The 143,856-nt window shown below is 44.3% G+C and overlaps 2 protein-coding genes, 7 long non-coding RNA genes and 3 pseudogenes across 16 annotated transcripts; 8 read left to right on the forward strand and 4 right to left on the reverse strand.

The window, feature by feature from the left end:
• Positions 1–28,246: 28,246 nt before the first annotated feature.
• LOC105379264 (uncharacterized) lies at positions 28,247–33,111 on the forward strand. The gene is made up of 4 exons (XR_949065.3): positions 28,247–28,321; positions 28,476–28,580; positions 30,643–30,718; positions 33,028–33,111. It is a non-coding gene; the product is annotated as an uncharacterized LOC105379264 (long non-coding RNA).
• Positions 33,112–37,799: 4,688 nt separating this feature from the next.
• On the forward strand, positions 37,800–46,346 carry LOC105379265 (uncharacterized). The gene is made up of 4 exons (XR_949066.1): positions 37,800–38,355; positions 39,464–39,605; positions 41,750–41,836; positions 46,218–46,346. It is a non-coding gene; the product is annotated as an uncharacterized LOC105379265 (long non-coding RNA).
• Positions 46,347–52,379: 6,033 nt separating this feature from the next.
• LOC105379266 (uncharacterized) lies at positions 52,380–54,631 on the forward strand. Its single transcript, XR_949068.1, has 3 exons — positions 52,380–52,505; positions 52,586–52,664; positions 53,350–54,631. It is a non-coding gene; the product is annotated as an uncharacterized LOC105379266 (long non-coding RNA).
• A 1,155-nt stretch (positions 54,632–55,786) lies between these two features.
• Positions 55,787–68,016, forward strand: LOC105379267 (uncharacterized). The gene is made up of 3 exons (XR_949069.1): positions 55,787–55,958; positions 57,204–57,278; positions 67,946–68,016. It is a non-coding gene; the product is annotated as an uncharacterized LOC105379267 (long non-coding RNA).
• A 12,447-nt stretch (positions 68,017–80,463) lies between these two features.
• On the reverse strand, positions 80,464–86,277 carry RBMY1A3P (RNA binding motif protein Y-linked family 1 member A3, pseudogene; annotated as a pseudogene). Its single transcript, NR_001547.1, has 4 exons — positions 86,164–86,277; positions 85,588–85,691; positions 82,395–82,572; positions 80,464–80,494 (listed from the first exon to the last, which is right to left on the reverse strand). The product of NR_001547.1 is annotated as an RNA binding motif protein Y-linked family 1 member A3, pseudogene (transcript).
• RBMY1GP (RNA binding motif protein Y-linked family 1 member G, pseudogene) lies at positions 88,893–93,990 on the forward strand (annotated as a pseudogene).
• On the reverse strand, positions 93,283–98,235 carry TTTY20 (testis expressed transcript, Y-linked 20). The gene is made up of 2 exons (NR_001546.1): positions 98,154–98,235; positions 93,283–93,459 (listed from the first exon to the last, which is right to left on the reverse strand). It is a non-coding gene; the product is annotated as a testis expressed transcript, Y-linked 20 (long non-coding RNA).
• Positions 98,236–100,866: 2,631 nt separating this feature from the next.
• On the forward strand, positions 100,867–103,681 carry TSPY4 (testis specific protein Y-linked 4). Of its 4 annotated transcripts, none has more exons than XR_001756006.2 (6): positions 100,867–101,416; positions 102,024–102,101; positions 102,230–102,341; positions 102,450–102,588; positions 102,684–102,776; positions 103,471–103,681. XR_001756006.2 is itself a non-coding variant. In XM_005272743.5 (6 exons), exons 1-5 carry the CDS (start codon positions 100,913–100,915, stop codon positions 102,744–102,746), a joined length of 903 nt encoding a protein of 300 aa, XP_005272800.1. In that variant the 5' UTR covers positions 100,867–100,912; the 3' UTR covers positions 102,747–102,776; positions 103,471–103,681. The 4 variants fall into 4 exon arrangements, 3 of the variants coding, with proteins under 3 accessions (XP_005272800.1, NP_001157943.1, XP_016885554.1); XM_005272743.5 differs by having other exon boundaries at positions 102,443–102,588; NM_001164471.2 differs by having other exon boundaries at positions 102,443–102,588; positions 102,695–102,776.
• Positions 103,682–112,982: 9,301 nt separating this feature from the next.
• On the reverse strand, positions 112,983–118,585 carry FAM197Y8 (family with sequence similarity 197 Y-linked member 8). Its single transcript, NR_145468.1, has 4 exons — positions 118,484–118,585; positions 118,252–118,397; positions 116,593–116,751; positions 112,983–113,042 (listed from the first exon to the last, which is right to left on the reverse strand). It is a non-coding gene; the product is annotated as a family with sequence similarity 197 Y-linked member 8 (long non-coding RNA).
• A 2,614-nt stretch (positions 118,586–121,199) lies between these two features.
• TSPY8 (testis specific protein Y-linked 8) lies at positions 121,200–123,996 on the forward strand. Of its 4 annotated transcripts, none has more exons than XR_949064.3 (6): positions 121,200–121,731; positions 122,339–122,416; positions 122,545–122,656; positions 122,765–122,903; positions 122,999–123,091; positions 123,786–123,996. XR_949064.3 is itself a non-coding variant. In XM_005272744.5 (6 exons), exons 1-5 carry the CDS (start codon positions 121,246–121,248, stop codon positions 123,059–123,061), a joined length of 885 nt encoding a protein of 294 aa, XP_005272801.1. In that variant the 5' UTR covers positions 121,200–121,245; the 3' UTR covers positions 123,062–123,091; positions 123,786–123,996. The 4 variants fall into 4 exon arrangements, 3 of the variants coding, with proteins under 3 accessions (XP_005272801.1, NP_001230650.1, XP_011542307.1); XM_005272744.5 differs by having other exon boundaries at positions 122,758–122,903; NM_001243721.2 differs by having other exon boundaries at positions 122,758–122,903; positions 123,010–123,091.
• A 9,263-nt stretch (positions 123,997–133,259) lies between these two features.
• FAM197Y7 (family with sequence similarity 197 Y-linked member 7) lies at positions 133,260–138,865 on the reverse strand. The gene is made up of 4 exons (NR_145460.2): positions 138,764–138,865; positions 138,532–138,677; positions 136,869–137,027; positions 133,260–133,319 (listed from the first exon to the last, which is right to left on the reverse strand). It is a non-coding gene; the product is annotated as a family with sequence similarity 197 Y-linked member 7 (long non-coding RNA).
• The window catches only part of TSPY7P (testis specific protein Y-linked 7, pseudogene), a 2,796-nt pseudogene continuing 418 nt past the window's right edge, over positions 141,479–143,856 (forward strand).

Below are 143,856 nucleotides of genomic sequence, written 5' to 3' on the forward strand. Positions count from 1 at the left end.
AGGAGAAGCTAGGACTATAGTCATGTGCCATCATGCCTGGCTAAATTTTTAGTATCTTTATTAGAGATGGGGTTTCACTATGTTTGACAGGATGGTCTCCAACTCCTGACCTCATGATTCACTCAACTTGGCCTCCCAAAGCGTTGGGATTACAGTGTGAGAAGAAACCCCGGCCAAGACTCCCTTTCAATACCAATAAGAGAAAGATGATGAAATCCATAGAGGTTCTTATTAAGAGACTTCCAGAAACACCCTCAAAAATGTATACAGAAATGGTACTTTACCAGCTATGTGAGTATCCCTTAATTGTGTCAAGCGAACACTTAAAATTAGCCATTACAGTATTTGTGCTGGATTTGTGGCTACAGTTTTAGAATGAATTCTATAAAATTTATACTTAGATATGTCTTACGTATGTTTGTATTTTTTTATATGTGATACTTTCACATCTCTGAATGTCAGTGCAAAATTAATCTCTAAAATCATTTAAAAGTGCTCTATTCTAGATTGGCTTGGAAAAAACTTAGCACTTATAGGATAAATATTTCTAAAACATGCAGAAAATAGAGCAACTAATCCAAATGTTTTTCAAGTGCAGATTATTTTGAAAAACCTTTGGTAAGTAAAACTATCTAATATTTTTTGCTTAATAAAACAAGTATGTATTTAGAGTTGTCACTATTCAATATGAAACAGACGTACATTTTTATTTCATTTACTTACCAAACAAATTGATATTATATTCACTCAATATTTAAAATCTTAAATCTTATAGTTTGATGCTAATTAAGTTGCCATTCTTATGACCAACATTATTGTAATAATAATGTGTTACAGTATATCTAATACTGATTTATAAAATCTTTCTGGTAATTTGTAACTTTAAAGTTATGATAAACAAAATAGGTTTATAAAACAAAATAAAAACCAGTAATTACAAAACATAAATTGAAGCTTATATACTATAGCTTCTTTTCTTATCTTTTTTTTTTTTTTTTTTTTGAGATGGAGTTTTCTCTTGTTGCCCAGGTTGGAGTGCAATGGCACAATCTCAGCTCACTGCAACCCTGCCTCCCAGATTCAAATGATTCTCCTGCCTCAGCCTCCCTAGTAGCTGAGATTATAGGCACACCCAGCTAATTTTCTTGTAACTTTAGTAGAAACAGGGTTTCAGGATGTTAGCCACGTTGGTCTCAAACCCCTGACCTCAGGTGGCCCACCCACCTTGGCCTCCCAAACTGCTGGGATTACGGACATGAGCCACCACTCCCAGTGCTCTAGCTTCTTACTTTGAGAGAGACTAAAAGATATTTTTATCTGTTTACGAACATCCTTTCTACAATAATGAGACATTATACTATGAGAAAATATATGCCTCTAAAAATTGAGATGGTTTGTTCAAAAATTATGTAACCCACTCTGGAATGCTAATACATGACAAACAGTTTTTTTGGGAACAAGCTCCCCAAAATCTGGCCATAAACTGGCCCCAAAACTGGCCATAAACAAAATCTCTGCAGCACTGTGACATGTTCATGATGGCCATAACACCCATGCTGAAAGGTTGTGGGCTTACTGGAAGGAGGGCAAGGAACACTTAGCCCCCCACCCCCACTCAGGGTGGAAAACCACTTAAAGACACTCTTAAGCCACAAATAATAGCATAAGTGATCTGTGCCTTAAGGACATGCTCCTGCTGCAGTTAACTAGCCCAACCTATTCCTTTAATTAGGCCTATACCTTTGTTTCCCATAGGGGATACTTTTAGTTAATTTACTATCTATAGAAACAATGCTAATTTCTGGCTTGCTGTTAGTAAATATGTAGGTAAATCTGTGTTTGAGGCTCTCAGCTCTGTAGGCTATGAGACCCCTGATTTCCCAGTTCACACCTCAATATTTCTGTGTGTATGTCCTTAATTCGTCTAACGCCACTGAGTTAGGGTCTCCCCGACCAAACTGGTATCAGCAAGTGGCATCCATTGTTGGGGCTCAAATCCAGATTGGAAGGTCACCAGAGTGATGGCTGGAGAATGTGAAACTAGCTGGACGACACCTGAGTACTCTTAGCCAATCCCCATGGTGAGTAAGAAGGGGAGCTCAGAATCATCAGGGTAACAATGGGACAAGTGTGGGTTCTGGTTCATTTCACCTTGGAACTTTTCACACTGCTGATGAGGAGGAAGGAGAGTATAGCGAAGTAAAAGAAGAGGTTACAGAGCATGTTTATTTGCCAGCTAAAGCTAAAGCGGCAAAGGAAGGAGAGGTTCATCCCTACCCTTCTGCATTCCCTCATTATTATTTTGAAGAAAAAGACCCTCCAGATCTTTCTTTTCTGGAGGACACTGGGCTAAAAGTAGTTGCCCCAGTGACTTTGAGCAGCGCCTTGAGTGACCACCCTTAGTTCTATTCAGGCAGGAATTCAGCAAGCCAGACAAGAGGGTGATTTAGAGGCTTGACAGTTCCCTGTTAGAATACACTCCCCAGATCAAGAGGGAAATATAATAGTTACATTTGAGGCTTTTCCTTTTAAATTATTCAAATAATTTAAACAAGCTATAAATCAGTATGGACAAGGTTCTCCTTTTGTAATGGGACTGTTAAAGAATGTTGCTGTTTCCAGTCAGATGATTCCTACTCACTGAGATGCTCTTACTCAAGCTTGTCGAACTCCTGCTTAGTTCTTACCATTTAAAACTTGGTGGGCAGATGAAGCTTCCATTCAGGCTGCTAGCAATGCCCATGCCCAACCTCAAATTAATATAATTGCAGACCAACTTTGGGGGTTGGTGGCTGGGCTGGTTCAGATTCACAACTAGTCATGCAGGATGATGCCATAGAACAGCTTAGAGGAGGGTGCATTAGAGCTTGGGAGAAAATAACTTCAAGTGGAGAACAATATCCTTCCTTTAGTCTCTTAAAAAGATGACTGCAGATTTGGCTGCTTAGGATATAGTGTTGCAGTTACTAGTTTTGACAATGGTAATCCGGATTGCCAGGCTGCTCTGTGACCTATCAGAGGGAAAGCACATTTAGTTGACTATATCAAGGCCTGTGATGGTATCGGAGGTAATCTGCATAAAGCTACTGTGTTGGTACAGGCAGTGGCAGGACTGAGAGTGGATAAAGGAAATACTCCATTTCCTGGAGCTTCTTTTAACTGTGGAAAGCATGGTCATACTAAAAAATAATGTAGAAAAAAATCAGCGAGTCAGGACACCAGATAGGAGAAAAAAGAAAACTGCTGAGGCTGAAATATGTCCAAAATGTAAAAAAGGAAAACATTGGACTAATCAGTGTCACTCTAAGTTTGATAAAGAAGGGAACCCAATTTTGGGAAATGCCATGAGATGCCCATCCCGGGCCCATTGTCAACCAGCACATTTTCAACTCTGGCCATTCCCTCACCACTGTACAGTGTCTGTCCCCCACCACAGCTGGTAGTGCCACTGTAGATTTATGCTGCACAAAAGCTGTGAGCCTTCTGCCTGGGGAACCCCTGCAAAAGATCGCAACAGGAGTCTGTGGACACTTGCCAGCAGGGACAATACGATTACTTCTAGGCAGGTCTACTTTAAGTTTAAAAGGGGTACAAATACATACAGGAGTCATTGATTCAGATTATAATGGGCATTGCAGGAAGTTAGCGACCCCGAACAGAGGAACCCACAGAAGCCATGGCAGAACACACATTATGAAGATTTCATGGACATTTATTCATTCCCCAAGTTAATACTTCTATAATTTCTTGCAACTGTCTTCACTGCAGTCTTTTAACATAAACTGTGAAGATTTCATGGACACTTATTATTTCGCCAGTCAATACCCTTGTGATTTCCTATGCCTGGCTTCACTTTATTCTCTTAATTCTGTCATCTTCCTAAGCTGAGGAGGATGTATGTCGCCTCAGGACCCTGTGATGATTGTGTTAACTGCACACATTATTTGTATAGCATGTATATTTGAACCATATGAAATCTGGGCACCTTAAAAAAGAACAGGATAACAGCAATGTTCAGGGAACAAGAGAGATAACCTTAAAATCTGACTGCTGGTGAGCTTGCAGAACAGAGCCATATTTCTATTCTTTCAAAAGCAAATGGGAGAAATATAACTGAATTCTTTTTCTCAGCAAGGAACATCCCTGAGAAAGAGAATGCATCCCTGAGGGTAGGCCTCTAAAATGGCCACTTTGGGGGTGTGGCCATCTTTTATGGTAGAAGCTGTAGGGATTAAATGAGGCCCAGTCTCCCATAGCACTCCCAGGCTTATTAGAATGAGAAAATTTCTGCCTAATAAATTTTTGGTCAGACTGGTTGTCTGCTCTCAAACCCTGTCTCCTGGTAAGATGTTATCAATGACAACGCATGCCTTAAACTTCATTAGTAATTTTAATTTTGCCCCAGTCCTGTGGTCCTGTGATCTCACCCTGCCTCCATTTGCCTTGTGATATCTTATTACGTTGTGAAGCATGTGATCTCTGTGACCCACACCCTATTCATACACTCCCTCCCCTTTTGAAAATCACTAATAAAAACTTGCTGGTTTTATGGCTCAGGGGGCATTACAGAACCTGCCAACATGTGATGATGTCTTCCCTGTCACCCAGCCTTAAAATTTCTCTTTTTTATACTTTGTCCCTTTATTTCTCAGACTGGCTGACACTTAGGGAAAACAGAAAAAAATCTATGTGAAATATTGGGGGTGAATTTTGCCTGATATCTGGCTGAATTTCCCCTGATAAATGGGGAAATTAAATTATCATGTCTACTTCTGTTCCCTGGAAAGCAGAGCCAGGAGAGCACATAGCACAGCTCCTGATTGTGCCATATGTGAGAATGGGAAAATCTGAAATTAAATGAACAGAAGGATTTGGAAGCACAAATAAACAAGGCAAAGCAGCTTATTGGGTAAATCAAATTGCTGATAAACATCCTGCCTGTGAAATAACTACTAAGGGAAAGAAATTTAAAGGTTTGGTAGATACAGTAGTGGACATTTCAGTCATTTCTCTACAGCACTGGCTGTCTGGATTGCCAATTCAACCAGCTCAATTTAACATAGTTGGAGTTGGTAAAGCCCCTGAAGTATATCAAAGTAGCTCTATTTTACAGTGTGAAGGGCCCAATGGACAACCTGGGACTGTTCAACCAATTATAACTTCTGTACCTATAAATTTATGGGGAAGATGTTTATTACAACAATGAGGACCACAATTTCTAATTTCAGAATAATTATATAGCCCTGAAAGTCAACATGCAATGCATGAAATGGGGTATGCCCCTGGTGGCTGCTAAGTAAAGAGAAACTGGAGGCTTTAGAGAAATTAGTTACTGAACAATTAGAAAATGGGCACATGACTTGAAAATTTTTCCATTGGAATTCTCCAGTTTTCATAATTAAGAAAAAACAGGTAAATGGAGAATGTTAACTGACGTAAGAGCCATCAACTCAGTTATACAACCTATGGGAACATTACAGCCAGGATTGCCTTCTACTGCTATAATTCCAAAAAATTGGCATTTAATAGTCTAGATTTGAAAGACTGTTTCTTTACTATCCCTTTAGCTGAGCAAGACTGTGAATGGTTTGCATTTACAATTCATGTAGTAAACAACCCGCAGCCTGCTAAGTGTTTTCATTGTTTTATAGATGGGTCTAGTATGGTAAACCTTCTTATTCTAGCTCAAAAAGCAAAGTTTTCCAGATGTCCTATACTTCAGATCAAAAGCAGAGCTTGTAGCTGTAATTGAGGTATTTACTGCTTTTGAAATACCTATTAATGTGATTTCTTATTCTTCATGCATGGTTCATTCCACACAGTTAATTGAAAATGCTCAGTTATGATTTCATACAGATAAACAACTGATGACTTCATTTACCCAATTGCAAACAGCAGTTAGAAGTAGAATACAATACACCCTTTTTACCTCACTCACATTAGGGCTCATATACCTCTTACAGGACCTTTAACTGAAGGGAATCAAAAGGCTAACCACCTAGTTGCTAATGCAATATCTAATGCTAGACACTTTCACAATTTTACCCATTTTAATGCCTCCAGTCTCAAATGCTAGACACTTTCACAGTTTAACCCATGTTAATGTCTCTGGTCTCAAACACAGATACAGTATTACCTGGAAATAAGCTAAAACTATTATCCAGCAATGCCCAACTTGCCAATTGGTACATTCCTCATCTTTTACAGGAGTTAATCCTTGAGGATTGGAAGCTAACTGTCTTTGGCAAATGGATGTCACACATACACCCTCGTTTGGGAGACTAGCTTATGTACATGTATGTGCGTACACATTTTCTCACTTTTTCTGGGCTATGTGCAAATCAGAAAAGTCTTCTGCCTGTGTTAAACATCACCTTTTGCAGTGTTTTGCAGTGATGGGCATTCCAGCTTCTAGGAAAACAGATAATGTCCCAGGCTATACTATCCAAACTCTAGCTACATTTTTCTCTATGTGGAATATTAAACACATTACTGGTATCCCATATAATTCTCAAGGACAAGCCATAGTGGGAAGAATAAATCTTTCCCTAAAACAGCGGTTGCAAAAGCAGAAAGAGGGAAATAGAGAATACAGAACCCCACAGATGCAACCGAATCTAGCATTATTAACTTTAAAATTTTTGAACCTGCCCAAAGGCCAGATGTTATCAGCAGCTGAACAGCATCTACAGTAACCAGCTGCAAAGACAGAAGGAGAACAATTGATTTGGTGGAGAGATACAAAAACAAGAAGTTGGGAAATAGGTAAAATAATAACTTGCGGTAGAGGTTATGCTTGTGTTTCTCCAGGCCAAAATCAACAGCCAATTTGGACACCATCAAGACACCTGAAACCCTATCATGAGCCAGATTCTGGGAGGACCCTGAGGACCCCTCAGTTGCAGCCATGTTGAGGCTGATGCTGAGGAGGACTCCAACTGTCATGAGAAACACCCATTGAACACAGCCACCTACCTGGGGACAGATCAAGAAGCTGTCACTGATGGCAGAAGAAAACCTGAGGAAAGTGGGACAACCAGTCACAACAAGTAATTTAATGGTAGCTATGATAGCAGTTATCACCACTGCCATGAGTATTCCTTCAACAAGGGTTGAGACAGAGAGCAATTATACTTATTGGGCATATTTATCAATCCTGGCTGGTACTTATGCCTGGATATAATCAATCTATGACACAGTAGCTCATGCTTTCTGATCTCAGTATTTACCATAATAAACCCGCTCCTATAATTGAGGCATACCGCCTTCAAAAACCTATTTGTAAACAAAACAGAACGTGGCCAAAAATAATGAACCTACTTGTTTATGAAGATTGCTTTGCAGAAGAGGCAGAGTGCTGCACAATGATTCCTATGGCATCATGATTGATTGGTCCCCTAAGAGGAGGTTTAGCTTGAATTACACCTCTCAGTCTGTGTGCCATGGCCACACTATGTTCAGCTTGTCTGAACAAAATGGTCAGATGATAGAAATGATAAGAGGTACTGCAAGAATTCCTGTTATCTGGAACCATGGCAGTATAGTGGCACATCTACCTCAAATGATATGGCCCATCATAGAAACTAAACATAAGGATTTATGGAAACTATTAATAGCTCTTAATAAGATCAAGATTTGGGAAAGAATAAAAATAGTATCCAAAAGGACGCTGTACAAACTTATTTTTGGATATTGCAAAATTAAGAGTACAAATATTTAAAGCATCCCAGGCACACCTGACCTTAATGCCAGGAACTGGAGTGCTTAAAGGAGCTGCAGACAGATTCACAGCTAGTAACCCATTAAAATGGATAAAAACACTGGGAAGCTCTGTGATTTTAATGATGGTTGTGCTTTTAATCTATGTTGTTTTTCTTTGTATAGTCTGCAGATGTGGACCCTGACTCCTTCAAGAATTAGCTCACCATGACAAAGCTGCCTTTGCTCTTATCAATTTGAAAATCAAAGAAGGGGGCATGTTGGGAACAAGCGCCCCCCCCAAATCTGGCCATAAACTGGCCCCAAAACTGGCCATAAACAAAATCTCTGCAGCACTGTGACATGTGCATGATGGCCATAAAGCCCGTGCTGGAAGGTTGTAGATTTATGGGAATGAGGGCAAGGAATACCTGGCCTGCTGAGGGCAGAAAACCACTTGAAGTCATTCTTAAGCCACAAACAATAACATGAGTGATCTGTGCCTTAAGGATATGCTCCTGCTGCTGTTAACTATCCCAATCTATACCTTTAATTCAGCCAATACCTTCATTTCCTATAAGGGATAGTTTTAGTTAATTTGATATCTATAGAAACAATGCTAATGACTGGCTTGCTGTTAATAAATACGTGGGTAAATCTCTGTTTGAGGCTCTCAGCTGTGAATGCTGTAAGACCTTTGATTTCCTACTTCACACCTCTAGATTTCTGTGTGTGTGTCTTTATTTCCTGTAGTGCCACCGGCTTAGGGTCTCCCCAGCTAAGCTGGTCTTGGCACACAATATACAAGTAAGAAAATATGCTTAATATTCCCTAGGTTATATTTCGGTAAAGATATTTTGGTAAAATGTTATTTGTTTTGGAAGCTGTATGGAATTCCTGGAAATTTGTGAATGACCTATCTATTACATGTCCTAAGATAATATCTTGAGTCATAAGTCTAGTCATTATTTTAAATGTTGTTTGCCATAGAAGAAAACAAATTTTCTTGCTCATTGTAACATAATGAGTGTCATTAGATTTTTAATCATGGCCATTTTGCACCTTTTCTAATTTGCAGGTAGTTATTATTTCAATATCATGCTTTTCCTTTTGCATCTGCATTGGCTAGAGGTCAGAATGTTTGTCTCCAACAAAGCACTGCCTCTGAGACCCATGGAAACAACTGTAATGGGTCCTCTGGGCACAAGCATCTGATGTCAAAGATTCAATAATTTTATGGTTATACTATGGGACTGAGTAATGATATCCAGAACTCTAGTGGAGAAACTGATGGTCTCATGGAACTGCTAATACAAAATCAAATAAGACTGGAATCAATTACATGGTATTTAATGAGCTGATGAAGAATGATTATTTTACAGCTTTTGTTTTTGGTTTGGCAAATTGTTGGTTTTTTAATATTCTATTTTTCTGTGTTTAAGAATCCCCATTTTTTCTCTTAGGCTAACTATTTAATAGATTACATTTTTGTAGACATAAGTGAAAGACTTACAAATCAAATATAAAATTTTAAGTTTCCCCTCAAACGTGCCCACCACAGGCATCTGAATGGACCCCTCCTTTTGGCCAAGGGCCTTTTAAAATTGGTTCAGGTCCTGAGAGGAAAGAAGGATAGACATGCTTCATTATACACTCCACCTTTTTGAAATTTAGGGAAAGTTGACCATCATTAACATCAACACAGACCTTAAGTTTGACAAGAAATATTTACCACCTATTCTCTTTTAAGTCTGCCACATGGAGTCTTCCTCATCTTGATAAACTTTGTCTCTATGCTCCCTATTATTTACTGCAACCCAGTCATTCCTATCCATTGTTTCTATGTCTACAGAAAATAACTCTTTCAACAAACTGCCAATCAGAATGTATTTAAATATACCTATAACTTGAAAGCCCAGCCCCGCACCACCACTCACTTCAAGTTGTCCCACCTTTCTGGACCAAACAAATGTACATCTTACATGTATTTGATTGATATCTCGTGTCTCCCTAAAATGCAGAAAACTAGGCTGTTCCCAGTCCATCTTGGGCACATGTTCTGAGGATCTTCTGAGAAGGGTTGTGTTATGGGCCATTGGTCACCCATATTTGGCTCAGAAAAAATCTCTTTAAATATTTTGCAGAGTTTGACTCCTTTCATGAACACATGTATCTTTTTTCTCCCTGCTTAGTCCTCCAGAATTTTGGATCTCATAAAATGTTCTTATTTTCATGGCAATATATTTTAGGTATTCATGCATATTTGTATGAATATGTCAATGTATATTTAAAGAAAAATAATGAAAGTTTACACCATGACTTCTCAGTTATGCCCTCTGGGAGAGCAATTAAAAAGGGTAAGTGAAAACTTTGGCTTTTTTATTACATACTCATGTAGGCATTCTGATTGAAGTGAGATGAAATCTCATTGTGGTTTTGATTTGCATTTTCCTGATGGATTACTGATGCTGAGTGCTTTTTACTGTGTCCTCTGGGCAACTGTATGTCTTAGTTTCACAAATGAGCATTCATATCCTTAGTCCATTTGTTTTCATGCTATTGAATTGTTGGAGTTCCTTATGTACTGTAAATATTCACCCATTAACAGATGTATAGTGATTCAATAATTTCACCCATCTTGTAGGATGTCCCTTCCCTCTCTTCAGTTTCCTTTGGTGTACTGAAGCACCTTAGCTTGACATAACCCGATTTTATATTTTTGAAGGTGTTTACTGTGTTCCTGCAGTCACTTTGAGACCACCATTGCCCACACCGATGTCATAGAGCTTCTTCCTTGTGATTTCTTCTGGTATTTTTATGGTTTCTGGTCTGACATTCGAGTTCTGTGAGACATAATCTACTCTTAAAATCCTTTATGTGGATATTCAGGTTTTCCCCAACCTAGTTTATAGAAGATACCTGATTTTGCATTGTGCGTTCTTGCTTCTTTGGGATAAGGTCCTGATCTGCAAATGCAGTGACTTGGTTCTGGGACCAGATTGTTTTTCATTAGCTCATGTCTCTGCTTGTCTGACAGTGCTGTTCTATTTTGGTGCATAAAACTTTGTAGCATATTGTGAAGTTAGGTAGTGTGAAGCCTCCAGCTTTGTGCTTTTTACTGGATTGCTCTGGGTCTTCAGGATCTTCTACCATTTCATAGCAAACTTAGGCTTCTCAGATTGTTTTTCTATGAAGAGTAGGTCATTGATACTTTTACAGGGGTTGTACAGAATCTGTAGACCACTTAGGTAGTAGTGATGTCAATGCCATTTAGACAATGTCTGTTTTCGTGTGCACATGCTCAGGGCCGAGAGACACGCGGTGTCCTCACTAATACTTAGGTGGGTCCTAATGTCCAGCAGGATTGCCTTCCTGAACACACACAGAAGGTCCCCTTCCATTTTGCCATCTCTTCACATTTCCTCCCCTGTGAAACATGTGTCATCCTCCAAATTCCTTGTGTGGTGACCTGTCTTTTCTGGCCATGGCAGAGGATGGGTGAATGAGGATGCTAGAGGGGAAACAGCATGTCAGGGGACCGTGGAGTCATTGACACAGAACTTGACAGGTCTGGGAGAGCTATTCTGGGAGGATGTAGACCTAGATGGGCCTCAGGTGGGCATTTGTGTGGAGGGTGAGAGCACCCTGGTTGAGTCCAAACTGAGCCTTAGATGGTAGCAGTCCTCAGGGCAGGGAAGTGAGATTACAAGGGATAATGAGGCAGCTATTCCTTGAGCCTGGCTTCTCACCCATTGACCTTAGTTACTTATGCCTCTTAAGCAGCTTAGGGTTCCCCAATCCTGAAATGTGGGTACTACAGTTCCCTGATGGGCCTTTCTCCCCCAGCCCATGCATGGTCTGAGTATGCTTACCGCAGTCCCTGAGCCTTGGCTTCGCTATGTGTCCTAGCTCCAGGACCCACAGGCCTCTCATCCCACAGGAGGCTGCTCCCCAGCCTCCTCTCTGTTCCCTCTCTGAGGGCCTAACTCCCTTGGGTAGCGCTGCATGAGATTGAGCCACAGGCCCTGGCTGATGATCTGGGGGACTGGGCAAAGTGGTCATGACAGGTCAGGTTCTGGTTCAAAGCCAATTCCTCCGATGCCAAGTGGACCAGCAAGGTCCTTTCCCATGATGCCCCACCACCACCCCACCTCAGCAACCCATCATACCCTGGGCAGTCACCATCAGCCAACCAGCTGAAGAAACTCAGTTAGGTGTGTCCTGCCTGAAACTGGGGCCTTCACCTGCATGATCCTAGAACCACTGGACACAGTGGAGCCAGTCACCCTCTATCCTGGAGTGAGAGAAGTTGGGAAGGCTCATGCCAAACCTAGCTTCCCACATACCACCCCCTCTACCATGCGGGGAGGCACTCCTTATTGAGAATTCCAATGCAATACTCCTTAATGATCACTTCATTGTGGAAGTAAATGTTGTGATGAAAGGCATACTTCATCCTTCTGCCACTACTCAGGATGGCTGAGTTCCTCCACCTGCCTGTCCAAGAAGGAGAAAGAGGATGGTCAAGGGACAATTTCATCTAGGTCAGCTGAGGGGGCCTGCTGGCTGGGGCGAAGCATGCGATTTCCCTTCCCAGCTCTCCCATTGAGACATCCCTGAACCCCAGAAAGACCTCAACCTGACCAGGACTTGGAACCCTCCCCCAGAACCAGGCTCCCCATCCTCACTTGCAAATCCATCATGTAGCTTTGCAGGACTTCCTCATAGTTTCTGAGCTACTTGCTCTCACCAGAAATAATCACAACTTTTAAACTGTTCTTTATGTCAAATTAATTTTTTTATTTTTACTACCTCATGTTCTGCATGAGGTATGTGTTTTTAAATTTATTTTCACCCTCTGTGATAAAGAGCTTACTAACATTCATACCATAATTATCTTTCAGTTTTAATTGTCTGTTCCTAAAGATTCACTGAAACTAAGAATTCTATTTATGCTTGTATCTTTCAGCAACCATATGTCAGATAATGATGCCCATTACTGCAGAAATCATATATACAGTTCCAACGGTAGATGAAGAAGAAGAAGAAAGCAAGATTTAAAGTCTATATGTTCCTAGCACTGTATCAGAAACTTGGTAATCATAGTGAAATCAAAGAATGATCACAGTCAATTCCATCTCATACCTAGACTGAAATATGAAATTTCAAAAGAAAAGAAAGTTAAGAATTTTGGGCTTATAAAAATTTTCCTAGATTGATAAAATTATTGGCAACTTTATCTCACTAGAAAACATGAACAAAAATACATTTTTATATGTGTAAATATAAATATTTTCATTTCCATCAGTTATGACATGCAAGCAAGTAATAAAGTGAAAGTACATTGCAATAATATATGGAACTTTCTCAGTCTCAAAATATTCCATTGACTATTAATTTTATGAAAACCATAAAGAACGCTTCATGAAACTACATTGTACAGTACTTTTTAGTATTTTAGTTATATTTTGAATAATCAACATATTAAAAGGAATTCTTCAAAAGTATTTATTACCAATACCTTTATTCCATTTGAGTAATACTTTTGAAATTAAGTATTTTAAATAAAGCATTAAAAACAAATTTTATTGACAGATTTCAGCTTTTGAAGAAATCGTACTTCTGTATTTGTAGTAATGTGAAGTATAACTTTCTCCTCACAATGAATCATTTATAACACCAGTGTTTTTTTTCTCTGATACAAACACTGTGATATCTTATAGCTTTACTGTATCCATATATTTCATGCCTCCACAGAGTAGGCTTAAAACATAGAAAAATTGTACTTGTGACAAAATTCCTGGAAAGGGAATGGTAAAATGGGAGAAAATTTCTAACTTTCTGTTGGTCAATGGATTTGTATATCTTTAGATATAGACACACATTTGCACACTGCGAGTTTGCACATGTACATAAAAATTTATGTAATTTCATGTGTGAAATTTGATGAGGTTACCTTATCTGTACTCAATTCGATGGGAAGCAAACAAAGTCTCTGTCAATATTTCAATTAATCCAATAATGTTAACTGCTGATAGCTTCATTCTCCCTGATCCCTGTTGGCAACCTGAAACTTGATGCTCACTCGAATTCATTTCTCAGGGTACCATCCACAAGAGACAGTCACCTTGCTGTGGATTGTGACCTCTGACTCCTCTTTCCTCCTATAGAAGTCCTACCTTTGCATATTTAATAAACTTTTTACATGGTTAAAAGGATAAAAGTTCAGTGAAATGTCAAGCCATGCTGTGAAATATTCAATTGTTTCTATATCTCTAATTGACCTTTCATGTTATAGAGGACAAGAAAAAAAATTCAATATGTTTCTTAATATGCAGTCCAATGCACTCTTTCTTAATAATATTGCAAACCCATCCCTTCAAGGCACTGACATCTAAACATGGCTGGACATCTCAAAATCTCTTCTCATTAATAACCATTATGTTAAGCACTGTTGCCCAGAACTGGAATCTGACTGTGAAATCCCTAGGTAGAAATTGTTATAATGGCTCAAACTATGGGACTGACTATTTTTCACCTGAAAATATCTGATAAGCATATACATATGCTATGTGCATGAACATATTGTACATTAACAATATATCATCACTGACAGTAAATAATAGGTGTCCCAAACTTATGGGCCAAACTGAGCTCAGGTGCTCCCACAAACCAAACTTTTACCTCCAGAGATTTTCTATGTCAAAAAATGGCTATTCCAGCCCAGACGTGGTGGCTCATGGCTGTAATTTCCACACTTTGGGAGGCCGAGGTGGGCTGGTCATTTGTGGTCAGGAGTTCAAGACTAGCCTGGGCAACATGGCAAACATGTCTCTATGAAAAATGCAAAAATTAGCCAGGCCTGGTGGCACTTTCCTGTAGTCCCAGCTACTCAGGAGGCTGAGACAGGAGAACCGCCTGAACCTGGGAGACAGAAGTTGCAGTAAGCCCAGATCGCAACACTGCACTCCAGCCTGCATGACAGAGTGAGAACCTGTCTCATAAAATAAAATAAGGCAACAGAACTTAGGTAAAAATATTGGAGTCAGCTGGGCACAGTGGCTCATGCCTGTATTCCCAGCACATTGTGAGGCCTAGGTGGTCAGATCAACAGAGGTCAGGATTTTGAGACCAGCCTGGCCAACACGGTGAAACCCCATTTCTACTAAAAATATATAAAATTAGCTGGGCATGGTGATGCATGCCTGTAATCCAAGCTACTCAGGTGATTGAGGTAAGATTGTTGTTTGAACCCAGGAGGCTGAGGTTTCAGTAAGACAAGATTGTGCCACTTCACTGCAGCCTGTGCTACAGAGCGACAGTACCCTATGAGAAACAAAGGTGAAAAGAACAAAAAAAAAAATTAGAAAAATAATACCCACTACTAAAATTTGCCACAGAAATGATAAAAACTTCACCAACTTCCACATTCTATATTGGAAGCTCAGGTTATTTGGACCAATCCTCCTGTATTAGTTCATTTTCACGCTGTTCATAAAGACATATCTGAAACTGGGAAGGAAATGAGGTTTAATTGGACTTACAGTTCCACGTGGCTAGGGAGACTTCAGAATCATGGCATAGGAATAAAGGCACTTCTTGCATGGCGGTGGCAAGAGGGAATGAGGAAAAAGCAAAAGCAGAAACCCCTGCTAAACCCATCGATCTTGTGAGTCTTATTCACTATCACAAGAATAGCTTGAGAGACCAGCCCCTATGATTCAGTCACCTCTCCTTGGGTTCCATCCTCAAAACATGAGAATACTGGGACATACAATTGAAGTTGTGATTTGAAGGGAGGCACATGAAACTATATCACCTCCCAAACAATTAAAAATTCTGAATGGAAAGAACATTCATCATGTCAAAAACTGTCAGGCCAGGAAGGAACTCTCAGCCTCATATCTCAAGAAAGACTGTAGTCAAGGCCCAGGGCCTACTTATGAAAAGAGTTTAATAGCCAACTCTCTCCAAATGGATCTGGAATTCCATAGGACTGTATCTTCATGGTAAGTGTGAAACAGAAGTAAACCCATTCCTATTTCCAAGCTCAAAGAACTTTGGCCAAAGTTATCTTGGAGATGAGTAGAATAAGGAGGAAAACAGAAAAAAAATTGTGTGCCTGAGAAGTCATGGCCACAGGCTGGCCATCACACAGATTGTCAAGCCAGTTCCATATTGCTTGGGTATTGCAGAAAAACTCAAAACATCAATTTGTGTGTGAGCTATCCCAAAGTAGCAGGATCTGGCAATAGTAAATTTCATCCTAACCCTCAAGGAATCCACTTTTGGGATTTTACCATTTATTTCATGAATGATAATGGACTTTTTAAAAAATATCTTTTTGTATACTCAGTTTATGTGACATTGGTGTCAAAGTTCTGCTTGCCTCACAGAATAAGTTTAGGATTTTCCCTTTTTTATTTTATAGAGTTCTTCACATATATTGAAATGCTCTGTCTGGGAAAATAAATATGGGCCTAGTGTTTTATCTGTAGGAACAATCCTTTATTTCCCTTAACATTTATGAGACTATTCAGATTACACACTTATTCTTTTATCAATTTTTCTTAGCTATATATTTATAAAAGTCTATTTGATCTAAGTTTTCAACTTTGTAGCATAAAGTGTTAATCATATTTGCTTATTAGCTTGTTAACCTGTACTGTATCTATTGTTATGTATCTTTTTAATTCTTAGTTTTATTTGTGCTTTCTCCCTTTTTTTCTTAACTTGCCTGAGGTTTGCACCTTTTATTATGTTTCTCCAACAATCAAACCTTATCTTTGTATGATTTATTAATTTTCTGTACATCATTATCCCCTCATTTTAGTTTTTCAGAATTGATTCTGTTGTTTCTTTTCTAATTCTTTATTTAAATACATAGTACATTAATTTTGAGGTTGTTGTAAAAACACTTAAGTGTATAAACTCCTATTGCAATATCACTTTTCCTGCTACTCGCAAATTTGATCTGTAATATTTTCAATATCATTAAGTTCTAAGTACTTTTAAATTTCTATTGTGTAATGAATTGCTGAGAAATATTTGTCATTAATTTTGTTGTTCCATTTCAACTTAATTTTATTTTAATTTGTGTTAACTCAATCAAAAATTCTTTACTAATTTTAAAATCTCATATCAAGACTTTTATTCACATCATTTGTTCTATAAATGCTCTCACCTTGAAGAACATTCTCTTGTTGGCTGCTTCCTTGCAACAGTCTTGACTGGTTGCCTTCTAGGCGTGATTCAATTTTCTCATCCTAGGATTTTCCTTCACCACACTTTAAAGAATTTATCTCTCTTGTGTTATGTCTCCTATTTTTGCCATTCCACATCTTTGTCTTTCTTGGTTTACTTTTTCCTTTTGGTAGGAAAAATTCTCTAGTAGCATCTTGAGAAAAGGTTCACAGGGAGACACAATTTTAGAGATGTCATATGTCTGAAAAATGTATGTTTTCTACTTGGACATTTAATTGTAGTCTATGTGGAAATAGAAACATATGTCAGAAATCATTTTCCTTTAGAATTTTCAAAGCATAACTCCATTGCCTTCTGGTTTACAGTGATGGTGTTGAATTTTTTTTTGAGGTGGAGTGTTGTTTTTGTTGCCAGGCTGGAGTTCAATTGTGTGATCTCAGCTTACTGCAACCTCCACCTCCTGGGTTCCAGCAATTCTCCTGCCTCAGCCCCCTGAGTAGCTGAGATTACAGGCAGGTGCCACCACACCTAGCTAATTTTGTATTTTTAGTAGAGATGGGGTTATTCCTTGTTGGTCAGGCTGGTCTCAAACTCCTGACCTCAGGTTATTTGCCCACCTTAGCCTCCCAAAGTGTGCCTTGGCCTCCCAAAGTGCTGGGATTACAGGCATGAGCCACCACTCCTGTCCAGTGTTGCAAATTTTCAAATCATCTGATTCCTCATCCTTTGTACCTGACCTATTTTTACCCCTCTGGAAACATTCAATTTTCTCTTTGTTTTCAGTGTTCTCAAATTTTACATTGATATATCTTGACATGAGTCTATTTTCATCTGTTTTTCTAGGTGCTAGCCTTTTAATCTGCAAATTGAGCATCATTAAGTTCTGAGACTTTTTATTGAATTATTTTGCCAACAATTTATTCCCCTTTGTTTCACTTATTTCTTTTCTTTCTATAACACATACAATTTAAGTATTGGAAGAAATTATCTTGGAGAAGAAAATAGCACCATACTGATTCTGTTTGTGTCAAACTATCACAGTTCAAGATTTTCATATTTTATTATGGAGAAATGTTGTATTTCTTAGTATTCACATTGTTACAAGAAGAAGGGCAATGACTGGTCAGAAATTGAAATGTATGAGTAACAGTTAGAAGATGAAAGCACTGTATCCTCAGAAATTTAGTATATGAAAACCTTTAAATTCCAGGCAAGTTGACTTAAGCTTCAACAGTCTCCCAGCTGAAATGATCTATTTGTGCTAAGTTCTGGGATCAAAGGTGAATAAGACCTTGTTTCTGCCTTCAGTGATAGCTCAGTCCAAAGGGAGACAAATAAAAATGATGTACGAAGAGAGATATGTATGACAGGCATGGCGACTCATGCCTGTAATCCCAACACTTTGGGAGGGCAAGTGGGGGTATCATGCAGTCAGGAGATCCAGGCCATCCTGGCTAACACAGTAAAACCCCATCTCTAGTTAAAATACAAAAAGTTACCCAGGTGTGGTGGCACACGCCTGTAGTCCCAGCTACTTGGGAGGCTGAGGCAGGAGAATCACTTGAGCCTGGGAGGTGGAGGTTGCAGTGAGCCAAGATCAAACCACTGCACTACAGCCTGGGTGACACAGTGAGATTTCATCTCAAAAAAAAAAAGGAGGGTTATGTAAAGTGCCATAAAAACTGAGAAAAGGGACAGAATATCTGTGACAGGTAACTTGTTTTGGGCAGTTGAAAATGAGGAGATCTCAGGGTATCCTTTCTTTGTGTCACATTTGACTAAAGGCAGAAACAAATGAATCTTAATATGTATGGGGTCATAGACACTTATTAAGGATGTAATGAAATTTATGATGATTCTTTCAGTAAAAATTTATATAACAAAACTACACATATATTTTACTTACTAACACAGAATGTGCATTATCAAGAGCTCTGGATAGAGGAGAATGAGTAGGAATGTTTTAGGCAAACAAAAAGGGAAGGGGAGGCCAAACAGAAGAAACAGCAAGTGCACGAATGTGGAGACACAAAAGTTTGTGCATTATTGGAATCAGCTTGACTAAAACATAATTCAGGGTGCCTGAAGCATAAGCTGGAAGATTAACCAGACATGGTGTAAGATGAAAATAGAAGGCCAGGCCCTGTGGCTCACACCTGTAATCCTACACTTTGGGAGGCCCAGGCTGGTGGATGACCTGAGGTCAGAAGTTTGAGATCAGCCTGGCCCAAAAGGAGAAACCCCCTCACTACTAAAAATATAAAAATTAGCCAGCCATGGTGGCAGGTGCCTGCAACCCCAGCTACTCAGGAGGCTGAGGCAGGAGAATTGCTTGAACCTGGGAGGCAGAGGTTGCGGTGAGCTGAGAACACACCATTGCACTCCAGCGTGGGCAACAACAGTGAAACTCAACCTCAAAAAAAAAAATAGAAAAAGAAAATAGAAGATAAGAAGATAGCCTGGGATAAAGCATGAAGTATCACAAATGTCAGTCATGCACTTTGTTTACTCAGAGACAAGACCATGATTGATTAAAATTATGCATTTTATGTCCACCCTCTTCTAACTGTTAACAAATACAAGTGGAACAGTTAGCACCCAATGGAATATTATAAAACATTCTGACTGTAAGGTTTCACTAGCATTCACTGTAGATGTTGAGTGTGGAGTGCTCAAACCTCAAGCTTACAGCTTCGTAAAAGAAAAATCAATGTTAGAAGGGAAGAAAAAGCTCCTCAACAACTACATGAACTGTTTGATTCCTTAATAGCTTACAACAGAATGGCAGTCTTCAATGAGTAGAAATGTTTCTCAATCATAGAAAAAATTTAGATTTACTTGGGGAGTTTACAAAAAGCATACCACATCTGAGATCTATCCCAGACCAATTAAATCAGAATGTATGGTGATCAATGGATCCTGGACAACTGAACTTTTGAAAGCTTTAGATAACAGATAACATTAATATGCATTCAAAATTGAGAATTACTGGGTTAAGAACGATAATCCATGAAAGTAAGTTTCTATCTACTCATCTGCCCTTAATTATATTGCATTGTTCTCATGCAGCATGATACAAGTAAAAATTAATTTGTTTTGTTGAAATGGAGTCTAGCTCTGTCACCAAGGCTAGAGTGCATTGGCATGGTCTCTGCTCACTGAAACCTCTGTCTACCAGGTTCAAGAAATTCTCCTGCCTCAGCCTCCCATATAGCCCAGATTACAGACACCCACTACCCTGCCTAGCTAATTTTTATATTTTCAGTAGAGACAGGGTTTCACTGCATTGACCAGGCTGGTCTGGAACTCCAGACTTCATGATCCACCCATGTTGGCTGGGGTTACAAATGTAAGCTACCGCGCCCAGCCAAAATTAATATTTTAAAATATTTAGAAATATGTGTGGTAGTGTGCAGTGGCTCATGCCTGTAATCTCATCACTTTTCCAGGCTGAGGTGGGTGGATCATTTGAACTGAGGCATTCCAGACCAGTTTGAAACTATGGTGAAACCCTGTCTCTACAAAAAAATACAAACAATTATCCAGGCCTGGTGGTGTGTGCCTGTGGTCCCAGTTATTCTGGAAGCTAAGGCTAGAGAATTGCTGAGGAGGATCACTTGAGCTCAGGAGGCTGAGGCTCCAGTGCGCAGAGATTGAGCTGCTGCCAACCAGTCCAGTCTGGGAAACAAAGGGAGGCTCTGTCATATATATATATATATATATACACACACACATATATATGACATATATACATATATATGACATATATGTGTGTGTATATATGACATATATATGTATATATCTGTGTGTGTATAAAAATACACACATACATACACATACATACGTGTTTGGCCACTTATTTCATCTGCAATGAAAGTCTAAGCAGCATGATTCAGGGTCAATATCAGGACCTGCAGGGAGCCAGCCTATGCTAGAAATATTCAGAGTGAGTTTTTTCACATTTTACAGTCTGATCTGCTGAGTGTACTGCCTGAGGCTATTGTTCTTTTCATATCTTGCGCATCTTTCTGCAGAAAAGGCCACATGCATCAACAGTATTTTTGCTAAGGGTCTTCTAATTAATTGGATGGCCTTTCTGTTGAAAAATTTCTAAGGAGAAGATTTTTCCTCTTTTGGCTCAGGAAACTGCAGGCATCAGTTTCACAACAATACTTAACATTAGCATCAGCAAACAAGTCATATGGAACAACTTCCATATGGAAGTTGTTTAGGGCTTCCTGCAGAACCACACAGCCTCAGAAGCTGCCAGGCGGTGTGTTTCCATGGGAGTCATATGGAACAAGAAGTCCATGTGTTTCCATGGGAGTCATATGGAACAAACAAGTCATATGCAACAACTTCCATGGGAGTCACCTTCCCCTGCAAAAGAAGCCACTCTTCCAGAAAGAAGAGGAGCACACCACACCCATGAAGAGACATCTAGTGTTTCATTGTCCTGCGGCCAGCCCAGGGAGGGATACTAGCATTCCTGTCTGCAGGGCCCATTGAATTTACATCAAATTCGGTTCTCAGCTGAGTAGGAGCTTCACTTCATGAGGGGGCACTCCTCTATCATCTTGAGATCTCATTCTGGGACAGAGTGTGAGCAGCAGTAAGGTCAGTTAGGGGTGTACATGCAATCTGGTGAGGGGTAGATGGGGTCCCACACCTTCACTTGAAAAAAAGTGAAGGCAGATTACACAGAAGTACTTCCAACTGCATGCCCACATTCTCCTAACTGCACAGGCAGTCCACACCATGGCCTGCTGTTCAGGTGGGAGTACTCCAACATGCAGGGAATATTTGGAGTGCAAACTGGGGCCATCATGGCAAACTCCCAATTTGAGGGCTTTCATACTGGGAGCCTAGGTCTGGCTCAATGTCTTCCACACTAAACATTTCCCAGTTCACCAAGGATGACCCTCATGAGAATCCATTGTGTGAGTGTTTCCTTCTAAACATTGTCATGTTTTAATGACTGGGCAGTTGTGGTATTTTAAAATTGTAAATTCCCATTACAGCCACCAACAAGAAAACTCTTGTTCTCCCACTTCTATCAGAGGGCTGCATGATTCCTGTAGGAGGCAGCCATGTCTGGCATTTGCCTGGTAATCTAGACTCTGTTTCATTGTGCCTGCATGTCCTTGCTCATTGGGCTGTTGCTGTATGGGACTGCCTCTCACCACAGATCTTTTAGCCCCCAGGGATTTCAGGGAGCAAAAGAGATTTCAGGTAGGCTGGCTGCACTCCAGGTTGTGGGTTGTGGTCTCATTTTGGAGACTGAGGTTGTTTGCACTTTGCAGGTGGCTTTTGGGTTCTCTGAAAGAAGCCTTTCAGTATTGCTTGGACTTCAGCACAAGTTAGCTGATTCTCTCACTCGAGCCTTTATTCTCTCACTCACTCCTTTGCTTTCATGGAAGGTAGACATTGCCCCTAAACAGCATTACTGCACACCATTTTCAGGCTTACAATTGCCACAAATGGCCTCTGAGACACTGTCTCAACCTCATCTGCACCCATGAGAGGCCAGTTGGAGGTGTGAGAACACTGCCCCACCATGGACTTGCCTTTGTTGTGGTTCCTGCCTTTCCCAGAGAGCACCTGCGAGGCCCAGGATGAAGGCAGGCAATGATATTCAGGGCACAGCCATCTTTTGTTGACACCTGCCTCTGGGGTCACAGGTATGACTCCATGAACCAGAGACCCCTCAACAGCTCACCAGACTATATTCCAATCACCATGGGACCTGATTTCTGCACTCTTTCAGGGATGAAGTCAGAGGTGCAGTTTCCAGTGACCAGGTCACAGTCTTGAAATGCCTCCTCCTTCAAGTGAAACCTGACCAGCAAGATGGCCTGAAGAAGACCTATGGTCAAGAGTTTTAGGGTCTCTCAGTGGATTATCTCAGGCAGCCATTTTCCCAACACCAGGCCAGCTCTGCCTATACCATTTTTCTCTGCTTAGGCATGCTGACAGCTCTGACAGATGGGCTGCTGAGCCTGTGACAAGAATGCAAATGCACTAGTCTCCTGGCACCAGGCCAGAGCTCTGAGCTCTGGCAAGCATCATAATGAATGACAGCATTGCCTAGCAACAAGTCCCTGAGGCTTGGTGAAGAGGGCGATCTCTGTGTATGGGTGTTGGCAGTGAACTTTCTTTCACCTGTCTTCTCTGAGGGATTCATAGGATAGTCCCATTATCCTTGGAGAGAGCATATGTGAGACATCATGAAGAAAGGTCAAACAGAGCCCAGGAATAATCCACAAAATCCCTAAGGATTCAAAAAATCTGCAGGATGCCTCAGGCCTGCCTAGATGTTCAAGGGGTGAATCTTTTGGAAATTTGCCCCACTGTGATTTCTTGGTACAGCCCTCCTGTGTTACTTGGGGTTGTTCTCTCCCAGTTTGGGATTTCTGCAGAACCACCCAGCCTCAGAACCTGCAGGCCTGTAGTTTCTGTGGGAGTGTTGTAAGTTTGGATGTCTGCATGTGTGTGTGGCTTTGTGGTGTGTGTGTATGTGTGTGTGTTAAATGGAGTCTAACTAAATGAATTAGGCTAACGCACTGCAGTGCTTTTTTTTGTCTCTCAACTTTTTGGTAGCCTATTTGTGTGGTTCTGCTTGGGCTGTGGGGCTCTGTGTTCTTTATTTTTCTGTGGATCAAGAACCCTCAGTGATTTGGGAGGCTGGCTGTGACCCACTATGGTCCAAATATCCTGAACCTGCAAAAAAAGCCACTCTTCTCGAAAGAAGAGGAGCACACCTCACCCAAGAAGAAACATCTCCCAGTGTTTCATTGTCCTGTGGCCAACCCAGGGAGAAACACCAGCAGTCCTGAAGGCAGGGCCCCTTGAATTTACCTTGAATTTGGTTCACAGTAGAGCAGGTGCTTCGTGTCATGAGGGGGCACTCCGCCATCGTCTTGGGATTTTATTCTGGGACAAACAGTGTGAGCAGCAGTAAGGTAAGATGGGGTGAGGATATAATCTGGTGAGGTTTGGATGCAGACCTGCACCTTCACCTGCAAAAATAGTAAAGAACTGATGGCACAGAACGTGCTTCCAACAGCATCCCCACATTTGCTTAATTGCACAAGCCGTCCATGTCATGGCTTGGGAGTACTTCTGCGTGCAGGGAACATTTGGAGTGCATACTCGGCCATCCTGGCAAACTCCCAATTTCAGGGCTGTCATACCCAGAACTAAATGGGTGTGGGATGGATTGATGTTTGGTGGGATGTGACCTTCACACTTGTCTCCTCTTCTCCTCACTTACATTTCCCTCATTGGCCTAGGTTTTCCTGGGTCTGTCTAAATGTCTACCACAATAAAGGTTTCCCAGTTCATGGAGGACGACCCTCATTTGAATCCATTGTGTGAGTGTTTCCTTCTAAACACTGTCGTGTTTTAATGACTGGGCAGCTTTGATACTTTTAAAACTGTAAATGTCAGTTACAGCCACCAAAAAGGAAACTCCTATTCTCCCACTTATTTTTCAGAGGGCTGCAAGATTCCTGTATGATGAGAAGCAGGCAGCTATGTCTGATATTGCCTGGTAATCTAGCCTCTGTTTCAATTCATCTTCAAGTCCTTTCTCATTGTGGAGGGGCTCTTTCATTGGGTTGTTGCTGCATTGCACTGCCTCTCACCCCAGATCTTTTGGCTGCCAGGGATTTCAGGGAGCAAAAGGGACTTGGGGTAGGCTGGCTGCACTCCAGGTTGTGGGTTGTTGTCTCATTGTGGGGGCTGAGGTTGTTTGCACTTTGCAGGAGGCTTTTGGGTCCTCTGACAGGAGTCTTTGAACATTGCTTGGATTTCACCATAAGGCAGCTCTTTCTCTCAGTTGAGCCTTGATTTTTCTTTGCTTTCAAGGGGAATACACAGTGCCCCTTAACAGCACTACTGGACACAATTTCAGACTTGGCACCACCACAGACGTTTCCAAGATACTCTCTCAACCTCATCTGCACCTACAAGAAGCCAGTCCGAGGTGTGAGAACACTGCACCACCTTGGACTTGCCTTTGTCATGGTTTCTGCCTTTCCCAGACAGCTCCAGAATGAAGGGTGGCAGTGAGGTCAAGAGTCTGACCATCTTTCACTGGCACCCACCTCTGGGTTCTCAGGCACGTTTCTATCACCCAGAGAACCCTCAAAAACACAGCAGATTATATTCCAGTCCCCATGGGACCTGATTCTTGCACACAGCCCCTTTGGAGAATAAAGTCAGAAGAGGAGTTTCCAGCGACCACCTCACAGTCTCAAAAAGCTTCCTCCTCCAGGAGGCCCCAACCACAGATATGGCCCAAGGGGCCCTGAGGTCGAGAATTTTAGTGCCCTGCAGTGGGTGTTTGCAGGCATCCTTTACTTCAACACCAGGTCGGCTCTGACTGTACATTTTCCTGTGCTTAGGCAGCCTGACAGTTCTGCTAGCCTGGAGGCCTTGCCTGCCTCACGAATGCGCATGCGCTAGACTCAAGGACTCAGGCCTGATTATGAGCCCTTGCTTGTGTCACATCGAATGTCACAGTTGCCTAACTACAAGTCCCTGCGGCTTTGCGGCGAAGGAGACCTCGTGGAGGTGCCTTGGCAGTGGGCTTTTGCGTCTCGTCTGTTGTATTCACCAGATACTCCCATGATCCTAGGGCAGACGTGAGCCAGCCTGAAGAAACCTCAAGCACGACCTCAGGAATAAATTGCAAAATCCTAAGAATCCAAAAGGATCTGAAGGATTCCTCAGGCCTGCCTAGACGTTGTAGGGGTGAGTCTTTTTTAAACTTGCCCCACTGTGATTTCTAGATACAGCCCGCCTGTGTTCCGCGAGTTTGCTGTCTCCCAGATGGGGCTTCCTGCAGAACCACGCATCCTCAGCAGCTGCTGGACTGTGTGTTTCTCTGGGAGACTTGCAAGTGTTAGATGTTTGCCTGTGTGTGTATGTGTGTGTGTGTATGTGCCAGTAAGTGGCGTCTGTTTAAAGGAATGAGGCTAACACACTTAAGCACCTTTTTTTTTTTTTTTTTTAGTCTCCCAACCTAGTGTTGTCCTGTCTCTGTGGCTCTGCTTAGGCTGCGGGGCTTTGTTTTCTTTATTTTTCTGTGGATCGTGAATCCGCAGCAAATTGGGAGGCGTGCCATGACCCGCTGGCGTCCAAATCACCTCTGCCAGCAGAACAACAACAGCAATAACAAAAAAAGCCACTTTTCTAGAAAGAAGAGGAGCACACCACACCATAAAACAGGTCTCCCAGTGTTCCATTGTCCTGCAGCCAACCCAGGGAGAGACACTAGCAGTCTTTTCCACAGCGAAACACACAAAGCCACACACACATGCAGACATCCAAAACTTACAACACTCTGACAGAAAAACACAGCCCGGCATCTCCTGAGGCTGCGTGGTTCTGCAGGAAGCTTCACCTGGGAGACAGCAACCCTGGGGAACTCATGCAGGCTGTATCTAGAAAACACAGTGGGATAATTTTCAAAAAGACTCACCCCTGCAAAGTCTAGGTAGGCCTGAGGCATTCTGCAGATCCTTTTGGACACTTAAGAGATTTCGTAGTGAATTCCTGCGGCTCTGCTTGAGGTTTCCTTAGGCTGGCTCACATCAGCATTCTCCTAGCATCATGAGATTATGCTGAGGGTCCCACAAACAGTACAAGCGAAAGTCTGTGGCCGACCCACCTCCGCAGATGTTTCCTTCTCCGCTAAGCCACAGGGACTTGTCTCTAGGCAATGGTGGTGGCATTCATTGAGACATCAGCCAGAGCTCACAGTTCAGGTCTGGTGCCCTGAGACTAGCGCATGCGCATTCACGAGGCAAGGTTGGGCGCCTGGCTGTCAGAGCTGTCAGCCTGCCTAACCAGAGGAAAATGGTACAGCCAGAGCCGGCCTGTTATGGGAAAAAAGGCTGACTGCAGTAACCCACTGTGGGACACTAAAAGCGTCGACCTCAGAGCTCTGTCGGGTCTTCTCTGTGGTCTGGTCTCGCTGAAGGAGGACACATTTTGAGACTGTGAGGAGGACGCTGGAAACTGCTTTTCTCACTCCATGGCTGAAAGAGGCTGTGTGTAAGAATCAAGTCCCATGGGAATTGGAATATAGTCTGGTGAGTTTCCGGGGGTCTTCGGGTGATGGAATCATACCTGAGACCCCAGAGGAGGGTGTCTGTGAAAGATGGCCAGGCCCTTGATGTGACTGCCTCCCTTCATCCTGGCCTCACAGGGGCTCTTGAGAAAAGGCTGGAACCATGACAAAAGGAGGTCCAAGTTGGAGAAGTGTTTTCACACCTCGAACTGGCCTCTCACGGGTGCAAATGAGGTTGAGACAGTGTCTCAGCGCCCATTTGTGGCGAATGCAAGCCTGGAATGGTGTCCAGTAGCACTGTTGAAGGGCAATGTGGACTCCCCAGTGAAAGCAAAGAAAAATCAAAGCTCGCCTGAGAGAACGAGCTGACTAGTGCCAGAGACACAGCAATGTTAAAAGATTTCTATCAGAAGACCCAAAAGCCCCTGGCAAAGTGCAAACAAACTTGGCCCCCAAAATGAGACCACCACCCAAAACCTGGAGTGTAGCCAGCCTACCTAAAGTCCGTTTTGCTCCCTGAAATTACTGGCAACCAAAAGATGTGTGGTGATAGGCAGTCCCACTCAGGAAGAGTACAATGAAAGATCCACTCAGCAATGAGAAGACCATGCAGATGAAACGAAGCAGAGGCTACATTACCAGGCAAAAGCCAAACACGGCTGCCTGCTTCTCATCCTACAGGAATCATGCAGCCTTCTGAAAGAAGTGAAAGAACAAGAGTTTCCTTGTTGGCAGCTGTAAAGGCAATTTACAGGTTTAAATTATCAATGCTGCCCAGTCATTAAAACCTGACAGGGTTTAGAAGAAAACACTCACGCAATGGATTCCCATGAGGGTGGTTCTTGAGAATTGAGAAAGGTTTAGTGTGGAAGTCACTGGGCAGAGACCCAGGAAACCCTAGGCCGATAAGCAACATGGAAGTCAAGAAAAGAAGAGGCCAGTTTGGAGGCCATAGCCCTCCCAGCAGTAACCCATCCCATTTCCATTTGGCTATGGGTATGAAAAACATAAATCCAGACTTTGCCAGGATGGGCCCAATTTGCACTCCAAATATTCCCTGCATGTTGGATTACTTCCACCTGAACACCAGGTCATGGTTGGACTGCTTGTGCAATTAACAGAATAGGGGGATGGGAATGGAAGCACCTTCTGTGTCATCTGTCTTCATATATTTTTTGCAGTTGAAGTTGCAGGACCCCATCCACTCCTCACCAGATTGTATCCTCATCCCTATCTGACCTTATTTCTGCTCACACTCTATGTTCCAGGATGAAATCCCAAGATGATGAAGGAGTGCCCCTTCAACCTGAAGCACTTGCTCAGCTAGGAACCGAATTCAAGGTAAATTCAAGAGGTCCTGCAGACAGGACTGCTAGTGTCTCTTCCTGGGTTGACCGCAGGACAGTGAAACACTGGGAGACATCTGTTTTTTGGTGTGTTGGTGTGATGTGTTTCTCTTCTTTCTAGAAGAGTGTTTTTTTTTATTTTTTTCCAGAGGAAGGTGATTTAGACACTGCGTATTCATGATCCACAGAAAAATAGAAAACATGGAGCCCCACAGCCCAAGCAGAGCCACACAGACAAGCAACCAAAAGAAAAGGTGAGGGACTCAAATAAAGAAGGATTGAAGTGTGTTAGCCACATTCTTTTAAGCAGACTCCATTTGCAGGCACACACACACAAACACACAATGCCACACACACACACAGAAATCCAACACTCAAAACACTCCCAAAGGAACACACAACCTGGCAGCTTCTGAGGCTGTATGTTTCTGCAGGAAGCCCCACCTGGAAAAGAGCAACCCCGGGGAACACAGGAGGGCTTTACCTAAAAATATCAGAGGGGCAAGTTTCAAAAAGACTCACCCCTAAAACATCTAGGCAGATCTGAGGAATCCTGCAGATGCTTTTGGATCCTTAGGGAGTTTGCAGTTTATTCCTAGGGCTCTGCTTGACATTTCTTCAGGCTCCCTCACATCTGCCATCTCCTAGGATCATGAGATTATTCTGTGGATCCCACATAGAAGACAGGCAAAGAGTGCACCGCCAATGCACCTCCACAGAGGTCTCCTCTGGAGCTCAAAATCAGGAATGGTTCCCTGAGCTTAGCTCATGAACATTCATAAGGCAGGCTCTGGCACCCAGATGTCAGAGCTCTCAGCCTGACTAAGCAGAGGAAAATGCTACAGGCAGAGCCGCCCTGGTATCAAGAAAAACGATGCCTGTGAAAACCCACTGTGAGACTCTAAAAGTCTCAACCTCAGGGCCCCTTTGGGCCATCTCCATGGTTGGTTCCCACTGGAGGAGGAGGCATTTCAGGACTGTGAGGTTGTTACTGGAAACTGCTCTTCAGACTCTATTCCTCAAAGAGGCTGTGTGCAAGAATCTGGTCCCATGGAGATTGGAATAGAATCTGTTGTGTTGTTGGGGTTCTTTGGGTGAAAGAATTATACCTGAAACCCCAGAGATGGGCATCAGTGAAAGATGCCCGAGCTTGACCTCATGGCCTCCCTTCATTCTGGGCCTCACAGGGGCCCTCTGGAAAAGTCAGGAACCATGACAGAGGAAAGCCCAAGGTGGAGCAGTTGTCTCACACCTCAGACTGGTCTCTCCTTGGTGCAGATGAGGTTGACACAGTGTCTCAGAGGCCATTTGTGGTAATAGTAAGCATGAAAATTGTGTCCAGCAGTGCTGTTAACAGGCATTGTGGACTTTCCCTGAAAGCAAGAAAAAAATAAGGCTTGCCTGAGAAAATGAGCTGCCTTGTGCTGGAGTCCAATCGATGTTCAGTGATTTCTGTCAGGGTACCCAAAAGCCTACTGCAAAGTGCCAGCAACTTCAGCCCCCAAAACGTGACCATAGACCAAAACCTGGAGCACAGTAAGCCTACTCAAAGTCCCTTTCGCTCTCTGAAACCCCAAGAAGCTATACAATCTGTAGTGAGAGGCAGTCCCTTCCAGCAACAGCTCAATGAATGAGCCCCTCCACAGTGAGAGAGAGCCATGCAGATTTAATGAAACCGAGCCTAGATTGCCAGGTAAAACGTACACACAGCTGTCTTCTTCTCCTCCTACAGGAATCATGCAGGCCTCTGATAGAAGTGGGAGAATAAGAGTTTCCTTGTTGGTGGCTGAAATGGAAATTTATGGTTTTAAAAGTATCAAAACTGCCCAGTCATTAAAACGTGACAGTGTTTGGAAGAAAACACTCATGCAGTGGATTCCACTGAGGGTCATTCTCCAGGAACAGGCAAACGTTTAGTGTGGAAGTCATTTAGCCAGACCCAGGAAACCCTAGGGTGACCAGGAGCATGGAAGTCAGGAAAAGAACATGCAAGTATGGAGGCCACATCCCACCCAGCATCAAACCATTCCACTCCATTTGGCTGTAGGTATGAAAGCCCTTAAATCGGGAGTTTGCCAGGATGGCCTCAATTTGCACTCCACATGTTCCTTAAACATAGGAGTACTGCCACCTGAACTCCGGGACATGGTGTAGACTGCTTGTGAAATTAAGGGAATGTGGGCACAGAATTGGAAGCACCTTCTGTCATCTGTCTTCATCTTTTTGCAGGTGAAGTTGCAGGACCCCTTCCCCTTGTCTTCAGATTATATCCTCACCTTTATCTGATGTTATTTCTGCTCATATTCTGTGTCCCAGGATGAAATCCCAAAATGAGGGAGGAGTGTCCCCTCACAATGGTGTAGCACCTGCTCAGCTGGGAATTGAATTTGAGGTAAATATAGGGGCCCTGAGGACTGGACTGCTAGTGTCTCTCCCTGGGTTGGCTGCAGGAAAATGAAACACTTGGAAATGTCTGTTTTTTTGGTATGGTGTGCTCCTCTTCTTTCTAGAAGAGTGGCTTTTATTGCACAGGGAGATACCTTGGTCCCCAGCAGGCTTGGTCCGCCTCCAAAGTCACTGAGGATTCATTATTCACAGAAAGATAAATAACACAGAGCCCCACAGCCCAAAAGAGTCATACAGACAGGCCACCAAAAGGTTAGTAGACTCAAAAAAAAAAAAAAAGAACCGCTGAAGTGCTTTAGCCACATTCCTTTAAGCAGACTCCACTTAATGTCACACACACACACAAACACACAATAAAACACACGCAGGCAGACATCCAACACTTGCAACACCCCCAAAAAAACACACAGACTGTCAACTCCTCAGGCTGTGGGATTATGCAGGAAGACCCATCTGAGACAGAGCAACTCCAAGGAAAATAAATGGGCTGTACCTAAAAATCACAGTAAGACAAGTTCCAAAAAGGTTCACCCTTCCAACATCTAGACATCATGCAGATGCTTTTTGATCCTTAGGGATTTGGCAGGAGCTCTTCTTGATGTTTCTTCAGGCTGGCTCACGTCCTCCCTATCCTAGGATTATGGGACTATCCTGTGGATCTCACAGAGTAGACAGGTGAGAGACCACAGCCGACGAACCTCCATGGAGGTCTCCTCCTTGGGAGTCTCTTCCACAAAGCCGCGGGGACTTGTCGCTAGGCAACGGTGACATTCGCTGTGACTCTAGACAGAGTTCACACTCAGGACTGGTGCCCTGAGAGTAGCTCATGTGGATTCCTGAGACATGCTTATGTGTACTGCTGTAACAGCGTTCAGCCTGCCTAAGCAGAGGAAAATGGTACAGTCGGAGCTGGCCTGCTATCAAGAAAAAGGCTGCCTGTGAAGACCCATGGCGGGACAATAAAAGCCTCAACCTCAGGACTCATTTGGACCATCTCTGTCTTCGCGTCCTGATGGAGGATGAGGTGTTTCAAGACTGTGAGGTGGTCACTGAAAACTGCCGTTTGAAATCCATTCCCAAAAGAGAATGTGTGTCTTCAAGACTCGGGTCCCATGGTGATTGGCATATAGTCTGTCTGGTGTGTTGTTGATGGTTCTTTGGGTCATAGCATCATACCTGAGACTCCAGAGGCATTTTTTAGTAAAGATGTCTGGGCTCTTGACCTCACTACCTCCATCATCCTATGCCTAGCAGGGGCTCTCTGAGAAATGCAGGAACCATGAAAAAGGCAAGTCAAAGTTTGAACCATATTCTCACACCTTGGACTGACCTCTTATGGGTGAAGATGAGGTAGAGACCATGTCTCAGAGGTCATCTTTGATGATGGCAAGCCTGAAAAGGATATCCAGTAGAGCTGTTGAAGGACACTGTGGATTGCCCATAAAAGCAAAGAAAAATCGATGCTCACCTGACAGAATGAGCTGCACTGAGCTGGAGTTTAAGCAATGTTCAATGCTTCCTGTCAGAGAACCCAAAAGCCTCCCAAATTGCAAACAACTTCAGCCCCCACAATGAGACAACAACTCGAAACTTGGAGCACAGCCACACTCCTCAAAGTCCCTTTTGCTCTTTGAAATCCCGGGAAGCAAAATAATCTTTGGTGAGAGGCAGTCCCATCCAGCTACAGCCCAGTGAAAGAATACCTGCTCAGTAAGATGACTATGCAGATGAAAAAAATCAGAGGCTAGACTACCAGGCAAAAGCCAGACAGGGCTGACTTCTTCTCACCCTACAGGAATCATGCAGAATGCCAACAGAAGTGAAAAATACAAGAGTTTCCTTGTTGGCGGCTATAAGGGAATTTACCGTTTTAGAAGTATCAAAGCTGCCCAGTCATTAAATTGTGAAAGGGTTTAGAAGGAAACACTCATGCAATGGATTCCCATTAGGGTCATTCTCTGTGAACTGAGAAACATGTTTTGTAGAAGTCATTGAGCCAGACACAGGAAACCCTACACTGACAAGAAACATGGAAGTCAGAGAAAGAAGGGGCAAGTGTGGAGGCCACTTCCCACCTACCATCAATCCATTTCATTCCCATTTTGCTCCCAGTATGAAAGCCTGCAAATTGAGAGTTTGCCAGGATGACCCCAGTTTGCACCCCAAATATTTCTTGCACATTGGAGTACTTTCACCTGAACACCGGGCCATGGTGTGGACTGCTTGTGCAATTAAGGGAATGTTGGGATGGAGTTGGAAGTACCTTCTGTGTCATCTGTCTTCATTTTTTTGCAGGTGAAGTTGTGGGATCTCATCCAATTCCCACCAGATTTTATCCTCACTCTTGTCTGACCTTATTGTTGCTCACACTCTATGTCCAAAAATGAAAACCCAAGACGATGGAGTATTGCCCCCTTATGATGTGAAGCAACTGCGTGGCTGGGACCTGAATTTGAGGTAAATTCAAGGGCCCTGTGGACAGGACTGCTAGTGTATCTTCCTGCATTGGCTGCAGGACAATGAAACACTCAGAGATGACTGTTTTTTCATGTGGTGTGCTCCCCTTTTTTCTAAGAGTGGCTTTCTTTTGGAGTGAGAGGTGAGTTTGACACTGGTGGGTCTCAGGCTGCCTCCCAATTCACTGGGGATTTATGATCCACAGAAAACTAAAGAACATGGAGCCCCACAGCCCAAGCAGTGCTGTACAGACAAGCCACCAAAAAGCTGGGAAACTCAAAAAAAAGAAGTGCTAAAATGTGTTAGCCATATTCCTTTAAGAATACTCCACTTATATTCTAACACGCACACACACAGACACACACACACACAGACATCCAACACTCTCAATACTTTCACAGAAACACACAGGCTGGCAGCTCCTGAGGCTGTGTGGTTCTGCAGGAAGCCCCATCTGGCAGAGAGCAACCTCGGGGAACACAGCCACTATACCTGGATATCACAGTAGAGCAATTTCAAAAAGACTCAACCCTACAAAGTCTAAACAGGTTTGAAGAATTCTGCAGATTGTTTTGTATTCTCAGGGATTTCACAGTTTATTCCTGGGGCTCTGTTTGATGTTACTTCTGGCTGCCTCATGCCTGCCCTTTCCTGGGATCATGGGACTATCCCATCGATCCAACAGAGAAGACAGTCAAGAGTCCACTGCTGATGCACCTCCACAGAGGTCTCTTTATCTGCCAAGCTTCAGGGACTTGTCACTAGGCAAAGGTGGCATTCATTGTGAAGCTAGCCAGAGCTCACAATCAGGCCTGGTGCCCTGAGACTAGTGCATGCACATTAATGAGGCAGGTTTTAGCGCTGGCTCTCAGACCCGTCAGCCTGCCTAAGCAGAGGAAAATGGCAGAGGCAGAGTCAGTCTGGTATCAGGAAATAAGCTGCCTGTGAAACACATTGCAGGACCCTAAAAGTCTCAACTTTGGGGGTTATTCAAGCCATCTTCATGATTGTGTTCCACTGGAGGAGGAGGCATTTCAAGACCATGAGGTGGTCGTGGAAACTGCTCTTCTGAGTCAATTCCCGAAGGAGGCTGTGTTAAAGAATTGAGTCCCATAACGATTGATATATAGTCTGGTGTGTTCTAGAGGGTACTTTTGGGTGATAGCATCATACCTGAGACCCCACAGGTGGGTGTCAGCAAAAGATGACCAGGCTCTTGACCTCTCTGCCTCCCTTCATCTGGGGCATCGCATAGGCTCTCTGGGAAAGGCAGGAAGCCAGACAAGGCAAGTATAAGATGAACACTGTTCTCACACCTTGAACTTGCCCCTCATGGGTTCACATGAGGTTGTGACACCATCTCAGAGGCTGCCTGTGGTGACAGCAAGCCTGAAAAGGATGTCCAGTAGTGCTGTTGAGGAGCACTGTGAATTCTCCATGAAAGCAAAGAAAAATCAAGGCTCACCTGAAAGAATGAGTGGCCTTGTGCTGGAGTCCAAGCAATGTTCATGATTCCTGTCAGAAGACCCCAAAGACTCATGCAAAGTGCAAACAACCTCAGCTCCCACAACAATACAACAATCCATAATCTGGAGTGCAGCCAGATGACCCAAAGTCCCTTCTGCTCTCTGAAATCTCTGGCAGCTAAATAATTGGTGGGAAGAGGCATTCCTATCCAGCAACAGAACAATGCAAGAGCCCCTCCACTATGAGAAGGCCACGCAGATGAAATGAAACAGAGGCTAGTTTACCAGGCAAAAGCCAGACACAGCTGCAAGCTTCTCATCCTACAGGAATCATGCAGCACTCTGACAGAAGTGGGAGAATAGGTGTTTCCTTGTTTGCTGCTGTAACAGGAATTAACGGTTTTTAAAGTATCAGAGCAGCCCCGTCAATAAAAAGTGAGAATTTTTAGAAGAAAACGTTCATGCTATGGATTCCCATGAGGGTCATTCTCATGAACTGAGAAACATTTAATGTGGAAGTCGTTGAGCCAGGCACAGGAAACCCTAGGCTGGAGAGAAACATGGAAGTCAGAAAAAGAAGAGGCAAGTGTAGAGGCCACATCCTACCCAGCACCAATCCATTCCACTCCCATTTGGCTCTGGGTATGAAAGTACTCACATTGGGAGTTTGCCAGAATGGCCCCAATTTGCCCTCCAAATATTCTTTGCACATTGAAATACTCCCACCTGAATTCTGGGCCATGGTGTGGACTGCTTTTGAAATTAAGCGGATGTTGGGATGGAGTTAGAAGCACATTTTGTGTCATCTGTCTTTATTATTATTATTATTTTTGCAGGTGAAGTTGCTGGAACCCATTCTCCATTCAGTAGATTGTATCCTCACCACATGTGACCTAATTGCTGCTCACACTCTATGTTCCAGGATAAAATCCCAAGAAGATGGAGAAGTGTCCCCCAATGATGTGAAGCATGTGCGCAGCTGGGAACCAAATTCGAGGTTAATCCAAGTGGCCTTGCAGACAGATCTGCTAGTGTCTCTCCCTGCGTTGTCCTCAAGATGATGGAAACACTGTTAGATGCCTGGTTTTTGGTGTGGTGTGCTCCTCTTCTAGAAGAGTAGTTTCTTCTGCAGGGGGAGGTGATTTTGGACGCTGGCGGGTCTTGGCCCACCTCCAAATTCACTGGGGATTCACAATCCACAGAAAAATAACACGGAGCCATGCAGCCCAAGCATAGCCACACAGAGAGGCCACCAAAAGGTAGTGAGTCTAAAAACAAGAAGCACTGAAGTGTGTTAGCCCCATTCCTTTAAGCAGACCCCACTTACAGGCACACACGCACACAAAATGCCACACACACTCGACGTCAAACACTCGCAACACACCCACGGAAACACACAGCATGGCAGATCCTGAGCTTGCATGGTTCCGCAGGAGGCCCCACCTGAGAGACAGCAACCCCAGGGAACACAGGCAGCCTGTACCTAGAAATCACATTGGCATAAGTTTCAAAACACATACAACCTCTAGGCTGGCCTGAGGAATTCTGCAGATCCTTTTGGATGCTTAGGGATTTTGCAGTTTATTTGTGGGATTGTGGTTGATGTTTCTTCAGGCTGACTCCCATAAGCCCTCTGATCATGGTTGAGGTTTCTTCAGGCATCCCACAGAAAAGACAGGGGAGAGTCCACCGCCAATGCACCTCCGAGCAGGTCTCTTTCTCTGCCAAGCTGCATGAACTTGTTGCTAGGCAACGGTGACATTGTGAGGCTAGGCAGAACTCACCATCATGCCTGGTGCCCTGAAACTAGCACATGCACATTCTTGGGGCAGGTTCAAGCACCCAGCTGTCAGCGATGTCAGCCTGCCTAGGCAGAGGAAAATGCACAGGCAAAGCTGGCCTCATATCGGGAAAATGGCTACCTGTGAAAACCCACTGTGAGACCCTAAACATCTCGACCTTAGGGCCCCATGGGCAGCCTCCATGGTCTCATCCCGCTGAAGGAGTACACATTTCATTACTCTTAGGTAGTGGCTGGAAACTGCTCTTCTGACTCTATTCCTGAAAGAGAATGTGTGTGCAAGGACCAGATCCTATGGGGATCAGGATATAGTCTGTTGTGTTGTTCAGTGTTCTTTGGATAATAGAATTATATCTAAGACACCAGAGGCAGGTGTCAGCAAAAGATGGCCAGGCCCTTAATCTCACTGCCTCCCTTCATTCTGGGCCTCACAGGGGCTCTCTCAGATAAGCAAGAACCACAAGAAAGGTCTCCAACCACATGTTGGAGACATGTTCTCACACTTTGAACTGGCCTCTCATGGGTGCAGATGAGGTTGAGACAGTGTCTTAGAGGCCATCTGTGGCAATTGCCACCCTGGAAAGGGTATCCAGTAGTGTTGCAAGAGCACTGTGGATTCCTTATACTCAGAGAGAAAAAATCACTTGAGAGAATTGTTGGAAAACCAGCCCCACACTGCCCAGCAGGTACCCCGAGTCCAGCGAAGACAAAGGAATTAGAAAGAGACAGAATGAGAGTTTAAAAGGCAGGTCCAGGGGACCAGAGAATTGGAGTCTTGTTCATGGCCTGGAGCTCTCAGCCTCCACCCAATTTATTGGCTTACAAGCTCTTTGTTCATAGGCAGATAGGAGGAGTAGAAGGGGATGAGGGAAAGGATTAATCAGTGAAGGAGAACTCATGAGTCATTCAATAAGATGTATAGCGAAGTGGCGGTTTCTGTGAATTTCCTTGAGCAAAGGAGTGTGTCTAAACTACTTAATGTATTTAACTTATCAGGACTGAAATGGGTGGGAGTAGGTTTCAGGAGAATCCAGGACATTTGATTATACTCCACTGCTTCAAGGGAGTGTTATTTCCCTGTGAAAGCTGTGGCATGCCACCGAGCTGTTATGCTCTCCAGGCATAAGGACATGAAGGCAATAAGGAGATTTTCTCCTCAGACGCCATCCATGGCTCCCCATGGGAGTCTCACATGGGGGAGACCAACTCATCTGGCATCCCAGAAACTCTCTTTCCCATATGTCCCACTTTTTTGTCTCCATTTTTTTTAATTAATAACCACCATTGCTATCATAGCTCATTCACGGTGTCTGTCTTCTCTCCCAAGGTGCTGTCTGCAACTGTAGACTAAAAAAAAAAAAAGCATAAACAGACACAAACCAAAATAATATTTCAGTTGATGATCCACCTATGGTTTTAATTCACTTTAAAGGATTATTGTTAAAAAGGCCATCAGTGGCTCCAGCAAGAATATCATCTCCAAGCAACAAGCTAGGATGAGCCTGAGATGCTGCAAAAAGTTGTTTTTTCCGTTTAGCAGGATCTAATGTTAAATTATCTTCTCCTGGTAGGTGATGTCTAATCATCTCCCAATGGTGTTCAGTGGTATTATAAGAGCTAGGAGGAAACAAAAATCAGAAGTATTCCAATCACTTTGCATTTGAATTCTCTGCTCCAAGCTCATAATCTGACCACCCATTCAAATTACTGTTTGATGAAGATCATTAATTTGATTTGCCAATTTTTGATCTATTTGGCTTTGGGAATTCCAAAGCTTGGAAAAAATTTTCCTGTCAACTATCCACAGAGCTCACAGTTTGAATAGAATAATGCAAAGTTATACCAACAGCAGCAGCTATAGCTGTGACCGCTATAAGGCCCATGATGACAGCTATTAAGGTAAATATGAATCTCTTTGATCTATTAAGTATTTCTTTTAGTACTGCAGTGATAATATATATGGAGGAAGAGGTGTCCCAAGGTCTATTGAGGGAAACAGGTATCCAAACTCCTTCTCAGGCCCTAACCAGTAAAATGCTATTATCTTTATTAAAGGTAGAATTAATGCAGGTAAAAATATGACAGCTGAGGCATGATATGGTTTGAGAGTCAAGTAGGATATTAACTTTTCCTACTGCTAACATAAAAGGAGGTTTAACACAACTCTGCAATGGAACTGTCTTATTAGAGATCATGGCTACAACAAATCAAAGTTTTTCACTATGAGTCCGTGTTTTATATTCTCCTTTCCAAATCCCAACTGGGGTTTGAGCCAACATTAATTTCCACAATTCTGGATGTTCTGGACTTATAATTGGATCAATCATTTTTGGCTTTGGAGGAGCCATACCATTCTCCTCCCACTTAATAGGGCAATTTGTTTCAATTCTTCTATATAATTTTAGTGCATTATCTGGGAAGTCGTTTGCAAAGGAGCCTCTCCAAAATCTTTGCTGTGTCTAGTACAATTTACAGCAAAGTGACCCCTAGGGGCCCAATCAGTGATGATTCCAATGGAATTATTTTGCAATACTGCAGTGCTGTTTACAATACAAACTTCCCAGGTTAGCACCTCTAGATTTTCAGACCATTTAGTGGCCTGCCTGGTGCAGGACTTCTTATTAGGTTTAAATTTATTAATCTGATGATATGTCATAACATAGCCATGCTCAAGGTATTTAATAGTGTCCAAAGACTGAAATGTTCTTCCACTGATTACATGAATAGAGGTCTTTCATCCATTATGTTCAGGGACATAAACCATCCAATTTAAACATCCTGCTGCTGGACCCAGGCAGATGGGAGGAAAGTGATAACCACTGGAAACTTTCATTAATATTCCTTCATCTTCTGGATGAGTAGGACCTTGGTTATCTATTGGTCCAGGCATCCAGACACTATCATTAACATAACCTCCACTGGGGCATCTAAACTTGTAACAGGCCTAATCAGTGGTGGGAATGCAATGTAGGTCCAATAAGTGTAATTTTGATCTGCCCCTCTGCAGGGAGACTCACCACCAAGGAGATTACCACCATCATAGCTACCATTAGATTACTGGTGGTCAGCAGCTTGTGCTGAGACCACAGGTTCTTTTCTTCAATGCGAGCTAGTCTCTTCATCTGCCCCCAGGTCGGTGGAGTTGCTTGGTAAGTTTCACTGGTTTCCATCTGCTCAACAGAGATGTTCATCTGAACCATCTGATGAACTGGGGGTGTAGGGACTTTCTGAGGTCTTTTCCTCTTCCTTGAATTCTGGCTCCTGGCACAGCTTAAGATGTCTTGTGGGTACCCAGACAAGAAGTTGATTCTCTCCTGGTGAGATATAAGCAAATCCTCAATCCCAACAAGACCCACTGGGGCCTTTTGTTTGGGTCAGTTTTTGGGCCGTTGATAAAAGCTATGATGACACGTCTGCTCCTGTATCGACCAGAGCCTCAAATTGTTTTCCTTGAATAGTGACCTACAAATAGGACTATTGTCAGAGACTTGATTTACCCAATAGGGAGCCTTGCCTGCTGAATTTGTGCTTCCATATCCTTTTTTTCTGAGATTTCTCCTAACTTAACATATGGTAAAAGCAACAGTTGAGCTATTCTGTCACCTGTTAGCACTCCAGGGAACAGTGGAGGAGATAACAATTTGAATTTCTCCCTGGCAATCAGAGCCCACTACTCCAGTATGTACTTGAATTCCCTTTAATTTTAAGCTGGACCTTCCCAGTATAAGTCCCACCATGTCCTTTGGCAATGGGCCGTAAATTCCCATTGGGATCTTCCTAGGAGGCTCCCCAGGAAGGAGGGATAGAGCTTTTGTGCAGCATAAATCTACTGCCCCACTTTTATCTGTGGAGGGGGACAATTGCTCTGCATTTGTACAGGGATACACTGGGCTGGGAATACTCTGTTTGGAGTCAGGGATGACCCACCCTGAATTGGGAATGCCCTGTTTTGAGTTTTGCCTTTTTTGGCTCTTTGTACACTCTCTTTTTGCATGTCCTATCTTTCCCCAAGTATATCAAGATCCAGAGAACACTCATGTGTTTTTTATTACCCTTTGTCCAGCCATTGCCTGAGAAAGGAGGCTGGCCTTATATAAGGGCTCCTCAATGCCATCACAGGCTGTAATATATTCACTTACAGTTTTTTCCTCATTTAGATCTGCCTTTACCTTAATAGATCTAATTTCTGCCTGACATTCTGTATTCACAGTTTCATAAGCAAGCAGCTGAATGATCACTTTCCTGGCACAAGAATTTGAAATAGTCTTTTGAGCAGCTTCTTGCAAATGGGGTGATAAAATCTGGATAAATCTCCCTTGGATCCTGTCAAACTGAGTTAAAAGAAGGATAAATAGTAACAGGGTCATGAATTTTTTTCCTGGTATCTTCAGCATATAGTTCTGAGCTGATCAACAGCCTCATCACCCATTACCATCTGTTGATTTACAGTACCCAATGCCTGTCCAATTCCAAGCAATTGATCAGATGTGATATTAATAAGAGGTTGGGCCTGAGCATTTCTGCCTGCCTGACTTGTTGCTTCATCTGTCCACCAGGTTTTAAATTGGAGAAATTGAGATGGGGACAGGGTGGATTGAGCTAATGACTCCCAATCCATAGGTATTAAGGGCCTGTTATAAGCCACAAATTATAATGAGGAATGAACCTCAGAAGAATTTGGCCTATATTGTCCAATTGCTTGCTTAAATTGCTTGTCCAATTTGGCCTATATTGTCCAATTGCTTTTTAATATTTTAAAAGAAAATGGCTCCCAGCAGGCCCGAGCATGTTCTCTGGGCTCCTGAGCTGGAGAAATAATTACCAGAAACTGCCAAGCATCCAAATCCCCCATTTCTTGTGCCTGTCAAATGGATGCCTGAATTGCCCCTGCACCATAATTTGTATTTGGACTGGCTCACAGCATTTTTCTCCCACAATTAACAGGTGGACAAGCCTGGATCATTCCCTCACCGTAATTGGCTGTTGGGCTGTTGAAGCTTCCCTTTACCATAGTCAATGGTAGGCCGTGCAACAATGGGAGTGGCAAGCTGTGTCTCAGTACCTCTTTCCAAAAATTCATAAGGCTGAGGTGGAGGTGGCTGTTCTGCACTTTCCTCTAAAGATGCAGTAGGGGGAACTCTTTCTTTCATAAGTTTTTGGAGGTTAGCATATACACCTTCCCATTTCTCCCCCTTTTTTAAACTAGACTGTGATGGTTCACTGTGCTGATTATCAGACTCCTGATTATTAAACTTTTCTATGTCACCCTGAAACTTCTCCTCCTCCTCCTCAGGGTGGAAGGGCTCCAGTGCTGTTTTAATTGCTGACCACACAGACCAAGTGGAGAAGGGAATATCGCAGCCCTCTTGTTGTGCTCCTTGTAAGTCTGATCTGATCTTGTTCCAGTCTTTTATATTCATGGTTCTATATTCTGAGAACAAAGGAGAATACTTTTCTATGAGATGGAAAAAAGATGTGAGATTTTGGGTACTCATAATTACTCCTTTATGGCTCAATAACTGCTGCACCAGGCTTGAGTAATTATCAAACTTGTTTCCAGCCTGACTCATATTTTCCTGAGGTTGCCCTGGAATTCTCTGAGTGCCCCACTTACCTGTAGAGCATGAAGGGAAAAGGTACTCGGACATCCTTTGTCAGTCATCCTGCACTTTCTACGCTCTGGTTTTCCCTCACTGGATGATTTGTAGAGATATAGGGAGTACTGTGTTGGGCACCAGATGTTGAGGAAACAAGCCCCACACCACTGGGCAGGTACCCCGTGTCCAGCGGAGACAATGGAATTAGAAAGAGGCAGATTGAGAGTTTAAAAAGCAGGTCCAGGGGACCAGAGAATTGGAGGCTTGCTCACGGACCCGAGCTCTCAATCTCCACCCAATTTACTGGTTTACAAGCTCTTTGTTCTTAGGTCAGATGGGAGGGGTAGGAAGGGATGAGGAAAATGATTAATCAGTGAAGCAGAACTCGTGAGTCATTCAATAAGATGTGTAGCAGTGGTGGTTTCTGTGAATTTCCTCTTGCAAAGGCATGTGTCTAAACTATGTAAGATTTTTAACAGCCGGGCACAGTAGCTCACGCCTGTAATCCCAGCACTTTGGGAAGCCCAGGAGGGCAGATCACGAGATCAGGAGATCAAGACCACGGTGAAAACCTGTCTCTGCTAAAAATACAAAAATTAGCCGGGTGCAGTGGTGGGTGCCTGTAGTCCCAGCTACTCGGAATGCAGAGGCAGGAGAATGGTGTGAACATGGGAAGTGGAGCTTGTGGTGAGCCAAGATCACACCACTGCACTCCAGCCTGGGTGACAGAGAGAGACTCCATCTCAAAAACATTATAATAGAAATAATAAAAATAACTTATCAGGACTGAAATGGGTGGGAGTGGGTTTCAGTAGAAGACAAGATGTTTGATTATACACCACTGCTTCAAGGGAGTGTTATTTCCCTGAGCAACCTGTAGCATGCTGCTGAGCTGTTATGCTCTTGAGAATAAAGACATGAAGTCAATAAGGAGACTTTTCTCCTCAGAGGCCACCCATGGCTCCCATGGGTGTCTCACACAGGGGAGAAGAAGTCATCTGGCATCCCAGAAACTCTCTTTCCCACAGAGAATGAGCTATCTTGTTCTGGAGTCCTAGCAATGTTCAATGATTTCTGTCAGAGAACCCAAAAGCCTCCTGCAAAGTGCAAACAACCTCAGCCCCCATTAAGAGACCAAGACCCACAACCTGGGTTGCAGCCAGCCTACCCAAAGTCCCTTGTCCTTCCTGAAATCCCTGGAGGCCAATAAATCTGCAGTGAGAGGTAGCCCAACCCAGCAAATCCCAATGAAAGACGCTTTCCACAGTGAGGAAGGACATGGAGATGGAATGAAACAGAGTCTAGATTACCAGGCAAAAGCCAGAAATGGCTGCCTACTTATCCACCTACAGGAATCATGCAGCCCTCTTGTAAAAGCTGGAGAGCAAGAGTCTCCTTGTTGGTGGCTGTAACAGGAATTTATGGTTTTAAAATTATCACAGATGCCCAGTCATTAAAACATGACACTGTTTAGAAGGAAACACTCATGCAATGGATTCTTTGAGAGTCACCTTCCATGAACAGGGAAACGTTTAGTGAGGAAGACATTGAGCCAGACCCAGGATACCCTAGGCTGATGAGGAACAGGTAAGTCAGAATATAAGAGGCAAGTATGGAGGTTACATCCTATATTGTATCAATCTCTCTCACTCCCATTTGGCTTCTGGTATGAAAGCTCTCATATGGGGGTTTGCCAGGATGGCACCAATTGGCAATCCAAATCTCCAAATGTTCCTTGCACATTGGAGTACTCCCATTGTAGCAGCATAAGCCATGGACAAAACCCTTCAGACACTGGCTTAAAGAAGGAAGTGACTTTATTCATCTGGGAGCATCAGCCAACTGTCTCAAAAACCAAGTTCCCCAGAGAGAGATTCCTGCCCTTTTTAAAGGCTTTCAACTCTAAGAGGGTCCCTGTGAAGGGGTCGTCATTGATTGAGCAAGCATGGGGTATGTGGCTGGGGCTGCATGTATGGGTAATCAGGATAGAAGAGGACAAAACAGTTTCACGATGCTTCCTCATACAGTGTCTGGAACCTATAGATAATACAAGCGGTTAGGCGAGGGGTTGATTTTTAACTGCCAGTCCTGGAGTGCCGTGCATGTTCTGCCTGGCAATTGAATTCATCTCTGCCTTTCTTTAGTTTTTGATTCCTTTTTCTTTTTTTAAGGTATGAGACAATAAGAGAGGTGGTCTCCCTCCTTATTCCCCACTTTGAGAATCTCACTTATTACTGGGAGTTCTCATTCTCATCCTCCCTTCCTAGGTCTTCCTGCAAGACAGATCAATATTGGTTCATGTAATATACTGGTGGTGAAGCATTTTGGTGGACAAAGGCAGTAACAAAGCTTCGCATTATTTGAAGGAGTATGAGTAGCAAGCAGGGGAGAAATAAGCATGTTCCTATTACTATTATTCTTCCTACTATAAGAGTTTTAAATCTTCCTAGCACTGGAAACCATTTTCCAAATATTGATCCAGGATCAAACCAATGTCAATCGATATTTTTCATTCTTTTTCCAGGTAGCCAAAATGATGACAGATGTGCAAGGTGTGTCCTATCTCTAACTATATTTTTGACCACTTGCCCTTGATGATCTATATGCAGACAGCAATTGGTTCAGTTCAATTTTCCACAGACCTCACCTTCAGCTGCTAGCAAGTAGTCTAGGGCTAATCTATTTTGATAGATAGCATTTCTCCTCTGGGTTTCCTGCAAGGCTAAAAGACTCAAAGCTTTGCCAGTTTTATTAGTGATTATTTCTAAGACAGTTTGTAACTGTATGATTTGGTTGAGCATGTAACTGGGGGTTCAGTATCCCCATGAGCTGTCTTGTGCCCAAGTGGCAGGCCCATAGTATTGTATGATTCTTTTAGGGAGCCACTCAATATATTTCAATTCGCCTATAGCTATGCTCCTCTTTTCTCAGGAAGCATAGACTTGGAAGACCAGGATTTCATGTGTTTTCATGGGCAGTAGGAAAAAGGATGGTATAATGGTGCCAATAACAAAACTACCCGCCCATTTTTCAGGTAACATCGTGTAGGCTGTATGCCCAGATATCCAGCATAGTCCAGCATGGGCTGTCCAGTCCCATTGAGACTCTGTGTGGGTCCACATGGTTTGCAACTTTGGAAATTTACTAAACAGATTTTTCTCAGTGTGGTTTGAACCCCACCATATGGCTGTTTTTACTGTGCTGTTATACAGTTTTGCCCAAGGCAGGTGAACCTTCCCACAGGGAGGATGAAGTTGTTTCCTTCTATAGCTATGCAATACTGCCCAACAATTGAGGTTCTTAGGACACAGAAGTTGCCAGTGTTGGTCTTCTGGATTGTAATCATATCAGGAATTGGATCAGTAGGCACTAATTCTCAGGTTTCTTAAGGCCATTGCTCTCCCATAGTGGTTCCCTCACATATATAAAAGGAAGAAATATTGAGGGAATGGACTACAGTTTCTGCTAACTGCAGGAACAAATTCTTTGTCTTCCCTGGGAACTCTGGTGTGGGCACATTTAATTCATCACAGAAAGTCTGAAACACTGGTTTGTAAGAACACATTTTGACCTCTTGTCTGACTGAAATATTTACTCAAGGATCCTGTCCAGCTACATTGATCCCAAGAGTTACATGTTTTCCCTTTTTCCAATGGGGGGACTAGGGGACTGGTGATTATTGGTTCTAAGGTGTTACTGTGGCTGCTTGTGCAAGAGGAATCACCCTTTCCTTTCTGAAGCCATACTGGATATTTTTCATTATTTTTCCAGGTAGCCAAAATGACACAAGACCAGCAATTACAAGCTTTATCATATTGGCCTAACTCGTGGCAAATATACTTATTCTCTGCTGGATAACTTTTTTCTCAGTCCAGAGAGCCACATCCTTATCCTTAATGGTTAATATTAATGGTGACACCAGCATCAGAATTTAAGATTTTTTGTTTGGGGATTCATTTTTCTTCTGTTTTAGCTATTATTTTACTTGTATCACTTAGAAAAGGGAGAGTTCTTAATCTTATTTCAAAGACTGTGTTCATAGGAGATTCAGATGTGTTATAGCATATCCGAGTGAAGTTATACAGGCAATATTCTTTTAAAGTTCCTAGGCATTCATAATATCTATAAACCGAAAGATTGTTTTAACTTGTTTCCCTACCTCAGTAACATGATGATTACACAGGGAACAGTCCTCCATTTTGGGAACATGACAGTGTTTAGAAGGAAACACTCATGCAATGGATTCTTTGAGGATCCTCTTCCATGAACTGGGAAACTTTTCATGTGGAAGACATACACAGTAAGCATTGTATAATCAGTCTTTATTATACAAGTCCAAATTTTAAGAAGAGTAAGTCCCACGATGAGTTTTCTCATGCTTCAACCATGTGTATACCAGTCAGCTTAAAAGTGTGACTGGAGCAGGCCTTGTCATCTTTCTGAGTGTCACTTTGCAGTGGTTGTCTGGCCTTGGTCTTACCTCCCAGGTCTCAGGCACTGCAGGTGTTACACGATGGTGATGGATCCAGGCTGGGATTCCTTCTACCTTCACCAGGTGGGAGTGGTCAAAATGACAGTCTGGTGTCCCTTACACCATGGACGTAGGGGGCTGCATTCCAGTCCTTGATCCATATGGGATCACCTGGGGAGAAGTTGTGAACTGGGGAGAATAAACTAATTGGCCCCCTTCCATTTTCGCAGCCTGAAATTTTTGTGTAATTTTTCCTAGATCTTGTAGCTGTTGCTGTAACTTAACTTCACCTAACTCTCGAAGAGTGCCTGGGAGTCCCCATAATATGGGAGTGGGTCTATGATATAATATTTCATAAGGGGAATATCCTGTTCTTTTAGAAGGAGTACATCTTATCTTAAAGAATACCATACAGAGAGTCTGTAACAATCTCAATCCTGTTTCTGGACACACTTTCCCTCAGCTATTTATAATAGTTTGATTAATTCGTTCCACCTTTCTGGAACTCTAAGGTGAGTAAGTTGCATGTAGTTTCCACGTGATCCCCAATACCTTTGCTGTCTTCTGCACCAAGCCAGTCACAAACGCTGTCCGTTTATCTGAACCGATTCGTAGGGGCAGTCCAAATCTAGGAATAAGATCTCAAAGAAGCACACATGTTACTTCACGAGCTTTTTCAGTTTGTGTCGGATAAGCCTCTACCAGCTTAGAGTATGTACACACAAGAGCTAGTAAATATGTGTTACCTCCACAATTTGGCATCTCTGTGAAGTTCACCTGGAGATCTTCAAAGGGGGCTGCTCCATAAACTTGTATGCTGGGCAGAATTGCTGGACCCTCCCTCACATTTTGTTGTCAGCATAAAATACATCGCTATGCCATGGTTTTGGAAAGGACTGACAAATATGAGACGTAGAAGTACCAGCCTAACAATTTTTTAAGTGACTCCTGAACTAGAGGGGTAGTTTCATGCACAGCCAGTACAACTGTGGCTCCTAGCAGCTGTGGCATGGCTATTCTTCTGTCTGGTAACTGGATCCATCCCTCTTTTGCTGTTTGCTCTCCTTCTGCCTGAAAGAAGTCTTTCTCCTCTTTACAACAAGTAGGTACAAGGTCAGGTGTCTGAGGAAGCATGGGGGTTGAGACCAATGTCTGGTAGGGGTGGAGGCTGCTTTTTGAGCCTCTGAGTCAGCTCTGGAGTTCCCTAAAGCAACCACGGTAGAAGCTTGCTGGTGTCCCCTGAAATGCATGACTGACACATTTTGGGGTTTCCATACTGCTTCTAATAATTACAAGATTTATTGCTGATGATTTATGTCCTTTCCTCCAGAGACTAACAGCCCTTTTTCTTTATATAATGCTCCATGTACTTGGAGGGTTGAGAAAACATACCAAGAGTCAGTGTAAATGTTTTTAGTCTTACCTTCACTGAGTTTTCACACCCAAATTAAAGCAGTGATCTTGGCTTTCTGGGCTGAAGTACCCTATGGCAATAGTTTGGCCTCAGTGACAGCGTCCAGGGTTACCACTCCATATCCTGCATACCTCACTCCTTGTGGGTTGACAAAGCTGCTCCCACCCACATATACCTCCCAGTCCACTGATGCCCAAGGCTGTTCATACACGTCAGGCTTGCTAAAGTAAGCTGAGTTCAACACCTCTACACAGTTATGCTCAATAGGGCTTTCTTATACAGGGAGCAAGGTGGCAAAATTCAGGTTGTTACAAACTTCATTGATTGTGCAGGGATTTTCACAGAGCAAGCTTTGTACTTGCTTAGGCTAGCATTCATTAGCCAATGATATCCTTTGGTATTCAGTAAAGTCACCACAGCATGTGGGGCCTTTATGTTCATGTTTTGCCCAAGAGTTAGTTTATCTGCTTCTTGTGCTATCAGGACAGTTGCTGCTAAGACCCTCAAACAAGAGGGCCAACCTTTAGAAACCCTGTCTAGTTTTTTAGAGAGGTAGGCCACTGGCCTCAGCCAGGACCCCACATTCTGAGTCAAAACCCCAACTGCCATTTTTTCTCTCACTGACACATATGGTGTAAATGGCTTTGTCAGGTCAGGCAGAACCAGAGCTGGAGCTGACATGAGTTTCTTTTTTAACTCATAAAAGGCTTGCTCTTGTTGGGACCCCCATTCAAAAGCTTCCTGGTCTCCCCCTTTGTAAACCCATACAGAAGCTTGGCTAGTACTGCAAAGTTTGCAATCCACAGTCTGCAGAACCCCCACATCTCCTAAGAATTTTCTCACTTGCCTTCTGGTCTTAGGCTCCAATAGGCTGCAGATGACTTGCTTTCTTTCTGACCCCAAGCTGTGTTCCCCCTGTTGGATAGTCAATCCCAGGTAGCTTACCTGCTGTCTTCAGATTTGAGCTTTCTTCTTGGACACCTTATACCCACACTCCTGCAGCTACTGAAGGAGGGCCTCTGTCCCTCTGGCACACCCAACTGCCATGGGGTGAGCCTGCAGAAGATCATCAATGTGCTGGAACAAAATGCAGCATAGGTCTTTGGTGGGGGACTTTTTGAGGTCTCAAGCCAGCACCTCCAGAAGGTGGTGGGTGACTGCTTGAACCCTTGGAGAAGCAGGATTCAAGTGTACTGAGTGGTGACACCTAACCCCAGATCTTCCCTCCCACTGGAAGGCAAACAGTTTCTGGCTCTCAGGAGATAGTCTGATGCTAAAGAAGGTGTCCTTCAGGTCTAGACAAGTGAACCACCTGTCCTCAGCTGACAATAATCCAATAATGTGTATGGGTTAGGTACTGTTGGATGTAAAGTCACTGTAGTTTGACTGACCAAGCACAAGTCCTGTACTCGCCTGTAGTCCTCAGTCCCTGGCTTAGGAACAGGCAGGAGGGGAGTGTTCCATGGCGACTGACAAGGGACTATAATTCCAAAGGCTCTCAGACATTTGAGATGAACCTCAAGAGCTTGTCTGGGGACTGGGCGCTGTCTTTGCCTGACCGGCTGGACCCCAAAATTAACTTCTATGAGTATGGTGGCTTGGTTGACTGCCAGTCCTAGAGGTTTATCTTCTGCCCACACACTTGGCTACCACTTAGCCAGAGCTGGTCCTATCTCTTTGCCTGACTTACTTAAGAAAAGTCTCCATTCCTCCTCCCAGGGTACCATAAGGGCCATAATGAACAGGGATTCATGTCCCCCTACAGTACAAGTCTGGGGCAAGCAGAAAACTTGTTTCTCTGAGACTCCTGTGGCTCTGAATATATCAATAGTATTTTTGGATAAAGGGGTGACCGGGGTGGTTACTACTGAATGTTCCACACCAGTATTGACAAGAAACTTTGCCCCTGACTGTCATACTGACTGTGGGCTCATAGGGAGCACCTGAGCCCAGTTCCCCTCAGTCCAGTAACTCTTCTGCCAAATTAAACAAGGCCACTTCATCCTTGCTTGAGACCTCTGGCTCAGAGCCATTTTGTTTCTCTTTTAACTGGGGGCACTTGTCTTTCCAATGCCCTATTTCTTTACAGTATGCACACTTGTTATGCTGCAGGTGCGGTTGGTCAAACTGGGTGTTTTTTTCCCAGGGCCTTCCCTTCTTTGGCCCTTTGGGTGAAACCCTCTAATAGCTGTGACTAGGAGGTCAGCCTTTCACCTGGCTTGGTGCTTGCTTTCTTTGCAGCTTTCTCTATGGCCTGCTGCATCTCTATTCACAAACCCTGATTGGCTATTTCCAATAACAGTGATGTGTTTATGCCCTCAAACCTAGCCTGTTTCTGAAGTTTTCTTATAATGTCTCCTGTGCTTTGATGACCAAAAGCCATGTTAATCATGCTTTAATTTTCAGGGCTTTCAAGGTCAAACGGTGTATACTTACAATAGGCCTCAAAGTCTTTCATGAAATTGTGCTGGACTCCCTTCTTTTCCTTGAATGACCTCAGACACTTTGTTAACATTTCTGGCCTTCTGAGCTCCCTTCTTTAACCCTTCCAGGATGCCTTCCCTATATTGCTTTAGCCCTTCTATACCTTTCCCTTCATTTGGGTCGACTTGGGGTTTGTTTCTGGTACTTGGATCCTCACATACTCCTGCGGATTTTGGTAACTGGCCAGAGCATGTCACTCCAGCCACTTGGTTGCTGTCTGAAACTCCCTTCGCCTTTCATCTGTGTTAAGGAGGTACATAAGCAGCTGGCAGCAATTGGCCCAAGTAGGGTTGTGGGTGTGGATAATAGTTTGGAGTAAATCAATTAAAGTTTGAGGCTATTCAGTATAAAATGGGGTATTATTTTTCCAATTTAGGAGTTCAGCAGATGTAATGGGTTGATACATGAAGGCACGCCTTTTCAACATATGCCCATCCTCCTTTACCACACTACACTGCTGCTTCCGCAGGGGAATTTGAATCCCAGCCTTAGGTCATCAGTGAACTGCCAAGGGTGGGGTTTCTCCCACGGCTTCACATCCTCTCTTGTCTACTCTGGTGGCATAGGGGTGGGTGTGTGTCCTGCAGAGGCACAGGTGCTGTGGGCTCAGGAGTAGGGAGTCTCTCTTCTTGATAAGGTTGGGGGCATCGTTGGTGCCATTTCCTGCCATGAGTCTTCTCATATTGGGTCAGACAGAACTTTAGGAGCTGACTTCCTTCAGCGGGTGGAGTTGGATGCTTCCTTGGCTATCTGTCTTTTTGCCACTAGCACTGCTGCTGCTGTCTGTCCTCTTCACCACTGTGCAGGGGGTCTAAAACCAGCTATAACCAAGTGTCTATGTATGGGAACTGGTCTGGGTGCCCTGGCTTACAGATTATCTTGTGCCATTGCTTTAAAACAAGGGACCTATCTAGGCTTCCTTCTGATAGCCAACCCACTTCAAACGCTGGCCAGTCTATCTCACACAAAGTTCTAAGTTTCCCTGGTGTCATAGTAACTCCATAGTTTCCTTTAAATCTCTTCTTGAAATTTTTCAACATATTTCCTAGCAAGTTGGACTTACTTTGTGTCTGATTCATTTTTCTCCCAAGAAAAGACAATACTCACACTGCAAGAAGGAAAGGGTAAAGGTCACACACTCTTATTCAAACTAAATCAAGTAATTCAATCCAAGTCAAAACCTAAACCTAAACCAAAGTGCTGAGAAAGGCATGCCGTGGGTATCAGGCCATGCTTCCACTTGGAGTAGGCAAGTTCCCAAGACCAGCCATACCATGTTCCAGATGTCCAGACTCCAAGTACCAGTTCCTTCCTGGTGTACAGCCACTACATCGATCCTTTGTGGGAGCCTGCTGTGTACTGCTCTAGTGAGGCATTCCACTGGGGCTATTGCCTACCCTGGAGCTCTCTCAGGATCCACATCGCTCAAGCTGGATGGAGTCCTCCTCAAGGATGCTCCACAAGGCAGACCTAAGCCACCTAATGGGCTGCCTCAACCTTATGCTAATCACGTTACTTCCAGTCAAGGAACTGAAAAATGTAGCAGGAGCAGCCATGGACAATACCATTCAGACACCAGCTTAAAGAAGGAAGTGGCTTTATTTGGCTAGGAGCATTAGCAGACTTGTGACTCAAAAACTGAGCTCCCTGAGAGAGAGATCCCTGCAGCTTTTAAAGCTTACAAATCTAGGGGATCCATGTGAAAGTGTCATGATCAATTGAGCAAGCATCGGTATGTGGCTGGGCTGCATGGATCAGTAACCAGGACAGAATAGAACAGAACAGAAAGTTTGACAATGCTTCATCACACAATGTCTGGGATCTATAGATAATACAAGTGGTTAGGTCAGGGTTGATTTTTAAGTACCAGGCCTGGAGTGTGGTGCCAGCTTTCTGACTATTGATCTCATTTCTGCCTTTCTTTAGTTTTTACTTCCTCTTTCTTTTTCTGATTTATGAGACAATAAGAGAGGTGGCATCTTTCCTCACCACCTGAACACTGGGCCATGATGTGGACTGCTTGTACAGTTAAGGAAATGCAGGGATGGAGTTGGAAGCACCTTCTGTGTCATTTCTCTTCCAGGTAAAGTTGTGGGACCTAATACACCCCTCACCAGATTGTATCCTCACCACTATCTGACTTTATTGCTGCTTACACTCTAGGTCCCAGGATGAAATCCCAGGATGATGGAGTGCCCCCTCATGACTTGAAGCACCTGCTTGGCTGGGAACTGAATTCGAGGTAAATTCAAGGGGCCCTGTGGACAATACTGCTAGTGTCTGTCCCTGGGTTGGCTGCAAGACAATGAAACAATGGGAGATGTTTGTTTTTTTGTTGCGGATTTTATTTTTTTGCAGTGTTAGGTAATTAGGATGCCAGAGGTTCTTGGACCCTATCCCAATTCACTGAGGATTTATGATCCACAGAAAAAAAAAAGAGAAAAGAGAAAAAACATGGAACTCCGCAGCCCAAGCAGAGTCACACATATAGGCTACCAGAATGTTAGGACACTCAAAACAATAAAGCCATGAAGTGTGTTAGCCACATTTCTTTAAGTAGACTTCACTTGCAGGTGCACACATACATACACACCCACACACACACAAATGCCACACAAACACATGCAGATATCCAAAAGTCACAACACTCTAACAGAAACACACAGCCCAGCAGATCCTGAAGCTGTGTGGTTCTTCAGGAAGCCCCACCTGAGAGAGAGCAACTCCAGTGAACACAGGTGGGCTGTACCTAGAAATAACAGTGGGGCAAGTTACAAAAAGACTTACCCCTACAACGTCTAGGCAGGACTGACAAATCCTGCAGATACTTTTGGATCCTTAGGGATTTTGCAGTTTTTTCTTGGGGCTGTGCTTGAACTTTTTTTTTTTTTTTTTTTTTTGGTTGGCTCACCTCTGCCATCTCCTAGATTCATCAGACTATCCCATGGATCCCACAGAAAAGACAAGCGACAGTCCACCACCAACGAACCTCCATGGAGTTCTCCTTCTCCACCCAGCCACAGGGACTTTTGTCTAAGCAATGGTGACATTCATTGTGACACCAGCCAGAGCTCACAATCAGGCATGATGCCCTGAGACATGCTCATTCCCATTCATGAGGCAGGCACAAGTGCCTGACTATCAGAACTGTCAGCCTGCCTATACAGAGAAAAATGGTACAGGCAGAGACAGCCTGGTATTGGGAAAAAGGCTGTCTGCAAAAACCCACTGTGGGACCCTAAGAGTCTCAACCTCAAAGCATGTTCAGGCTTTCTCCGTGGTCAGGTCCCCCTGGAGATGGATGTGCTTCAAAACCATGAGGTGGTCCCTGGAAACTGCATTTCTCACTCTTTCTCTGAAAGAGGCTGTATTCCAGAATCAGGTCCCGTGAAGTTTGGAATATATTCTGGTGTATTTTTGAGGGTTCTTTCGGTGATAGAATCATACCTGAAACCCCAGAGGCAGGTGTCTATAAAAGACGGACAGGCTCTTGACTTCACTGCCTCCCTTCATCCTCGGCCTTGCAGGAGCTCTCTGGGGAAGGCAGGAACCACAACAAAGGCAAGTCCAAGATGGAGCAGTGTTCTCACATCTTGCACTGACCTCTCATGGGTGTAGATGAGGTTGAGACAGTATCTCAGAGGCCATCTGTGGTGATGGCAAGCCTGAAAACTATGTCCAGTAGTTCTGTTGAGAGGCACTGTGGATTCCTGATGAAAGCAGGGAAAAATCCAAGACTCATCTGAGAGAATGAGCTGCCTTGTGCTGGAGTTGAAGCAATGTTCAATGATTCCTGTCAGAGGACCCAATAGCCTCCTGCAAAGTGCAAACAACCTCAGACCCCACAATGAGACAAGGACCACCTGAAACATGGAGTGCAGCCAGCCTACCCAAAGTCCCTTTTGCTCTTTGAAATCCCTGGCAGCAAAATAATATGTGGCAAGAGGCAGTCCCATCCAGCAACAGCCCAATGAAAGAGCTCGTCCACAATGAGAAGGCCTTGCAGAAGACCCATCCCGTCCAACATCAAGCTATACCATTTCCATTTGTCTCTGGGTATGAAACCCCTGAAATCAAGAGTTTGCCAGGATAGCCCAAACCTACACTCCAAATGTTCCTTGAACGTTGGAGTACTCCCACGTGAACATCGAGCCATGGTGTGGGCTGCTTGTGCAATTAAGTGAATGTGGGTATGGAGTTGGAAGCACCTTCTGTGTCATCTGCATTCATTTTTTGTGTGTGTGTGGGTAAAGTTCCGCGACCCCATCCATCCCTAGCCAGATTTTGTCCTCACTCCTATCTGATCTTATTGCTGCTCACACTCTATGTCCCAGGATGAAATCCCGAGATGATGGAGGAGTGCCCCCTCCCAACTTGAAGCACCTGCTCAGCTGGGAACAGAATTCTAGGTAAATTCAAGGGGCCCTGCAGACAGGACTGCTAGTGTCTCTCTCGGGCTTGGCCACAGGTAAATGAAACATGGCGGGAGATGTCTACTTCTGTGTGAAGAGGAGTGGCTTTTATTGCAGGGGTAGGTGATTTGGACCCTGTCAGGTCACAGCCAGCCTCCCAATTCACTGAGGATTCTTTATCCACAAAAAAATAAAGACCACAGAGCCACAGAGTCCAGGTAGAGCCACATAGATAGGCCACCAAAAGATGGGAAGACTCAAACAAAAGATGCACTACAGAGTGTTAGCCACATTCATTTAAGCGGACTCCACTAACACACACACTCACACACAAAGGCAAAGCCACACACATAAGCAGACATCCAACACTCACAACAATCCCACAGAAACACACACCCAGACAGCTTCTGAGGCTTCATGGTTCTGCAGAAAGCCCCACCAAGGAGAGAGCAACCACAGGGTACACAGGTGGTCTGTTCCTCGAAATCACATTGGGGCAAGTTTCTAAAGGACTCACTCCTACAACGTCTAGGCAGGCCTGAGGCATCCTACAGATATACTTGGATCCTTAGGAATTTCACTGTTTATCCCTGGGGCTTTGCTTGACTTTTCGTCAGGCTGGCTCACGTCTGCCCTCTCCTAGGATCATGGGACTATCCCGTGATCCCACAGAGAAAACAGCCAGAGTCCACCGCCTACGCACCTCCACGGAGGTCTCCTTCTCCACCAAGCCACAGGGACTTGCTGCTATGCAACGATGGCATTCACTGTGATGCTAGACAAAGCTCACAGCTTAGGCCTCGTAGCTTGAGAAGAGCGCATGCGCATTCGCGAGGCAGGAGCGGGCGCCCAACTTTCAGATCTGTGAGCCTTCCTAAGCAGAGGAAAATGGTACAGGCAGAGCCAGCCTAGTATCGGGAGAAAGGCTTTCTGCGATAACCCACTGCGGGACCCTGTAAGTCTCGACCTTAGGGCCCCATCGGGCCATTTTTGTGGCCTGGTCTGGCTGGAGAAGGAGGAATTTTGAGACTGTGTGGTGATCGCCGGATGCTGCTCTTCTGACTCTATTCCCAAAAGAGACTCTGTGCAAGAATTGGTTCCCATGGGGTTTGGAATATAATCTGGTGAGTTGTTCAGGGTTCTTTTTGATTGACAGAATCATACCTGAGACCACAGAGGCATTGTCAGCGAAAGTTAGCCACGCCCTTTACCTCACATCCTCCCTTCACTCTGAACCTTGCAAGGGCTCTCTGGGAAAGGCAGGGACCATGGCAAAGGAAAGTCCAAGGTGGAGCAGTGTTCTCACACCTCAAAGTGGGTGCTCACAGGTGCAGAGGAGGTTGAGACAGTGTCTCAGAGACCATTTGTTGCCATTGCAAGCCTGAAAAGGGTGTCCAGTAGTGTTGTTGAAAGTCAGTGTGGACCCACCATGACAGCAAAGAAAAATCAAAACTCACCTGAGAGAAGGAGCTGACTTGTGCTGGAGTCCAAGCAGTGATCAAAGATTCCTGTCAGAGGACCCAAATCCTCTTGCAAAGTGCAAACAAAGTCAGTCCCCACAAAGAGACCAGGATCCACACTCTAGAGTGCAGCCAGCCTATCCGACTTCCCTTTTGCTCCCTGAAATCCCTGGAAGCCAAGAGATCTGTGGAGAGAGGCAGTTGCATCCAGCCACAGTCCAATGAAATACTTCCTCCACAATGAGAAAGGACATGCAGACACAATGAAACACAGCTTAGATTACCAAACAAAAGCCAGACATGCCTGCCTGCTTCTCATCCTACAGGAATCATGCAGCCCTCCAACAGAAGTGGGAGAAAAAGAGTTTCTTTTATGGCATATGTAATGCTGACTTATGGTTTTAAATGTATCAAAGGAGCCCAGTCATTAAAATGTGACAGTGTTTAGAAGGAAACATGCAATGAATTCCAGTGAGGGTCATCCTCCATGAATGGGGAAATGTTTAGTGTGTAAGACCTTAGCCAGACCCAGGAAAACCTAGGCCGACAGGGAACATGGAAGACAGGAAAGGAAGAGGCAAGTATGGAGGCTATATCCCACCCAGCGTCAATGCATCTCACTCCCATTTGGCTATGGGAATGAAAGCCCTCAAATCAGGAGTTTGCCAGGATGGCCCCAGTTTGCACACCAAATGTTCCCTGCACGTTGGAGTACTCCCAGGTGAACACAGGGTCATGGTGCACACTGCTGGTGCAATTAAGGGAATGCAGAGATGCATTTGGAAGCACTGTCCATGTCCTCTGTCTTCACCTTTTTTGCAGGTGAAGTTGCAGGACCCCGTCCACCCCTCACCAGATTGTATGCTCACCCCTATGTGAACTTACGGCTGCTCACACTCTCTGTTTCAGAATGAAATCCCAAGACAATGGAGGAGTTTCCCCTAATGACGTTAAGCACCTGCTTGGCTGGGAAATGAATTGGAGGTAAATTCAAGGGGTCCTGTGGACAAGACTGCTAGTGTCCCTCCCTGGGTTGGCCACAGGACAATGAAACACTGGGAGGCGTCAATTCCTGGGTATGACGTGCCCCTCTTCTTTCCAGAAGAGTACCTTTTTCTTTTTTGGCAGGGGGAGGTAGTTTGGCCTCCGGCGGGTCTCAACCAGACTCCCAATTCGCTGCAGATTCACGATCCACAGAAGAATAAAGAACACAGAGACCCACAGTCCAAGCAGAGCCACAGACACACAGGCGACCAGAATGTTGAGTTACTGAAAAAAAAGAAGCACTGCAATGTGTTAGCCACACTACTATAAGCAGACTCCACTTACAGGCATGCACACCCACACATACACCCACAAATACACAAAGCCACACAGGCAAGCAGACATCCAACACTTGCAACACTCCAACAGAAACACAGCCCAGCAGCTCCTGAGGCTAAGTGGTTCTTCAGGAAGCCCCACCTGGGAGAGAGCAACCCCGGGGAACACAGGTGGGCTGTACCTAGTAATCACTGTGGGACGAGTTTCAAAAATACTCACCCCTACAACGTCTAATTAGGCCTGAGGCATCCTGCAGATCCTTATGGATCTGTAGGGATTTCACAGTTCCTTCCTGGGGTTCTGCTTGATGTTTCTTCAGGCTGACTCACATCTACTCACTCCTAGAATCATGGGACTGTCCTGTGGATCTCTGAGACAAGACAGGCAAGATTCCACCGCCAACACACCTCCAGGGAGTTCTCCTTCTCTGCCAAGCCACAGGGACTTGTCACTAGGCAATGGTGGCATTCACTGTGAAGCTAGCAATAGCTCCCTTCTCAGGTCTGGTACTTTGAGGCTATCATATGCGCATTCGTGAGGCAGGCTTGGATGCCTGGCTGTCAGAGCTGTCAGGCTGCCTAAGCAGATGAAAATGGTACAGGCAGAGCTAGACTGGTACTGAGAAAAAGGCTGTCTGTGATAACCTACTGCAGGAACCTAAGAGTCTTGACCTTATTGCCCCTTTGGGTCATCTCGCTGGTCAGGTCCCGGTGGAGGAGGAGGTATTTCGAGACTGTGAGGTGGTCGCTGGAGATGGCTCTTCTGTCTCCATTCCTGAAAGAGTCTGTGTGCAAGAATCAGGTCCGATGGGGATTGGAAGAGTCTGATGAGTTGTTGAGGGTTCTTTATGTGATGGAATCATACCTAAGACCTCAGAGTTGAAAGGTGCTGGGCACTTCACCTCACTGCCTCCCTTCATCCTCGGCCTCACAGGGCCTATCTGGGAAAGGCAGGAACCACGACATAGGCAAATCCAAGGTTGAGCAGTGTTCTCTCACCTTGATCTGGCCTCGCTTGTGGGCAGATGAGCTTGTGACAGTGTCTAAGAGGCCATCTGTGGCGATGGCAAGCCTGAAAAAGGTGTCCAGTAATGTTATTGATGGGCAATGTGGACACCCCAGGAAAGCAAAGAAAAATCAATGCTCACCTATGAGAATGAGCTGCCTTGTGCTGGAGTCCAAGCAACGTTCAACGATTCTTGTCAGAGGACCCAAAATCCTCCTTCAAAGTGCAAATATCCTCAGCCCCCAAGACGCAACCAGGACCCACAACCTGGAGTTCAGCCAGTCTATCTGAAGTCCCATTTCCTCTCTGAAATCCCTGGAAGCCAAAAGATCTGTGGTGAGAGTAGTTCCATCCAGCAACAGCCCAGTGAAGGAGCCCTGTGACAATGAGAAAGGATGTGCACATGAAATGAAACAGAGCCTAGATAACGAGGCAAATGTTAGACACTGTTACCTGCTTCTCATCCTACAGGAATTGTGCCACCCTCCGATAGAAGTGGGAGATGAGTTGTTTCCCTGTTGGTGGCTGTGTGGGAATTTACATTTTAAAACTATCAAAGCTGTCCAGCCATCTAAAACATGAGTGTTAAGAAGGAAACACTTATGCAATGAATTCCCATGAGGGTCATCCTTCATGAACTGGGAAATGTTTTGTGTGGAAGATGGTGAACCAGACCAAGGAAACCCTAATTCGATGAGGAACACAAAGTCAGAAAATGAAGAGGCAAGTGTGGAGGCCACATCCCACCCACATCAATCCATCCCACTCCCATTTGGCCCTGGGTATGAAAATCATCAAAGTGCAAAACCCCAGTTTGCACTCCATATGTTAATGGCAGGTTGGAGAATACCCACTTGAACACAGGGCCATGGTGTGGGCTGCTTGTGCAATCAACGGAATGTGGGGATGCAGGTGGAAGCAACTTCTGTGTCATCTGTCCTCACCTTTTTTTCAGGTGCAGGTGTGGGACACAATCCACACCACACCAGATTGTATCCCTTTCCCTATCAGACCTTATTGCTGCTCACACTCTCTGTCCCAGAATGAAATCCCAAGATGGTGAAGTAGTGTCCCCTCATGACGTTAAGCACCTGCCTGGCTGGTCTGACATATTGATTAATCATACTTATAATTGTTTACATTCATTGTAAAACACAATGTTTCATTTTTCTTCCTTATTCCCCACCATTTATTTTCTTCTCATATTAGTTACAGTTTGTAACTTATTTTGTTAAATATATACAATGAAGTAACACTGCAGTATTGCAGAAAGCACACTGCATTGGAAACAGACTCATATTGAAACAGGAAAATATTTCTTATCCCCCACTGCTGGGCAAGAAATTAGGACAGGTTGTGGGGCTCTGACCCCAGGCAGCATCCAGGGGTGAATTTTTACAGCTCCTGAATCCCCATTGGGCATATGTTACACGGCGTTAATTTAGTTTATTCATCTGTAGGCAGGTTGTGTTAGCTCAATTAGACACCCTGCCTTACTGCAAGGACAGAGGGCTTTCTGGATCCCTGGATTTCCTGCCTTGATGTAATTGAAGAACTGGCTCACACGTGGGCTTCTACAGTAAGTGCAAGGTTTCATTGAGTGGAAGTTCTCAGCAGATGAATGGGGAGCTAGAAAGGAGATGGAGTGAGAAGGTGCTTTTCCCCTGGAATGGGGCAGCTCAGCGATCTCCTCTCACAGCCCCGAGGAACTCCGTGTTCTTCTGTGGTGAATAGCCTACCACCTCCATCCTTGTCCTCTCCTTTCTCTGGTGTCTTCTTGGGGTCCAGTTGCTGTGTCTTTGTCTGCTGATGGTTCCTGTCGATGTCCAGCTGCTCTGTCTGTGCCTGCTAGGGTCTCAGGGATTCTTATAGAAGATGATGGGGGTATGGCAGGCCAGGGTGGTCTTGGAAAGTGCAACACTTGGGCAAAACAAAAACAAAACAAAACAAAAAACAAAAAAACAGAAGGGCATGTCCTCACCAATTTGGGCAAGAAAACAGAAGTGTGTGTCCTCATCTAGGTCAGTGAGCACAGGCCTGAGGGTGGATCCCTAGCCAAGAATCACACCCTCCTCTACCAGACACTTCCCTGCCCCCCTTCCATATCAATATTTTTTAAATTTAAAACTCCAAAAATAGTACCCAGATCCTTTAGAGAAGACAATTGGAGAAGATGGCATTAGAAGAACCAGACTAGGATTAGGGTCACTACATAGAAAATGGAAACACAGATGGCATGTCCTGCAGGCCATGGAATTACTGTGGAAAGATATCCCCTACTGAGAAGGAAAGGGAAACAAACAGGCTTCTCTCATCTTTTTCTCTAATCTCTGCAGTATCACCCCTTGACTGACCTAAAATAGGGAGTAAATTTTATGGGAGCCTAGGAAATGTGCCTCCCAGGGGTCAGGCATCTCTATAACAGAATAGTGCCAGGGAGAGGTGAGTGATGTATCTGTGGGCATACAAACCCAGGACCTCACACAAAGGAGTATCAGAGAGAAATATAGTATGAAGAGATTAAGAGAGAAGTAGTATCAGGAATGATTCATGCATGATATTTGTGAAGAGGACAAAAAGTAAAACAGAGCTTATGAGGTAGTAAACATAATAAGAACATAAACAAAAGCAGGCAAAATTGTAAAGTCCAGGGTATTAACTTTCCTTTATAGGATTTTGAAAATCCCTTGCAGAATCCCTTTCCCAATAGCTTCCTTTCATAGATTCATTCAAGAAATATTTAGTGAGCTAGTATGGTCTAAGAATTGGTCAGATGGCATCATGTGCATTGTTAGTACTTCTTTTGATAGAAAGAATGTTTCTTTTTTTCTACAATGTTTTCCTCCCAAACATTCTTCATGGAAATTTGAATCCTTACTGATCCAGTCAATTGTTCCTGCCCTAAGAATGGTCCCCAAACCCCTGCAAACCCCGTTAAGAACTTCATTCCTCTCCAACTAAGTTACTAAATTGTGTCTATTGTAACACTTGTCAGAGTACATTGCAATTATCGCTGTTCTCTTTATTCTCCAATTAAACTATGAATATTTTGAAGGAAATGTCTATAAACACAATGGCCTGTCATTTGTCAATACTTATTGTACCAAAGGTTATTAGATATTTACATATAATATTATAACATATTTATCCTAATTTTTGGAAAACAATATAAACAATGTTCACTGCCCATTCCCCATGAACTGCTCAACTTTAAACAATGTCTATGCTTTGGAGCAATTGTACAAACTTCCAAAGAACACCGGAAAGTGTTTTTATTTTGTTTGACTTTGTTCTGTTATATTGAATTATTTTGTAGAAACAAAGTCTTGCCCTGTGGCCCAGGCTGAAGTGCAGTGTGCAATCACAGCCCACTGCAACATTGAACTCCTGAGTGAATAGAAAAATAGGTGTGTGCCATCATGCCCAATTTAATTAATTAATTAATTAGTTACTTTTGTAGAGACTGGTCTTGCTATGTTGCCTGTGCTAGTCTCAAACTCTGGGTTTGAAGCAATTCTCCCTTCTCAGCCTCCCAAAGAGCTGTGATTCCAGGCATGAACCACCAGATCTCAAAGAGGAAATTTTAGATTTTACAATATTGCAATATGTTAGACTTCATTTCTTCTTTCAATTTTGCATTTGCAGAAGCACTTGAGAATAATTATTTCTTATGGTGAGAGGGTGATTTCTCATATTTGGTCAACAAATTTTGAAATCGTTATTTTGTTTACTGAAACCCTAATAACTGGTAGTCAAGTCAGCTGAAAGTCAAGTACATGAGTGTTTTTGTGTTGAGGTTTTGAAGACAAATGTAGAGAGATATTAAGAACCAAAGACATTTTATATATATATATATATATATATGCTAAAGCTTCATCCTTGTAGGTGAGGCATCATACATGGCAAGGATAGTTTTATAAAATACCATGAAATACATAATTTAGTAACCAATTCAGCACTTGAAATTTCCCAACTTAGTAACCAATTCAGCACTTGAAATTTCCCAACTTTGTATTCACCAGGAGTTAATGATGTATGGCACTTATAGTAAGTAAATTAAGGTTTGAATTGCTGTTATTTAAGTCATTGCTCAGCTAATCATTTAAGGTATCAAAGATTTTTACTTGTGCAATATCATAAACGCTGGACATTAAATATTAATCACTAGGATTTATGTATCTAAGAGCTACCATCTAATGTGATATTCTTCAGTAAGTTGACAGCAATAATTATGCTGAAAAATAGTCATTCCCATAGTGTGAGTCATTACAGCAATTTCCATCTGAGGATTTCATAGTCAGAGTCCAGATCTGGGCAACAGTGATTAATATAAAGGTTTTTAATGAGAAGAGATTTTGATATATCTAGCTGTGTTTAGATGTCAGTGCCTTGAATGGATGGGTTTGGTATTAATAAGAAAGGGTGCATTGGACTGGATACTAAGAAACGTATTGAATTGTTTCTCTTGTTCTCCATAACATGAAAGGTAAATCAGAGATATAGAAACAATGGAAAATTTCACAGAATGGCCTGACATTTCACTGCACTTTTATTTTTTTTAGCCACTTACAAATTCTTTAAACATACAAAGGTAGGACTGTTACAGGAAAAAAGTGTTGGTGTGAGAAGTCACAATCCACAGCAAAGTAATAGTCTGTTGTGGATGGCACCTTGAGTGCTGAATTAGAGTGAGAATCAACTTTCAGGCTGCCAACCTGGGACAAGGAGAATGAAGCTATCAGCAGTTAACATTATTGGATCAATTAAAGTGAATGTCAACAGAGATTTTGTTGATTTTACATCAAATTGAGTATAGGACTTCAAATTGATTATTTGATAAGGATAAACTCTTACCAAATTTCCCACATGAAAAATTGAGAACTAAAAGATTACACAACCCATACATTATGAGTATCTCATATAAATTTAATATACACATGTGCTAACTTACAGTGTGCAAATATTTGTCTATATCTAAATATATCCAAATCCATTGATGAACAGTTAGAAATTTAGAAATTATTCTCCCATTTTAACTTTCCCTTTCCTAGAATTTTGTCACAAATATAATTTTTCCCTCTGTTTGAAGCCTACTCTCTGGAGGCATGTAATATATGGATACAGTAAAGCCATGAGATATTACAGGGTTTGTATCAGAGAAAATAATAAAACTGGTGTTATAAAAGATCCACTGTAAGGAGAATTTTATACTTCACATGACTACGAATACAGAAGTGTTATTTCATTGAAAGCTGATATCAGTCAATACAATTTGTTTTTAATGTTTTGTTTAAAATACTTAATCTCAAAAGGATTATTTGAGTAATGTTATTGGTAATAAATAACGATTAAGAATTTCCTTTCATTTGTTGATTATTTAAAATGCAAGTAAAATACTAAAAAGTACTGTATAATGTAGTTTCATGATGCATTCTCTGTGGTTTTTGTAAAATTAATAGCCTCAATGGAATTTTTTGACACAGAGAAATTTCCTTATTTCATTATTGTACTTTCACTTTATTACTTGCTTGCATATCATAACTGATGGAAATAAAATATTTTTATTTACACATATACAAAGCATGGAATTTTATGTTTTCTAGTGAGAAAAAGTCACCAATAATTTTATCAGTATAGGAAAATTTTGATATGCCCAAAGTTCTTAACTTTCTTTTCTTTAGAAGTTTCATATTTCAGTCTAGGTATGAGATGGAATTGACTGTGATCATTGTTTTTATTTCACTGTGACTACTGAGTTTCTGATACAGTGATACTAATGTATAGACTTAAAAGCTTGCCTCCTCCTCCTCCTCCTTCTTCTTCTTCTCCTCCTCCTCATCCTCCTCCTCCCCGCTTTGGACCTGTCCATGTGATTTCTGCAGTAATATGCACCGTTATCTGAAATAAGGTTACTAAAAGGTACAAGCATAAGTGGAATTCTTTATTTTTATGAACCTTTAGGAACAGACAAGTAAAACTGAAACATAGTTGTGATATGAATTTAAGTCTGCAGTTTCTCACAGAAGTCCAAAAGGGTGAAAATAAATTTAAAAATGCATGCCTCATCCAAAACATCATGTAGAATAATGAAAAATTTAATTTGACATAAATACCAATTTAAAAGTTATAATTATTTCAGGTGAGAGAAAGTAGCACTAAAAATCCTATTTTTCCTGTTTAAGTACATAACTATTACTGTATCTTCAGGCCTTAAAAAGTGTTAAGTTTAACTTAAGCAACAACTTTCTGGCAATTTCTAACAATGAGTGCATCATCTTAGAATTTCTCCAAGAATTTTTTGGGAGAAATATAATCAAATTTTGCTCTGTAAACAATTGAATTAATCAATAGAATTATTGACTGTAGTCTTGAAATTTCATTGTCCTTCTCTTTTCAGTTTTTACATATTCTATTTAAAGTTCAAAATCCCCTAGGAAAAATATGATAAATAACAATGACTGAAAAAGTTGAGAAACAAAAACTGAGCAGCAGACACATTTCAGGCTTTCCTTTATGAGAATGCTACACTAACCATGTAATATACACAATATAAATCACTGTGAGAAAAAAAAAACATTTGTGTAGCTACTTGACAGTTTATACAGTAACAGCAAATATTCTCACTTGAACTTCAAAAGGGTTTTTAAGCTTGTGTTTCATAAATGAGGAAAATGTGGTTTGTATTTCCTGTATTTGCCTATTACAGCAGTTATCACACTTATTATTCCTCATTTATCTCTGTGCCTGTAACAACTGCACTCTCAGAAGAGCAAGGACCATGTTTTTCTGAGCTTCTTGCAGACTGCCAGGCTTATTGTGGCATTTAGAAACTATCCGCTGAATGTTTGTGACATTTTCATGCGAGTTAGATTCTAGGCCACTTGATACTAATCTTCTATTTAATATTTGGGTTTGGAGAGCTATTTTTCCTTTTCAGTTTTTTTTTCTTTTATCTTTTTTTTCTTTTTTTATTATAAATTAAGTTTTAGGGTACATGTGCACATTGTGCAGGTTAGTTACATATGTACACATGTGCCATGCTGGTGCACTGCACCCACTAACTCATCATCTAGCATTAGGTGTATCTCCCAATGCCATCCCTCCCCCCTCCCCCCACCCCACAACAGTCCCCGGAGTGTGATATTCCCCTTCCTGTGTCCATTTTTTCCTTTTTTTATTATACTTTAAGTTCTAGGGTATATGTTCACAACATACAGGTTTGTTACATAGGGATACATGTGCCATGTTGGTTTACTGCACACATCAACTCATTATTTACATTAGGTATTTCTCCTAACGCTATCCCTCCCCAGCCCCGCAACCCACTGACTGCCCCGTGTGTGGTGTTCCCCGCCCTGTGTCCATGTGTTCTCATTGTTCAACTCCTACTTATGAGTGAGAACAGGCAGTGTTTGGTTTTCTGTCCTTGTGATAGTGTGCTTAGTATGATGGTTTTCAGCTTCATCCATGACCTTGGAACCACAAAGAGATACCATCTCATGTCAGTTAGAATGGCAATCATTAAAATCAGGAAACAACAGATGTTGGAGAGGATGTGGAGAAATGGGAATGCTTTTAAGATTTTTTTAAAGTATATTTTAAGGATATGCTTATCTGGACATGGAGTGGACAGTGCAGGTCATGGTCAGTGGGACCTCCAAAGGAGGCACCCCATTCAAATTGGAGGTTCTGCAGGAGAGGGCAGCCAGGGTACAGAGCTCGAAGGCGCCCTTGGGGGAGGAGAAGGTGCTGGTGGTGGACAACGTCATGGTGGTGGTTGAGAAGAAGGCCAACATGGAGCCTGGTGGAGGACCAGCAGACACTGCCTGGTCCTGGCCCCAGCACACCCTGGCCAGCCACAGATTCGCTGGAGGTCCTTCACTTGAAGCAGAGTTCCATGAATAACCAGGCCACATGGCCTGCCCACAGCTGAGAGGGAACCTTTGGCAGAGGTGCCTCCCCCGCCTGGATGGCACAGGGGCCATCAGCCAGGGCATCTCCAGCTTCTGGGCCACAGCCACATCTTTGCAGCTGCCCATTCGGAATGACTGGCAGCAGGGGGTGGGCATCTGGCTTCCTGGGGTGGGGAGCAGGGGAGCCAAGCAAGGGGCACACGGGGCCAACCAGGAGGAAGGGGATGGGGGATAGTGAGGGGATCTGAGGCCAGGGTCCTGCAGATAGGAGGGCAGCTTGCTTGGGGGTGCCCTGAGAGCACGTGGTAGGGACTGGGAGCCAAGCTCAGCACTCACAAGGGAGAATAGCGGCCCCATGGACCCTTCACGCACAGCAGAAACTTGAAGGGCATGTTTCCATGAGAAAGTCCTTGGAGGAAGGGGAGTCTGCATGCCCATGCCAGCCATAGAAACCACCCTGGCTGCCCATGTCTGTGGCCAGCAGCCTTACCCCAGAAACACAAGGTGCTTCAGACTCAGGTTCACGGTGCACGGGGCTGCTGTCATCTGCAAGGCAGGCACCAGCTCCCCAGATAGGCTTTCTTCCTTCTGCCTGCACTGCACCCAAAGAGCTGTAGGCCCTGGGCATATACAACCTCCGTTGCACATACACCTCCATTACACACATGGGAGCCCCATGGGGAGTGACAGGCACAGCCCTGCAGTCCCTTCTATCCACAGCAGCTCCATCAAGTGGACATGCCCACCTCTCAGGGAGACCAGAAGAGGGGACTGCACACCTGGACACCCTCAGCAGAGCCAGTCCAGTATCCAGCACACAATGACCATGTGCAGCTCAGCAACTCTGAAGATACAGCCGCCTCACACAACGGCACCCCACACCCAATCCCCTGCCTACTTGTGCCGCCCGCTCCTTGTTGGCAGGGGCTTTCTGGGCCTCCCTCCACCCTCCCACAAGACCACCACAACCACTACCATGCCCCCAACACTGGACAGAGACAGGACCACGAATGCAGGGTACCAGGTCAAAGGTTTTGGGATAGCCCTGCCAAACACTCTCCCAGCTCTTGCAAAGTTGTGGGGTGTTTCCTGGCATGCCCACCCAATCATCTGGAGGTTCCTTGACCAGAGGCAGATTGTGCAGCACACCTACATGTCGGCAGAGTTCAGAAACCATGAGGAAGTCCTGCTAAGTAAGCTACAGGATGGATTTGAAGCTCAGGCTGAGGAGCCAGGGTCTGCAGGACGGGTCCAGGGTCCTGTTCAGGTTGAGGTCCTCCTGGGGCACAGGGGTGTCTGAGTGGTAGAGCTGGGAAGGGGCAACACATGCTTCACCCCAGCCAGCAGGCCCTCAGCCCAGATAGATGAAATGGATCCTTTGAGTCTGTCCTCTTCTTCTTGGCATGGCAGGTGGAGGAACTCAGTCATCCGGGGTACCGGCAGCAGGATGAAGTGTTCCTTTCATCACTACCTTTATTTCCACAATAAAGTGATCATTAAGGAATATCGTGTTCGCATCCTTGGTAAGGAGTGCCTCCTGGTGTGGTAGAGAGGGTGGAGTGTGGGACGCTAGGCCTGGCATGAGCCTTTCTGACTCGTTCCAGGATGCAGGGCTTCTGGCTCTAGTGTAGTCCAGTGGTTCTAGAGTCATCAGAAGAAGCCCCACCTTCAGTAAGGACACAGCCTACCTGAGCTTCCTCAGCTAGATGGCTGACTGTGACCACTCAGGGTCAGCCAGGACTGCTGAGGCAGGGGCCGCTGTGGGGTGTCATGGGAAAGGACCTTGCTGGTCTTTCCTTGGCATCTTGGGAACTGGCTTTGAACTATGACCTGACCTTTCACAGACCACTTCCCCACTCCTCCAGATCATCAGTCAGGGCTTCTGACTCAATCCCCTGCAGCACTACCTAAGGATTAGGTCCTCAGAGAGGGAACAGAGAGGAGGCCAGGTAAGCAGCCCACAGCTGGGGGCTCAGAGGCCTGTGGGTCCTGCAGCTGTGACACACATGGAGAACTCAAGGCTCAGGGAGGAGCCTGCAGTGAGAAATCCCAGCCATCCCTGGACTGGGGCAGAAAAGCCCATCAGGGAACTGTAACACTCATATTTCAGAATTGGGGAACCTGAAGTGCCTAAGAGGCAGAAGTGGCAAAGGTCAATGGGTGAGAAGCAACGCTCAAGGGATAGCTGTCTCATCATCCTTCTCTGGCTCCCTTCTATGCCTTGAGGCCTGCTACTACCTGGGGCTCAGTATGGGCTCAACTAGAGTGCACGCAGGGCATGCCTAGGTCTACGTACTTCTAGAATGGCTATACCAGCCGTGTCATGTTTTGTTTCAATGACCCCAGGCTCCCCTGACATGCTTTATCCCCTCTGCCATCCTCACTCATGCTTCCCCGGCTCTCAAGATATTTCCTATGACATTAAAAAATAGACATAAAGTTTTTAAAATGCCTTAATAATATAGATGCAGATAAAAGATTTCATTATAAAAAGTGCTTTTCCTCTTTACTTGTATCAAAGTCTTTTTCATGATGGGGAAAAGAATGCAACATACTTTGGTAAGTTAAAAAAGCATAAAAGTAAAAATAAATCCTACTGCAGATGATCAATTAAATGGCAGGGGATCTTCTGTGTGTGTCCAGGGAGGGTACGTGGCTGAGCAGTAAGCCTCACCTGAGTATTGGTGTAGACACCCAGTTTCCCTCGTACCAGTGTGGGTATGGGCACGTTCCAGTTTGCGTGTCCAGCCTGTGTGTCTACGCTGATGCACGCATGTGCACACCTGTGCCTGTGTCCCTTTGTGTACCTTGGTTTTGGGAGGGCTGACACTCCTGCCCACAGGTGTGCCTCAAACTCAGCTCTTAAGCTGGCAAGCAGGGTGCCACTGGGTTTGGCAATCCAACTTCAGGACCCGTGAAGTCTGCATGCTAGGGAGAAGCAAAGAGTCCTCATGGTTCTCACAAATGGCAGAGGGAGGAGGAAAAGGGTGGCTGGCACGAGCTACCTAGACGAGATGTCATAAACCTGAAATGACACCCAGAGGGATATAAAACCTAGTAGCTGCCTGTGTTTACCTGTGTGTTCGGCCGGGGCATTCAGGTAAGAATCAGTGAAACCTGCAGGGCTTTGGGATTCGCTATTCGGGAATCCCTGTGCACCAGAGTCTCTGGCCCATGAGAGAGGACAGCATGTGGGTCCGGCAGGGCCTGAGTCTCCAGGGAGGCTGGCATTCTCCCCAAGAGGGCATGGGTCGGTAGGTGGAAGAGAAACCTGGGCTGTGGGTTCAGGTAGATGGGACACCTACCACTTAGCCAGGTGGGAGCTCAGGAGAGGGCCAGGAGAGCCTAACTGGCCGGTGACACCCCGTCCCAGTGCTGGGTGTGCGCACACGAGCTTTGCCCCATGCACCCTCTCCAGGATGCCTCACCTGGGCAGACAGGAAGCAAGGCACACAAGATCCTAAGCTTATGGTCATGAGTGGACCCAGACTGGGGGGTCCCTAGGATCACTGTTCCCAGGAGAACCAGGCATGCAGGGTCTCTTCAGGACAGGGGTAAAATGCATAAGCCCTGCTCTCCACCCAGTGAGTGTCATGCCCTGATGATGTCAGCCATGGCAGATACAGGTCTTCCACCTAGATTGCAGATCCACAGGCTTACAACCTCCCCCTGGCCTTCTCTGGGACAGACCCCTGGACTCTGAAACAGCCAGTGCCCCAGGACTGTTCCTTCCCCGCCTCCAAGCTCGTGGGAGGCTCAGTGGGGACTCTCCTCCTAGTACATGGCCACCCACAGGCACTGTCAACAATCCAGGGCCCTTCTACATTCCAGGGTCCTGCCACCTTACCCAGCAGTGGGATAATGGGGAGGGAAAGAGTGGGAACAGACAGAGCGGGGGCCACAAGCCTCACCCTCCCACATGGCAAGGGAATGAGGAGATCCTTCTCAGCCCAGGCAGCTGCTTTCAGAACACACACCTGGAAGCCCAGCACCAGCTGAGGGATTCACTCTGCCACAGCTGGGCATGGGGGATTTCATTGGGGATTTCATTGTGTGCTGGGGAACTTGATCCTGGTTGCCATACCAGGTGTACCTCTCTTCCAGATCACAATATGCTCACACCCTCCTTTACCTGAATGGATTCCTTGTCCTCACCACATGGTGTTAGCTGGAAATGCTACTCCTGGTGCCCCAATTGCTGTTTCAAGGTGCAGAGACTGACCAGCAGACCCCTGAGTCCTTGTCCTCTTATCCAAGTAATATCCATAGAAATAGTAAAATAGTGGCACATTAGACCTAGTGATAATTTTAAGGCTGATCTCTTTATAAGCATTTCATCAATATATTTATGACTTTATCTCGTGTATTTTATTTATAACTGTCATTTCAAATTCAATTTTTGCTCAAGAGTTATTTTAACATATAGCGAAATGTTCAGAGCTATGATACATAGGTTTCAAGTTTAAAAGTCTGTATCTGCTATGATTTTGGGAAAAACCCACAGAGCACTTGTAAAAATAGGTAATTATTAGGCATGACCACTGTAGTGGTTTAAAACACACTTTGAAATTCTTCTCAAACCCATTTGAAAATATTCCTGATGGGACTGAACACAGTACTTGCTTGTAATGAATAGAAAACAGTGCAAGCATTTTCGGGATACTGGACCACCTCTGGCCTAGTTTAGAAAAGGTGACACAGCTCTGCCCAAGTCTCCTGCTCTCATCCCCCTTAGGAGCCCCCGACCAGTACACCACGAAGTCTAACACCCTGATAACACTACACAGAAGGGACATCCAATGGAGAGACTCAAAGAAATAGAAAAAGATGTCTGAGGATCTCAGCAGTCCAGCCCCTGCTATTTGAGTCACGCTAGCCATGGCACCAGGGAGATGGGAAGACACCCGCCAACGTCCCCATCCTTGGCCATCACTAGATTGCAACCTCCTGAGTGCCCCTGAACCATATTCATTTGGCTGAGAGACTGAGGGCGATTGCAGAGACTGACAGTTAGTAAATTATAATTATTGTTTAAGCCACTAAGTTTTAGACAATTCTGAAAAGCACTTTAGACTCCTAGAAAAACTGAGTTGTCTACTCATTTAATTGCAGAGAGCTGTAAAGGCTAACATCATGAATAATAATAACCTGGAAAAGTCAAATCATCAAGATTCTTCTAAGCACAACAGATCTTTAATGCCCCTTTGCTATGGCTGAAGAATAATCTAACATACACCTGATAGAGATGTTTGAAAGCCTCTGTTCACATCTCTCGGCAGGGTAAGGGTCAACTCTAGTCTGGTTTAATTCTAGGTAACTGCAGCAGTTCACCTTTCATTTTAGGTCATGGCCTATGCTGATTTTTTGATCACTGACTGTGTCTTTGTCTGTGTGTGTGTTTTGTGTGTTACGATATTTTATCTGAGGATGCTAAATAATAGTACTATAGTTGTTTTGTAAACAAAAAACATTCCAGGAAGTCAGTATTGTTTATAAACTGAGCTTTAAAACAGATACGAAATTAGACATGGCAAGATGCCATGTCTAGTATCATACCAAAGCTAGCCAAGCTTGGTGGCTCATGGATGTTATCCCAGCTACTTGGAAGGCTGATGCAGGAGAATCCATTGAACCTGGTGATGGAGTTTCCAGTAAAGTGAGATCACACCACTGTGCTCTAGCCTGGGCAGCAGAGCGAGACTCTGTCTCAGAAAGAAAAAGAGAATAAAATAATAAAATAGGAGAGATCACTGAAAAGAGAAATGCATAAAACTGGGTGGGCATTGTGGCTCATGCCTGGATCCCAGCATTTTCAGAGGATGAGGTGGGTGGATCACTAGATGACAGGAGTTCAAGACCAGCCTGAGCAAACATTGTGAAACCTGGTCTCTACCGAAAATACAAAAAACATATAGATATATATACACATACATACATACAGGATTGGTGTCATATGATTGCAGTTGCAGCTGCTTAGAAGGGTGTGACTGGACAACTGCTTGAACCCAGGACAGGGAGGGAGCAGTGAGCTGAGATCACGCCACTGCACTCCAGCCTAGGTGACAGAGCAGGATTCTGTCTTAAAAAAATTAAATGAGATAAAAAGATATAAAGAAAAAAAGAAAGAAACACAGGAATGAAGAAAGGAAGGGAGGGAGGGAGGGAATGAAAATTTGTATGTAACAGTTGTAGATACTTTTGGCATACATGTGATATTTTGATACAAGTAATGTGAACTGGTAAGCGAGGGATCAAAGAGGGGATGGGGGTGGGTTAAATTATACTTGCTTAGAAGGAATAATATCTAGTGTTCAGTGGCACAGGATGACTACACTTAATAATGATTTATTGTACATCTCAAAATAATTAATAGAGCGAAGGTGGAATGTCGCTCGTACCAAGAAAAGATATACCAGACTCAGTGAGGTGGAATGTTGCTCATACCAAGAAAAGATATGCCAGACTCAGTGGCTCACAGCTATAATCACAACACTTTGGGAAGCCAGGGAAGGAGGATCATTTCAGCCTGGGAGTTTGAGACCAGCCTGAACAATATATCCAAAGCATTGTCCCTACCACACACACACAAAAGCTGGGCATGGTGGTTGGTGTGTGTCTGTAATTCCAGCTACTTGGGAGGCTGAAATGGAAGTCTGGCACATTTGAACCCCGTGTCCAAGGCTGCAGTGAGCTACGATGGTGCCACTGCAGTCTAGGCTGGACAACAGAGTGAGACCTTGTCTCTAAAAAAGAAAAAAGAATTGATAAGTGCTTGAACTGAAGGATACCCTATTTATTATGTATATATTTGTTGATTTATATAATTATTTTTGGTTTGGAGTCACACTCTGTCACCCAGGCTAGGGTGCATGGTGCAATATCGGCTCACTGCAGCATCAGGCTCCCAAGTTCAAATGATTCTCCTGCCTGAGCCTCCCAATTAACTGTAACATACTACAGGCAGGCACCACCATGCCTGGCTAATTTTTGTATTTTTGGTAGAGATGGGGTTTCATGGTGTTGGCCAGCCTGGTCTTCAACTCCTGTCCTAAAGTGATCTGCAAGCCACGGCCTCCCCAAGTGTTAGAATTAAAGACCTGAGCCACCACACCTGGACAGTAAGATACACAAGACTAGGGAGATTTATCTTTTCACTTCATCCTTACAATGCTACAGGTGAATGAAAACACAACTTCATAACATGAATACCTCACTTGAATATCAAAGTTGGCAACTTCTCCCTTTAAAATTATTCGTACCCTTACCCTATAAAAATTGATGATCTTGTCAAAATTTTTCAAGAAAATACTTCCTCCTTGCAGATTAGTCTGTCAATTGTTAATAACTAAGGACTGTAAAACTTCTGGAACTTGATGTATTTCATTTCTTTAGTTTGCAAAATCAGGAAAAATAATTGATTTAGTTATTTAGGTCCAAATATTTTTATCATTCCATGATTTCTTAAAACTTTCAGCAATCCCGTCTGAAACTTTATGCTGTTGTTTATATTTTACACACTTCACTTTCCCCAAAGTATGAGGTTTAAAGTGTTTCCATTCATATTAGAAAACTTGAACAGTTTGCAAGGGAGGCATAACGTATGCCTAATTTTGTATCTATGTTCAAAGAAACAAAGGAAAATGTACAACAAACTACACAATTTTCTCTCCTATTGAATTTGCTTTAAGCATGTGCGGCTAACCAATAACACCAGGCATTTTGAAATACATGTAAAATCTTATTGTGAAAATTTTAAGGTAGATATTACATCTAAACACTTTTCAAATAGCATCAACAAGTATGAAATTACTTTGAAAACAATTCCTTTTCCTTTGAATACCTCAGAAAATTCATGGAGGAAGTTAGTATCTACCTCTCTCCACAAAACCAATATGTTTCTTTTAGTAATATGCAGGTAATGCAGCAGAAATAACATTTCAATTTTTGATTTGCAAACAAGGTTTGGTATGCAATAACTATTATTTTGAACCCATGCTTTAATATCTGCTTCAGTCTCCTTTTTCAGATCAACTTTCACCACCATCTACTGTAGATGCCACATAACTTGAGCTACCATATGCTTCACGAGGAGCAGGGAGCACCCTACCCAGAGAAGGCAGATTCCTTTGGTCTTTTCTGCAAACCTACTCATGATCACAATAATGAAAATCACCACAGCTCCTGGAGTAACTCTCCCAACTTCTGCCATATCTATCTCGAGTATTATTATAATCATGGCATGTGCTTCCGCCATAAGACATCTGAGGCCCTCGTGCAGGTGGTGCACCATGAGAGGTCCCTGCATGGTTGACAAAATAATATGTTGGACTACCTTTGAACATTTTTACTGCTATCATTAAAGCATGAATTAGTTAAAGTACTATTTGGAAATATCTGCTTTCTTCTGCCTTTGTTGACAGGACATTAATCAAGTCTTCAACAGTCAGAAGGTTTCATTTAAAAGAAGTATAAGAGTAGTATTCTGAAGCTTAACAAACTTAATTCTAAAGTAAATGTGGAGTCACATTTTCTTAACGTGAACTGAAGTTCTCGCCTTCATAACATTCCCTATCTTTATACTGTTAAGAATACTCAATATTTAAACATGTTGCATATGTCCTTTATAATTTTCCTTAGAATTTCCTTAAAATAACAATCTGGTCTATTACATAAAATTCTGTAATTTACAAATCCATCCTGGACCCTTACCGTATCTCTGAAATGCATCTCTATAAGAACTTCCACTTAGATGTTCAGAATGATCTCTACCACGGGCCTCACCGTAGCCATCATGGTAACTAAATTGAAAAAAAAAAACATTTTTAATGTTAGAATGAACAATTTAAGAAATCTATTTGGTAAATCCAGATAACATGATAGTACCTATATCCTCTAGAGGAATGTTCATCCCAACTAGGATGACCATAATCACGGTATGCATAGTCTCTAGGTGGTGGAGCATAATCCCTGGTTTCTCGGGAACTTTGATGATTTCTGTGTGCACAAGTTTAAGCAACAAATTTTAAATTTTCAACTTCCAGTATCCAAAACATAACTAAATTACAACTTAAACACAATTAAATTGCCAAACATCTAAAAAAATGCCCAAAGAGTCCAAATGCCCAAAATGCCCAAATGCCCAAAAAGCACATGAAACAGATACTCATAATGAATGATTCAGAAAATGCATTTCAAATCCAACAGGAGCTTCCATACTTCACACACACACATTGGAAGGGCAATAAATTTTTTTTATTATACTTGAAGTTCTAGGGTACATGTGCATGATGAGTTAATGGGTACATAAAATGCATTTCAAATCCAAAATGAGATATCATATTTCACACACACACTGGAAGGGCAATAAATTTTAAGAAGCAGGAAATAACAAGTGTTTGAGAGGATGCAGATAAATTGGAGCCCTGATACAATGTTAGTTGGCATGAACAACTTAAGCAATCTGTTTGACAAATCCAGAAAAAGTTACAGTACCTATATCCTCTAGTGGAATGTTCATGCGGACTAGAATGACCATAATCACAGTATGCATAGTCTCCAGATAATGGAGCATAATCCCTAGTTTCTCGGGAACTTGGATGATTTCTGTGTACATAAGTTTAAGCAACAAATTTTAAATTTTCAACTTCTAGTAACCAATATACGACTAACTTACAACTTAAACAAAATGAAAAGTCCAAACATCTAAATAGATATTTCTCCAAATAAAATAGGCAAATGGCCAAAAAGCACATGGGACAGATACTCAAATTCAGTGATTCAGAAAATGCATTTCTTTTTTCTATTATACTTGAAGTTCTAGGGCACATGTGCATGATGAGTTAATGGGTGCAGAAAATGCATTTCAAATCCAAACTGAGATATCATATTTCACACACACACTGGAATGGCAATAAATTTTAAAAGGGAGGAAATAACAAGTGTTTGAGAGGATGTAGATAAACTGGAGCCCTGATACAATGTTAGTTGGAATGAACAATTTAAGAAATCTATTTGACAAATCCAGAAAAAGTTACAGTATCTATATACTCTAGAGGAATGTTCATCCTGACTAGAATGACCATAATCACGGTATGCATAGCCTCTAGATGGTGGAGCATAATCCCTAGTTTCTCGGGAACTTGGATGATTTTTGTGTGCATAAGTTTAGGCAACAAATTTTAAATTTTCACCTTCTACTATCCAATATATGACTAACTTACAACTTAAAATTAAAAGGCCAAACATCTAAATAGCTATTTCTCCAAATAAAATAGGCAAATGGCCAAAAAGCACATGGGACAGATACTCATATTCAATGATTCAGAAAATCCATTTCTTTTTTTTATTATACTTTAAGTTCTAGGGTACACATGCATGATGAGTTAATGGGTACAGAAAATGCATTTCAAATCCAAAATGAGATATCATATTTCACACACACTGGAAAGGCAATAAATTTTCAAAAGCAGGAAATAACAAGTGTTTGAGAGGATGTAGATAAATTGGAGCCCTGATACGTTAGTTGGAATGAACAATTTAAGAAATCTATTTGACAAATCCAGAAACAGTTACAGTACCTATATCCTCTAGAATAATGTTCATGCCGACGAGAATGACCATAATCACGGTATGCGTAGCCTCTAGATGGTGGAGCATAATCCCTAGTTTCTCGGGAACTTCGATCATTTCTGTATGCATAAGTTTAAGCAACAAATTTTAAATTTTCAACTTCTAGTATCCAATATATGACTAACTTACAACTTAAACAAAATTAAAAGGCCAAACATCTAAACAGATATTTCTCCAAATAAAATCGGCAAATACCCAAAAAGCACATGGGACAGATACTCATATTCAGTGATTCAAAAAATGCATTTCTTTTTGTTTTATTATACTTTAAGTTCCAGGATACATGTGCATGATGAGTTAATGGGTGCAGAAAATGCATTTCAAATCCAAAATGAGATATCATATTTCACACACACAGTTGAATGGCAATAAATTTCAAAAAGCAGGAAATAACAAGTGTTCTAGAGGATGTAGATAAACTGGAATGCTGATACAATGCTAGTTGGAACGGAAAATGATGCAGCTACTATGGAGAAATGTGGTGGTTCCTCAAGAAAACAAACATAATTATCATAGGACCATGCAATTCCACTCATATACACCCAGAACCGAATAAGCATACTCAAACAAATATTGGTGCGTAGAAATACTCGGGTGGAAACAACCCAGATAAAATAATGGGTTAATAGCTTCTGGAGGGAGTGAAGTGCTATGATGTAAATGAACCTTCAGGACATCATGCAAAAGGAGAGGAGACAAATACAAAAAGTCATGTAGTGTTTGAGCACATTAACATTAAATACCCACAACAGGTAAGTTCAGAGGCAGAACACTGACTGGTGTTTGCTAGCAGCTGAGGAAAGGGAGAAAATGGAAGGGACTGCTTAACTGGTAGTTGGAGTTTTAATTTGGAGTGGTGAAAACGTTTTGGAACTCGATGGAGGTAGTTGTTGTATGGCACAGAATGTATTAAACACCACTTAACTGTTCACCTTATAATATTTAATTTTGTTATGTGAATTTCATCACCACAACAAAAAAAAAATCAACTGTGTTTTTTAATTTTTCCTTTACCCATCCTTTGTTGCATAACCATCATCTCTTGGTGATATATGATCATTTCTCCAGGAAGAGATTGTCACTCTGCATGGAGGAACTCCATATCTCTCTCTTCTTTGTGACATAGGACCTTTAACATTAAAATGATGGAACATTATGTAGAGAACACCAAATCTGAAACGCTATTTTCTCTTCTCTCAAACTACTTTTTAAAATTATTTTTTCTATGACTCCATTCTTTGTTTCCTAAATTACTAGACACTCATGACACTGTGAATACTTCTTATGGCTTTGGAGAATCCCATGGCTCCCACAAGGCCAGTTCTTCTAATGAAGCTGAAGGCAAACATTAATTCTTAGGTAAAAGTTCATTTGTAATGGTTAATATCTACTTAGTTATTATTTTCTTTTTCATATAAATTACTGATGACTGTGAGTGACACAGGGAAAACATGTAAAACCATCAAACTCTTCACTGATTTTAAAGTTTACATACATTGTCCTTTCTCAGCCAAAGATGGTGAATTTTCCAATATCATTCAGTCCATCTCACACACATATAAATACAGCTACCTTTAAATGACTATATGCTAAATGTTTACATAAAAGTTCTTTATCTCTAACTGGTTGGCTCTATCTTAAATGTTGACAAATTAAAATGTATTAGTGAAGATTTTCTAATGATGGTCAAGATTTGCTTTTACTGCAAAGAAAGCAATGCTATGCAAGGGGTCATTACAACATTGTTGCTATTTCAAAATAGAAAGTTTCTCCTTCAATATATTCTTCACTTGCTATTCCTTAGAGGTCAGTGTTTCACATATGATACGTTCACTGGCTAATTTTCCAATGGAAATGTGTTGGCTTGGGTATCCTGAAGCCAATAAATACCTCTCTTCACCGATACTCTACGTATGAAATGTAAAATTGAAAACAGCAGTTTTTAACTTCCTCCATATTCGGATGGAGGACTAAGAAAGAATTTTAATTTGCTCTGCTTAAACTTCCTTCCTAAGAACTTTTATTTATTGTCTTATTTTCTTCTGTTCAGTCTGCAGTCTTACAATTCTTTCTCAAGAGTATTACTTGCATTCAATCCTACTGCTCACCTCATGTTGCTTAGTTCTAAATTCTCTCCTCAAATAATTTCAAATCTTACACTAAGGATCTTGTGTTAATGTTTAAACATCCCGGTACAATCTCAATTACTGATTTACATACACCTATATTTCACAACTCTGCATTTCTGTGATACCCACTTAATTTAAGCATTTTGGACTCCTACGTGTCTACCTTTCAAGGCTTAAATTTATTTTTAAATCATATTTAAGCCCAATGACTCCTTGTCTGCTAAATGCTCTTGTAGTTCTTTTGAATCTTCATGCAAGCAGTGAGTATGCCTTGCACATACGCATTACTGAGGACTCAGAAGTTGGATGGCCAGGCTTAGCGGCTCACACTGTGAGTGAGTGTGGAAGGCTGAGGCAGGTGGACCGCTTGAGCCCCGGGCTTTAACATCAGTTTTGACAATGCAGTCAGATCCTCTCTCTACAAAAACATAGGAAAAAAATGTACCTAGGTGTGGTGCTGCATGCCTGTAGTTGCAGAAACTCGGGAGGCTGAAACAGCAGAATTGCTTGAGCCCAGGAATTTGAGGCTATAGTAAGCCGTCATCTCACAAATTTGAGGCTATAGTAAGCCGTCATCTCACAAATTTGAGGCTATAGTAAGCCGTCATCTCACATAGTGCACTCTCACCTAGTAAGAGCAAGACTCCAACCCAGCAAAGTCACTGAACAAGCAATTTTTAGAATGGGACACCAGGGGACCTAGGAAATGGAAGAATTAATTAGATCAAGAAGCCTACCATCAAAGAATACTGCTAGGAACTTTTAGAAAAATTAAGGGGAATTTTCTAGCAAACACAGGATTAAAAGGAATGTTGGCCTCACTCTAATCACTTCTTTGATCTGCAATGAGAAGCTCAAGTATTTCTTCAATATAAATCTGAAATGTACCTAGTGAGATAGAAACTATAATAAAAACTATCAATCAGTAATTATGCTCACGTATGTGTCACTTCTCTTTTGTTCAATGAACTTAAAGCTAACCATTCAGGGAAAATAGCTCATTTTTAGTCATACAAAAACTACGGTCTTTCTGTCAGGTAGCATTTACCTTGGCTTCCCATCCAACTATTGCTTCTTGCCACAGCAGAAGGAGCAGATTTTTTAGGAGGAGGACCTCCACTTCTTGAAGATGGACGTCTTTTAACTGGAATGAGTCCCCTAGAATAACTCATCTTGAGATCAGGAGTGTATCCACCATCATCTGTATTTCAAACAAAATCCTTTTAGTTAACTAACATCACTGTTTCTTAAATGGCTAAGTTTTAGTTGTTTACAAATATTTTCTACATTTTATAACTAATTCACATTTTGTCTAAACTAATAAAATTAGCATTCCTACATGGTATTAGTACACTTCAAGCAATAAAAGTTCATTTAGAAAATCTAGAAAGAAACTCAAGTATCATAATATATTGGTATGAGAGAGAGATGTGGGAAAATGGGGAGTGAACGGGGGCACAAATCTATCACTGAAATATCTAAATATAATATGCATAAAAATATTAAAAGAAAAGTGATAAATGACTGCTTATATCATTCTGTAATGAGGAAAAATTTTCAAAGCACATCATAAACTAATTTCCATTCAAAGAAACTCAAATATTTCCAATACCAAGAAGTGACATATCAGGAAAATACATTGTCTCTAAAATTTGTTAACACAATATAGAATTCTTAAAATTCCCTTATGAGACACTGACTTTCAGATTAGACTATGCTGAATTTTAACAGTCTTTAGGAACTGCATATTCGGTAATATAAAAATATTTTTATACATCTACAAAAATGTAGATATATGCCAACTGCCAGGTGGTGTTACGGGTTAGAATTTATATATACATTCTCGTCCGTGGCAGAGTATAATTGAACCTCACCCTCAAGATCAGTGGAGACAAAATAGCCACGAAGCTATGCATCTTAAAATGGAGCAAACACTGCAATTTCAACTTGAAAAAAATCTCCAATAAACTACATGTCTGGTTATTAAAACTCCAAGTTAATTGTTAGAGTTTTGAAGGTTGGTTAATAGATAATACAAGTTAACCAACAGGTTTATTTATTTATTTATTCAGATGGACTGTTGCCCTATCACGCAGGCTGGAGTGCCATGGCATAACCTTGGCTCACTGCAGCTTGTGCCTCCCAGGTTCCTGTGATTCTCCTGCCTCAGCCTCCTGAGTAGCTGGTATTACAGGTGCATGCCACCACGCCCAGGCAAATTTTTTTGTATCTTTAGGAGAGACAGGGTTTCACCATGTTGGCCAGGCTGGTCTGGAACTCCTGACCTCGTGGTCCACCTGCCCTGTACTCCCCAGGTGCTGAGGTGACAGGCGTGAGCCACCTCGCACAGCCCATCCAATAGTCTTTTTTCTTTTTTTTTAAATATATGGTTTGTTTTTCTTTTATATGTAAACATAGACCCCTCATTTCTATTAAGTAAATCACTCATAAATATCATTTTCAGTGACTCAGCCTCCAGCAAAGAAAGATACATACATATCTGTGAAGCAGTGGTTTTTAGACATTTCCAGTCACAGACTCTTTTCAGAAATTAAAGTTCTACATTTCTTAAATTGAAAATGCTTTATGGCAGGCCAATGTACAAACTCTCTGTATCAAAATTACAAAGCAATACCTTTGCATAGATGTTCGCACATGTATACACAAGAAAACAAATACTGCAAAATCAGTCTTAAGTATTGAGTTACTTTTTCCTGTTGGAAAATTTTAAATATGACATCATACTTTGATAATACAACTGACACGAAGTTCTGGGCCCTAAAGCAGAAAACTCTAAAGTATAATGAATATAAATGAGTTCTGCAGAAAACCGGTTGAGTACAGGTAATCAGCATTCATAAACACAACTCAGTTTGAAATGTGTGTTACTTCAGTGCAAACTTATTGTAATTTTAAAACAAATTTATGTATTAATTCAATCATTCTTATAATACACCTTTAGTACTTAGAAATAATTTTGCTTATTATCAATAAGCTAATTTTCTCTTCATACAGGAAATAAAAAAATTGAGAAATTTCGATATCTTCAAACTTATTTTCTTTCAGTCCTATGGTTCCATCTTTATATTTTAAAACATTACCCAGGTGTCCTTCATGTGAGGGAAGCCACCCTCCTGTTCCTCCACTGCTTCCTCTTGCAGATCTCAGACTTCCTGAAGGGCTTCTGTTTCTCAAAGAAGCTGGTGGTCTTCACCTACCACCACTTTGAAAAGATGGTTTCTTGGCTTGTTCTACTTTTATTGCTTTTCCATCCAAAGACTAGAAGTATTAAGGGTACTATCAATAACAATGGCACATTTAACGTAAGCGCATTTTACAAACATTTTTACATCAACCATAGTTCAATTCGAGGTATTTTCTCCCAAAAGGAAACTTTTTTTTCTCCTAAAATGAACACATCTTTCACAATGCCAAATTTGAGATAGTTACTGAGCACATGCCTTCCATTAAGGGACCAAACACAAATTCTATTATTCAAATTCCTTGAAAACTCCTCCATTATTAAAAAAAAAAAACTCAAACATAAAAAAAAAGATTGACCCATCACACATTCTATGGAAGAATGTGGAACATCTGTTTTTTACAATATATAATCCACTTCATCTTTGTATTCACATCACTGATTTGAAAGTTGCAGTGTCCCAACGAAACTTGTGTCATTTTAAAAAGTGAGCTTACTTTTTCAGAGTGATTAGTCACATTAGTCACTATGAGCTGTTTCTTGTTGGATTTGCTAACACTTACATAAAATGTCCCCATATGATTTACAATTCTATATTGACTCTAAAAATGTTTCTGTAAATGTGATCCTTGTTTGATCTCATTAAGTTTTCTTGCCTTACTCATTTCTTATATTGCCTTACACGTGCCCCTAAAAAACGAATCTTAATATAGTACTTCAGGTAGTTTCTCAGAAATGCTTAAATATCCTAATTAATTTCATAATAACATTTTTCACTGTAATCTTCTCTACAGGCCATAGCAATTTTTGAAAACAGTTCAGCTAATAATGTGATTTACAAATTACATGGCTTTTGTTATTTGGAGGAAGGACTTAAATCCCTGACAAGACCCCTTGCAGCCACATCGCCAGTTGTTCCTACCTTGACACTTCTTTTGTTATTTCTGGGATCAAAATATTTTCCCCAGATTTGCCCATGGCTGCTTCCTTCCCAGTGTTCTGAAGTCAGCTAAAATTCCTTAACTGTTAATTCCCCCTGAAAACTCGAAGAACTTCCTTTATTGGCCATCTTAACATTAATGTGCATACAATATTCATATTTATTTTAACACACTAAAATATGTGAGATGAACTAACTTAGAAATAATGTTGGCTGGGCACGGTGGCTCACACCTGTAATCCCAACACTTTGGGAGGCCAAGGCAGGTGGATCATGAGGTGAAGAGATAGAGCTCATCCTGGCCAACAGGGAGAAACCCCATCCCTACTCAAAGTACAAAATTAGCTGGGCGTTGTGGCGCGCCTCTGTAGCCCCTGGTACTGGGAGGCTGAGGCAGGAGAATCGCTTGAACCCGGGAGGCGGATGTTGCAGTAAGCCAAGATGGCCCCACTGCAATCCAGCCTAGGGCACACAGTGAGTCTCCATCTTAAAAAACAAACAAACGAACAAAAACTTTACACAAATTAGCTGCTCTTTTGCTTGAAAACTAGAGGGAACAAAGAAATTATCATAGATTACTATACAGAAGTCAAAATTATCTCCATACCTACCACAAAGCCATGAACCAAAAGCAACTCTCGGTTTCTACCACAGCTTGAAATACTAATTTATGAGGGTGAATAAAAATGTACTTTCTGCTATGTGCCAGGAACTGTGCTAGATGTAACAGAAAGAAAAGCAACTAGCAAGACTTAAATATGCACTACATACAATTTCACATTCAATAGATTAATACATAGTACAGTGAGTACAAAATACCTACAATATGCAATGAGAAAGAAAATATGAAATCTAAGTGGTTTTTGAAGCATAAATTTTATTTATGAGACATACACAGGGAAGGATAATTCTCAACAAGTCTAAAACAGCACTTTGGGGATAGCATGAAGACTAACAGGAGCTAAAAACAGATTGGGATAATGTTGTTTATTTATTTTATTTATTTTTTATTTTTTTGAGACGGATTCTTGCTCTGTTGCCAGGCTGGAGTGCATCAGCGTGATCTCGGCTCACTGCCACCTCTGCCTCCTTGGGTTTAACTGATTCCCCTGCCTCAGCCTACTGAGTAGCTGGAACTATAGGCACACACAACCAGACGCAGCTAATTTTTTTGTGTGTGTGTTTTAGTAGAGACAGGGTTTCACCATGTTGGCCATTATGGTTTCTTTCTCCTGACCTCGTGATCTGCCTGCCTTGGCCACCCAAAGTGCTGGGATTACATCCGTGAGCCACCATGCCCGGCATGATTGGGATAATGTTACAAAGCAAAAAAGCACTAAAGAGCACAGAATGGAATGCTCTTGACTACAATGTAAAGGAATTCAATAATTAATATAATTACATAAAAGTTTAAAGCTTTAGTAAACACACAATCTCTAGATTTAAGACTCAACAGGACAAGAGACCATTGGTTGAATCAAAACAAGTCCTCAAACACACTGGGGAAATGAGTAATTAGCTATTCATGTTACATAAATCACTCTGGTGACAGGAAAGAAATGTCCTTAGGAGAAAAAGCAAGCATGGAGCAAAAATGCCAGTTACTTCTTCTGCTATCTGACTTCAATGTTCTCATATTATTTTCTCTTTTCAACTACTTACCCTTTCCGTAAATGTAAAGGTCTTATTTAAATATACTTTTGCAAGAATATATTTTCATAAAATATATTCTTCAAGAAGGAAGGAGTCTTTCCTTCTTGTGAGTCTGTCTAGATGTCTATCCACAGTTTGTCTACGCTCTAAAAGAATTTCCATGAATTGGAAGTACTTCAATTAATAGCATTTAATAAATATTGACTTATTAATTTCATTTACATGAGGGTTCCTTATAAGTTTTAAAGCTCATCAAAACCTTTTAAAATCTATTTGCACTCATATCGAAATACAAACATAGAAAAAGGTTACCAAATATTAATTTATATAATGTTAATTCCAATACCCTTCCAACTACACTTGCACGTATAAGGCACAAAAAAGAGGATGGCTTCATATGTCATTCTACTATCTTCAAAAGTTTAGTAATATTAAAAAGACCTAGAAATATTGTTAATTGAAGAACACAGTTAGAATATTATTAATAAGGGACTCTTACCTTTCCATTCATATCTTTGGCAGCATTCTTAGCATCTGCAGGGTTCTCAAAAGTAATAAAGGCAAAGCCTCTGGATTTGCTGGTTCGATCCTTTATCAAAAGAACTAAAATATATGAAAACATTTTACATTCATGTAATGGACTCATCAAGGTACTAACCATCTAAAAGTTACATCAAACTAAAAAATAATTGCATTTCACATCATTATTATGGTTCTTAATACTCAGTCACCCCTACAGTCAGTCTAGTTTATTCCAGTTTCTTTCTGAACTCCACAGCACATTTACTTTTCCTCATTTTCCTTTCTAAGTAGTAGGTTATCCTTTCCATAGAGCCTTAACCTAGTACTATGAGAATTTTCCAAATATCAAACAGATACTACAAAATAAGAGTTTAAAACTCATAAGGCATTTTCATGTAGGTATACAATGAACTTTGAAAAAATATATTTTTTCAAAACATATATATATATAACATACATATTTTAAACATACATACTGAAATATACATGTGAAAATACACATAAACACACACACACACACACACACACACACACACACGGTTTTAAGAGTTACCTTCTGATATGGGACCATATTTCCCAAACACTGCTTTAAGCATCTTCTCATTGGTCTCTCTATTGAGGCCACAAATGAAAAGCTTGCCAGGATGATCTGCCTCTACCATTGTGCTGTAAATGGTAAAAAATTATCTATATTTAGATATAAATAAGCTAAAAAGATAAAATTTTATTACAAACTGTGCTGAAAATCCAAGTAAAATTCCCTTCCTGAGGCTGACATCTTTTTATTACTTCTTACTTTAAATATGTAAAATTTGTAACACTCAGAGCAAAGGGGCACTAACTTCACACACAAATGCTGCATTTTAGTATGAACTGACAGAATCTCATTTCTAAAAATTAGATAAGAAAAGCTATCATAATTTTCCTAAGTTGCAATATGAAGAATGCCTTCATTTAAATAATTTTATTTGAAAACTGTCTATTTATGAGGTACAGTGTGATGTTTTGCATATTTTCTTTCTTGAGATGTGTGTCTCCTGTTGCCAAAGTGCACTGTTCACTGCAGCCTCCTCCACCCAGCCCAACTGATCTTCCCACATCTCAGCTTCCGAAGTTGCTAGTACTACAGGGGCTTTCTACCACAGCTGGGCAATTTTTTGTGTTTTTAAAAATAAACAAGGGTTTCCCCATATTGCCCAAGGTAGTCTCCAAATCCTGGGCTCAAGTGTTCTGCCGGCTTGGGCCTACCAAAGTGATGGGATTTCAAGGGTGAATCACCACACTCAGCATGATATTTGGATAAAAGATTAAATCAAGCTACTTAAAATGTTCTAGGGGGAGAATATTTTAAATATTTTACAATCTTCTAGTGATTTGAAATATACAATAGGTCACAGATTCTAAAACCCTAGCCTTCAACCCGTACCTATCTGTGGCCTGAATGTGATGCCACAGGATGACATGTAATACCTGTTTGTGGAGAATGTAACGCCTGAGGATGACCTGAGGTGGTACAGTTCTATCCAGAAACCATCCTCCCTACTCCCTCGCTGGCCCTCCCTGTCCCCGTGGCAGCCCCACTGCCCCACCTGTCCTCTGTCACATTGCTCCTACCGGAAGACCCGCCCTACCACGTGCCCCTCGGGTACCTGCCGCCAGCCCCCACTCCCAAACCTGTCCACCTCGCCGCCTTCTACCCCTGTGCAACCCTTGTCTGAGGAAAAATTGTCTTTCACTAAACCAGTCCCTGATGCGAAAATACCAATAAAGGAGTCCATTATGTCACCCAGGCTGGTCTCAAACTCCTCACCTCAAGCCATCCTCTGACCTCCACTTCCCAAAATGCTAGGATTACACGAGTAAGTCAGTGTGCCAGGTTAACAGAATAACTTAAGCTCATCTATGTTGTTCCCGTTTTAGGCTATCTAACTCCATTTATCTCGATTACACCCACCGATTATTCGGTTTAAATTATTTACGGTGCCAAAGATACATGAAACATGTTTCAAATACTGTCATACAACGAAGGAGACAATTACAGGCTTTACAGAGGCAAACTGAAACTGAGATTATTTATGGCCCCCATATTTCTACATACACTAAAGTAACACAATTTATGTCAAATTTCATCCAAGCAAATCAGACACGCCACATGTGCTAACTAAAAGTGTGACTTTTTAATCGCAGTGGTTAAGTGTATTGCCTGTATTCTGAATTATGACCACATTCACAGAGAAAACCCGCTTTAATAAAAAGTGCACACGAAAACAGTGGCGCCTTAGCACCATCTCCCACAACTAGTCGGACATATTAGGCAGTTAAATGTAGAATCCTCAGGAAAAATCAATGAGTTTAACGAAAGTGAGTCTCTTAATAGCACTAAGGAGTTCTTTCCCCACTGACTCCTCCCGTAATTCAACACCCACACATAGAAAACCCATCCCCTTTTATAGACAAAATCCCAAACCTTTGCTTTCTATTCTTGCCGAGAGACCCAGCTGTCCAGAGAAACAGAAAATACCTGCGCTTTTTATTAGGACAAAGAGCCTGAGGTTCGCCTGGCCCTCAGGCCGTATGTATCCAGCTTCGGAACACCACAGGGCCAGCTGCGGGAAGGACACCTGGAGCTACCCTGAGAGAGAAGGACGCCAGAAGCCGTGCCCGGAAATCCCGCCTACCTCCAGCGGCCAATCATTGAGAAGGCGGTGGGCGTCAGCCAGTTACTGCGAAGGCTGTGGGTGAGTCCTGAGGCACCCAGCCCCGGCTGGCCTGCAGCTCCATCATCTCGCTGTAACTCTTCTGAGACCCCGCTTGTGCCATGTGGCGGGCGGCGGTGGATTAAGGCACAGGCGAACTGTGAGCCCTTTGGAATTGTGGGCATGGAAGACCTACACACTAACTGGCATCCTGAGTGTGGCAAGACATTAATTAACCCACAGGGAACACATGAAACATCTCACTTCATTAGTCAGGCTAGGCTGATGGTACTGAATATTGCGGATCCAGAGGGGAGAGAGAGGGACCAGCGCTGCTGCAGGGGCGAGGGCAGCAGCGGTGGCTTGGGGGGATTGGGGCAGGGCGGGTGCGTGGGACTAAAGTCGACTGGTACGTTGCTGAGGTGGAATTCATCTGCACCAGAAGCTGAAACCCTGCAAGGATTCTCTCAGGTCTAGGCAAATACATACTCCGAGTTCCATGGTTCCTCCCTGAGGATGCTGTACTCACAGGGGCATTCCAAAGGACTTCTCATCCTGTGCCCTGGGCACACGGGAGGCCTACCGCCATGGTCGCCAATGCAGTGATCCATGTGCACTGCTTTGCTGGTGCAGAGGCCCTCACAAGTGCAGGGGTGGCCGTGGTGCCTGCTAGCGGGGCTCTGGAAGCCAGGGCCTTGGCATCCTACTCCAGGGCTGCTGTGCGCAGCTAACCCTGCTGGGTATCTGAGCCCCATTGTGAGTGTGACAGGCTAAGGGTCCTGTGGGGCTCCCCAGGAACCCTGTTCCACATAGGTGTAGGATGTGGTTCTCAGCAGGGCAAGGCCCGCAGGTCTCTCCTGGAGTTGCCCCCAGAGTCTAGGGGTGCCGGGGGCAGGTGGGGTGGGAGGCACAGGCTTTGCTCTGTTGGAGCCCCAAGGAGGGCACCATGTTAAGGCTGGAGGCTGTGCAGGAGAGGATGGCCTGTGCACAGAGCAGGAAGGCAACCCTGGGGGAAGAGGCATGCTAGTGGGGGATGACATCATTGCAGAGATGGAGGTGGTGGCCAAGGAGGAGGCCAATGTGGAGCCACAGCAGGAGGACCTGCAGGCACAGCCTGGCCCTGGCCCCAGTACGCCCCGGCCAGCAACAGACTCGCTGGACGTCCTTCACTTGGAGCGCAGCTACATGAATGTCCCAGGCTGCAGGGCATCCCCGGCTTCTGGGCCAGAGCCATATCCTTGCAGCTGCCAATTCGGGATGGTTGGCCGCAGGGGATGGGCGCCGAGCTCCTGAGAATGGAGGTGGGGGAAACAACGTGGTAGGCACTGGGGGTCAGCCAGGATTCAGGGCATGGGGGACAACAAGGGGAGCCGAGAACAGACTCATGCAGATAGTAGGGCAGCTTAATTGCATGTGCCCTGAGGGCATGTGGTAGGGACAGGAAGCCAAGCACAGCACTCACAAGGAAGAATAGCAGCGCCAAGGACCCTTCGTAACAGCAGAAAGTTGAAGGATACGTTTCACTGGGAAAGTCCCTTGAGGAAGGGGAGTCTGCATGCCCATGCCAGCAGTGGAACTTCCCTGCTCCCCATGCCTGTGTCCAGCAAGCTCACCCCAGAAACACAAGGTGCTCAAGACTCGGTGTCACTGTGCACGGGGCTGCTGTCCTATGCAAGGCAGGCACTATCTCCCCAGACACAATTTCTTCCCTCTGCCAGCGCGGCACCCAAAGATGTTTAGGCCCTGAGCATATATAACCTCCCTTGAAACCACTCGAGCTCCATGGGGAGAGCCAGGCACAGCCCTGTAGCTACTTCTACGCACAGCAGTTCCATGGGGTGGACACATGCACCCCTCAGGGAGACCAGGAGAAGGAGAGACCACACACCCAGACAGCAGCAGAGCCTGTCCAGCACCCAGCACAGGAGGGCCTCCTGCAGCTCAGAAACACTGAGCAAGTAGTTGCCTCACACAACAACACCCTGCCCGCAACCCCCTGCCAACTTCTTCAGTGCCAGCCCCTGGTCAGAGCAGGTTGTCTGGGCCTGTCTCCACCCACCACCAAGACCACCACAGCTCTGATGGTGCCCTACACGCCAGAGAGAGACAGAGGACCTGGAAGGGAAGGTGCCCTGCCCCACACTCTCCGTGCTCTTGCAAACTTGCAGGGTGTTTCCTTGCACGCCCACCCAATCATCTGGCGGCTCCTTGACCAGAGGCAGATTGTGCAGCACACCCAGATGTTGGCCGGGATCACAAATGATGATGAAGTCCTGCTAAGTTACGTATGTGATGGATTTGCAGGTCAGGCTAAGGAGCCTGAGTCTTCAGGAGGGGTCTGGTGTCTGGGTCAGGTTGAGGTACCCCTGGGATGCGGGGGTGTCTCAATGAGAGAGTTGGGAAGGAGAAACACATGCTTCACCCCAGCTAACAGCTCACCTCACCCCAGCTACGTGAAATGGTCCTTTGAGTACATCCTCTTTCTCCTTCTTGGCCAGGGAAGGGGAGGAACGCAACTATCCCGGGTACCGGAGGCAGGATGAAGTTTTCCCTTTATCACAATCTTTACTTCCACAATGAAGTGATCATTCAAGAGTATTGCTTCGGCATCCTCGGTAAGGAGCACCTCCCTGCATAGTAGGGGAGCTGGTGTGTGGGAGGGTAGGTCTGGCATGAATCTTCCTGACTCTTCTCTCTGCAGGATACAGGATGTCTCATTCCACTGTAGTCTAGTGGTTGTGAGATCATGAAAGTGAAGCCTCCACCTGCAGGTAGTACAGCTCCTACCTGAGCTTCTTCAGCTGGTTGGCTGACCATGACTGCCCAGGTTCTGGCAGGATTGCTGAGGTGAGCGCCAGGTAGGGCATCATGGGAAAGGATCTTGCTGGTCATTCCTTGGCCTCTGGGGAATTGGCTTTGAGCCATGACCTGAACTAACCAGTACCCACTTCTGCAGTCCCCTAGATCATCAGCCAGAGCCTGTAGCTCAATCCCCTGCAGTACTTCTCCAGGGAGGGAGGCCATTAGAGAGTGAACAGAGAGGAGGCCAGGTGAGCAGTCTAGGGCTGGGGACTGAGAGGCCGTTTATTCCTGGAGTTGTGCCCCACATGGAGAATCCAAGCCTCAGGGAGGTGACTGCAGTGAGCAATCCCACGCCATCCATGGGCTGGCGGAGAAATGGCCATCAAAGAACTGTAACACCCACATTTTAGGATTGGGGCACCTTAAGCCGCCTAAGAGGAATAAGTGTCTAAGGTCAATGGGTGAGAAGCAAGACTCAAGTGGTAGCTGTCTCATCATCCCTCACCAGCTGAGGCCTGAGGCCGGCCACCACTTGGGACTCAGTTTGGGCTCAACCAGGGCCCTCTCACCCTCCACGCAGATATCCTCCCAAGGTCCCTATGTCTTCCCTGATGGGCTGTCCCACGCCCATCATTTTTTGTTACAATGATCCCAGGCTTCCCTGAGATGCTTTCTGCTCTCTGCCATCATCACTCACACTTCCCTGCCCCACGCTGCCCCACCAGACAAGAGAGGCCACTACACAGGGAATCTGGAGAACCACACTGGGCTCACAGTATTGTGAATAGGTTAAACCTTGTATAGTATTGTCATTCTCTCTTTCATAAATTTTTGAAGAACTCTGATACTGTTTCCATCCCCCCACCCCTGAGGAGAACATGCAGATAGTTCCAAACAATTGTGGAAGTGAGTGGGTATGAAAACATAATTTGAAGGCCAGGTGGGGTGGCTCACGCCTGTAATCCCCACACTTTGGGGGGCCAAGGCTGGTGGATTACCAGATGTCAGAAGTTCAAGACCAGCCTGGTCAACATGGTGAAACCCCATCTCTACTAAATATTCAAAAATTAGCTGGGCGTGGTGGCAGGTTCCTGTAATCTTAGCTATTTGGTGGGCTGAGGCAGGAGAATCGGTTGAACCCGAGAGGTGGAGGTTGCAGTGAGCCAAGATCACGCCACTGCATTACAGCCTGGGTCACAAGACCAAAGCTTTGTCTCCCCCACCCCACACCCCCCAAAAAAAGCATCAAATTTACATAAACATAATTATCTTAAAAGCCAGCATAATTTTAATTTTATTGTAGTCATTAGTTTCAGACATTGTTTATTTTGGAGAAGTGATTACAGAAACTACAAAAATCAAAGCCTGATGAGAACCTTTAAATTAACCACACTGCACAAGCCCAAAGCTGAAAAACTAAGGTGTTTCTGATATAATAGACCAAATTCTGCATTTCCTCTCTATTGGGCAGCGTAATATTGCACATATGAAAAAAAATGCAGTGTTAAATAAAAAGTAGTGGAATTAAGAGGAGTCATTGCTTAGTGAATTAAAACAACACACAAATTGAGAAGAAAAGACAGTGATAGAAAATATATTGTCTATTGATTTAATTCAGAATAATTTTCATTTTTGTCTATTAGCATTAAATAGTACCATTAACATAATATCATTTTGTATATTGTCTTCTAACATGTAAGTGGTTTTTATTTTGTATATTTGGAAACCTGATCAAAGATTCTTTATACATTTTATTTTTTCCGAAATTTGCTACCTAATAGCTAGCTAAATGCTAGTTGCCTGAATGCCTCTCACTAAGTTGTTTGTCTTTTCCTAATACATTTAATATGAACTTGGTGTGTAGTTTGTTGGCATCTTTACTAAATCTACAGGTGTTGAAGTTGTTCAGATCTCAGTCATGGATCCTCTTGGGTTTTCTCAAGGCTAAAACACCCTTTCTATGCTGACCATTAAGAAATTCTCAACTTCAGGCCAGATCTTTGTTCTACCTTCAGACTTGGCATATCCAACTTCATGCCTTACATCTCCACATACCAAAACCAGACCTTCCTTTCATCCCCAAAACATGTTTCCTCCTACAGTATTCCACTATTTCAGAAATTCACAGCACCAAATACCCTGTATTTCAAGCTAGAAATGTAGAGGATGATTCTTCAGGCAGCCTTTTCTCAATGACTCTTCATCATTTACATCCAACTCTTCACAGGTTGTGTGTCCTCTCTGAGAATTACATAGTCTTAGTAAATGAAGAGTGGCCCGTAAGTAACCTTCAATCGTCCAGTTTTTTTTTCTTCAATTCACGCCAGTTTCTCTACAGAACAGCTGGAGCTCTGCAATGTCAATGTTGGAGTAAGTACCATTCTCTGCCAGTATTACCATTTTATTTATGATGAGATAAATTATCCTTAAAAATGCCCACACAAATCTATACTAAGTAACACAATTAAATTATGTCTTTGTTTTACAGAAAAGTACAAGGCAAATAGAATCAATTGTTATTATATAATCTTTATAACTACACACAAAGGTACTAGATATTTCAGACCCCACTTCATACATCTGAAATTTGACTCTCAAAGTCATTAACTCCTCTTAAAGTCTAATTTCAGATTGCAAAACTACCTCTTTCCACAATATTGTGCTATCTGCCTTTAAGAACCAGCTGGGGAATCATTAAGAATAAAAAATATAATTTTCTTCAACATCTCCTAGCTGAGCCAAAATCTAAATTTTCTGTGGAGATGTTGGTGTGCACAATTTTGCCAAAACTTTTACAACTTTAACCACAGCCATGCTTCTGTGGCCTACCTGTTCATCCAATACCTGCACGCATGCTTTAACATAGAAAAATTTGAAAGTTAATACGAGTATTAACTCTTATCATTATAGACAATGACATCTGAAGACGCTTTCCAATCTTCCTTGAGTATATAATATCCAAAATGTCAGTACAGTCTCCAAAATGTCAATGTAATCTTAGTAGCAGTGGTTCATTACAGAAGATAATTTTGCCACAGTGGTCAAATATTTTTGTTAAATACTGCTATTTTATAGCCATACATAGCATTAACTGACCCATGTTGTATAGCTAGAAAAATGATCCTAAAGAAAATGTTCAGAAATAGGTTTCATATATTTTGCTAAATTGCAAACTAACAGGTTAATCGCTACCGTGAAGTGCTAGACAGTTGGAGTAGTATTTACCAAGAATGAAAAAGAAGATAGGGCCATATGAATTGAGAAGGCTGCCGTTATGAAAAGATATCATATTTATTCCTGACTCCTGGCTTGATATTCTTTGTGTGGGGCTTATTTTTTTTTATGGTTGTTGTTCTGTTTTTGGTTTTTTGTTGTTGTTTTACTTTCTCTTATGTGTCAGATCAGAGTTTCACAAACATCCTCAAATAATTACATGGGTCATAAATAAAACATATACCCAGAAACTTATAGCTATTTTACTTCAAAATCCTGGTTCAATCACCTGGAATGAGACCTGGAGAACCAGTAATTCTCACAAGTATGCTAAGTGATTATTACCAAAATGACAATTGTGAAATATTTAGACAATCATCCAGGAGCTAGGTAATCAACATTTAATAATTGGTTCTTACTGTAAGGGTAAAGGATTTTGTTGAAATGACTATTTAAATGCAAGTTTTATTAAAAAGATAGAAGTGAGCACTTCAGTGCTTTCTAATTAGTGTCTTTAAAGTATGTTTTGCTAAAATGGCAAAATAATTTTTTCATCTGAAGTTAGCATTATGGCCTCAAATGACTTCTGAGTTAGCTTTTGGAAAATCTTCAGATGATAAATTCTAAAAACTATCTTGGGTGTTTGTAAAACTTCAGAACATCACTAGGAAGAATATAAATAAAATTACCACTATGCAAAATAATCAAAATAACTCATACAAATGTACAGGAAAAAATATATACAATCTAGCCCAGTAGAAGAAAGCAGTACAGGTAAATAATTAGATCCTTTTTAGAAAAGAGGAAAGTCAACTGACCAACGAAAAATGGCTAGATGCTTGAACTCATTAGTAATCTGGGGATATAAATCAAAACCACATTAGGTTCCAACTTTTGTTCATTAGCTTGTCAACTATTAAAATAATAATTACTGAGTGTAGTCAAGAATGTAAGGAATGATAATTTTTCCCATCAATCCACAGGACTATCTAATCATATTTAGTAAAATTAGGGTGACTAAAACCTTTATTGATCCAATGGAAACTTTTTTAGGATAAAAGAGTACGAACATATACAAAACCATTTATTATTTAATATATTATTTCCTTACAGGCAAATTGTTTTTACTGTATGGTTGGATCTATAAAACAGTTACCTTCCAAATATTTTTGAAAATGAAATACCTTGAAAAATTTAAAACCACAATAGTATATCTTGAAGCAAAAGAGAAAAATAACTTCTTTAAATTTATTGTTTAAACATTAGAAATAGTAGGCAGAATAACGATTCTGAACATATTTATATGAATTAATGTGTTTCTTAACAATAATTATACATAGTTCTTTTCTAGAAAATGCATTTCTTTTAATGTTATATTGATTTTTAAATAAAGTTACTTGCAAGCTTTTCCAAAGTTGCTTCTTGTTGTCACCAATAAAAGTTATCACCAATGTTTAGCTTTTTAACTGAACATTAAAAATCATTTATCACACATTGTTCAATGTTTTATTTCTGGCACAATAAATTTCAAAAGCTTTATTTTGTTTGCAATGATTGATTAAAAATTCAAACTGTTTTTTAATGTAATTTTCTATTTGAAACATCTAAATGGCATTATTCAATTCTTTTGGAATTTCTTCTGTAGCTAATGGAGCTAACATACTAACAATTACTGATGCATATTTCTTAAGTGCAGAAAAATTAGAATTAAAATGTACACAATTGATTTTTTAAAATAGTAATATAATATAAATAAAAAGCCAGGCATCTCAGAATTATATGCTTAATTTTTCCAAATTCACACACTAAACCTGTGAAAATGTCATCTTCAGGCATAGTTTTCTTAATGTAACTAATTATTATGTTATGAAATAGCAGCTGCTTTTTCCCCTCAGCCATCTGTATTCTGGATTTCAGGATATCACTTTTAGCCTGTGATCCCAACATGGACTACATGGGATCACAGGCTACCCCATGGGTATCATGACTACCCCATGTGTTTACTGGCACTCTTTAAACCATAATTTGATTGAACGGGAAACTGAGTAGTTTTCAATTAAGTACCTACTTGCATTTTTAGGCCATTGCTGATGAAACAGATTTTTTTAAATAGTCATTAGCAAATAGCCCATAAATAGGTAGTTATAAGAATATAACAGATGACAAAACGACTGTGGCCAGACAAATCAACTACTGTCTGTCACCTAAGCTTCTATTTCCAACACATAATTTACATATATCTAGCCTATTATTTCCTTCCTTTTCCCCAGACCTACCATTTCCACAAGGGGCAAATAAGAAAAAGAATTTAACACCCCCCATATAAAGTACAAACAGTAATCTGAAAAGAACCACAAGGGAAAAAAATTCAAAATTTACAACTATCTACCCTAAAAGAAGCTGAAAGTCCCTCAAAAACTTTCTAGAGGCCATGTCCTTCTATTACAAAAATGATCATAAGAACTGCAGGAGTAGAAGAATAAAAATGCATCTTAAAACTTGCTAAACACTTCAAGTCTCCCATAAGAATTGTAATGGAAAATGGATCAGTCAGCAGTTTTTTCCATACAATTATGAACGAATTATATTTCCTCATACACAGATTTGTTTTTTCAATATTCTAAGGAATTAACTTTTATACTAATAGTAGGTGATGTAAGAAAGCAGGCCTTTATCAAGATAACTGACACTGGATGTCCATACCATTACTCAGGTGGGCCTTAATTCCCAGCCGGGTTCCCTCCCTGGACACACACTGAAGGTCCCCAGCCATTTGGCAATCTCTTCACATTCCCAGCCCTGGAGGTAGCCCTAAAATACATGTACCTGAAGAAAATAAAACATTGCCTCACACTGGAGCCCAGTGTGGTCCTCCAGATTCCGTGTGAGGTGGACTAACTTATATGGGAAGGCAGGGCAGCGGGAGTGAGGATGGCAGAGAGGATTACACATGTCAAGGCAGCCGGGGTCATGGAAACAAAACATGACTGGCCTGGGAGAAACACTGTGAAAGGACACAGACCTAGGTGGGCCTCAGGTGGACATCCTCGTGGAGAAAAAGGGGGCCCTGGTTGATCTCAAAATGAGCCCCAGGTGGTAGCAGGTCTTACCGCAGGGCAGGGAGCTGGCGAATGATAATGAGACAGCTATCCCTTTAGCCCTGCTTGTCACCCACTGACTTTAGCCACATATGCATCATAGTGGCTTAAGGGGCCCCGATCGTGAAATGTGGGTGTTACATGTCCCTGATGGGTCTCTCTCCCCCAACCCATGGATTGTCTGGGATTGCTCACTGCAGTCTCCTCCAGGATCCTTGGGTTCTCCATGTGTGGCCCAGATCCAGGTCAAAAGGCCTCTCAGTTCCCAGCGCTTCCCAGCCCTGGGCTGCTCGACTGGCCTCCTCTCTGTTACGCCTCTAAGGCTGACCCAGTCCCCATGGGATAGAAATGCAATGGATTGAGCCATAGGCCCTGGCTCATGATCTAGGGGACTGCAGAAGTGGGTCCAGGACAGTTCAGGTGACAGTTTAAAGCCAATTCCCCAGAGACCAAGGAATGACCAGCTAGGTCCTTTCCCATGATGCCCCACGGCAAACACCACCTCCGAACTCGTGCCAAAACCCAGGCAGTCATGTTCAGCCAAACAGCTGAATAAGCTCAGGTAGGAGGTGTACTGCCTGCAGCTGGAGGCTTAACCTTCGTGAACCCAGAACCGCTGGACTGCAGTGGAATGAGACACCCTGTAGCCTGCAGGGAGAGGAGTCAGGAAGGTTCATGCCAGTTCCACCCTCCCACACACCAGCTCTCCTACCATGCTGGGAGGCATTCCTTACCGAGGATGCCAACACAGTGCTCCTTCATGATGATTTCACTGTGGAAATAAAGGTTGGGATGAAAGGAAATCATCCTGCCACCGGTAACCGGGATGGCTGTGTTCCTCCACCTGCCGGATCAAGGAGAAAGAGGATGGATTCAATGGGACCATCTCAACTAGCTGGGCTGAGGTGGCCTACTTGCTGTAGTGAGCCATGAGTTTCCCTTTCCCAGCTCTGCCACTGAGACGACCCTGGTCCCAGGGGGACCTCAAACTGACTCAGACACTGGACTCCTCCCACAGACCCAGGCTCCCCAGCCTGACCTGCAAATCCATCACGTAGCAAAGCAGGACTTCCGCATGCTTTCTGACCCACGCCGACATCTCGTGTGCCAAACAATCTACCTCTGCGCAAGAACTCTCCAGAGGATTGGGTGGGCAAGCCTCGTGACGCCTTGCAATTTCGCAAGAACACAGACAATGTGGAACAGGGCCATCTCCCAGACATTTGGCCAGTCACCCTTCATTGTTGGCCCTCTATCTCTGTCTGGGGAGGAGGCAACGCCACAACTGTGGTGGTTTTTGGAGTGGGTGGACCCCGGCCAAGACGGCCTGGGCTGACCAGAGACCGGAGGCAGAAAAAGTGGGCAGGTGGTTGCAGCTGAGGGACGGGAGGGGCGGGGGGTGGTGTGAGGCGGCTGCTTCTCTGGGTTTCTGAGATGCAGGAGGCCTTTGTGTGCTGGGTGCTGGACATGCTCCGCTGATGTCCGGGTGTGTGGTGTCCTCTTATCCTAGTCTCCCTGAGGGGTGGGCCTGTCCACCTGAGGGAAGCCTTGTAGTTAGAAGCCACAGCAGGGTCGTGCCTGGCGCTCTCCAAGGGAATTGCGTGGGTCCAGAGGAAGTTATACAGGCTCAGGGCCTACACCCCTTTGAGTGCAGCGCCTGCAGTTGGAAGAATGCGCATCTGCGGAGCTGGTGCCCGCCGTCAGGTGGTCGGCAGCCCCATGCGCCGCGAACCCGTCTTAAGCACCTTGTGTTTCTGGGGTGAGCCTGCTGGAAACAGGCACCGAGAGCAGGGGTGGTTCAATGGCTGGTAATGGCATACAGATTCCCCGTCCTCCAGGGACGTTCCCAGGGAAACGTGTCCTTCGAATTTGGGCTGTGCGCAAAGGGACCTTGGCGCCGCGATTCTCCCTTGTCAGTGCTGGCCCTGGCTCCCCTTCCCTACCACGTGCTCCCAGGGCTGCTACAAGCGAGCTGCCCTCACAGCTGCGGGAACGTGGCCTCGGCTCCCACGCTGTCCCCCATCCCCTGCCTCCTGGCTGACCCCACGCGCCTCCCACCTGGCTCCTCCCCCCAAACAGCCCCCATACCCCCCGAGGCCCGATGACTATCCCCTGCTGCCCGCCATCCCAAATCGGCAGCCGCAAGGATATGGCTCTGGCTCACAAGGCGGAGATGCTCTGTGGCCTGGGGCATTCACGGAGCCCAGCTCCAAGTGAAGGACCTCCAGCGAGTCCATTGACGGCCCCGGTGTGCTCGGTCCAGGGCCAGGCTGTGCCCGCTGGCCCTCCTTCTGCCACCCCACGTCGGGCTCCACCTCAACCACCACCTCCACCTCAGCCATGATGTCTTCCACCTTCAGCACCGCCTCCTCTTCCAAGGCCGCCTCCTTGCTCTGTACCCCGGCCGTCCTCTCCAGCATTGCCTCCAGCCTGAACACGGTTTTCTCCTGGGTGCTCCCACAGACCCTGGGCCTGCGCAGCCCAGCCCAGCCCAGCCCATGCCCCGCACCCGTAGGCTCTGGGGGCCCGCTCCCCAGCAGACCCGCTCCCTGCAAGACCCACGGGCGTCGCCCTGCTGTGAACCTGGTCCCACACCTACGTGGACCCAGGTTTCCTGAGGAGCTCCGCTGGACCCGCAGATCCCGCACTGGCCAAAGGGCTCCGGTCCCCAGCAGGCTCAACTGCGCACAGGAGCTCGGGAGCCAGAGGCCCCGGCCCTGGGCTTGCAGAGCCCCACCAACAGGCACCGCAACCGCTGCTGCGGGTGCGGGAGCCTCTGGGTCGTCAAGGCAGCGCACAACAGCGTGCGCGCAGGCCGACAATGGCCAACCCTGGCGGCTGGCCTCTGGTGTGCCCAGGGCATAGGACAAGAGGCCCTTTGGAATGCTCCTTGGAGTACAGCATCCTCAGGGAGGAAGCATGGTACTCGGAGCCTCTATTTGCCTCGACCTGTGAGAGTGTGTGCCGGGGCTCTGGCCTCTACAGCAGATCAATTCCACCTCAGCACCGGCAGGCGACTTTCCTCCCACGTGCCCGCCCCGATCACTTCCCCCAGGACACCCCTGCCGCCCTAGCCCCAGCAACCAGAGAGAGTTCTCTGCATCTGCTGTATTACCTCCGTACCATCTACCTGGCCTGCCTAACGAAGAGAGATGTTTCCTGTGTTCATGACACATAGAGATGTTCATGGCTTGCCACACTGAGGATGTCAGGGCACAGGGCTGCCATGCCCACAATTCCAAAGGCCACGCAGCCCGCGTGTGCCCGGATGCCTAGCTACCCGGCACAAGCTCCAAGGGCTTCTCGGAGGAGGCTTGGGCAGGGAAGGCGGGGGTTGGGGGGGCTGGAGATGCAGGCCCGCCAGTGGCTGTGCCGCCCAGGGAGACGCCCACCGCCCTCCCATTGACTGGCCACGACGGGAGGAAGTCGGCCTGGGTGCGGCCCCCCGGCCCTTCGCGCGCAGTCCCTTAGGGGGCGCCTGGAAGCCCGGCGCATGCGCCCTGAGGGCTCGCTGACCTACCGGGTGCCAGAGAGGCTGCGGCAGGGTTTCTGTGGCGTGGGTCGGGCAGCACAGGCCTTGGTGTGTGCGAGTGCCAAGGAGGGCACCGCCTTCAGGATGGAGGCTGTACAGGAGGGGGCGGCCGGGGTGGAGAGTGAGCAGGCGGCTTTGGGGGAGGAGGCGGTGCTGCTGTTGGATGACATAATGGCGGAGGTGGAGGTGGTGGCGGAGGTGGAGGTGGTGGCGGAGGAGGAGGGCCTCGTGGAGCGGCGGGAGGAGGCCCAGCGGGCACAGCAGGCTGTGCCTGGCCCTGGGCCCATGACCCCAGAGTCTGCACTGGAGGAGCTGCTGGCCGTTCAGGTGGAGCTGGAGCCGGTTAATGCCCAAGCCAGGAAGGCCTTTTCTCGGCAGCGGGAAAAGATGGAGCGGAGGCGCAAGCCCCACCTAGACCGCAGAGGCGCCGTCATCCAGAGCGTCCCTGGCTTCTGGGCCAATGTTGTATCCTTCTCAGTGTTTCTTCGGCCTTTCTAGTGGAGAGGTGCTCTCGGGGAAGTGTAAGTGACCGATGGGCAGCTCGGCGTCGATGTGACTCTTTGGGGAACAAAGGGGAGTTGCCACGGACCAGTGTGGCTGTGGAAAGCCGGAGCAGGCGTGGGTACTATTGTCCTGCATGCGGCAGAGAAACCCTTGGTGATGCCGAGCAGCAGACGTTTGGGGCATCTTTTTGAAGAGCAGAAGCGAGTTCAGAGCGGAAGAGGTTTTTCAGTGAATGAAGCTATTTTTAAGGGAGTGTGATTGCTGCCCCTTGCTAGTCCGATCTGGGACTGGGCGTCTTCGGCTATAAGCAGATTCTGCCACTCCTCAGACACCAGCAAGTCTCTGCAAATCGCGCCTCCCCATGTCAGTGCAGTCAGCCTCAGAATCATACACCCTCTGTGAACACAGGAGGCCTTAGTTTACGGGGAGGGGGAGGCGAAAGGAGATCATACATGGAAGCAGATCTGAGAAATCCCCTACCCCAGCCTCTGGGTGCTCTTAGGCCTTCTTCCCTGTTGCTCCTCGCTTTCCCTTCCATCGTGTGTAAAGTCTCTTTGACCTAAATCAGATTGCAAACCACCCCCAGATGTCAGCCCTGATCACTGACGAAGATGAAGACATGCTGAGCTACATGGTCAGCCTGGAGGTGAGGCCAGGAAGACTGGGGCTAGAGGGTTTAGCGGGGGAGGGTAAGGGAAATAATTCATTCCTGTAAGCAAGAGTGAGCACCTCACCCGAAAACCTATCTAAGCTTTCTCCACCTTGTCCTGACAGGTGGAAGAAGAGAAGCATCCTGTTCATCTCTGCAAGATCATGTTGTTCTTTCGGAGTAACCCCTACTTCCAGAATAAAGTGATTACCAAGGAATATCTGGTGAACATCACAGGTGACAGGTGGCTCCCAGGATGGGTAGTGGAAGGAAGATGGTGGGTGGATCATTGCCAACGGGATCCAGCCCCCTTCCCACAAAAACTCCTGTCTCTGTAGAATACAGGGCTTCTCATTCCACTCCAATTGAGTGGTATCCGGATTATGAAGTGGAGGCCTATCGCCGCAGACACCACAACAGCAGCCTTAACTTCTTCAACTGGTTCTCTGACCACAACTTCGCAGGATCTAACAAGATTGCTGAGGTGAGTCCTCACTGGGAAACATGAGGAATGACCCCATGTGTTCCCAGCTGCTTGGGTCACCTTTCTGAGCCCTGATGAGGCCTTTCCCGATTGAGTCCCCTGACAGATCCTATGTAAGGACCTGTGGCGCAATCCCCTGCAATACTACAAGAGGATGAAGCCACCTGAAGAGGGAACAGAGACGTCAGGTGAGCCGTTAGTTGGCACTGGAGCTGTTTGATGCCCAGTATAAGGGGGTTGACACACCTGCCTATTCAGGGAGCCTGGGTGCTCATTTCAGAAATGTAGAAATTGAGGCTCCTTTCGTACATGTAGAAATTCCTTGAGAGGAAGACAGAGAGTGACAGAATCCAGGACGTTCATGGCATTGGGCTGAAAAGGCACGTTAGAGACTGCACTGCAAAGCGGGTGATAGCTGTGGAGTCTTAAGCCCAGTGAAGAATCGTCCATTTCCAGAATCAATGAGAAGTAAAGCTGAAAATCATTCAGTTCAGTCTGTGGCACTTGATTCCACGGCTGTCAACCCCACCGGCAGTCATCCCGCCAACCCCATGAGATTGGGCTCCCTGAATGTGCGTCCTGGTCATCCTTGCCCCAAACCACAAAGGACTGTTTAGATTGATGGATTTCCTTAAGCTGTTGCCCCATCAGACTTGTGTGTGCTTTTAGGGTCCAGTGCATCTTGTTAGCTGACTCCCCTCACAGACAATACTGGGAATGGGGCAGGGATTGCGCAGAACAGTTTGTAACACGTGGTAGGAGGAAGTTTAAGGGATCACAAATGGGGAAGGGATATCCTTTTCTCAGCGGGCCCCACAATTGAAACATTTCAAAGTATGGCTCAGAGAAAATGCGTTTTAACATGAGTTTGTGTTTCTCTAGGGGACTCCCAGTTGTTGAGTTGAATATGATGGAGCATCAGATTTTACCTAATACAGCAGAACTCCTAAAAAGTTACAGCCATATGCAGGACGGCAGTACTCAGCATGGTCTTATGCACAGGAACTAAAGGAAAAAGAGATCGAGTCACAAAAATTCAGGAAGAGGGGGTAAATGTGGATTGTATGGAATGAAAAATAAACATTCTCAAGGATGTGTGACTCTGTGTCTGTGTGTGTGTGTGTGTCTTTGTGTTTGTGTGTGTGTGTGTGTGTGTGTGTGTGTGTATGTTTATCCACTTTATTCGGGTGTCATAATGAATTGATCAATCCACGTGCTTTATTCTCTTCATGGAAATAACCAGTCTGCGTTGGAGCTGGGCCTCTAAAGTTGTAGAGTGAATGGGTGTGGGATGTGTTGGGATTCTTCCTACAGGACAGAGTGGGAGAGGTAAAAGCAAAAGACAGCTTAGTTGGAGGCTGACTTCGTCCTATGGAAGCAGAGATAGTTCAAGGAAAGGGGTTACTGGGTTTCCAGGGCCCAGTTTGCTGGGACCTCCAAAATCCTTCATTTTGGGTATCATCATACACAGTAGCTAAGCACAGGATGATGGAAATCTTAAAGTTCGCTTTCGTGTTGAATCCACATGTTCTTTTAAAGGTGAATGCATGATCCTTTTCTGGGACAATCAGCCTCTCAGGACTTCTGAAACATCAACGTGAGAAGAAATGGGCATGTAAGGTGTATGGAGGGACTGTGGGAAAGGTGACAGAGGCATGTGGGAAGGCATTCAGGATACGCTTTTGGCAGACATGACTAAGGGAAAACAGAAACTTACAGAAGTGAGGGGAAAGGGGGTGGATTAGTGGAATATAAGATTGTTGGAGAATCCATCCATGGACTCTCTTGTCACTTGATGACCCAGGATATGGACACTCTTGTTGATGTTTACATCTTTAGTTGTTTTAAGCTTTTCTCCAAGATTCTGTGTTAGGTGAGGAGCCAATAACGTATGTAGCTAACAACAGTACGAGTGCATTTTGTGCTCTTGCAAAGTCTAGTGAGGCTCTATTCTCCCTCGTGATTGGCACTGCAGATTGTATCTGGACCCAGGGCCCCTAAATTTTCTGTGGCCTCTTCAGCATAGTTTGCCTAAGGTTTAGAACGTAAAGTGAATATAGTTGCGGAATATGTTTTGCAAGCCTCACACAGGAGGACAAAACATACAGCTTTCATTCGCGAGTGGGAGGCTGCTTCCCAGGAACACGTGTGTCTGCACAAGACAAGGGGTTGCCTCTGTCAAGGATGGGGCAGGAGGATTTCAGTGTCGGAGGCAGAACTTTCTTTCCTGTTCCCAGATGAAACAGTTCCAACACGAGCATCCATGTTGACCACACGCTACTAGAGTGCTAACATTGCTGTCCCGTATAGACTCCAGTCAGCACAGCTTCTGTGAGAAGAGCTATGTTGTTTCAGGGAAGAGGGTTTGACAGTCAAAGTTCCTGAATCTGTTGTGGTGCCTGCAATATGCATTCTACACCTCCTGCTCGGTGTCAAAGCAGTTGAGCTTTGAAAATCTATCGCCCGGTTTTGTCCCTGCTCCTATGCAGACCTCTGAAGCTCTGGAGCGGGAGTCTTGTCCTCCTCTGACTACCGTCCCCCTGACCCACAAACACAGGAGAAACAGGTGTTCTAAGCAAATTATTCTGAAAACAGTCGGAACACTTTGGCCCCCTCAAGCTGCCCTCTATCCTACTGTGTGCATGTCAAAGACACTGTGGTCCAGTACGGTATCCCTATAGCGGCAATGGGGCAACAGATTGGTGTGTGCACTCTGGGCAACTCAGATTAGGAAACGTCTGGGGACTTGCCTATAACGAGGTCGTCTTAAAACGTGTTGCCCCAAATTTAAGGCATAGGAAAATGTTGAGGAAAGGGTCTTGCAATGATTTTTCTAGGAGGTAAATAGATAAGAAAATGACCGTAAATAGATGCCAGGGCTAGTTTTGGAGCTAGCCTTTTTTAAAGTGGTGGTAGGGGAGGAGGTTTTTCCAAGGCAGGTAGCAAACCAGGAGCTGTCTACGATGGATGGGCGTGCCATGGGTTGGTGGCTCAGCCATATTGCCACCCCACGGAGTCGATGCAGCAGACTGGGCTTCTTGCTTGAATCCTACGTGCAATTCAGTCTAGTGATTTCACATGAGATCCCTTCTTCTGGTATTATCACAGATCGTGCTGAATTATACAGGCTGTGTAATGCTTCTTCCACTGAATATCCGTGCACGTGGGCCACAGATGCTAAGGGCACTGACAAATTTGCACCGTGCCTCAGTAACTCGGAAGCACATCTGTGATTTGTACCGACAGGGACTTGGTGTCTTTTCGTGTTTAAAGTAGCACGTGTGTGTTTGTGGTTGCGTATGTTTATTTCTCTGTGCGGGTTTGTATATTTTCTCTGACTCCACCTATGTCTCCGTGGTTCCGATATTTTTCCACACTCCCTGCGGCAATTTGCACATGCCTATCTCTACAACCATTGTAGACTTTGTATCTGTGTCTTTGAACATCTGTCACTCTCTCTCCCTTCCTTTTTTCTTTTCCTTCCTTTACACCCCTCCTTTCATCCTTCCCTTGCTTCCCCACCACACTCTCTCCATCTGTATCGTCTATGTTTCTATTCTCTATCTGGGTTTACTTTCTAATTCTGAATTCAAGGGCATTGAATTGAAAAGAAGCACTCTTCGTACTTTTATGTGTTTTAACTCATTTGGGGAATTTGGCGTGGTATTATTTACAGGGTTCTCTCTGCCCTTTCTCATTGTTCTCCCCAGCCGGGGCTGTTATTATGTGAAAGCTGGTTTCCTTCATCACATCGCGTAGGCTCTAATGATGTTTCGTTTATTTTGATTCTCCTCACACTACATAGTTTTAATTTACCTAATGTGACTGTTTTTTTGTTTGTTTTCCGAGAATGGGTCTTACTCTGTCTTCTAGGTTGGACAGCAGCCCCACGATCTCAGCCCACTGCAGCCCAGGCACCACACACCCATGTGATCCTGTCAACTCAGACTCTCACACACCTGGCAGTACAGGTGCATGCCACCCCTCCAAGCTATGTATTAATTAACTAAATACTTACTTTTTGAATGTGGGTCCATGTTGCCCCAGGCTCATCTGGAACTCCTGAGTGCAGGCAATCCTCCCACCTCAGCTTATCAAAGTGCTGGGATGACAGGTGTGACCCATGGCCCTGCCATGGCTTTGTGTTTTTTGCTTTTTTCTTCCTCCTCCTCACGTCTTGTTTTGAAACATGCACTGAAGGTTTCAATTCATGGACTATAGCCTCTGTGCCTGGAATTTCTATCTTTCAACTCATCATCAGCATTCATTGGGATTTTCATATATATATATATATATATATATATATACATACCTATATAAGAATACCTATGTACACACATATATACGTATATACATGTATATACGTATATATGCACATTTATATACGTATATACATGTATATACGTATATATATACATGTACACATATGTATTTATTTCTCAAGTTACGAAACGGCTTGCATTCTTTCCTGTGTCATGAAAAAGACTTTGCTAGAAAAGAAAAGCACTGCTTTATAATAAAATATTTTATTTGCATTTATTTTGTTAAGGCATTTTAAAAATTGTATGTTTGTTTAAAAAATGTCATATGAAATGATACATATTTACAACTTAAGGCGTGATGTTCAACAGGTCATATACATTATGCATTGGATACATCCAGCCAATCAACATATGTGTGACCTCACATAGTTGTCATTTTTGTTGTGAAAAAACTTGACCTGCACTGTATTCGAATATTTTTAGAGAAAGAATATGTTACCACTAGTTATAGTGAGCATGCTGAAGAAAATATTTTAACCTATTCCTCCTTTATAACTAGAAGTATGAGTTCTTCATCCAGCATCTCGTCAGTGCACCCTCTTCACCGCAGTCATTGGAGTCACTACTTCTGTGAAGTCCGCTTTTTTGATTTCATATAAGAATGAGATCATGTGCTATTTTCCTTTCTGATACCTGGCTTATGTCACTTAACAGAATGGCATGCACACATTCAGCAGATTCCCACACATTCTCACAACTGGCAGGATTTCCTGATTTCTTATTGCAGCGCATATTTCCGTTGCGCATATGCGTTTTTGCCCCATTTTTTAATCCACTTATCAATGGAGGGACACTCAGGTTGCTTCCGCATTTTGGCTACAGCAAAAATGTAATGAGTGCAGCAATAATTGCATGGGTGCGCGCACCGCTTCAACATACTGATCTGTGTACTGGCGGGCGTGCCCGGGTATTCTGATTTGCTGGATCATATAGTGGGTGGTTCTACTTGTAGATTTCTGAAGGCTGTTTATACTTAAATAAGAGCCATAAAGCTTCTTTAATGCCAGCACTAATTTACATTCTCCCCAAAAGTGAGCAGGGAATTCGTTTTCTCTGCCTCCTCACCAGAGATTAGGGTTTTCTTTTCTTTCTTTTTTTTTTTTTGTTTGTTTGTCTTTCGGATAATATGCATTCTGACTGAAGTGAGAAGAAATCTCATTGTGTTTTTGATTTGCATTTTCGTGATGGATTGGGGATAATGAGGAATTTTTAGTGTGTCTTCTGGGCAACTGTATGTCTCAGTTTCACAAATGAGTCTTCGCAGCCTTCGCCCATTTGTTTTCATGCTATTGAGTTGTTGGGAGTTCCTTATGTACTGTGACTATTCCCCCATGAACAGATGTATGGTGATCCAATCATTGCTCCCATCCTGTAGGATGCCCCTTCTGTATGTTGAGTTTTCTATGGTGTGGTGAAGCACTTTAGTTTGATATGATTCCATTCTCTATTTTTGATGGTGTTTACTGTGTTCTTGCAGTCACTTTGAGACCATCATTGCACACACGGACGCCATGGAGCTTCTTCCTTGTGATCTCTTCTGCTATTTTTATCGTTTCACATCTGACACTGGAGTTTGGTGATAAATAATCCACTTGTAAAATCCTTTGTGTGGCTATTCAGATTTCCCCAACCTAGTTTATAGAAGATACTTGATTTTGCATTGGGCGTTCTTGCTTCTTTGGGAAAAGGCTGTGAGCTGCAAATGCAGTGACTTAGTTCTGGGCTCCTGTTGTTTTTCCTAAGCTCTAGTCTCTGCTTTTCTGCCAGTGCTATTGTATTTTGGTACAAAAAGTTTTGTAGTAGTATATCATGAAGTTAGGTAGTGTGGTGGCTCCAGCTTTGTGCTTTTTACTGGATTGCTCTGGGTTTTCAGGATCTTCTGCCATTTCATAGCAAATTTGGGATTCCCAGATTGTTTTTCTAAGAAGAATGTGTCATTGATATTTTTACAGGGGTTGTATAGAATCTGAGGATGACTCAGGTAGTAGTGATGTCAATGCCGTTTAGACAATGTGCGTGTTTGTGTGCACAAGCTCAGGGCCAAGAGACACTGGGTGTCCTCACCAATACTGAGGTGGGCCTTAATATCCAGCCAGATTGCCTTCTGGAAACACACGGAATGTCCTGTTCTGTTTTGCCATCTCTTCACATTTCCTCCCCTGTGAGCCCTGTGTGGTCCTCCAGATTCCCTGTGCGGTGGCCTGCCTTTTTTGGGGTGGGGAGTTGCTGGGTGAATGAGGATGGCGGAGGGAACCAAGCATGTCAGTGGAGCGTGGTGTCATCCAAACGGTACTTAGCAGGCCTGGGAGAGTCATTCTGGGAGGACGCAGACCTAGAGAGGCCTCAGGTGGGCATCTGTGTGGAGGGTGAGAGATCCCTGGTTGAGCCCAAACTGAACCCCAGGTAGAAGCAAGCCTCAGGACAGGGAAGTAGCTAGCAAGGGATGATGAGGCAGCTATCTCTTGACCCTGGCTTCCCACCCATTGACCTTAGCTACTTATGCCTATTAAGCAGATTACGGTTCCCCCATCGTGAAATGTGGGTACCACCGTTCCCTAATGGGCATTTCTCCACCAGCCCATGATGGCCTGAGTTTCCTTACTGCAGTCTCCTCCCTGAGCCTTGGCTTCTCTATGTGTGTCCTAACTCCAGGACCCACAGGCCTGTCAACCCCCAGCCCTGGGCTGCTTCCCTGGCCTCTTCTCTGTTCCCTCTCTGAGGGCCTAACTCCCTTGGGTAGTGCTGCAGAATATAGAGCCACAGGCCCTGGCTGATGATCTGGTGGACTGGGCAAATTGGTCGTGACAGGTCAGGTTCTGGTTCAAAGCCAATTCCTCCGATGCCAAGGAATGTCGAAGAAGGTCCTTTGCCATGATGCCCCATAGCTGCCCCACCTCAGCAATCGTGCCGTAACCTGGGCCCTCACAGTCAGACAACCAGCTGAAGAAGCTCAGGCAGTGACCTGCGGGAAACTCGGGCTTTCACCTGCATGACCCTAGAACCACTGGACTGCAGTGGAGCCAGTCACCCTGTATCCTGGAGGGAGACGAGTCAGGAAGGCGCACGCCAGGCCCAGCTCCCGAGGTACTACCCCCTCTACTCCTCAGGGAGGATGCCAATGCAATACTCCTTAGTCATCACTTTGTTTCCGAAGTAAATGTTGTGATGAAAGGCAAACTTCTTCCTACCCCTTGTATTCAGGGTGGCCGAGTTCCTCCACCTGCCTGTCCAAGAAGGAGAAACAGGGCTGTGAAGGGGCAATTTCATCTAGGTGGGCTGAGGTGGCATTCTAGCCGGGGTGAAGCATGCGTTTCCCCTTCCCAGCTTTCCCGCTGAGACACACCTGAGCCCCAGAAGGACCTCAACCTGACCAGGACCTTAGCGCCCTCCCCCAGACCCAGGCTTTCCATCCTGACCTGCAAATCCAACATGCAGCTTTGAAGGACTTTCTCATGGTTTCTGAGCTCCTTGCTCTCACCAGAAAGAATCAGAACTTTTAAAGTGTTCTTTATGCCAACTTAAATTTTTTCATTTTTACTACCTCATGTTTTGGATGAGGCATGTATTTTTAAATTTATTTTCACCCTTATTGTACCTCTATGATAAACTGCTTGCTTACATTCATACCGTAATTATCTCTCAGGTTACTTGTCTGTTCCTAAAGATTCACTGAAACGAAGAATTCTATATATGCTTGTATCTTTCAGCAACCGTATGTCAGATAGCACTGCACATTACTGCAGACATCGCATATACAGGTCCAAAGGTAGAGGAAGAAGAAGAAAGCAAGCGTTAAACTCTATTCATTCCTAAAAGCATATCAGAAACTCACAAATAACAGTGAAATCAAAGAATGATCACAGCCAATTCCATTACATACCTAGACTGAAATACGAAACTTCAAAGAAAAGAAACATTAGAACTTTGGGTTTGTAAAAATTTTCCTATATAGATAAAATTATTGGTAACTGTGTCTCACTAGAAAACGTAAACAAAAATCCATGTTTTTCATATTTGTAAATATACATAGTTTTATTTCCATCAGTTATGACATGCAAGCAAGTAATAAAGTGAAAGTACAATCAAATGATATATGGAACTTCCTCAGTCTTAAAATATTCCATGGAGACTATCAATTTTATGAAAACTATAAAGAATGCTTCATGAAACTACATTGTACAGTGCCATTTACTATTTTACTGACATTTTAAATAATCAACAATTAAAGGGAATACGTCAACATTATTTAATACCAATAACGTTATTTTTCTTGAGTAATCCTGTTGAAATTAAGGATTTTAAATAAAACATTAAAAACAAATTATATTGACTGATTTCAGCTTTGGATGAAATCATACTTGTGTATTTGTAGTAATGCGAAGCATAACTTTCTCCTCACAATTAATCTTTTATAACATCGGTGTTATAGTTTTCTCTGACACCAACATTGTGATATCGCACAGGTTTACTGCATGCATGCATTACATGCCTCCAGAGAGTAGGCTTCAAATATATGGAAAAATTATATTTATGAAAAAATTCTAGGAAAGGGAATGGTGAAATGGAAGAGAATTTCTCACTTGCTAACTGTTGGACATGGATTTGTATATATTTGGATATAGACACATACTGGCACACTGTGAGTTTGCCCATGTATATATACACTTATATGAGAAACCCATAATATATGGGTTGTGTAATCTTTTAATTAATCCATAATTGTATGTGTGTGAAATTAGATAAGCGGTTACCTTTTCTTTACTCAATTTGATGGAAAGCCAAAAAACTCTGTCCACCTTCATTTCAATTAATCCAATACTGTTAACTGCTGGTAGCTTCATTCTCCTTGTTCTCTTACGGCAACCGGAAAGTTAATTCTCGCTCTAATTTGGCTTTCAAGGTGCGATCAACAAGAGTGTCACCTTGCTGTGGATTGTGACCTCTGACTCCACCTCTGTCTTCCTTTTGCAGTCCTACCTTTGCATAGGTAACAAACTTTGTACATGGTTAAAAGGATAAACGTTCAGTGAAATGTCAAGCCATGCTGTGAAATGTTCCATAGTTTCTATATCTCTAATTGTCCTTTGATGTTATAGAGGCAAGAAAAATAATTCAATGTTTTTCTTAGTATCTAGTCCAATGCACGCTTTCTTCATAATACTGCAAACAAGGCACTGACATGGAAACGTGGCTGGACGTCTCAAAATCTCTTCTCATTAATTACCATTATGTTAATCACTGTTGCCCACAACTGGAATTGGACTTTGAAATCCCCTGGTGGAAATTGCTATAATGGCTCAAACTACTGGAAAGACTATCTTTTTTTTACCTGAAAATATCTGATGAGCATAGACGTATGCTATATACAGGAACATATTGTACATTAACAACATACCATCACTGCCACTCAATAATAGGTATCCCAAACCTTTGAGCCAAACTGAGCTCGGGTGCTCCCACAAACCAAGCTTTTCCCTCCACAGATTTCTTATGTCAAAAAGCCACAACTCCAGGCCAGGCTTCGTGGCTCTTGTTGTAATTTCTACATTTTGGGAGGCCGAGGTTGGTGGGTCACTTGAGGTCAGGAGTTGGAGACCAGCATGGGCAACATGGCAAAAAGCTGTCTCTACCAAAAATACAAAAATTAGCCAGACCTAGTGGCACTTTCCTGTGGTCCCAGCTACTTGGGAGGCTGAGGCAGGAGAACCACCTGAACATGGGTGGCAGAGATTGTATAGTAAGCCAAGATCAGACTACTGCACTCCAGCCTGGATGACACAGCGAGACCATGACTGAAAAAAGAAAAAAAAAAAAATAAAGGCAACTCCACTCGTCCACTGGCTTAGGTAAAAAGTACTGGAGTTGGCTGGGCTCGGTGGCTCACACCTGTATTCCCAGCACTTTGGATTTTGGGAAGCTGAGTCGGGCGGGTCACCTGAGATCTGTAGTAGGAGAGCAGCCTGGCCAACATGGTGAAGCCTGGCTTCTACTAAAAATACAAAACATTAGCTGAGCGTGGTGATGCATGCTTGTAATCCCAGCTACTGCAGAGGCTGAACCTGGGAGGCGGAGGATGTGTTGAGCTGAGATCCTGCCACTGCGCTCCAGCCTGGTCTACAGAGCGAGAGTACCCTGTGAGAAACAAAGGTGAAGAGAACAAGAAAAAAAAAATGAGAAAAATAAGACCCACTGCAAAAGGTTGCCACAGAAAAGATTAAACATTTCAGCAACTTCTATCTTCTGTCATGGAAGCCAAGGTTATTTGGACCAAACCTCCTGTCTTAGTTCATTTTCACGCTGCTGAAGAAGAGATACCTGAAACTGGGAATAAAAGGAGGTTTAATTGGACTGACAGTTCCACATGGCTGTGGAGGCCTCAGAATCATGGTATACGAATAAAGGCACTTCTTACATGGCAATGCCAAGAGAGAATGAGGAAGAACCTGAGGCAGAAACCCCTGAAAAACCCATCAGATCCCGTGAGACTTCTTCACTGTCACAAGAATAGCATGAGAAAGACCGACCCCCATGATTCAATTACCTCCCCCTGGGTCCCACCCGCAACACGAGGGAATTCTGGGAGATACAATTGAAGCTGAGATTTGAATGGAGACACACCAAACCATGTCACTTCCCAAACAATTAAAAATTCCCAATAGAAGAAGCATTAATTATATCAAAAAGTGGTGGACCAAGAAGGAACTATTAGCCTCATATCTCAAGAAAGACTCCAGTCAAGGCCTAGGGACTACTCATGAAAAGAGTTTAATAGCCGACTCTCTCCCAGTGGATCTGGATTCCACCGGACTGTATCTTCACAGTAAGGGTGAAACAGAAGCAAACCCATTCCTATTTCCAAGCTCAAGGAACTTTGGTCAAAGTTCTCTTGGAGCTGAGCAGAACAAGGAGGCAAACAGAAAAGATTTGTGTCCCTGAGAAGTCATGGCCACAGGCTGGCTATCACACAGATTGTCAAGCCAGTTCCATATTGCATGGGTATTACAGAAAATCTCAAAACATAAATTTGTGTGTGGGTTGTCCCAGAGTAGCAGGATCTGGCAGAAGGAAATTTCCTTCTAACCCTCAAAGAATCCACATAAATCTTGTTACATTTGGGATTTTACGATTTGCTTCAGGAATGAGAATGGCCTTAATTTTCATATCTTTTTCTACACTCAGTTTATGGCTTGTTGGCGTCAAAGTTCTGCTTGCTTCACACAATGAGTTTAGGATTTTCCCTTTTTTATTCTATAGAATTCTTCATATATATTGAAATGCTCTGCCTGGGGAAAAAAATCTGAGCCTAGCGTTTTATCTCTAGGAAGAATCCTTTATTTCCTTGAACATTTATGAGACTATACAGATTATATATGTCTTCTTGTATCAATTTTACTAAGCTATATACATAGCTTATGTTTATATATTATATATATAAATGTAAGATACAAATATAAAAATTATGTATAAATATGAAAATATATATAGAAAGCGATATATATGTCTATATATATAGACAGATTATAAATATCTGTCTATTTGATCTAAGTTTTCAAATTTGTAGGTTAAGGTGTTAACGATATTTCCTTATTAGCTTCTTAATCTATGCTGTATCTATGGTTGTGTACCTTTTAAATTCTTAGTTTTATCTATGTTTTCTCCCTTTTTTTCTAAACTTGACTGACGGTTGCATCATTTATTATATTTCTCCAACAAGCAAAGGTTAGCTTTGTATGTTTTACTAATTTTGTCTACATCATTATTCCCACACTTTAGTTTTTCAGAATTGATTCTGTTGTTTCTTTTCTAATTCTTTATTGAAATATCTAGTACATTAATTTTCAAGTTATTAGAGAAATATTTGTCTGTAAACTCCTATTGTAATATCACTTTTCTTGCTACTCACAGATTTAATCTTTAATATTGGCGGTATCATTGAGTTCTAAGTACATTTCAATTCCTAGTATGATAATCTATGAATTGCTGAGAAATAGTGTTTACAATTTTGTTGTTCTATTTCCACTTAAGTTTATTTTTACTTCTGCTAACTCAATTGAAAATTCTTTACTAATTTTTAAAATCCTTGAACCCAAGAGATGGAGGTTGCAGTGAGCTGAGATCAGGCCACTGCATTCCAGACTGAGTGACAGAGTGGAACGAGATTTCAAAACAAAACAAAACAAAACAAAACAAAACAGTCACTGGAAAGATAATAAAATACATAAATGTGGGATGTAATATGTAATCGTGATAAAATAAACTGGATTTTTTGTATAAGTTATACATATAAATGTAATGCCAAGACACTGATAAGACAACTCATGGTCTTATCTCAATACTTAGTGTCTTCATGTAACATATGTCCTTTAGGATAGTTATAGTCCGTTTTCTTTCCAGGAGAGACAGATGAGAATGCAGAAATGTTAAAGTGCAAGGGACGGAAGCTTCCAGCTGTGCCCACCTGTAACCTGACGTAGACAGTTCCACCGTTTGCTTCATTAATCATGCCAAAGGCTCTAATGCAAATGTGGTACAGAGTCACATGTTTTTGTATCTACATGATAGAAACTATAACTTCATCCCTATATAGAAGGGTATATAGCATATGCCTCAGTGATAAATATAAGTGAATCATTGATCAGTAGGAAACCATTTTAAAAGTCTTTCATAACAGAACAAAATCCCTGAGAACATTTTCTTCTCAATCTCTGAGTTTTCTTACACGGCTTATGAATCTCTAGCCATACTAAAGAGATAGTATGCTGCTCTTCCCACAAATTATTCATTGTATATAATTCCTGTAATCTAATAACAGTACCTTTACACCTCAGGGTTTAAAATGACTCCAACCTTTTTCTGTTTCTCCAATTAAAATAACTTTTTTAAGGTTTAATCTTCAGTAATTTTTTGTAGTAATATTTTTGAAGGTATTTGACCAGGATGATTTGCTTATATACCTACCTGACGTCTCCCTTTCTTCTGAATACATATTTTATTACCCACCTATTAGATCTAAGTTTAAGAAGTTGGAATAGGGATTTAAATCTAAATTCTACATTTGAATTTACAGGAGTCAGCGAGTCCAGGAAGTGCCTTTATGCACAGACCAATATCTGGCAATGGCACTAGGGGACAAATAAGCTTTACCAGTCTCAAAGCCCTGGCTACTACAGTGAATCCACCCTTCTCCTGGATCTTATCTACTTCAGCAAAAGAAGGCCACCCACTAAACCAGGCCCTTGTACTTTGGGTGGAAACTCCTAAGTCCTCTAGTCTCCTCAAACAGACAGCCAGGCTGCCAATTTCCACAATAATAATTTCTATAGCACTGAGTCTTTGGTAGCCTTGTAACTATAGCTACTGATGCTACAGTCTGGTCCCTGTATGATAAAACACCAGAGCAACAGAAACAAAAATATTGACTGAAGCCTTCTAAAATCTCTCTAAATATACCTTCAATAAATATGGTTTTTTTTACAGAACGACTGCTTTCAGCTTCCTGAACTAACGCTTGGCCTTCGCTAGTTGTCACTGTTGAAATTGATTCAAAAGTGTACATTTAACATGAAAGTCAACACAGAATTTCATGTGTCAGCAACTAAAATTTTCAAAATGTTGCAAAATACAAATGTGAAACTGTATTTGTGAAATTTACCATTCATTGAAATTATATTTTCATACCTACCCAGGCACAGAATTTTTTATAACTGTCTGCATGTTCTCCTCATGTGGGGGAAAAGCAGCATCAGCAGGCAGAGGAATCCTTTGAAGCTGGAGGGAGAGGTTGCAGTGATCTGAGAGTTTGCCACTTGACTGCAGCCTGGATGACACAGTGAGACTCCAACTGAAAAGAAACAAACACACACACACACACACACACACACACACACACACCCCCAAAATTGATAAGTAAAAAAAAAATCCATATTCGAAAACATGCTCACAGGCTAACTCCCATATCTAACACACACACACACACACACACACACACACACACACACACAATTCCTTGAAAACGAAAGTTCCACAAGGGCAAAACAAGAAAACAAATTTAACACCCCCCAAAGAAAGTACAAAGAGTAACCTCAAAAGAACCGCAGGGGAAAACAATTCAAAATTTACAAGTATCTACCCTAAAAGAAGCTGAAAGTCCCTCAAAAACTTTCCAGAGGCCATGTCCTTGTATTACAAAAATGATCATAAAAACTGGCAGGAGTAGACGAATAGAAATGCATCTTAAAACTTGCTAAACCCTTCAAGTCTCCCATAAGAATTGTAATGGAAAATGGATCGGTCGGCAGCTTTTTCCATACAATTATGAACAAATTATATTTCTTCATACATAGATTTGTTTTTTCAATATTCTAAGGAATTAACTTTTATATTAATAGTAGGTGATGTAAGAAAGCAGGCCTTTATCAAGATAACTGACACTGGATGTCCATACCATTACTCAGGTGGGCCTTAATTCCCAGCCGGGTTCCCTCCCTGGACACACACTGAAGGTCCCCAGCCATTTGGCAATCTCTTCACATTCCCAGCCCTGGAGGTAGCCCTAAAATACATGTACCTGAAGAAAATAAAACATTGCCTCACACTGGAGCCCAGTGTGGTCCTCCAGATTCCGTGTGAGGTGGACTAACTTATATGGGAAGGCAGGGCAGCGGGAGTGAGGATGGCAGAGAGGATTACACATGTCAAGGCAGCCGGGGTCATGGAAACAAAACATGACTGGCCTGGGAGAAACACTGTGAAAGGACACAGACCTAGGTGGGCCTCAGGTGGACATCCTCATGGAGAAAAAGGGGGCCCTGGTTGATCTCAAAATGAGCCCCAGGTGGTAGCAGGTCTTACCGCAGGGCAGGGAGCTGGCGAGTAATGATGAGACAGCTATCCCTTAAGCCCTGCTTGTCACCCACTGACTTTAGCCACATATGCATCATAGTGGCTTAAGGTGCCCCGATCCTGAAATGTGGGTGTTACATGTCCCTGATGGGCCTCTCTCCCCCAACCCACGGATTGCCTGGGATTGCTCACTGCAGTCTCCTCCCGGATCCTTGGGTTCTCCATGTGGGGCCCAGATCCAGGTCAAAAGGCCTCTCAGTTCCCAGCCCTTCCCAGCCCTAGGCTGCTCGCCTGGCCTCCTCTCTGTTCCGCCTCTAGGGCTGACCCTCTCTCCATGGGATAGAACTGCAATGGATTGAGCCATAGGCCCTGGCTGATGATCTAGGGGACTGCAGAAGTGGGTCCAGGACAGTTCAGGTGACAGTTCAAAGCCAATTCCCCAGAGACCAAGGAATGACCAGCTAGGTCCTTTCCCATGATGCCCCACGGCGAACCCCACCTCAGCAATCCTGCCAAAACCCGGGCAGTCATGTTCAGCCAAACAGCTGAATGAGCTCAGGTAGGAGGTGTACTGCCTGCAGCTGGAGGCTTGACCTTCGTGATCCCAGAACCGCTGGACTGCAGTGGAATGAGACACCCTGTAGCCTGCAGGGAGAGGAGTCAGGAAGGTTCATGCCAGTCCCACCCTCCCACACACCAGCTCCCCTACCATGCTGGGAGGCATTCCTTACCGAGGATGCCAACACAGTGCTCCTTCATGATGATTTCACTGTGGAAATAAAGGTTGGGATGAAAGGAAATCATCCTGCCACCGGTAACCGGGATGGCTGAGTTCCTCCACCTGCCGGATCAAGGAGAAAGAGGATGGATTCAATGGGACCATCTCAACTAGCTGGGCTGAGGTGGCCTACTAGCTGTAGTGAACCATGAGTTTCCCCTTCCCAGCTCTCCCACTGAGACAACCCTGGTCCCCAGGGGGACCTCAAACTGACTCAGACACTGGACTCCTCCCACAGACCCAGGCTCCCCAGCCTGACCTGCAAATCCATCACGTAGCAAAGCAGGACTTCCGCATGCTTTCCGACCCACGCCGACATCTCGGGTGTGCCAAACAATCTACCTCTGCGCAAGAACTCTCCAGAGGATTGGGTGGGCAAGCCTCGTGACGCCTTGCAATTTCGCAAGAACACAGACAATGTGGAACAGGGCCATCTCCCAGACATTTGGCCAGTCACCCTTCATTGTTGGCCCTCTATCTCTGTCTGGCGAGGAGGCAACGCCACAACTGTGGTGGTTTTTGGAGTGGGTGGACCCCGGCCAAGACGGCCTGGGCTGACCAGAGACGGGAGGCAGAAAAAGTGGGCAGGTGGTTGCAGCTGAGGGACGGGAGGGGCCGGGGGTGGTGTGAGGCGGCTGCTTCTCTGGGTTTCTGAGATGCAGGAGGCCTTTGTGTGCTGGGTGCTGGACATGCTCCGCTGATGTCCGGGTGTGTGGTGTCCTCTTATCCTAGTCTCCCTGAGGGGTGGGCCTGTCCACCTGAGGGAAGCCTTGTAGTTAGAAGCCACAGCAGGGTCGTGCCTGGCGCTCTCCAAGGGAATTGCGTGGGTCCAGAGGAAGTTATACAGGCTCAGGGCCTACACGCCTTTGAGTGCAGCGCCTGCAGTTGGATGAATGCGCATCTGCGGAGCTGGTGCCCGCCGTCAGGTGGTCGGCAGCCCCATGCGCCGCGAACCCGTCTTAAGCACCTTGTGTTTCTGGGGTGAGCCTGCTGGAAACAGGCACCGAGAGCAGGGGTGGTTCAATGGCTGGTAATGGCATACAGATTCCCCGTCCTCCAGGGACGTTCCCAGGGAAACGCGTCCTTCGAATTTGGGCTGTGCGCAAAGGGACCTTGGCGCCGCGATTCTCCCTTGTCAGTGCTGGCCCTGGCTCCCCTTCCCTACCACGTGCTCCCAGGGCTGCTACAAGCGAGCTGCCCTCACAGCTGCGGGAACGTGGCCTCGGCTCCCACGCTGTCCCCCATCCCCTGCCTCCTGGCTGACCCCACGTGCCTCCCACCTGGCTCCTCCCCGCAAACAGCCCCCATACCCCCCGAGGCCCGATGACTATCCCCTGCTGCCCGCCATCCCAAATCGGCAGCCGCAAGGATATGGCTCTGGCTCACAAGGCGGAGATGCTCTGTGGCCTGGGGCATTCACGGAGCCCAGCTCCAAGTGAAGGACCTCCAGCGAGTCCATTGACGGCCCCGGTGTGCTCGGTCCAGGGCCAGGCTGTGCCCGCTGGCCCTCCTTCTGCCACCCCACGTCGGGCTCCACCTCAACCACCACCTCCACCTCAGCCATGATGTCTTCCACCTTCAGCACCGCCTCCTCTTCCAAGGCCGCCTCCTTGCTCTGTACCCCGGCCGTCCTCTCCAGCATTGCCTCCAGCCTGAACACGGTTTTCTCCTGGGTGCTCCCACAGACCCTGGGCCTGCGCAGCCCAGCCCAGCCCAGCCCATGCCCCGCACCCGTAGGCTCTGGGGGCCCGCTCCCCAGCAGACCCGCTCCCTGCAAGACCCACGGGCGTCGCCCTGCTGAGAAACTGGTCCCACACCTACGTGGACCCAGGTTTCCTGAGGAGCTCCGCTGGACCCGCAGATCCCGCACTGGCCAAAGGGCTCCGGTCCCCAGCAGGCTCAACTGCGCACAGGAGCTCGGGAGCCAGAGGCCCCGGCCCTGGGCTTGCAGAGCCCCACCAACAGGCACCGCAACCGCTGCTGCGGGTGCGGGAGCCTCTGGGTCGTCAAGGCAGCGCACAACAGCGTGCGCGCAGGCCGACAATGGCCAACCCTGGCGGCTGGCCTCTGGTGTGCCCAGGGCATAGGACAAGAGGCCCTTTGGAATGCTCCTTGGAGTACAGCATCCTCAGGGAGGAAGCATGGTACTCGGAGCCTCTATTTGCCTCGACCTGTGAGAGTGTGTGCCGGGGCTCTGGCCTCTACAGCAGATCAATTCCACCTCAGCACCGGCAGGCGACTTTCCTCCCACGTGCCCGCCCCGATCACTTCCCCCAGGACACCCCTGCCGCCCTAGCCCCAGCAACCAGAGAGAGTTCTCTGCATCTGCTGTATTACCTCCGTACCATCTACCTGGCCTGCCTAACGAAGAGAGATGTTTCCTGTGTTCATGACACATAGAGATGTTCATGGCTTGCCACACTGAGGATGTCAGGGCACAGGGCTGCCATGCCCACAATTCCAAAGGCCACGCAGCCCGCGTGTGCCCGGATGCCTAGCTACCCGGCACAAGCTCCAAGGGCTTCTCGGAGGAGGCTTGGGCAGGGAAGGCGGGGGGTGGGGGGGCTGGAGATGCAGGCCCGCCAGTGGCTGTGCCGCCCAGGGAGACGCCCACCGCCCTCCCATTGACTGGCCACGACGGGAGGAAGTCGGCCTGGGTGCGGCCCCCCGGCCCTTCGCGCGCAGTCCCTTAGGGGGCGCCTGGAAGCCCGGCGCATGCGCCCTGAGGGCTCGCTGACCTACTGGGTGCCAGAGAGGCTGCGGCAGGGTTTCTGTGGCGTGGGTCGGGCAGCACAGGCCTTGGTGTGTGCGAGTGCCAAGGAGGGCACCGCCTTCAGGATGGAGGCTGTACAGGAGGGGGCGGCCGGGGTGGAGAGTGAGCAGGCGGCTTTGGGGGAGGAGGCGGTGCTGCTGTTGGATGACATAATGGCGGAGGTGGAGGTGGTGGCGGAGGAGGAGGGCCTCGTGGAGCGGCGGGAGGAGGCCCAGCGGGCACAGCAGGCTGTGCCTGGCCCTGGGCCCATGACCCCAGAGTCTGCACTGGAGGAGCTGCTGGCCGTTCAGGTGGAGCTGGAGCCGGTTAATGCCCAAGCCAGGAAGGCCTTTTCTCGGCAGCGGGAAAAGATGGAGCGGAGGCGCAAGCCCCACCTAGACCGCAGAGGCGCCGTCATCCAGAGCGTCCCTGGCTTCTGGGCCAATGTTGTATCCTTCTCAGTGTTTCTTCGGCCTTTCTAGTGGAGAGGTGCTCTCGGGGAAGTGTAAGTGACCGATGGGCAGCTCGGCGTCGATGTGACTCTTTGGGGAACAAAGGGGAGTTGCCACGGACCAATGTGGCTGTGGAAAGCCGGAGCAGGCGTGGGTACTATTGTCCTGCATGCGGCAGAGAAACCCTTGGTGATGCCGAGCAGCAGACGTTTGGGGCATCTTTTTGAAGAGCAGAAGCGAGTTCAGAGCGGAAGAGGTTTTTCAGTGAATGAAGCTATTTTTAAGGGAGTGTGATTGCTGCCCCTTGCTAGTCCGATCTGGGACTGGGCGTCTTCGGCTATAAGCAGATTCTGCCACTCCTCAGACACCAGCAAGTCTCTGCAAATCGCGCCTCCCCATGTCAGTGCAGTCAGCCTCAGAATCATACACCCTCTGTGAACACAGGAGGCCTTAGTTTACGGGGACGGGGAGGCGAAAGGAGATCATACATGGAAGCAGATCTGAGAAATCCCCTACCCCAGCCTCTGGGTGCTCTTAGGCCTTCTTCCCTGTTGCTCCTCGCTTTCCCTTCCATCGTGTGTAAAGTCTCTTTGACCTAAATCAGATTGCAAACCACCCCCAGATGTCAGCCCTGATCACTGACGAAGATGAAGACATGCTGAGCTACATGGTCAGCCTGGAGGTGAGGCCAGGAAGACTGGGGCTGGAGGGTTTAGCGGGGGAGGGTAAGGGAAATAATTCATTCCTGTAAGCAAGAGTGAGCACCTCACCCGAAAACCTATCTAAGCTTTCTCCACCTTGTCCTGACAGGTGGAAGAAGAGAAGCATCCTGTTCATCTCTGCAAGATCATGTTGTTCTTTCGGAGTAACCCCTACTTCCAGAATAAAGTGATTACCAAGGAATATCTGGTGAACATCACAGGTGACAGGTGGCTCCCAGGATGGGTAGTGGAAGGAAGATGGTGGGTGGATCATTGCCAACGGGATCCAGCCCCCTTCCCACAAAAACTCCTGTCTCTGTAGAATACAGGGCTTCTCATTCCACTCCAATTGAGTGGTATCTGGATTATGAAGTGGAGGCCTATCGCCGCAGACACCACAACAGCAGCCTTAACTTCTTCAACTGGTTCTCTGACCACAACTTCGCAGGATCTAACAAGATTGCTGAGGTGAGTCCTCACTGGGAAACATGAGGAATGACCCCGTGTGTTCCCAGCTGCTTGGGTCACCTTTCTGAGCCCTGATGAGGCCTTTCCCGATTGAGTCCCCTGACAGATCCTATGTAAGGACCTGTGGCGCAATCCCCTGCAATACTACAAGAGGATGAAGCCACCTGAAGAGGGAACAGAGACGTCAGGTGAGCCGTTAGTTGGCACTGGAGCTGTTTGATGCCCAGTATAAGGGGGTTGACACACCTGCCTATTCAGGGAGCCTGGGTGCTCATTTCAGAAATGTAGAAATTGAGGCTCCTTTCGTACATGTAGAAATTCCTTGAGAGGAAGACAGAGAGTGACAGAATCCAGGACGTTCATGGCATTGGGCTGAAAAGGCACGTTAGAGACTGCACTGCAAAGCGGGTGATAGCTGTGGAGTCTTAAGCCCAGTGAAGAATCGTCCATTTCCAGAATCAATGAGAAGTAAAGCTGAAAATCATTCAGTTCAGTCTGTGGCACTTGATTCCACGGCTGTCAACCCCACCGGCAGTCATCCCGCCAACCCCATGAGATTGGGCTCCCTGAATGTGCGTCCTGGTCATCCTTGCCCCAAACCACAAAGGACTGTTTAGATTGATGGATTTCCTTAAGCTGTTGCCCCATCAGACTTGTGTGTGCTTTTAGGGCCCAGTGCATCTTGTTAGCTGACTCCCCTCACAGACAATACTGGGAATGGGGCAGGGATTGCGCAGAACAGTTTGTAACACGTGGTAGGAGGAAGTTTAAGGGATCACAAATGGGGAAGGGATATCCTTTTCTCAGCGGGCCCCACAATTGAAACATTTCAAAGTATGGCTCAGAGAAAATGCGTTTTAACATGAGTTTGTGTTTCTCTAGGGGACTCCCAGTTGTTGAGTTGAATATGATGGAGCATCAGATTTTACCTAATACAGCAGAACTCCTAAAAAGTTACAGCCATATGCAGGACGGCAGTACTCAGCATGGTCTTATGCACAGGAACTAAAGGAAAAAGAGATCGAGTCACAAAAATTCAGGAAGAGGGGGTAAATGTGGATTGTATGGAATGAAAAATAAACATTCTCAAGGATGTGTGACTCTGTGTCTGTGTGTGTGTGTGTGTGTCTTTGTGTTTGTGTGTGTGTGTGTGTGTGTGTGTGTGTGTATGTTTATCCACTTTATTCGGGTGTCATAATGAATTGATCAATCCACGTGCTTTATTCTCTTCATGGAAATAACCAGTCTGCGTTGGAGCTGGGCCTCTAAAGTTGTAGAGTGAATGGGTGTGGGATGTGTTGGGATTCTTCCTACAGGACAGAGTGGGAGAGGTAAAAGCAAAAGACAGCTTAGTTGGAGGCTGACTTCGTCCTGTGGAAGCAGAGATAGTTCAAGGAAAGGGGTTACTGGGTTTCCAGGGCCCAGTTTGCTGGGACCTCCAAAATCCTTCATTTTGGGTATCATCATACACAGTAGCTAAGCACAGGATGATGGAAATCTTAAAGTTCGCTTTCGTGTTGAATCCACATGTTCTTTTAAAGGTGAATGCATGATCCTTTTCTGGGACAATCAGCCTCTCAGGACTTCTGAAACATCAACGTGAGAAGAAATGGGCATGCAAGGTGTATGGAGGGACTGTGGGAAAGGTGACAGAGGCATGTGGGAAGGCATTCAGGATACGCTTTTGGCAGAGATGACTAAGGGAAAACAGAAACTTACAGAAGTGAGGGGAAAGGGGGTGGATTAGTGGAATATAAGATTGTTGGAGAATCCATCCATGGACTCTCTTGTCACTTGATGACCCAGGATATGGACACTCTTGTTGATGTTTACATCTTTAGTTGTTTTAAGCTTTTCTCCAAGATTCTGTGTTAGGTGAGGAGCCAATAACGTATGTAGCTAACAACAGTACGAGTGCATTTTGTGCTCTTGCAAAGTCTAGTGAGGCTCTATTCTCCCTCGTGATTGGCACTGCAGATTGTATCTGGACCCAGGGCCCCTAAATTTTCTGTGGCCTCTTCAGCATAGTTTGCCTAAGGTTTAGAACGTAAAGTGAATATAGTTGCGGAATATGTTTTGCAAGCCTCACACAGGAGGACAAAACATACAGCTTTCATTCGCGAGTGGGAGGCTGCTTCCCAGGAACACGTGTGTCTGCACAAGACAAGGGGTTGCCTCTGTCAAGGATGGGGCAGGAGGATTTCAGTGTCGGAGGCAGAACTTTCTTTCCTGTTCCCAGATGAAACAGTTCCAACACGAGCATCCATGTTGACCACACGCTACTAGAGTGCTAACATTGCTGTCCCGTATAGACTCCAGTCAGCACAGCTTCTGTGAGAAGAGCTATGTTGTTTCAGGGAAGAGGGTTTGACAGTCAAAGTTCCTGAATCTGTTGTGGTGCCTGCAATATGCATTCTACACCTCCTGCTCGGTGTCAAAGCAGTTGAGCTTTGAAAATCTATCGCCCGGTTTTGTCCCTGCTCCTATGCAGACCTCTGAAGCTCTGGAGCGGGAGTCTTGTCCTCCTCTGACTACCGTCCCCCTGACCCACAAACACAGGAGAAACAGGTGTTCTAAGCAAATTATTCTGAAAACAGTCGGAACACTTTGGCCCCCTCAAGCTGCCCTCTATCCTACTGTGTGCATGTCAAAGACACTGTGGTCCAGTACGGTATCCCTATAGCGGCAATGGGGCAACAGATTGGTGTGTGCACTCTGGGCAACTCAGATTAGGAAACGTCTGGGGACTTGCCTATAACGAGGTCGTCTTAAAACGTGTTGCCCCAAATTTAAGGCATAGGAAAATGTTGAGGAAAGGGTCTTGCAATGATTTTTCTAGGAGGTAAATAGATAAGAAAATGACCGTAAATAGATGCCAGGGCTAGTTTTGGAGCTAGCCTGTTTTAAAGTGGTGGTAGGGGAGGAGCTTTTTCCAAGGCAGGTAGCAAACCAGGAACTGTCTACGATGGATGGGCGTGCCACGGGTTGGTGGCTCAGCCATATTGCCACCCCACCGAGTGAATGCAGCAGACTGGGCTTCTTCCTTGAATCCTACGTGCAATTCAGTCTAGTGATTTCACATGAGATCCCTTCTTCTGGTATTATCACAGATCGTGCTGAATTATACAGGCTGTGTAATGCTTCTTCCACTGAATATCCGTGCACGTGGGCCACAGATGCTAAGGGCACTGACAAATTTGCACCGTGCCTCAGTAACTCGGAAGCACATCTGTGATTTGTACCGACAGGGACTTGGTGTCTTTTCGTGTTTAAAGTAGCACGTGTGTGTTTGTGGTTGCGTATGTTTATTTCTCTGTGCGGGTTTGTATATTTTCTCTGACTCCACCTGTGTCTCCGTGGTTCCGATATTTTTCCACACTCCCTGCGACAATTTGCACATGCCTATCTCTACAACCATTGTAGACTTTGTATCTGTGTCTTTGAACATCTGTCACTCTCTCTCCCTTCCTTTTTTCTTTTCCTTCCTTTACACCCCTTTCATCCTTCCCTTGCTTCCCCACCACACTCTCTCCATCTGTATCGTCTATGTTTCTATTCTCTATCTGGGTTTACTTTCTAATTCTGAATTCAAGGGCATTGAATTGAAAAGAAGCACTCTTCGTACTTTTATGTGTTTTAACTCATTTGGGGAATTTGGCGTGGTATTATTTACAGGGTTCTCTCTGCCCTTTCTCATTGTTCTCCCCAGCCGGGGCTGTTATTATGTGAAAGCTGGTTTCCTTCATCACATCGCGTAGGCTCTAATGATGTTTCGTTTATTTTGATTCTCCTCACACTACATAGTTTTAATTTACCTAATGTGACTCTTTTTTTGTTTGTTTTCCGAGAATGGGTCTTACTCTGTCTTCTAGGTTGGACAGCAGCCCCACGATCTCAGCCCACTGCAGCCCAGGCACCACACACCCATGTGATCCTGTCAACTCAGACTCTCACACACCTGGCAGTACAGGTGCATGCCACCCCTCCAAGCTATGTATTAATTAACTAAATACTTACTTTTTGAATGTGGGTCCATGTTGCCCCAGGCTCATCTGGAACTCCTGAGTGCAGGCAATCCTCCCACCTCAGCTTATCAAAGTGCTGGGATGACAGGTGTGACCCATGGCCCTGCCATGGCTTTGTGTTTTTTGCTTTTTTCTTCCTCCTCCTCACGTCTTGTTTTGAAACATGCACTGAAGGTTTCAATTCATGGACTATAGTCTCTGTGCCTGGAATTTCTATCTTTCAACTCATCATCAGCATTCATTGGGATTTTCATATATATATACACCTATATAAGAATACCTATGTACACACATATATACGTATATACATGTATATACGTATATATGCACATTTATATACGTATATACATGTATATACGTATATATATACATGTACACATATGTATTTATTTCTCAAGTTACGAAACGGCTTGCATTCTTTCCTGTGTCATGAAAAAGACTTTGCTAGAAAAGAAAAGCACTGCTTTATAATAAAATATTTTATTTGCATTTATTTTGTTAAGGCATTTTAAAAATTGTATGTTTGTTTAAAAAATGTCATATGAAATGATACATATTTACAACTTAAGGCGTGATGTTCAACAGGTCATATACATTATGCATTGGATACATCCAGCCAATCAACATATGTGTGACCTCACATAGTTGTCATTTTTGTTGTGAAAAAACTTGACCTGCACTGTATTCGAATATTTTTAGAGAAAGAATATGTTACCACTAGTTATAGTGAGCATGCTGAAGAAAATATTTTAACCTATTCCTCCTTTATAACTAGAAGTATGAGTTCTTCATCCAGCATCTCGTCAGTGCACCCTCTTCACCGCAGTCATTGGAGTCACTACTTCTGTGAAGTCCGCTTTTTTGATTTCATATAAGAATGAGATCATGTGCTATTTTCCTTTCTGATACCTGGCTTATGTCACTTAACAGAATGGCATGCACACATTCAGCAGATTCCCACACATTCTCACAACTGGCAGGATTTCCTGATTTCTTATTGCAGCGCATATTTCCGTTGCGCATATGCGTTTTTGCCCCATTTTTTAATCCACTTATCAATGGAGGGACACTCAGGTTGCTTCCGCATTTTGGCTACAGCAAAAATGTAATGAGTGCAGCAATAATTGCATGGGTGCGCGCACCGCTTCAACATACTGATCTGTGTACTGGCGGGCGTGCCCGGGTATTCTGATTTGCTGGATCATATAGTGGGTGGTTCTACTTGTAGATTTCTGAAGGCTGTTTATACTTAAATAAGAGCCATAAAGCTTCTTTAATGCCAGCACTAATTTACATTCTCCCCAAAAGTGAGCAGGGAATTCGTTTTCTCTGCCTCCTCACCAGAGATTAGGGTTTTCTTTTCTTTCTTTTTTTTTTTTGTTTGTTTGTCTTTCGGATAATATGCATTCTGACTGAAGTGAGAAGAAATCTCATTGTGTTTTTGATTTGCATTTTCGTGATGGATTGGGGATAATGAGGAATTTTTAGTGTGTCTTCTGGGCAACTGTATGTCTCAGTTTCACAAATGAGTCTTCGCAGCCTTCGCCCATTTGTTTTCATGCTATTGAGTTGTTGGGAGTTCCTTATGTACTGTGACTATTCCCCCATGAACAGATGTATGGTGATCCAATCATTGCTCCCATCCTGTAGGATGCCCCTTCTGTATGTTGAGTTTTCTATGGTGTGGTGAAGCACTTTAGTTTGATATGATTCCATTCTCTATTTTTGATGGTGTTTACTGTGTTCTTGCAGTCACTTTGAGACCATCATTGCACACACGGACGCCATGGAGCTTCTTCCTTGTGATCTCTTCTGCTATTTTTATCGTTTCACATCTGACACTGGAGTTTGGTGATAAATAATCCACTTGTAAAATCCTTTGTGTGGCTATTCAGATTTCCCCAACCTAGTTTATAGAAGATACTTGATTTTGCATTGGGCGTTCTTGCTTCTTTGGGAAAAGGCTGTGAGCTGCAAATGCAGTGACTTAGTTCTGGGCTCCTGTTGTTTTTCCTAAGCTCTAGTCTCTGCTTTTCTGCCAGTGCTATTGTATTTTGGTACAAAAAGTTTTGTAGTAGTATATCATGAAGTTAGGTAGTGTGGTGGCTCCAGCTTTGTGCTTTTTACTGGATTGCTCTGGGTTTTCAGGATCTTCTGCCATTTCATAGCAAATTTGGGATTCCCAGATTGTTTTTCTAAGAAGAATGTGTCATTGATATTTTTACAGGGGTTGTATAGAATCTGAGGATGACTCAGGTAGTAGTGATGTCAATGCCGTTTAGACAATGTGCGTGTTTGTGTGCACAAGCTCAGGGCCAAGAGACACTGGGTGTCCTCACCAATACTGAGGTGGGCCTTAATATCCAGCCAGATTGCCTTCTGGAAACACACGGAATGTCCTGTTCTGTTTTGCCATCTCTTCACATTTCCTCCCCTGTGAGCCCTGTGTGGTCCTCCAGATTCCCTGTGCGGTGGCCTGCCTTTTTTGGGGTGGGGAGTTGCTGGGTGAATGAGGATGGCGGAGGGAACCAAGTATGTCAGTGGAGCGTGGTGTCATCCAAACGGTACTTAGCAGGCCTGGGAGAGTCATTCTGGGAGGACGCAGACCTAGAGAGGCCTCAGGTGGGCATCTGTGTGGAGGGTGAGAGATCCCTGGTTGAGCCCAAACTGAACCCCAGGTAGAAGCAAGCCTCAGGACAGGGAAGTAGCTAGCAAGGGATGATGAGGCAGCTATCTCTTGACCCTGGCTTCCCACCCATTGACCTTAGCTACTTGTGCCTATTAAGCAGATTACGGTTCCCCCATCGTGAAATGTGGGTACCACAGTTCCCTGATGGGCATTTCTCCACCAGCCCATGATGGCCTGAGTTTCCTTACTGCAGTCTCCTCCCTGAGCCTTGGCTTCTCTATGTGTGTCCTAACTCCAGGACCCACAGGCCTGTCAACCCCCAGCCCTGGGCTGCTTCCCTGGCCTCTTCTCTCTTCCCTCTCTGAGGGCCTAACTCCCTTGGGTAGTGCTGCAGAATATAGAGCCACAGGCCCTGGCTGATGATCTGGTGGACTGGGCAAATTGGTCGTGACAGGTCAGGTTCTGGTTCAAAGCCAATTCCTCCGATGCCAAGGAATGTCGAAGAAGGTCCTTTGCCATGATGCCCCATAGCTGCCCCACCTCAGCAATCGTGCCGTAACCTGGGCCCTCACAGTCAGACAACCAGCTGAAGAAGCTCAGGCAGTGACCTGCGGGAAACTCGGGCTTTCACCTGCATGACCCTAGAACCACTGGACTGCAGTGGAGCCAGTCGCCCTGTATCCTGGAGGGAGACGAGTCAGGAAGGCGCACGCCAGGCCCAGCTCCCGAGGTACTACCCCCTCTACTCCTCAGGGAGGATGCCAACGCAATACTCCTTAGTCATCACTTTGTTTCCGAAGTAAATGTTGTGATGAAAGGCAAACTTCTTCCTACCCCTTGTATTCAGGGTGGCCGAGTTCCTCCACCTGCCTGTCCAAGAAGGAGAAACAGGGCTGTGAAGGGGCAATTTCATCTAGGTGGGCTGAGGTGGCATTCTAGCCGGGGTGAAGCATGCGTTTCCCCTTCCCAGCTTTCCCGCTGAGACACACCTGAGCCCCAGAAGGACCTCAACCTGACCAGGACCTTAGCACCCTCCCCCAGACCCAGGCTTTCCATCCTGACCTGCAAATCCAACATGCAGCTTTGAAGGACTTTCTCATGGTTTCTGAGCTCCTTGCTCTCACCAGAAAGAATCAGAACTTTTAAAGTGTTCTTTATGCCAACTTAAATTTTTCATTTTTACTACCTCATGTTTTGGATGAGGCATGTATTTTTAAATTTATTTTCACCCTTATTGTACCTCTATGATAAACTGCTTGCTTACATTCATACCGTAATTATCTCTCAGGTTACTTGTCTGTTCCTAAAGATTCACTGAAACGAAGAATTCTATATATGCTTGTATCTTTCAGCAACCGTATGTCAGATAGCACTGCACATTACTGCAGACGTCGCATATACAGGTCCAAAGGTAGAGGAAGAAGAAGAAAGCAAGCGTTAAGCTCTATACATTCCTAAAAGCATATCAGAAACTCACAAATAACAGTGAAATCAAAGAATGATCACAGCCAATTCCATTACATACCTAGACTGAAATACGAAACTTCAAAGAAAAGAAACATTAGAACTTTGGGTTTGTAAAAATTTTCCTATATAGATAAAATTATTGGTAACTGTGTCTCACTAGAAAACGTAAACAAAAGTCCATGTTTTTCATATTTGTAAATATACATAGTTTTATTTCCATCAGTTATGACATGCAAGCAAGTAATAAAGTGAAAGTACAATCAAATGATATATGGAACTTCCTCAGTCTTAAAATATTCCATGGAGACTATCAATTTTATGAAAACTATAAAGAATGCTTCATGAAACTACATTGTACAGTGCCATTTACTATTTTACTGACATTTTAAATAATCAACAATTAAAGGGAATACATCAACATTATTTAATACCAATAACGTTATTTTTCTTGAGTAATCCTGTTGAAATTAAGGATTTTAAATAAAACATTAAAAACAAATTATATTGACTGATTTCAGCTTTGGATGAAATCATACTTGTGTATTTGTAGTAATGCGAAGCATAACTTTCTCCTCACAATTAATCTTTTATAACATCGGTGTTATAGTTTTCTCTGACACCAACATTGTGATATCGCACAGGTTTACTGCATGCATGCATTACATGCCTCCAGAGAGTAGGCTTCAAATATATGGAAAAATTATATTTATGAAAAAATTCTAGGAAAGGGAATGGTGAAATGGAAGAGAATTTCTCACTTGCTAACTGTTGGACATGGATTTGTATATATTTGGATATAGACACATACTGGCACACTGTGAGTTTGCCCATGTATATATACACTTAAATGAGAAACCCATAATATATGGGTTGTGTAATCTTTTAATTAATCCATAATTGTATGTGTGTGAAATTAGATAAGCGGTTACCTTTTCTTTACTCAATTTGATGGAAAGCCAAAAAACTCTGTCCACCTTCATTTCAATTAATCCAATACTGTTAACTGCTGGTAGCTTCATTCTCCTTGTTCTCTTACGGCAACCGGAAAGTTAATTCTCGCTCTAATTTGGCTTTCAAGGTGCGATCAACAAGAGTGTCACCTTGCTGTGGATTGTGACCTCTGACTCCACCTCTGTCTTCCTTTTGCAGTCCTACCTTTGCATAGGTAACAAACTTTGTACATGGTTAAAAGGATAAAAGTTCAGTGAAATGTCAAGCCATGCTGTGAAATGTTCCATAGTTTCTATATCTCTAATTGTCCTTTGATGTTATAGAGGCAAGAAAAATAATTCAATGTTTTTCTTAGTATCTAGTCCAATGCACTCTTTCTTCATAATACTGCAAACAAGGCACTGACATGGAAACGTGGCTGGACGTCTCAAAATCTCTTCTCATTAATTACCATTATGTTAATCACTGTTGCCCACAACTGGAATTGGACTTTGAAATCCCCTGGTGGAAATTGCTATAATGGCTCAAACTACTGGAAAGACTATCTTTTTTTACCTGAAAATATCTGATGAGCATAGACGTATGCTATATACAGGAAGATATTGTACATTAACAACATACCATCACTGCCACTCAATAATAGGTATCCCAAACCTTTGAGCCAAACTGAGCTCAGGTGCTCCCACAAACCAAGCTTTTCCCTCCACAGATTTCTTATGTCAAAAAGCCACAACTCCAGGCCAGGCTTCGTGGCTCTTGTTGTAATTTCTACATTTTGGGAGGCCGAGGTTGGTGGGTCACTTGAGGTCAGGAGTTGGAGACTAGCATGGGCAACATGGCAAAAAGCTGTCTCTACCAAAAATACAAAAATTAGCCAGACCTAGTGGCACTTTCCTGTGGTCCCAGCTACTTGGGAGGCTGAGGTAGGAGAACCACCTGAACATGGGTGGCAGAGATTGTATAGTAAGCCGAGATCAGACTACTGCACTCCAGCCTGGATGACACAGCGAGACCATGAAAAAAAAAATAAAGGCAACTCCACTCGTCCACTGGCTTAGGTAAAAAATACTGGAGTTGGCTGGGCTCGGTGGCTCACACCTGTATTCCCAGCACTTTGGATTTTGGGAAGCTGAGTCGGGCGGGTCACCTGAGATCTGTAGTAGGAGAGCAGCCTGGCCAACATGGTGAAGCCTGGCTTCTACTAAAAATACAAAACATTAGCTGAGCGTGGTGATGCATGCTTGTAATCCCAGCTACTGCAGAGGCTGAACCTGGGAGGCGGAGGATGTGTTGAGCTGAGATCCTGCCACTGCGCTCCAGCCTGGTCTACAGAGCGAGAGTACCCTGTGAGAAACAAAGGTGAAGAGAACAAGAAAAAAAAATGAGAAAAATAAGACCCACTGCAAAAGGTTGCCACAGAAAAGATTAAACATTTCAGCAACTTCTATCTTCTATCATGGAAGCCAAGGTTATTTGGACCAAACCTCCTGTCTTAGTTCATTTTCACGCTGCTGAAGAAGAGATACCTGAAACTGGGAATAAAAGGAGGTTTAATTGGACTGACAGTTCCACATGGCTGTGGAGGCCTCAGAATCATGGTATACGAATAAAGGCACTTCTTACATGGCAATGCCAAGAGAGAATGAGGAAGAACCTGAGGCAGAAACCCCTGAAAAACCCATCAGATCCCGTGAGACTTCTTCACTGTCACAAGAATAGCATGAGAAAGACCGACCCCCATGATTCAATTACCTCCCCCTGGGTCCCACCCGCAACACGAGGGAATTCTGGGAGATACAATTGAAGCTGAGATTTGAATGGAGACACACCAAACCATGTCACTTCCCAAACAATTAAAAATTCCCAATAGAAGAAGCATTAATTATATCAAAAAGTGGTGGACCAAGAAGGAACTATTAGCCTCATATCTCAAGAAAGACTCCAGTCAAGGCCTAGGGACTACTCATGAAAAGAGTTTAATAGCCGACTCTCTCCCAGTGGATCTGGATTCCACCGGACTGTATCTTCACAGTAAGGGTGAAACAGAAGCAAACCCATTCCTATTTCCAAGCTCAAGGAACTTTGGTCAAAGTTCTCTTGGAGCTGAGCAGAACAAGGAGGCAAACAGAAAAGATTTGTGTCCCTGAGAAGTCATGGCCACAGGCTGGCTATCACACAGATTGTCAAGCCAGTTCCATATTGCATGGGTATTACAGAAAATCTCAAAACATAAATTTGTGTGTGGGTTGTCCCAGAGTAGCAGGATCTGGCAGAAGGAAATTTCCTTCTAACCCTCAAAGAATCCACATAAATCTTGTTACATTTGGGATTTTACGATTTGCTTCAGGAATGAGAATGGCCTTAATTTTCATATCTTTTTCTACACTCAGTTTATGGCTTGTTGGCGTCAAAGTTCTGCTTGCTTCACACAATGAGTTTAGGATTTTCCCTTTTTTATTCTATAGAATTCTTCATATATATTGAAATGCTCTGCCTGGGGAAAAAAATCTGAGCCTAGCGTTTTATCTCTAGGAAGAATCCTTTATTTCCTTGAACATTTATGAGACTATACAGATTATATATGTCTTCTTGTATCAATTTTACTAAGCTATATACATAGCTTATGTTTATATATTATATATATAAATGTAAGATACAAATATAAAAATTATGTATAAATATGAAAATATATATAGAAAGCGATATATATGTCTATATATATAGACAGATTATAAATATCTGTCTATTTGATCTAAGTTTTCAAATTTGTAGGTTAAGGTGTTAATGATATTTCCTTATTAGCTTCTTAATCTATGCTGTATCTATGGTTGTGTACCTTTTAAATTCTTAGTTTTATCTATGTTTTCTCCCTTTTTTTCTAAACTTGACTGACGGTTGCATCATTTATTATATTTCTCCAACAAGCAAAGGTTAGCTTTGTATGTTTTACTAATTTTGTCTACATCATTATTCCCACACTTTAGTTTTTCAGAATTGATTCTGTTGTTTCTTTTCTAATTCTTTATTGAAATATCTAGTACATTAATTTTCAAGTTATTAGAGAAATATTTGTCTGTAAACTCCTATTGTAATATCACTTTTCTTGCTACTCACAGATTTAATCTTTAATATTGGCGGTATCATTGAGTTCTAAGTACATTTCAATTCCTAGTATGATAATCTATGAATTGCTGAGAAATAGTGTTTACAATTTTGTTGTTCTATTTCCACTTAAGTTTATTTTTACTTCTGCTAACTCAATTGAAAATTCTTTACTAATTTTTAAAATCCTTGAACCCAAGAGATGGAGGTTGCAGTGAGCTGAGATCAGGCCACTGCATTCCAGACTGAGTGACAGAGTGGAACGAGATTTCAAAACAAAACAAAACAAAACAAAACAAAACAGTCACTGGAAAGATAATAAAATACATAAATGTGGGATGTAATATGTAATCGTGATAAAATAAACTGGATTTTTTGTATAAGTTATACATATAAATGTAATGCCAAGACACTGATAAGACAACTCATGGTCTTATCTCAATACTTAGTGTCTTCATGTAACATATGTCCTTTAGGATAGTTATAGTCCGTTTTCTTTCCAGGAGAGACAGATGAGAATGCAGAAATGTTAAAGTGCAAGGGACGGAAGCTTCCAGCTGTGCCCACCTGTAACCTGACGTAGACAGTTCCACCGTTTGCTTCATTAATCATGCCAAAGGCTCTAATGCAAATGTGGTACAGAGTCACATGTTTTTGTATCTACATGATAGAAACTATAACTTCATCCCTATATAGAAGGGTATATAGCATATGCCTCAGTGATAAATATAAGTGAATCATTGATCAGTAGGAAACCATTTTAAAAGTCTTTCATAACAGAACAAAATCCCTGAAAACATTTTCTTCTCAATCTCTGAGTTTTCTTACACGGCTTATGAATCTCTAGCCATACTAAAGAGATAGTATGCTGCTCTTCCCACAAATTATTCATTGTATATAATTCCTGTAATCTAATAACAGTACCTTTACACCTCAGGGTTTAAAATGACTCCAACCTTTTTCTGTTTCTCCAATTAAAATAACTTTTTTAAGGTTTAATCTTCAGTAATTTTTTGTAGTAATATTTTTGAAGGTATTTGACCAGGATGATTTGCTTATATACCTACCTGACGTCTCCCTTTCTTCTGAATACATATTTTATTACCCACCTATTAGATCTAAGTTTAAGAAGTTGGAATAGGGATTTAAATCTAAATTCTACATTTGAATTTACAGGAGTCAGCGAGTCCGGGAAGTGCCTTTATGCACAGACCAATATCTGGCAATGGCACTAGGAGACAAATAAGCTTTACCAGTCTCAAAGCCCTGGCTACTACAGTGAATCCACCCTTCTCCTGGATCTTATCTACTTCAGCAAAAGAAGGCCACCCACTAAACCAGGCCCTTGTACTTTGGGTGGAAACTCCTAAGTCCTCTAGTCTCCTCAAACAGACAGCCAGGCTGCCAATTTCCACAATAATAATTTCTATAGCACTGAGTCTTTGGTAGCCTTGTAACTATAGCTACTGATGCTACAGTCTGGTCCCTGTATGATAAAACACCAGAGCAACAGAAACAAAAATATTGACTGAAGCCTTCTAAAATCTCTCTAAATATACCTTCAATAAATATGGTTTTTTTTACAGAACGACTGCTTTCAGCTTCCTGAACTAACGCTTGGCCTTCGCTAGTTGTCACTGTTGAAATTGATTCAAAAGTGTACATTTAACATGAAAGTCAACACAGAATTTCATGTGTCAGCAACTAAAATTTTCAAAATGTTGCAAAATACAAATGTGAAACTGTATTTGTGAAATTTACCATTCATTGAAATTATATTTTCATACCTACCCAGGCACAGAATTTTTTATAACTGTCTGCATGTTCTCCTCATGTGGGGGAAAAGCAGCATCAGCAGGCAGAGGAATCCTTTGAAGCTGGAGGGAGAGGTTGCAGTGATCTGAGAGTTTGCCACTTGACTGCAGCCTGGATGACACAGTGAGACTCCAACTGAAAAGAAACAAACACACACACACACACACACACACACACACACACACCCCCAAAATTGATAAGTAAAAAAAAAATCCATATTCGAAAACATGCTCACAGGCTAACTCCCATATCTAACACACACACACACACACACACACACACACACACACACACACACAATTCCTTGAAAACGAAAGTTCCACAAGGGCAAAAGAAGAAAACAAATTTAACACCCCCCAAAGAAAGTACAAAGAGTAACCTCAAAAGAACTGCAGGGGAAAACAATTCAAAATTTACAAGTATCTACCCTAAAAGAAGCTGAAAGTCCCTCAAAAACTTTCCAGAGGCCATGTCCTTGTATTACAAAAATGATCATAAAAACTGGCAGGAGTAGACGAATAGAAATGCATCTTAAAACTTGCTAAACCCTTCAAGTCTCCCATAAGAATTGTAATGGAAAATGGATCGGTCGGCAGCTTTTTCCATACAATTATGAACAAATTATATTTCTTCATACATAGATTTGTTTTTTCAATATTCTAAGGAATTAACTTTTATATTAATAGTAGGTGATGTAAGAAAGCAGGCCTTTATCAAGATAACTGACACTGGATGTCCATACCATTACTCAGGTGGGCCTTAATTCCCAGCCGGGTTCCCTCCCTGGACACACACTGAAGGTCCCCAGCCATTTGGCAATCTCTTCACATTCCCAGCCCTGGAGGTAGCCCTAAAATACATGTACCTGAAGAAAATAAAACATTGCCTCACACTGGAGCCCAGTGTGGTCCTCCAGATTCCGTGTGAGGTGGACTAACTTATATGGGAAGGCAGGGCAGCGGGAGTGAGGATGGCAGAGAGGATTACACATGTCAAGGCAGCCGGGGTCATGGAAACAAAACATGACTGGCCTGGGAGAAACACTGTGAAAGGACACAGACCTAGGTGGGCCTCAGGTGGACATCCTCGTGGAGAAAAAGGGGGCCCTGGTTGATCTCAAAATGAGCCCCAGGTGGTAGCAGGTCTTACCGCAGGGCAGGGAGCTGGCGAGTAATGATGAGACAGCTATCCCTTAAGCCCTGCTTGTCACCCACTGACTTTAGCCACATATGCATCATAGTGGCTTAAGGTGCCCCGATCCTGAAATGTGGGTGTTACATGTCCCTGATGGGCCTCTCTCCCCCAACCCACGGATTGCCTGGGATTGCTCACTGCAGTCTCCTCCCGGATCCTTGGGTTCTCCATGTGGGGCCCAGATCCAGGTCAAAAGGCCTCTCAGTTCCCAGCCCTTCCCAGCCCTAGGCTGCTCGCCTGGCCTCCTCTCTGTTCCGCCTCTAGGGCTGACCCTCTCTCCATGGGATAGAACTGCAATGGATTGAGCCATAGGCCCTGGCTGATGATCTAGGGGACTGCAGAAGTGGGTCCAGGACAGTTCAGGTGACAGTTCAAAGCCAATTCCCCAGAGACCAAGGAATGACCAGCTAGGTCCTTTCCCATGATGCCCCACGGCGAACCCCACCTCAGCAATCCTGCCAAAACCCGGGCAGTCATGTTCAGCCAAACAGCTGAATGAGCTCAGGTAGGAGGTGTACTGCCTGCAGCTGGAGGCTTGACCTTCGTGATCCCAGAACCGCTGGACTGCAGTGGAATGAGACACCCTGTAGCCTGCAGGGAGAGGAGTCAGGAAGGTTCATGCCAGTCCCACCCTCCCACACACCAGCTCCCCTACCATGCTGGGAGGCATTCCTTACCGAGGATGCCAACACAGTGCTCCTTCATGATGATTTCACTGTGGAAATAAAGGTTGGGATGAAAGGAAATCATCCTGCCACCGGTAACCGGGATGGCTGAGTTCCTCCACCTGCCGGATCAAGGAGAAAGAGGATGGATTCAATGGGACCATCTCAACTAGCCGGGCTGAGGTGGCCTACTAGCTGTAGTGAACCATGAGTTTCCCCTTCCCAGCTCTCCCACTGAGACAACCCTGGTCCCCAGGGGGACCTCAAACTGACTCAGACACTGGACTCCTCCCACAGACCCAGGCTCCCCAGCCTGACCTGCAAATCCATCACGTAGCAAAGCAGGACTTCCGCATGCTTTCCGACCCACGCCGACATCTCGTGTGCCAAACAATCTACCTCTGCGCAAGAACTCTCCAGAGGATTGGGTGGGCAAGCCTCGTGACGCCTTGCAATTTCGCAAGAACACAGACAATGTGGAACAGGGCCATCTCCCAGACATTTGGCCAGTCACCCTTCATTGTTGGCCCTCTATCTCTGTCTGGCGAGGAGGCAACGCCACAACTGTGGTGGTTTTTGGAGTGGGTGGACCCCGGCCAAGACGGCCTGGGCTGACCAGAGACGGGAGGCAGAAAAAGTGGGCAGGTGGTTGCAGCTGAGGGACGGGAGGGACCGGGGGTGGTGTGAGGCGGCTGCTTCTCTGAGTTTCTGAGATGCAGGAGGCCTTTGTGTGCTGGGTGCTGGACATGCTCCGCTGATGTCCGGGTGTGTGGTGTCCTCTTATCCTAGTCTCCCTGAGGGGTGGGCCTGTCCACCTGAGGGAAGCCTTGTAGTTAGAAGCCACAGCAGGGTCGTGCCTGGCGCTCTCCAAGGGAATTGCGTGGGTCCAGAGGAAGTTATACAGGCTCAGGGCCTACACGCCTTTGAGTGCAGCGCCTGCAGTTGGATGAATGCGCATCTGCGGAGCTGGTGCCCGCCGTCAGGTGGTCGGCAGCCCCATGCGCCGCGAACCCGTCTTAAGCACCTTGTGTTTCTGGGGTGAGCCTGCTGGAAACAGGCACCGAGAGCAGGGGTGGTTCAATGGCTGGTAATGGCATACAGATTCCCCGTCCTCCAGGGACGTTCCCAGGGAAACGCGTCCTTCGAATTTGGGCTGTGCGCAAAGGGACCTTGGCGCCGCGATTCTCCCTTGTCAGTGCTGGCCCTGGCTCCCCTTCCCTACCACGTGCTCCCAGGGCTGCTACAAGCGAGCTGCCCTCACAGCTGCGGGAACGTGGCCTCGGCTCCCACGCTGTGCCCCATCCCCTGCCTCCTGGCTGACCCCACGTGCCTCCCACCTGGCTCCTCCCCCCAAACAGCCCCCATACCCCCCGAGGCCCGATGACTATCCCCTGCTGCCCGCCATCCCAAATCGGCAGCCGCAAGGATATGGCTCTGGCTCACAAGGCGGAGATGCTCTGTGGCCTGGGGCATTCACGGAGCCCAGCTCCAAGTGAAGGACCTCCAGTGAGTCCATTGACGGCCCCGGTGTGCTCGGTCCAGGGCCAGGCTGTGCCCGCTGGCCCTCCTTCTGCCACCCCACGTCGGGCTCCACCTCAACCACCACCTCCACCTCAGCCATGATGTCTTCCACCTTCAGCACCGCCTCCTCTTCCAAGGCCGCCTCCTTGCTCTGTACCCCGGCCGTCCTCTCCAGCATTGCCTCCAGCCTGAACACGGTTTTCTCCTGGGTGCTCCCACAGACCCTGGGCCTGCGCAGCCCAGCCCAGCCCAGCCCATGCCCCGCACCCGTAGGCTCTGGGGGCCCGCTCCCCAGCAGACCCGCTCCCTGCAAGACCCACGGGCGTCGCCCTGCTGTGAACCTGGTCCCACACCTACGTGGACCCAGGTTTCCTGAGGAGCTCCGCTGGACCCGCAGATCCCGCACTGGCCAAAGGGCTCCGGTCCCCAGCAGGCTCAACTGCGCACAGGAGCTCGGGAGCCAGAGGCCCCGGCCCTGGGCTTGCAGAGCCCCACCAACAGGCACCGCAACCGCTGCTGCGGGTGCGGGAGCCTCTGGGTCGTCAAGGCAGCGCACAACAGCGTGTGTGCAGGCCGACAATGGCCAACCCTGGCGGCTGGCCTCTGGTGTGCCCAGGGCATAGGACAAGAGGCCCTTTGGAATGCTCCTTGGAGTACAGCATCCTCAGGGAGGAAGCATGGTACTCGGAGCCTCTATTTGCCTCGACCTGTGAGAGTGTGTGCCGGGGCTCTGGCCTCTACAGCAGATCAATTCCACCTCAGCACCGGCAGGCGACTTTCCTCCCACGTGCCCGCCCCGATCACTTCCCCCAGGACACCCCTGCCGCCCTAGCCCCAGCAACCAGAGAGAGTTCTCTGCATCTTCTGTATTACCTCCGTACCATCTACCTGGCCTGCCTAACGAAGAGAGATGTTTCCTGTGTTCATGACACATAGAGATGTTCATGGCTTGCCACACTGAGGATGTCAGGGCACAGGGCTGCCATGCCCACAATTCCAAAGGCCACGCAGCCCGCGTGTGCCCGGATGCCTAGCTACCCGGCACAAGCTCCAAGGGCTTCTCGGAGGAGGCTTGGGCAGGGAAGGCGGGGGGGTGGGGGGGCTGGAGATGCAGGCCCGCCAGTGGCTGTGCCGCCCAGGGAGACGCCCACCGCCCTCCCATTGACTGGCCACGACGGGAGGAAGTCGGCCTGGGTGCGGCCCCCCGGCCCTTCGCGCGCAGTCCCTTAGGGGGCGCCTGGAAGCCCGGCGCATGCGCCCTGAGGGCTCGCTGACCTACCGGGTGCCAGAGAGGCTGCGGCAGGGTTTCTGTGGCGTGGGTCGGGCAGCACAGGCCTTGGTGTGTGCGAGTGCCAAGGAGGGCACCGCCTTCAGGATGGAGGCTGTGCAGGAGGGGGCGGCCGGGGTGGAGAGTGAGCAGGCGGCTTTGGGGGAGGAGGCGGTGCTGCTGTTGGATGACATAATGGCGGAGGTGGAGGTGGTGGCGGAGGAGGAGGGCCTCGTGGAGCGGCGGGAGGAGGCCCAGCGGGCACAGCAGGCTGTGCCTGGCCCTGGGCCCATGACCCCAGAGTCTGCACTGGAGGAGCTGCTGGCCGTTCAGGTGGAGCTGGAGCCGGTTAATGCCCAAGCCAGGAAGGCCTTTTCTCGGCAGCGGGAAAAGATGGAGCGGAGCGCAAGCCCCACCTAGACCGCAGAGGCGCCGTCATCCAGAGCGTCCCTGGCTTCTGGGCCAATGTTGTATCCTTCTCAGTGTTTCTTCGGCCTTTCTAGTGGAGAGGTGCTCTCGGGGAAGTGTAAGTGACCGATGGGCAGCTCGGCGTCGATGTGACTCTTTGGGGAACAAAGGGGAGTTGCCACGGACCAGTGTGGCTGTGGAAAGCCGGAGCAGGCGTGGGTACTATTGTCCTGCATGCGGCAGAGAAACCCTTGGTGATGCCGAGCAGCAGACGTTTGGGGCATCTTTTTGAAGAGCAGAAGCGAGTTCAGAGCGGAAGAGGTTTTTCAGTGAATAAAGCTATTTTTAAGGGAGTGTGATTGCTGCCCCTTGCTAGTCCGATCTGGGACTGGGCGTCTTCGGCTATAAGCAGATTCTGCCACTCCTCAGACACCAGCAAGTCTCTGCAAATCGCGCCTCCCCATGTCAGTGCAGTCAGCCTCAGAATCATACACCCTCTGTGAACACAGGAGGCCTTAGTTTACGGGGAGGGGGAGGCGAAAGGAGATCATACATGGAAGCAGATCTGAGAAATCCCCTACCCCAGCCTCTGGGTGCTCTTAGGCCTTCTTCCCTGTTGCTCCTCGCTTTCCCTTCCATCGTGTGTAAAGTCTCTTTGACCTAAATCAGATTGCAAACCACCCCCAGATGTCAGCCCTGATCACTGACGAAGATGAAGACATGCTGAGCTACATGGTCAGCCTGGAGGTGAGGCCAGGAAGACTGGGGCTAGAGGGTTTAGCGGGGGAGGGTAAGGGAAATAATTCATTCCTGTAAGCAAGAGTGAGCACCTCACCCGAAAACCTATCTAAGCTTTCTCCACCTTGTCCTGACAGGTGGAAGAAGAGAAGCATCCTGTTCATCTCTGCAAGATCATGTTGTTCTTTCGGAGTAACCCCTACTTCCAGAATAAAGTGATTACCAAGGAATATCTGGTGAACATCACAGGTGACAGGTGGCTCCCAGGATGGGTAGTGGAAGGAAGATGGTGGGTGGATCATTGCCAACGGGATCCAGCCCCCTTCCCACAAAAACTCCTGTCTCTGTAGAATACAGGGCTTCTCATTCCACTCCAATTGAGTGGTATCCGGATTATGAAGTGGAGGCCTATCGCCGCAGACACCACAACAGCAGCCTTAACTTCTTCAACTGGTTCTCTGACCACAACTTCGCAGGATCTAACAAGATTGCTGAGGTGAGTCCTCACTGGGAAACATGAGGAATGACCCCGTGTGTTCCCAGCTGCTTGGGTCACCTTTCTGAGCCCTGATGAGGCCTTTCCCGATTGAGTCCCCTGACAGATCCTATGTAAGGACCTGTGGCGCAATCCCCTGCAATACTACAAGAGGATGAAGCCACCTGAAGAGGGAACAGAGACGTCAGGTGAGCCGTTAGTTGGCACTGGAGCTGTTTGATGCCCAGTATAAGGGGGTTGACACACCTGCCTATTCAGGGAGCCTGGGTGCTCATTTCAGAAATGTAGAAATTGAGGCTCCTTTCGTACATGTAGAAATTCCTTGAGAGGAAGACAGAGAGTGACAGAATCCAGGACGTTCATGGCATTGGGCTGAAAAGGCACGTTAGAGACTGCACTGCAAAGCGGGTGATAGCTGTGGAGTCTTAAGCCCAGTGAAGAATCGTCCATTTCCAGAATCAATGAGAAGTAAAGCTGAAAATCATTCAGTTCAGTCTGTGGCACTTGATTCCACGGCTGTCAACCCCACCGGCAGTCATCCCGCCAACCCCATGAGATTGGGCTCCCTGAATGTGCGTCCTGGTCATCCTTGCCCCAAACCACAAAGGACTGTTTAGATTGATGGATTTCCTTAAGCTGTTGCCCCATCAGACTTGTGTGTGCTTTTAGGGCCCA

This window comes from Homo sapiens, chromosome Y, assembly GCF_000001405.40.
Source record: "Homo sapiens chromosome Y, GRCh38.p14 Primary Assembly".
Classification (NCBI taxonomy): Eukaryota; Metazoa; Chordata; class Mammalia; order Primates; family Hominidae; genus Homo; species Homo sapiens.

Bases quoted from the DNA above. Each gene is read 5' to 3' on its own strand.
- TSPY4 (NM_001164471.2), top strand. From the start codon at position 100,913: ATGCGCCCTGAGGGCTCGCTGACCTACCGGGTGCCAGAGAGGCTGCGG. The intron at 102,589-102,694 runs GTGAGTCCTCAC...GTCCCCTGACAG, and splicing joins GATCTAACAAGATTGCTGAG to ATCCTATGTAAGGACCTGTG. The intron at 102,777-103,470 runs GTGAGCCGTTAG...GTGTTTCTCTAG, and splicing joins AGAGGGAACAGAGACGTCAG to GGGACTCCCAGTTGTTGAGT.
- TSPY8 (NM_001243721.2), top strand. From the start codon at position 121,246: ATGCGCCCTGAGGGCTCGCTGACCTACTGGGTGCCAGAGAGGCTGCGG. The intron at 122,904-123,009 runs GTGAGTCCTCAC...GTCCCCTGACAG, and splicing joins GATCTAACAAGATTGCTGAG to ATCCTATGTAAGGACCTGTG. The intron at 123,092-123,785 runs GTGAGCCGTTAG...GTGTTTCTCTAG, and splicing joins AGAGGGAACAGAGACGTCAG to GGGACTCCCAGTTGTTGAGT.